The sequence below is a fragment of the Heteronotia binoei genome, chromosome 21 (assembly GCF_032191835.1).
Source record: "Heteronotia binoei isolate CCM8104 ecotype False Entrance Well chromosome 21, APGP_CSIRO_Hbin_v1, whole genome shotgun sequence".
NCBI classification, from domain to species: domain Eukaryota; kingdom Metazoa; phylum Chordata; class Lepidosauria; order Squamata; family Gekkonidae; genus Heteronotia; species Heteronotia binoei.
Genome location: NC_083243.1, coordinates 110988431 through 111132609, shown reverse-complemented (window position 1 = coordinate 111132609; position 144179 = coordinate 110988431). Strand labels below are relative to the sequence as shown.

At 42.7% G+C, this 144179-nt stretch overlaps 1 protein-coding gene across 1 annotated transcript; it reads right to left on the bottom strand.

Annotated features, from left to right (window-relative positions):
* Nucleotides 1-134217: 134217 nt before the first annotated feature.
* LOC132589630 (rho guanine nucleotide exchange factor 2-like) lies at nucleotides 134218-135797 on the bottom strand. Its single transcript, XM_060262374.1, is given in 2 exon segments — nucleotides 134218-134696; nucleotides 134699-135797. Coding segments are annotated over 2 exon segments (1578 nt in total).
* Between the last annotated feature and the right edge of the window lie 8382 nt (nucleotides 135798-144179).

The following is a 144179-nucleotide window of genomic DNA, read 5'->3' as shown; positions in this document are numbered from 1 at the left end:
ATAGACTGGGTTGCCAGGCTCTTTCAATCATATTGCAGAGCTACTGAGCCAAGCCTCTCTTTCTTCTGTTGGTTGAGGCTCCTCCCCCTCATCATACCCTGGGGAGGGAGGGAAAGAGGGAGAGTTTCCTTGGCCCAATTTCCTCCATAGATTTCATGGGAGAGATATAAAAAGCACTTTTAAGCCCGACAAAGTTTTATAAAAGGTATGAGCTTTTTGTCTTGCTACACACATATAGAGTGTTTTGTTGGCTCAGTGTTTTGTCAGAGCTCTCCTGGGTGCAACTGGATTTACTTCCCCCTTTTCATTGTATTCATGCCTTCATGATCCAGAAAAATAGCAACAATTAGGTTTAGGCTGAAAGGGGGTCCATACCAAGTTCACCCAGCACATTTCCTTTGATTTTTCTTTCACATTTCACATTTTCCTTTGATTGATTGGGGATTTTGAACTTAGACTTCCCAGATAGTAGGCTGATACTGACCACTATGTATGGCTGTCTCTTTATTCTTGCACTACCTCATAGGAGTTGTAGTTATTTCTCTGGGGAAGACTATAGTATTGTAGACAAGCATAGCCCTCAGTGTGCATCATGGTGTCTTCATGTGTTCTGGACTAGTGCACGAAGCAACTTATGCACAAAGTTCACTATGAAAAAAAAAAAAAGCTCACTATGCCCAGTCTCTGGGTCTTAGGCTCCAAGCATTGAGTATGAGATTTCTGTAATGAATGTCAATAAATCAAAAGTAGGTTTGCAATTTACAGTTGCACACCTAAACAGCATACTCAAAATTACTACAGCACAGGCATTGTCTCCAGTTTTTGATGCAATAATTCAGAGCAAGAAGTTTCAGTTATCAGAGACTGTTAAACAAAATAATGCAAGCGTGCTAATGTTTTAAGGATGTTTTATTTTTAGTTAAAAAAAACCACAATCTTTAATTGTGTTTGTCTGTGCTCTTTAAAAAGTTTATATCTCCACTACCTGGCATTACATTTTATGACACATGTGGCCCAGTCCGACAAGGTCTGTATGTCAAATCCGGCCCTCATAACAAATGAGTTTGACGCTGCTCTAATGTAGGCTGCTTTGGGTCTTCATTGGAGAGAAAAGCATGCTGTAGATATATAAACAAACAAGTAATACATATCCTGGTGACTTATTTTGTATCATCACTGTACATGGCACTTCAGAAAGTACTATAACTAAGACAAGTACACTCTAAAGAAGTGATATCCCTTCTCATTCCCTTCCTTTACATGCTATGTCATGAAAAGTAACCCTCTACCACTGTACCACACCTAATTTATTGTGCTTATGGGAGAGTTAAATACATCCACTCATAAAAGACGAGCTCAACCCAATGTTAGACAACAATAGATTGCATTTTATCTAGCACCTTTTCTGATCAGCACATGGCAGTGCCATCCTCTCTTTTAAACTACTCTGTGAAATAGGTTAGTCTTGTGGATAGTGACCAGCAGAAGATCATCTAGTAACATACATAGCTGTGTGGGAATTTGAACCCTTTGCATCTAGAACCTTTGCAGCCTAGTATAACACCGTAAGCACTACACCACAATTTGATTAAGAAAAAAGGGAAGAAAGTGGCAAAATAACCAAAGGATGAAACAGACTAAAATGGACAGCTGAAGGTAAATGGAAATTCACAAGTGAGAAATATCTCAGGCAACACTCAGTTTAAAGCAAGAACTAACACTGTTGAATGACTGTGGTAAAAAGTGGTCATTTTTGTTATTTGATTATTATTTTGTAGTTTTTTGGAGGAGGGAACCCCACCATTAGTGATCATAAAGCAAAGTTTAACTATGTCTAATGACTGTACTGAACTGACTATGGATACTCAACATGATTGCTGAGTATATCTTCTCTGCTGAAATATCTGAGTAGTTTCAGCTTGATAAAAAGCTTGCTTTCCCTTTAGCATTGCTAGCACAATTGAAAAGATTAAAAAAAATCAGTCATTTTGAGGGGGGGGGGATTCACATGTTTCTTTTGTTGGAATAATCTTAACTTTCTCTTTTTATTTTATAGAAAAGTTTTAGATAGATAGATAGATAAATTTATTGTCATTGTTCTCCACAAAAAGAGAGCAACGAAATGAGGTGCTCTTCCACAAACATACCAACACATCAAACACACATATTCATATTCATACCATTTAAATACATCTAAAACCATTTAAACCATTAAAACCATTTAAACCATTTAAATACATCTAAAACAGATAAACATTCATAAAACCATTTAAACCATTTAAACCATTTAAATACATCTAAAACAGATAATCATTCATAACCCTGCATTTAACCTAACCACAGCACTTGGATAGAAACTGTCCTTAAAGCTGTTTGTCCTAGCCTTCAACACTCTATATCGTCTACCTGACGGTAAGATCTCAAATAGCAAATGGCCCAGATGTGAAGGGTCCCTTAGGATCATTTGTGACATAAATCTGTCTCCCCATTATTATTATTCCATTTCCATTTTTCCTATTATGTATGAACTTATTGTCATTGTAGGCTTTGGATTTTTACTTTCAGTGTATTGTATTGTAATTTCCAATGTTAATTGGTAATGTTTGAAAAAAAATCTATCCCTGGTAGTCACCAGGAATATCTGGCAGAATTATCTCTGTTACCTTGAATATCAGTTGTTGCTATTTAAATTTGTATTCCATTGTCCCTGAGTCCAGTTCAGAGTGGGTGGCAACAGATTATAAAATACAATTTACATATACAATTTAAACCCACTAAAATAGAATATACAATTAATCAGTCCATAAATACAATAAAATCAATAAAACAACTTCTATAAAATTCAAGATGTAAAAATTTGTACAAAGGGGCAATAAAAAAAATCTGAGAAGGGGAGAAGACAAGGGGGGGGAAGGGCAGAAGCTAGCTATAGCAGGGGTGTCAAATTCATTTGTTATGAGGGCCAGATCTGACATGAATGGGACTTTGTGGGGCCAGGACATGTGTGTCATAAAATGTAATGCCAGGTAGAGGAGATATAAACTTTATAAAAAATACAGACAAACATAATTAAATATATTATTTTTATTTAAAATACAAACATGCTTAAAATTCCTGTGATTGGGGAATAGTGGGATTCGGCAATGCAATTTTAAAAATAATAAAACATCAAGAAAAAGCACAAGGATCACAGCAGAAACTAAAAATATAAAATGCTCTGAGCATAGTAAAACATGAAGTGGCTGGGCATTGCAAGCTTCTCCCCCCAGATGTACTCATATTTGCAATTGCTCTCCAGTGCAATATCTCTCTTTGGCTGTGGGTTCCCAGGTTAGAGTACTCACTGGGCACCAGTTCTCAGGTCCATTCAGCAGAGACAAGCTGGCTCAAAGCATCAACCCTTTATTTGGAAGGAGACCATTCCAACAAACAACAGCTTCAATTGACCATACATGCTAGAAATAGTCCCAGAGTAGTCTATTTGGGCACCGAGACCTTAATAAAAACCCATTCCACTTTTTTTTTTTTTTTTAGGTTTGCAAGCTTAGAAGAGCTTCCTGCAGAAGCAGGCAAAGATAAGGCAGAAGGAGCTAAGGACTTTGGCAGCCTTGGAACTTTAAAGGGTGAGAACAGGAGAGGGAGGAGGGGAAGAAATTAATTGCAGGCCTGATTAAAGCCCTGGGCAAGCTGGTTGTGGCCTTCAAGCCATATGTTTGATACCCCTGAGCAGAGTTGAGTACTGCCGTCAACCATAGGTCTTGTGGAACAACTCTGTTTTTCAGGTCTGGCAGAATTGTACCAGATCCTTCAGGGCCTAGATCTCTCATGGAGGGGTATTCCACTAGGCTGTGGTTGAGGACAGTTGGACAACCAGGCACCGCCAGCAGATTTTGGTCACTCAAGTGTAGCGCTTGAAGGGAGACATACCAGGACAAGCAGTCCTGAAGGTATGCTGGTCCCTGACCATTAAGGGCTTTGAAAATCAGCTCCATAACCTTGAACTTGATCCAGTCCTCAATTTGGAGCCAGTGCAGCTGATAGAGTACTGGTTGGATATGTGCTGAAAAAGGTGTTCCTGTCCCTTGCAGCTGCATTCTGGACCAGTTGCATTTTTTGGATCAACCTCAAGGAAGCCTTACATAGAGTGAGTTACAGTACAGTAATCTAGCCTGAAGGTGACTGTTGCATAGATCGCTGTGGCTAGGTCAAAGGTTGACAGGCATGGGCCAACTGTTTAATCTGATGAAGATGCTAAAATGCTAGTTTAACCATTTTTGTGACCTGGACCTCCATTGAAAGGGAGGCATCAGGGATGTCTCCCATACTCTTTATGAATGATCCATCTATCAATGGGACCTCATAGTGATTTTAACAGGACAAGTGAATTAACCTCATCTCTACTAAATTCAGTATTCCATTTAATCAAAGCCCTACACCCCTATTTCTCTCCCCACTACAGACCTAAGGATACTTCTCATTTCTAATTCAGTATTTTTATGTCTATTTTTTTCAAACTCAAGGAATGCTACCTCTTTTGGGTGGAATGCCACCTCTTTTGGGAGGAAAGATAATGGCTCATTTACATAAGATGGTTGTTATTAATTGTCTCACTCTGACATTTGACTGGTGGCTTGGCTTTTGCAAGTTGAGATCTATCCAAGTCCTTGGGAATTGCAGATGTCTCTTCATAGGATTCTTGCTATTCCAAACAACACTGTCTTCTGGAGCTGAGCTGGTGTTATTTGATCAATGTCCAGAATGTCCAGATATTTGTTTGTTTTTTTAACATATGGTTGACTAAGCATCCTTTGTCTTGCGAAGTTGACATTTGATGCTACCACTGGTCTTCTGAATATTCTCTTTCATGCTAGTTGTTTCAAGTGCCTGCTTTTGTGCAGCTAGAACATGTCCTTCCATTTCTTTCTTCAAGTGCCCATTTTGGAGCCAACTCCAGATATTTTCACTTTGTATTTCATATATTGCCTATGCAAGTGCTTTTCCTTCTAGTTGTCAAAGCAAATTTTGATTTAGATCTTTTTTGTAATCTTATTTGATTTCTGTACCCTTAAATAAGTTTATCTTGTACACTTTAGCTAGAAGCTTCTCTTGCTTTTCTTGGTATAGCCATTCAGTACTTCTTTTTCTTCAACTGCACGCTTGTGGTAAGTAAAGATGATCAACATCACTTCTAGGGTGTAGAGAATGATGCATCATCATTATCTTGCAAGATTTACAATATATTTATTCAAATTATGCTTGTTTCCAATTTATAATTCCTGCTGAATATTTTTGAACTGGGACTGCCCTGTCGGTGCGTGTGCGTGCAGAGTGAGAAGTGAGATATGTACAACAGTGAGCTCCGGTAAGGAAGAGAGCCAGACACCTGCACCTGGTATTAAAACAGTGTATTTACAAGCTATATACAAAGTATCTACTGGTGCAGTGACAAACATTAACTCCAACGACAAAGTGCTCCGCCAGTATCTATCTCTACAGTGAGAGGACTGTGCACAGACAATGCAGTCCATATATATTTACACCAGCCAATCCAGGCAGTCCATTGTCATGCTGACTCAGCAGGTACTTTTCACTTGTCCTTAACCAGCCAAAACCGGCTTGCTGACAAGGCCACTGTGACCTAGCCTGTCAGTTAGATCTCCTGCTGTCACGTTGCACCTGTCAAACTGTGTAAAGGAAGACTCATATCAACACACCTCCTAGTCTGACGTACACAGTATATACATACATTTTGCAACTTTTCAACTTTTACAATGTTTGCAGTGTTCACTCACATGCCTTTACATTGTTTTCTGGTCAGCAGTATTACAACATCATACTTTTACACTTTGTCATTTACACTTTACATCTTCCAATCCAGGCACTCATCATCACTATAGTCCTGGTCAGCCATTTCCTTCTGGCGTTTGGCCTCAGCCTCTTTTTCTCATTCCTTGCACTCTGCAACCCAAACCTTCCATGCTTCAGCTTTCTTCTTTAGCATTTCTTTAAACCCTGGAGGCTCAGATGCAGTGACCAGTGTTACATAGGGACCTTTGTATCTTGCAGGAGGGATACCCTTTGTAGCTCTGGAAGATACCCGTTGCCCTACGCTTGTACTGGGCTCATCAGCATTGGGCTCACTTTCTCCAGGCTCACTGCTTGCCAGCTCCTGGGCTGGAGACTGTGGCAGCATCACCTCCTGAGTTGGCAACACCACCTCCTGACTTGGAGGTTCTTCCAACTCCTGCCCGGGAGATGCAGGCTCCTGCTTTATCTCCCTTGGCTCAGCTGCAGCACTGTTATCTGTGCTTGGCAGCAAAACAATTTCCCTTTCTGCACCATGCAATTGCGGTCAGCTGTGATGCTCGTTAAAGCTCGCTGAGCAACTGAAAGTTAGCTTTGCCTTCTTATCGCAAAAGCGATAAGACTTGGTTCCTTGGTAGCCCAGAAAAGTTAGCCGCACTGCCCGGTCACCTCCCTTCCTCCTATTTTTCAAGGGAACGTTAACCCATGCCTGGGTGCCGAAGACTTTTAAAAATTGTAACTCAGGCAGCTTCCCATATAACCTCTTGTAAGGTATATCACACACAGCCCTGGTCCAAACTCTGTTACAAATGTACACACCAGAGCCCATGGCTTCTGCCCAATATGCAAAGGGTAAATTGGCATCCTCTAACATGGAATACATAAATCTCTGTAGGATGGCACCGTGCCTCTCTGACAAGCCATTTTCCTGGGGGGGTCGTTGGATTTGCCAGCCTCTGAGCTATGCCTTTGCTCTCCAACCAACGTTTTAATTCATTAGAGGTAAATTCCGACACTTATACACCTCTGACTTGTGCTCCATAGCAAACACCCATGAATACCTCGAGTAGTCATCGGTTGCCACTAGGCAGTACCGCCTCCCCAACAGACGTTTGGGAAAAGGGCCAAGAACATCGAGATGTATCAGCTCTAGAGCCCGTTTGGTCTCCCTGGTACTTTTCTTTGCCACAGCACAAGCTTTACTCTTGGTCTTTTTACAGACCTGACAGTCCAAGAAACACTTGCAGGGCTTTACCTTAAAACCTGGCATCATCTGTAGGGTTTTCTTTAATGCATGAAACCCACAATGCCCAAGCCTTCTGTGTAATAGGTGGATGCATTTATCATGCATTGGCACATTGGAAACCTGTGCAGCATGGGCACAATCACTCCTGACCACATATACATTTCCATCCCTTGTGCCAGTAGCCAGCAGTTTCCCCCCTCCTCCAAGAATTTTACAACACTCTTTCTGAAACACCACTTCAAAGCCATCATCAATCAAAGTACTGACGCTTAACAAGTTTGATCTTAGAGAGGGCACACAGAACATTTTGGAACATGCATTTCAGCACAGGAAAATTTACACTCCCAGTACATTTTACAGCCGCAGAAGATCCGTCGGCTAATCGAACCTGGGAGAGATTAGAATTGTCAACATCTCTCAGCAGCCTCTCATCACAACAGAGATGGCTTGTAGCACCAGAGTCAACAATACACAGTGACCCGGCACTCTCTCCTGAAGAAGTGACCAGCTGGGCTTCCACCTCACGGTTGCTGGTGGTTCTCTGTCCCTGCTGCCTCCGTCCACGACGCTTCCCTTTCTCAGTGCAAACACGTAAGAGGTGCAATGCAGAGCCACATCCAAAGCAACGTCTGACTGCCAGTGCTGTCGGCTGCACTTCAGACTTTGGTTGCTTGCCAGCAGCACAAGCTGGCTCCTGCCTGGACGCCTTCCCAGACTCTCCCACAGACTCACGCTCTCCAGCCAATACTCCCGGATGGGTCACAGCTGCAATTCGCTCCTGGAAGTCATAAAGGTGCACACACACATACTCCATGGTCAGAGTAGCTACGTCAACCGTCTCCAAGGAGGTAATGAGCGGTGAGAACTCCGGCGGCAACGATGATAATAAGATATACACTCTATCATTGGCAGCAACAGTTTTGCCCCGGATCTCAAGTTCCACAAAGCAGTCTGTTAGCCTTTTGATGTGCTGCCTCACACACCCTCCAGCCGGCATCAGCGTGCAGAACATTCTTCTCGTCAAGGCCATTAGGGAGCCTGCAGTGGTTCTAACGTATACCTGACTGAGTGCATCCCAGGCAGCCTTGGCAGTGTCCTTCCCATGCACATAAATTAATTGGTCATCTCCCACAGCCAGCACAATATTCGCAACACAGTCTCAGCTTGAGATAACACGGCAGGGGGGTTACTCACGTACAGCCACTGACCCTCACGCTTCAGATAGTGTTCCATTCGTAGGCTCCACACAGTGTAGTTAGCTGATGTGAGTTTCTCCACGGCGACTGCAAGCTGTTGCTGAGCCATCTCACCGACTCCTCCACACAGCTGGCTGCCATCTTCCCCCTCGCTCTCAGACTGAGATAGCTGGTAGTCTTCGTCCTCTGCGGCGTTCCTTGCCTCCGGCTCCTCCACAACGCTCGGACAGCTCAACACACTCGACACTCCTCTGCGCAGCAGAAGCGTGCTGGGCCCATAACCCTGTCGGTGCGGGTGCGTGCAGAGTGAGAAGTGAGATATGTACAACAGTGAGCTCCGGTAAGGAAGAGAGCCAGACACCTGCACCTAGTATTAAAACAGTGTATTTACAAGCTATATACGAAGTATCTACTAGTGCAGTGACAAACATTAACTCCAATGACAAAGTGCTCCGCCAGTATCTATCTCTACAGTGAGAGGACTGTGCACAGACAATGCAGTCCATATATATTTACACCAGCCAATCCAGGCAGTCCATTGTCATGCTGACTCAGCAGGTACTTTCCACTTGTCCTTAACCAGCCAGAACTGGCTTGCTGACAAGGCCACTGTGACCTAGCCTGTCAGTTAGATCTCCTGCTGTCACGTTGCACCTGTCAAACTGTGTAAAGGAAGACTCATATCAACATGCCCTCATGTTACCATGTTGCCTTTTACTATGTTGCCTCTATTAAAATGTGTTTGCAAAATCTTTTAAACTCTTTGGTAATACTCCTTAGTTGTATTTTTCTGAACAAGGGTATGTTTGATGTTGTCAGCTTCCAGATTGTCAAGATATTTGTACTTTTCTTCAATGCTCAGCATTTTGATGCTGTTGTTGTTGTTTGGCATCTTGATTTCTTCTTGTTCAATGATCTTTTCTCTAGTCAATGCTAATGCTATATACTTGTCAAGGCCAAATTCCATTGCTGCTGCTGCTGCTAAATTGTTATAATCAGAAATGCGGCTGTAATTCTGACGGTAGTTCTGTAATTCAAGATCTATCCAAGTTCTTGGGACCTGCAGATATATCTTCACAGGATTCTTTCTGTTTCAGGCAACACAGTCTTCTGCAGCTGAGATGGTATTATTTGTTTATTACCCAGAATGTCCAGGTATTTCTTTAGACTTCTATGCACTGCTCTAAGTAGGGTTGTCAAGTCCCAACTATTCCCCAGCAGGAGAATTTGGAGGGCTTTCTGGGAGGGAGCGAGGCCATCTTCAGCGTTATCATGTAGAACGACATTATCATGCTGGGAATGCAGTGCTGCACACTCATGCCCTCCCTGGCTGTCCCCAAACATTTAAAGGAACCTTCCCTTTAAATGGTTAGGGAGGAAACAGGCACCGGGTGCTGCAGCCTTTCTAAGCCCAGATTGAGGTTTGGAAGGCAGAAGCAAATGGCTCCCCTCTCTCTTGGAGAAAGTGGATGTCCGGCGCTGCTGCTGTTCCAAGCCCCGATCGAGGCTTGGAAAGGCAGGAGAAAGTGGCTCCTTCTGTCTCTGAGAGAGCGGGTGGCAGGCTCGGCCGCCCATCCAAGACCCGATCAAGGCTTGGAAAGGCAAGAACAAGCAGCTCCCGCTCTCTTTGAGAGAGCCGACACTAACTGCATGTGCCTTTCAAGTCGCAAATTAGTGGCTTGGGGGTAGGCGCAGCCTGTGCCTAAGGGGCAACTGGGGGCATGGCTTCCCCTGCTGGGTAGCTGGCTTGGGGCAGGAAGGAGGCCCCCAAACCAGGGGAACACCACTTGGACTGGGAGGTTAGCAGCCCTTGCTCTAAGGACTCCATTCACAACTGGCATGATGGTAACCTTCTTCTCCCAGAGGTATTTCTTTTATCTTCTCCTGTTCTTTCTTTTCTATTTTGCTGTCTCCTGGGATGCTAGCTTGCTTTGCTGGTGTGGTTTCTGTGTTTCAGAGAAGCAGAGGCCTGGCAGCATAGCTTCTAATAGGGTCTCCCATGGTAAACAGGCCTCTGCTAAGGAGTCAGAACAATTGCTTCCAAACCCTCCACTCAATATGGCGAGAAAATATACCAGCTTGGACATTGCCCAGGTTAACAAGGACTGCATCAGAGATTGGTGTTCCTGGATCTTTGGTGAAAAATGGACTACAGGACATAGGCTCTTCTGTTGGGCAACAAGCCAAAGGCTACTGAAAGCAGGATCTTCTATAAAGCAACCAGAGCAGAGATTTGTTCAGCTACTGGAAAACCAGCAACATCTTAAAAAATGGTTTCAAGAACAAAACAGAATCATCATGCAATGTTGTTTTGAATTATTATTATCACAATAATCTCATTTTTATCATTGTAAATGAAACATATCAATATGTTACATTATTATAGCCTAGCATTTTGTTTGGATTGACCTAAGAACCATGGATGTGGAACCCATTTGGCAATCTAATTCTTCATCTACCTAGGGATATGTGTGTGCAAACACATTATTTTGCATAAATGGCTATATCTGGTTCAGCTTATTTTAGTTCAAAACTAATTTTAAAAGGTCTGGGGAAAGGACCATTATCAGAATAAAACCACAACTATCAGAATAAATCCTTTTGTACACATAAAATTGCTTTGCCAGTGAACACTGGTTTTTATTTATTCTGAGCCAGTATATGAAAAGAATCACAAAAAAGTCTGCATCTTTCCAAAAAAGGAAGCGTGTGAAGACAAAAAGTAATGGTTGTCGAACATTTATCTGAAAACAAAAATGTGACGGGTTTGAGCATCCACTTTCTTTCAGTAAAGCAACACTATTTTGCTAAGGCAAGTAAAAGACAAATATGAAGGCTCTTGGTTGCATGAAGATAACACTACGTGTGTAGTATTACATACATAGGCTCCATTCCAACCTTAAGTTAAATGCATAAAAATGGAGAAACAGGACAAAGGTATATTGCCATTCACATCATGTGAAGAGGGTAGTTAAACATCCTAGACAAGATCCAAAATTGTAGGACTATAAATACCCCAAGTGGAACAAATGGTGTGAATATATAAACATCATAATGAAATATTGTGCCATTTAGTTCTTTTTTTGTTAATCTTTTTGCCAATGTTCAATTCAATCAATGTCATTTGTAAGAGATAAACATAGGGCAACTGAGCATCCTTGCCCCTTGTGTACATTCACATTTCTTTTGTAAGACTGTAATCTCTTTTCAAACAGCTTTTGTACCACAAACACGCACAATACTTCTTGGGCAAAACAGAATAGTAGAACAGAAGAACCAGGCATACCTAATACAAGCAATGATGCCATACCACTTTCAGCTCCCTGGATAATCCATCAATTAAGTACAGTCCAACAAAGCAATCTTATATTTGAATTATGCCTGATGAGTAGTACAGAATCACTACCAAATTCTCCTATGAAACATAGCAGCATGCCTTGGAGGGGGGAAAATCACCACTAGCATAGCAATAGCTTTGCCCAATGGGTGACACTTATCCTTTATGCCTGCAGAGTACTCAAGTCCAAAAAAGTCTATGCTTGCTCCAAGTTATTTTGCTCTCTGTAATGATGCATGGTATACAGGCAGAAGAAACAAATTGCATTAAAACATTAAACCATGTTTAACTTTAAAAGGGGTAAATTCTCTGAGATGAGGAGGCATGTGAAGAGGAAACTGAAAGGAAAGGTAAATACAGTCAAAACCCTTAGGAAAGCTTGGAGACTATTTAAAACTACAATCCTAGAAACTCAGATAAAATATATACCACAAGTTAGGAAAGGCACAAACAGGTATAAGAAAAGGCCTGCATGGTTAACAAACAAAGTAATGGAAGCTGTAAAAGGAAAGAAGGACTCCTTTAAGCGGTGAAAAGATAGTCCAAGTGAGATTAATAAAAGGGAACACAGGCTGTGGCAAATCAAATGCAAGACTGTGATCAGGCAGGCAAAAAACATAAAGACCAACAATAAAAATTTCTTCAAATATATTAGAAGCAGGAAGCCAGCCAGGGAGGCAGTGGGGCCCTTGGATGACCAAGGAGTCAAAGGATTACTGAAGGAGGATAGGGAAATGGCTGAGAAGCTGAATGCATTTTTTGCCTCCGTCTTTACTGTGGAAGAAGAGAAGTGTTTGCTCGCTCCAGAACCACTAATTTTGGAAGGGGTGTTGAAAGACCTGAGTCAGATTGAAGTGACAAGAGAGGAGGTCCTACAACTGATAGACAAATTAAAAACTAATAAGTCACCAGGTCTGGATGGCATACATCCAAGAGTTCTGAAAGAACTCAAAGTTGAACTTGTGGAACTTCTGACAAAAATATGTAATCTTTCATTGAAATCTGCCTCCGTTCCTGAGGACTGGAAGGTAGCAAATGTCACCCCTGTCTTTAAAAAGGGTTCCAGAGGAGATCCAGGAAATTACAGGCCAGTCAGTCTGACTTCAATACCAGGAAAGTTGGTAGAAACCATTATCAAGGACAGAATGAGTAGGCACATTGATGAACACGGGTTATTGAGGAAGACTCAGCATGGGTTCTGTAAGGGAAGATCTTGCCTCACTAACTTGTTACATTTCTTTGAGGGGCTGAACAAACATGTGGACAAAGGGGACCCAATAGATGTTGTTTACCTTGACTTCCAGAAAGCTTTTGATAAAGGTCCTCATCAAAGGCTCCTTAGAAAGTTCGAGAGTCATGGAGTAAAAGGACAGGTCCTCTTGTGAATCAAAAACCGGCTAATTAATAGGAAGCAAAGAGTGAGTATAAATGGGCAGTCTTCGCAGTGGAGGGTGGTAGCAGTGGGGTGCCGCAGGGCTCAGTACTGGGTCCCATGCTCTTTAACTTGTTCATAAATGATTTGGAGTTGGGAGTGAGCAGTGAAGTGGCCAAGTTTGCAGATGACACTAAATTGTTCAGGGTGGTGAGAACCAGAGAGGATTGTGAGGAACTCCAAAGGGATCTGTTGAGGCTGGGTGAGTGGGCGTCAACGTGGCAGATGAGGTTCAATGTGGCAAAGTGCCAAGTAATGCACATTGGGGCCAAGAATCCCAGCTACAAATTGGAAGAAGAAGAAGAACATATTGGATTTATATCCCGCCCTCCACTCTGAAGAGTCTCAGAGCGGCTCACAATCTCCTTTACCTTCCTCCCCCACAACAGACACCCTGTGATGTGGGTGGGGCTGGAGAGGGCTCTCACAGCAGCTGCCCTTTCAAGGACAACCTCTGCCAGAGCTATGGCTGACCCAAGGCCATGCTAGCAGGTGCAAGTGGAGGAGTGGGAAATCAAACCCAGTTCTCGCAGATAAGGGTCCGTACACTTAACCACTACACCAAACTGGCTCTCCACACCAAACTGACTCTCCAAATACAAATTGATGGGGTGTGAACTGGCAGAGACTGACCAAGAGACAGATCTTGGGGTCATGGTAGATAACTCACTGAAAATGTCAAGACAGTGTGTGATTGCAATAAAAAAGGCCAACTCCATGCTGGAAATTATTAGGAAGAGAATTGAAAACAAATCAGCCAGTATCATAATGCCCCCCTGTATAAATCGATGGTGCGGTCTCATTTGGAATACTGTATGCAATTCTGGTCACTGCACCTCAAAAAGGATATTATAGCATTGGAAAAAGTGCAGAAAAGGGCACCTAGAATGATTAAAGGTTTGTAACACTTTCCCTATGAAGAAAGGTTAAAATGCCTGGGGCTCTTTAGCTTGGAGAAATGTTGACTGCGGGGTGACATGATAGAGGTTTACAAGATAATGCATGGGATGGAGAAAGTAGAGAAATAAGTACTTTTCTCCCTTTCTCACAATACAAGAACTTGTGGGCATTCCATGAAATTGCTGAGCAGTCAGGTTAAAACGGATGAAAGGAAGTACTTCTTCACCCAAAGGGTGATTAACATGTGGAATTCACTGCCTCAGGAGGTGGTGGCGGCTTTAATAGAATTTAATAGAGTGTTGGACTGGATGGGCCATTGGCCTGATCCAACATGGCTTCTCTTTTGTTCTTATTTCCATTTAAGTTGAGGCTGAGCCCCAGACAACTGTTCCCATAGTTTCTTGCCCCATACAGCCGTAGCAAAGGATAGGATACTAACTACACCTTAGCTACCAAGCCACTGTTGGTTCCAGCTGCTATGAGTGCTGGTGTACAGGCAATTTGGACTTCTTTCTGCCTTTGCAGGAAAAAAAAAGTTATAATCCTCAAGGCATGCAGCACACCTACAAGGACAGTGACCCTTTGGAAGCCAACAATTTTTTCACACATTCTTCTTACTGCTAGGAAACAGCATTGGCCATCTGCTGTGACTGGAATGGAGCAATTTCCTTTCCTCTCTAGGCCTGACTCTTTGCCTAGCAAAAGAGTATTTGTTTACCAGCTGCATAGGTTTGTATTCCAAAGAGATTTGAACTCTCTGGGTTTGGGTTCCATGTTCTGCATAACTGTTTGCCACTGCAGATGTCAGTTGCTGCCTTCGAGTTGTTGAAACAAATTGCAGGAGGTGATGGGATCTCTTCCTAGATGCCTGGTTTGTTCACTGAGAGTATGAAGAGAATGTGGTTACTGGACTGCTGATGTCATAGGTCATGAATTGATAAGCACCTACCATATACAGCTAATGTGGAAGTGTCATCAGCAAGTGACAACTTGGTTGAATGGAAATAGATTTATTGCCGGAGTACTGTGGTGTTTCTGCTGGGTGTTGATATACTGAATTTGGTTTCATCTAGTTATCATACTGTTGTTCATTTATACTGGTAATTCAGATGCAGCAGCTCCTCAGGAATAACAGACTGATAGGATCAACGTAACCATCATTAAAACAGATCTTGCAATGTCAGTCTATTGAAATTCTATAGAAACTTCAATTTTGTTTGTATCATTCAAAAAGGAAAAGCACAGGTTTAAATTCCTTTAGACTTGATCATTGCATTAAAAGAAAAGAAAAAACCTGCCATAATCCAAAATGACCTTTTAAGTTTGCTAAAGAGTACTTTACCAAACTGTCTGAGGCACCTAGGAATTTAAAAGAAATTAAATGAAATGGGGGTTTAAAAAGTAGATAATTGCCTCTGGAACTGTTTTGAAGTGGGGGGGGGGAATGGACTCTTAAGTGAGTTTATGAAAAATCTAATTCATATTAGAGGCCCAATTATCATTCTCAACACACAACATTGGTAGAGGCTGATGTATTAACAAAATCACAGAGCGGCCTACATTTAACACACTCTATAATTGAGTCTTTATTAATTTCTTTGTAAGATTACTTATAATTGGAACTCGGCATTCGGTCATTTGGTTGTGGCTTTCTATGAAAGAGAACATGTATCCAATTGAATTAACGCAAACTGCAACAGTGAGGGAATTAACAGAACTAAACAGAAAATGAATGGAACAATGTATTAATGTGGGACATGAACTCTCATTGCCATAGAGCAGACCTATTTTGAGTAGTAACACATACATTCAGTAGGGATAGATAACTCACTACAGTGAATAAAAAAAATTGGAAGCAAAGAACAGAATGCATGGCTAGAGATATCTTTCCAAGGTAATAAGAGGATTAAAGAAAGGTTAACTAGGGAATGATTATGATGAATATGAATCTTATGGCTATGCAATGTTACCAATCACTGTACCTGTCTGCAGTTCATAAATGGTAATTTTTTTAACTTGTTCCAGTACAGAGAATTTGCACATTCCAATACAGAGGCTTGTCTGTCCCTGACAATACTGAAAAGCAGTAAATCCACTATCAAATGTAAATATGTAAAAAAGAAAGATTTGGCAATAACATAGCAATAAATTGTTTTCCTTTTTTGAAGTTTTTGAGGAAGTATCACTGGTTGTTTTTCTGCAGCCAACAATTAATAATTACAGTGTTCACTAATCTTTTAAAACAAAATTACACAAAGGGCATGCATTCCAAAGCAAAGAATCCTTGTTCTCACATTTGCTGAGCTTCAAAATAAAGAAAAAAACCCTAACCTGCATTTCAATCCAATAGGCAACCAACCATTTAAGTCACATTGTCCCAAGACTATAACTTTATTTCTTTAGAATTCCAGAGGCAAAAATATTTAATTACTTTATAGGCTGTGTGTGTGTGTATATATAGGCCTCGGATTCAGCGGGAGCTCCCAGGAGCATAGCTCCAGTTCCACCTCCTCCTTCCCACCTTGTCCATGGAATAGTAGGTGCAGCTGCATAACAATCCCTGGATGAGCTCTACCATCTTTTTTTCTACAAAACAACCCCTGTAGATAGATGATAGATAGATAATCTAATGAAAAATTCTAATCTAGTCAGCAGATGGAATCCATTGCCATACAAATTAATTAAGTTGGAGATGACAATAAGTTATCTTCTGTTTTTTTCTTGAAATATTTGATCTGGAACTGAAGAAGAGCTGCAAGTGAATTATTGTACTAGGGTAAAGTGCAAATGTTTCCTACCAGCCAACCAATGTTTTCATTGTCCTCATCATCTAGCTGGGAAACTGCTCTTTGTTTGGTTGACTGCTCTTTGTTTGGTTGACTGGCCTAAGGGTGAAAGAGATTGAGAGTGATTGCTGCTGATTGCTGAGGAGTGCCTCTGCTCCACCTCTTTGCATTTTCAGCTGCGCCTTGCCAAAGGCTGAGCACATCTCACAGAGGTCTGAGAGGAGCAGAGCAGCTCTGATAGCTGAGACACCTGGAGATATCCCCTATACGGGATATCTTAAATAGATCCCTATTGGAGGGGCATTTTCCATCAGCGCTTAAAGAGGCGGTGGTCCGTCCCCTCCTGAAAAAAACAACGTTAGATCCGGCCGAATTGGCACACTACCGGCCGGTCTCGAATTTGCCCTTTTTGGGCAAACTTATTGAGAGGGCAGTGGCGTTGCAGCTACAGAGTTTCCTGGAGGATGCTTCTGTCCTCGACCCCTACCAGTCTGGTTTCCGCCCGGGCCACGGGACGGAGACGGTGCTGGTCGCCCTGGTGGATGACCTTCAGCGGCATCTGGATCAAGGCAGCTCGGCGGTGCTGATGCTGTTAGACCTATCGGCAGCGTTCGATACGGTCGACCATCGGCTTCTGGCGCGCCGCCTTGCCGACGCAGGGATTCAGGGGTTGGCCCTGCAATGGCTTTCCTCTTTCCTTGACGGTCGGGGACAAAGGGTGGCGATTGGGGAGGAACTGTCCCAGAGACACACGCTTGATTGCGGAGTGCCTCAAGGGGCGGTACTTTCCCCGATGTTATTTAACATCTATATGCGCCCCCTTGCCCAGATTGCCCGAAGGTATGGGCTGGGGTGTCATCAATATGCTGATTACACCCAGCTCTATCTGCTTATGGACGGCCGGCCCGCCTGCACCCCAGAAAATCTGGACCGGGCATTACAGGCAGTGGCTAGGTGGCTTAGGCTGAAGCTGAATCCGGCGAAGACAGAGGTCCTTTGCTTGGGTCGTTGCAGCCCGGGAAGGGAAATCCCCCTGCCAGTTTTTGACAGCGCGCCGTTGATAGCGGTGAGCAGGGTCAAGAGCTTGGGGGTACTATTGGAGCCTTCACTGACGATGGAGGCTCAGATAGCAGCCACTGCCAAGTCCGCATTCTTTCATCTTAGGCGGGCGAGGCAATTGGCCCCCTTCCTGGAACGCAATGACCTAGCAACAGTGATTCATGCTACGGTCACCTCGAGGTTGGACTACTGTAATGCCCTCTACATGGGGCTACCCTTGTGCCGGACCCGGAAACTGCAGTTAGTGCAGAACGCCGCTGCCCGGCTGTTATTAGGGCTCCCAAGATGGGAGCACATACGGTCGGGGCTCCGGGATCTGCACTGGCTGCCAGTAACATTCCGAGTCCAGTACAAGGTGTTGGTCATTACCTTTAAAGCCCTATATGGCCTAGGACCTGCCTACCTTAGGGACCGTTTCTCCCCACACGTTCCCCAGAGAGTACTACGATCGGGTTCACAAAACCTGCTGGTAATCCCCGGGCCAAAGGAGGCCCGTCTAAAATCCACCAGGGATTGGGCCTTCTCAATAACGGCACCTTACTGGTGGAACCAGCTGCCGGAGGAGGTGCGGGCCCTAGGGCAGTTCCGCAGGGCCTGTAAGACAGCCCTCTTCCAGCAGGCCTATAACATCTAACTGACAATGAGAATATCTTCCGAATGGAACAAAAATGCATCTACAGACCACTGGTTTTATTCTTATTCTGTTTTATTAATTATGGTTTTAACTTATTTGTAAATGTTTTTAAACTGAAGTTATGTAAATTACAATGTTGTAAGCCGCCCTGAGACACTTCGGTGAGAAGGGCAGGATATAAGTATAAATATAAATAAATAAATAAATAAATAAATAAATAAATAAATAAATAAATAAAATAAGAAATTGCTGAGAATTTCTGAGTTTTGAAGGACTTTATTCTAAGGTTTGTGGGGCTGCAAAAAATTCTAAGGTGTGATAGCTGGGGAACTGCTCTTTGTTTGGTTGACTGCTCTTTGTTTGGTTGACTGGCCTAAGGGTGAAAGAGATTGAGAGTGATTGCTGCTGATTGCTGAGGAGTGCCTCTGCTCCACCTCTTTGCATTTTAAGCTGCGCCTTGCCAAAGGCTGAGCACATCTCACAGAGGTCTGAGAGGAACAGAGCAGCTCTGATAGCTGAGACAGCTGGAGAAATTGCTGAGAATTTCTGAGTTTTGAAGGACTTCATTCTAAGGTTGTGGGGCTGCCTAAAATTCTAAGGTGTGATAGCTGGGGAACTGCTCTTTGTCTGGTTGACTGCTCTTTGTTTGGTTGACTGGCCTAAGGGTGAAAGAGATTGAGAGTGATTGCTGCTGATTGCTGAGGAGTGCCTCTGCTCCACCTCTTTGCATTTTAAGCTGCGCCTTGCCAAAGGCGCGAGCCGAAGGGCGAGAGCTAAAGGGCTCTTGGCCTGTGGCTCTTCGCCTAGGGGCTCTCTAAGGACCAGGAACCCAGATCCCTGATTTCCTTGTTTTCCAAATAAGGTAAGTTCCCAATAAGGTAAGTTGAGGTAAGGTAAGTTGACCCTCCAGAAGGGGAGCCACTTAAACAAACAGCATTTAAAGAGGACTGTATATTTTAATATATATATATCATGAAGATAGAATGCCAGCAGGGGGTTGGGGGCTTTCCAGTGTTTTGCACTGAGTGTCACATGTATGACTATCTGCCCAAAGGACAGAAGTCTTGGGTGTGTGCTCGATGCAAGGAGCTCCTGGTCCTCAGGGAACGAGTTCGTACCCTTGAAGCCAAGGTGACTGCCCTGGAGAAGCAGAGACAGTCAGTTAGGCACTTGGGGAAGACTCTTGGGGGCGTATTAGATGAGCCCCGCTCTGAACGTAGCAGCCCCGTTGCTGCCAGAGAGCGTGAGGGTCGAGAGGGAACAGGGCACCGGGCTGAGGACAAGAAGAATGTGCCCTTAGAAGGGACCTCTTCTTCGGTTGGTGAGCGGGTATCCTTTTGCTCCAAGGAACCATCCCTGAGCAGGGGGAGAGAGGGGGGGTTGGTAGTTGGTGATTCGATCCTTAGGCAAGTAGACAGCTGGGTGGCGAAACTGCGTACTGACCGTATGGTGACTTGCCTGCCTGGTGCAAAGGTAGCGGACATTACGCGTGTAGTAGATAGACTGATAGACAGTGCTGGGGAGGAGCCTGTGGTCATGGTGCATGTTGGCACCAACGATGTGGGGAAATGCAGTCGTGAGGTCCTGGAGGAAAAATTTAGGCTGCTACGTGGGAGAATTAAGGCCAGGACCTCCAAGGTAGCCTTCTCAGAAGTGCTACCTGTTCCACGTGCAGGGCAGGAGAGACAGGCACAAATTAGAAGTCTCAATGTGTGGATGAGACGATGGTGTAAAGAGGAAGGGTTTAAGTTTGTTAGGCACTGGGATGCTTTCTGGAACAAGCGGGAGCTGTACAAAAGAGACGGTCTCCACTTGTCCCCGGATGGAACCAGGCTGCTGGCGCTTAAAATCAAAAAGGTGGCAGAGCAGTTTTTAAACTAAATCTTGGGGGAAAGCCGACAGGAGCTGCTATTTTTCTACCGGGTAACAGAACAGAGTTGTCCACTGTGAAGGTGACAAACAATATGGACTGTCTGCCAGAGTCTCGAGGCGGCAGGAGGAAGGTGGCGGGCCTAGCTCGCCTGGGAAATTATAGATGTTTGTATGCAAATGCTAGAAGTGTTCGAAGTAAAATTCGTGAATTGGAATGTTTAGTGTTGGGAGAAAACATAGACATTGTGGGAATTTCAGAAACTTGGTGGAATGAGGAGAATCAGTGGGACACGGTGATTCCTGGATATAAGCTATATCGGAAGGATAGGGAGGGGAGGGTTGGAGGTGGGGTGGGTCTGTATGTCAGAGAGGATATACGGTCCAGTAAGACTGAGATCAGAGAATTAGATTCACTTTTAGAAATGCTTTGGGTTGAAATAGAGGGCCCAAAAGGAAATTTAACTATAGGAGTTTGTTATCGCCCACCAAATCAAAAGAGAGAGGACGATTATAATATGATGGAAGGCTTAAAGATAGCGGCTAAATGTAAAAACTGTGTCGTACTAGGTGATTTTAACTACCCGCAGATTGATTGGGTCAATATGTGTTCTGGTCAAGAGAAAGAGATTGAGTTTCCTGATGCTCTCAATGACTGTGCTGTGGAGCAGATGGTCTCAGAACCTACCAGGGGTGGGGGGTTCATGGATTTGGTCCTAAGTAATGCCCAAGACTTGGTGAGAGATGTAAAAGTGATTGCGCCGCTTGGGAGCAGTGACCATAATGTTATTAATTTCACCGTTTGTATAAATAGGGAGTTGTCCAAAAAGACCGCCACAACCACGTTTAACTTTAAAAGGGGTAAATACACTGAGATGAGGAGGCATGTGAGGAGGAAACTGAAAGGAAAGGTACATACGGTCAAAACCCTTGGGGAAGCTTGGATGCTATTTAAAACTATAATCCTAGAAGCTCAGATAAAATACATACCACAAGTTAGGAAAGGCACAAACAGGCATAAGAAAAGGCCTGCGTGGTTAACAAACAAAGTAATGGAGGCTGTAAAAGGTAAGAAGGACTCCTTAAAGCAGTGGAAAACCAGTCCAAGTGAGATTAGTAAAAGGGAACACAGGCTGTGGCAAATCAAATGCAAGACTGTGATCAGGCAGGCAAAAAGGGACTATGAGGAGCATATTGCAAAAAACATAAAGACCAACAATAAAACTTTCTTCAAATATATTAGAAGTAGGAAACCAGCCAGGGAGGCAGTGGGGCCCTTGGATGACCATGGGGTAAAAGGATTACTGAAGGAGGATAGGGAAATGGCTGAGAAGCTAAATGAATTTTTTGCCTCCGTCTTCACTGTGGAAGATGAGAACTTTTTGCCCGCCTCAGAACCACTAATTTTGGAAGGGGTGTTGAAAGACCTGAGTCAGATTGAGGTGAAAAAAGAGGAGGTCCTACAACTGATAGACAAATTAAAAACTAATAAGTCACCGGGTCCGGATGGCATACATCCGAGAGTTCTGAAAGAACTCAAAGTTGAACTTGTGGATCTTTTGACAAAAATCTGTAATCTTTCATTGAAATCTGCCTCCGTTCCTGAGGACTGGAAGGTAGCAAATGTCACCCCCATCTTTAAAAAAGGTTCCAGAGGAGACCCGGGAAATTACAGGCCAGTCAGTCTGACTTCAATACCGGGAAAGTTGGTAGAAACCATTATCAAGGACAGAATGAGTAGGCACATTGATGAACACGGGTTATTGAGGAAGACTCAGCATGGGTTCTGCAAGGGAAGATCTTGCCTCACTAACCTGTTACATTTCTTTGAGGGGGTGAACAAACATGTGGACAAAGGAGACCCAATAGATGTTGTTTACCTTGACTTCCAGAAAGCTTTTGATAAAGTTCCTCATTAAGGCTCTTTAGAAAGCTTGAGAGTCATGGAGTAAAAGGACAGGTCCTCTTGTGGATCAAAAACTGGCTGAGTATTAGGAAGCAGAGAGTGAGTATAAATGGGCAGTCTTCGCAGTGGAGGATGGTAAGCAGTGGGGTGCCGCAGGGCTCGGTACTGGGTCCCATGCTCTTTAACTTGTTCATAAATGATTTAGAGTTGGGAGTAAGCAGTGAAGTGGCCAAGTTTGCGGATGACACTAAATTGTTCAGGGTGGTGAGAACCAGAGAGGATTGTGAGGAACTCCAAAGGGATCTGTTGAGGCTGGGTGAGTGGGCGTCAACGTGGCAGATGCGGTTCAATGTGGCCAAGTGCAAAGTAATGCACATTGGGGCCAAGAATCCCAGCTACAAATACAAGTTGATGGGGTGTGAGCTGGCAGAGACTGACCAAGAGAGAGATCTTGGGGTCATAGTAGATAACTCACTGAAAATGTCAAGACAGTGTGCGTTTGCAATAAAAAAGGCCAACGCCATGCTGGGAATTATTAGGAAGGGAAATGAAAACAAATCAGCCATTATCATAATGCCCCTGTATAAATCGATGGTGCGGTCTCATTTGGAGTACTGTGTGCAGTTCTGGTCGCCGCACCTCAAAAGGATATTATAGCATTGGAGAAAGTCCAAAGAAGGGCAACTAGAATGATTAAAGGGCTGGAGCACTTTCCCTATGAAGAAAGGTTGAAACGCTTGGGACTCTTTAGCTTGGAGAAACGTCGACTGTGGGGTGACATGATAGAGGTTTACAAGATAATGCATGGGATGGAGAAAGTAGAGAAAGAAGTACTTTTCTCCCTTTCTCACAATACAAGAACTCGTGGGCATTCAATGAAATTGCTGAGCAGACAGGTTAAAACAGATAAAAGGAAGTACTTCTTCACCCAAAGGGTGATTAACATGTGGAATTCACTGCCACAGGAGGTGGTGGCGGCCACAAGTATGGCCACCTTCAAGAGGGGTTTAGATAGAAATATGGAGCACAGGTCCATTGGTGGCTATTAGCCACAGTGTATGTGTATATATAAAATTTTTTGCCACTGTGTGACACAGAGTGTTGGACTTGATGGGCCGTTGGCCTGATCCAACATGGCTTCTCTTATGTTCTTATCCACATGGCGATGGATGGTTAATTAGGTTGGTGGACTTGAGGATGAGTTGTCCACCTCTCCTTCTCATGCATTCAGTGCAAAAACTGATGGAAAGCTATTGATCAATGCAGAGATAGTTACAAAGAGGCTGGTGCCATTCTAAACATATGGTTATGTTTCTTAGTATAATGTTGGGACCATAAATTATAATGGGCTGATACTGCAGAATAGTGATTTGGCAGCTGAGTACTGGAATGAATTCTTAAAATAGTGGAAGTGGCATTGGATATAATAAACCTCACAATAATTAGAAGATATACCATAGAATGTGGCCAAAGACCCAAAGACAAAGAAGTAATTGGACTGAAGACAGAGAGAGGAAAAGAGAAGGAAGGAAACATGGAACAGAATGGATTTTGTAATTGTACTGAAATATAACATGTTGAATGAAGATTTACTGAACAGTTTTAATGACTTGAAGAATCTGTATAGGATGGCTGTAGCATATATAGATTCACTAGCATGTTTAGTGATTACCAGAACTTTTTTGTAGCAAAAACTCCTTTGCATATTAGGTCACACCCCCTGATGTAGCCAATCTTCCAAGAGTTTACAGGGCTGTTAGTACAGGGTCTACTGTAAGCTCCAGGAGGATTGGCTACATCAGGGGTGTGGTCTAATCTGCAAAGGAGTTCCTGCTACAAAAAAAGCCCTGGTGATTAGTCTTTGACCAGTTTTGCACTCAGCTTACCGCACTGTCACGTTCCTCTTCTCCACGCAGTGTCCTTCGGATTTCTCACTATCTGCTCCGGAGCTGCAGGAAACATCGCAGTTTTTGCGGAACAAATGGAAACAAGTTTTTAGCAGTTTCTGTTTGCCGTGCAAAAAACGTGATGTTTCCTGCAGCTCCAGAGCAGATAGTGGGAAATCGGAAGGACGCTGCGTGGAGAAGAGGAACGTGACAGCGAGGTAAGCTGAGTGCAAAATTGGTCTTTGTCTTTTTAAGACCTCATGACCAAAACATTGCAGTTCATCCATTCATTGGTCTAAATTTAAAGCCTACTTGTCCCATTTATTCTGCAGTTTCCCAAACCCAGGCTCTATGTATAAACTATAATTAGATTAAAAATGTTTATATTTTATCAGTTTTGTCCACTTAACTCAGAGCCCCCCAAATTCTCGTCATGCTGCTAACAGATTCTCAGTTTATAGTCCTAACCTTAATAATTCACTGTTTAATACTTCAGTACTAGTATTAGTAAAAGCCACAGGGGACTATATCTAGTTTTAGTTTACAAGAAAAGAACACAGAATGCCCCAGTTATTGAAAGGGCTTCTTTTCCATTTCTTGTTTGAAAAACCTCCCATGGTCACTGCTAAAAGAAGAAAAGGAAATGGAAAAATAGATGAATACAAATATTTGCTATAAAATGTCTTTCATTCTCCCTGTTCTGGGTCTCTGAATAAATATACCAGGGAGTAATTAAAACTGCTTCACATGTCTGGAAACAGCATGACTACTAATGCAACTAGATTTAAATTGAAAGCATGATTTATTTCTGTTTTGCATTAATACAATGGGAGAAAGATCATCTTGAGAAGTCCTTCAAATATATATTTATCAGTATAAGCTCAAGAGAGAGGATAAGTATGCATTTCTTGAATATGCATTGAGTTATAGATATTTCCTCAGTATAGCATTTAGAGCTTTTTATTGCTTATACATACACAGGTGGCTGTTGGCTTACTGCCAGATGGCATTTTAACTCCTGTTAACACCATGCTAAACTTAAAACTCTTTCTCTCTATTGATATTAATGCTTGCTGTAAAAATGGGAATAAATGGTGGCTGTCTAATGAAAGCAATGAAATGCAATTCCAAAACAAGTCAAATATCACCAAAGAGCAGGATAAGGGAATTGTGTTGGATTCAGACATCTACAAATAGAAGAAGCCTATGTGAGCAAATCTTCCTCACTTTCTGCTTCTCAAAGTAGGCTCTTGAGACCCCTGAAAACAGGGTCAGTCAGTCAGTCTCTCTGTCCATCCATATGCCTGTCTGCCTATTTATCTAGCTATCTATTTGATTTATAGACCACCCTTCCCTATGCAGGGCTCAGGGCAATGAACAATGTAGGAATGATCACTCGACATATGTTCCGAGAGAAAAAGCCTGTTCAGAGGAAAAGAAGCCCCCCTTCTCAGCAAGGTTCCTTTATTTTTATACATGCTGCAATCACACTGAAGTCACCCAAACAGGAAACATCTGCCCAGTTTCCAGGAGGTCGTGTCTACATAGTCTACAGAAAATACAAACTCAGCAGTTATCAGGAATAGATTTATCTGAGGGAGCAGAAATAAGGTTGAACACAGGTGTAAGGATCTTGTGCTCTTGTGTTTGCAGATGTAACGGAATCTGGGTGGCCAGACGCATGATCCTCCCACGCTCCTGTTTTCAGACTATGTGGGGTGCAGATGGTCAGATAACATTACAACCACGTGATCCCCACAGAACAACATCTCAAAAAATACATTTACATTTCAGATTAAAACAGTTAGCAACAGTTCCAAGTCTATTCCAGGTGGCATTTAAGGGCCAATTATATTTTGCCCCATAGGGGAAAGGAGAGATGGAGGAAACCAGGCTTGATGACAAACAAGTGCTGTCCTCAACCATAGGCTTGTTGCAACATGTCTGTTTTGCAAGCCCTGCAGAACTGCACTAGGTCTTGCAGTGCACAGATGTCATTAGGCAGAGAGTTCCACCAGGCTGGTACCAGAACTGGAAAGGCCCTGGCTCTGGTTGGTGACAGCTAGATATTTTTTGGGACAGGGATCACCAGGAAGTTCTCCCCATAGCATAATGCTCTTCTAGGGGTACACTAGGAGAGGTGGTCCCATTAATATCTTGGTCCAAGACCATTTAGGGCCTTAAAGGTTAGTACCAGAACCTTGAATGTGATCCAGTAGTCAGCATGGAGCCAGTGCAGCTGGTGAAGCATGCGTTGGATGTGTGCTGTCAATGAGGTTTCTGTAAGAACTTGAGCCACGGCATTCTGGACCAGTTGAAGTTTCCTGGTTAGTCTCATGAATAGCCCTGAATAGAGTAAATTACAGTAGTTTAGCCTGGAGGTGACTGTCACATAGGTTATTGTGGCTAGGTCAGGGCAAGACAGGAAGGGGGCCAGTTGCCTGACCTGGTGCAGCTGGAGGAATGCCAGCCTGGCAACATTTGTGATCTGGGCCTCCACTGATAAGGAAGCATCCAGAAGCACACCTAAACTCTTAACAGTTGGTACCAGTGTCAGAGGTGCACTGTCAAGAACTGGGAGTTGACACCCCAATCCTGAATCCCACCCATCCAGACACAGAACCTTTGTCTTTGATGGATTCACTCCAGATCAGCTGGGTGAGGGCGTGCTTTTATATATTAAACAACATTGGAGAGAGGATTACCTCTTGAGGGACCTTGCATACCAAGGGGTGTTGAGGTGACACCCTCTCTCCTCGTGCCACCCTGTCTCTAACTCTGGAAAAATGAGATGAGCCACTTCAAGGCCACCCTATGAACTCCTGCACTGGCAAGGCAGTGGGTCAACAAATCATGTCAACCATGTAGACTGCTGCAATCAGATCTAGTAATAACAGCACTGCTAATCCATCTTGATCCAGTTGCCTGTGGACATCATGTGTGAGGGCAACCAATGCTGTCTCAGTCCCATGGGCAGGGCAGAAGCGAGACTAGAATGGGTCCAGGACTGACATGTCCTTCAGGAAACTCTGGAACTGTTCTGCCACCACTTGCTCAATTACCTTACTCAGAGATGAAAGATTTGAGACTGGGCAGTAATTGGCATGATCCACAGGGTCCAATGATGGTTTTGGGAGAAAGATGACTTTGAATATTACCATGGCTTCTTTTAAACCCCCCAGATAGAGCCTGAACTAAGGGACAGATTGATGATGGCCCCTGTATTTCCTCACTGCTGGTTCTCACCAGCCATGACAGACACAGGTTTAAAAGGCAAGTGGTTGGCTTAGCAGCACCCAGAATCTTGTTGACGTTGGCCCAGAAGACCCGGCTGAATCCAAAGTTAGCAAATGGCCTCCAGTTCATATACTGTATCAGTGTTGGCAGGCATGCTGTGGTGGAGTGACAAGAATTTGTTGGTGGAAAATCTCACAGAAGCCTCACAGCTAAAAACCAGATTACTAACACTTTGTGTTCTCTCTGTAAGAGAAGTTAAAGACCTAATCAAGGCTTTTTCTGAGCAGGAATGCACAGGAATGCAGTTCTGATTGACTTGGCTTCAAGGGGTGTGGCCTAATATGCAAATGAGTTCTTGCTGGACTTTTTCAACAACAAAAACCCCTAGACCTAATTATCCTATATAAGTGTGCTGGGTGAGAACTAGTGGATGTGACGGGGAGTGTAAAATTTTTTTCTTTTAGCAGTCTTAATCACCATTTCATAAGATTTCATTTTAAGACACATAATAAGGAAGCCCATCTTTAAAGTGTGGACAGAAATTAAGAAAATGTTTTATACGTATATACCCTACTGGGTATCCCCAGTTGAAGCCTCTATGCACCCAAATGTTTATAATTGGGACTTTAATTACAACTATGGAGGAGCCTAGTACCAAATATACGAATGCCAGCCTTGAGTTAGGCCTGCACCTTCCAATAATAGCAGTCTTTTATTTTCCAATAAAAAACCATTCCTTAGCCCAAACCAGGCAGCAAGCCCTATAATAAAGTTTCCAATCTGGTAAAGCTAAGCCACCCCTCAGTTTACTGTCTTGTAGGATCTTAAGCTTTATTCTTGGCTTTTTGTTTTGCCATATAAAAACTAACGTGATCTTATTAAGTTGTTGGAAAAAGGTTTGGGGTAATGTAATTGGGATCATCTGAAACAAGAAAAGTATTCTGGGTAATACGTTCATTTTGATAGAGGCAACTCTACCCAACAATGAGATTTGTAGGTCTTTCCACTGGGTCAGATCAACTTGAATTTCTTTTAAAGTTTTATCATATTTATCCTTTTGTAGTGTTCTCAAGTCACTAGTTATATAAATACCCAAATACTTCACTTTCTTCTCATGTTTAAACCTGGATTCTTTTTCCAAATAGACTATTTGTTCCCTTGTCATATTTTGTGATAGAAATTTAGTTTTAAACACATTTACCTTAAAGCCAGATACTACACTATATTGTTCAAGTCTCTTCTTAAGTTGAATGATTGAGTAAATAGGGTCTTCTACCGCAAATAGAACATCGTCCGCAAAAGCTTGAATTTTAAAGCTGTTGTCCTTGAATTTAGTTCCTTTGATTTCTTCATCATCTCTTACACTCTTAATCAAGAATTCTAAAGTCAAAATAAAAAGCAATGGGGACAACGGGCATCCTTGTCTCGTGCCCTGTTGGATATCAATCGCTTCTGTGAGATGACCATTAAGTTTTATATTGGCCCTTTGCTTGACATAAATGGCTTTCACAAGTTTAATGAATTTCTCACCACACCCAATGGCCTTTAAAGATTTTAGTATAAAACTCCAATTAACATTGTCGAATGCCTTTTCGGCATCTAACATGATGCCTGCGAATTGTTTGTCCGGATGCTCTCGATAATACTCCAAAATATTTAGTAAAAATCTTATGTTCTGACTCATCTTTCTCCCGGGGATAAACCCCATCTGATCAATATGAATTAGAGATGAAATTATGTTTTAAGCCTGTTTGACAGGATAGCAGCATATACTTTATAATCAGCATTTGGAACCGATATAGGTCGGTAATTTTTAATCTCTTGGGGATCAGTTCCCTGTTGATGCACCTGTGCTTAGTGAGGGTGGTTTTAGTGACGCAAAGAATGAAGGCTTGCACACAGTAGTGTTAAAACCACTAGATACAATTTATTTACACCTCCACTCTCCAATCCGACAGAATGCTCTGCTGCACCTCCACCATACATATCCCACATATAGTAAAGTGTCTTTGTACATTTATGCATCAGGTCCAGCCAGGTAACCAATCAGCTTCCTGCTGAGTCATGCTGACATTGCCCAGGCTGATGCAATCTGGCATCCAGCCACCTTCTGTCGCTTAGATGGTCTACCTGGCAGTACAGTTACTTTCACTTTCCCAGCATGTGCTAGAAACTGCTAGGCTTTGCATACACACTGACACCCCTCCTCAGTTTCTAAGCACATAGCTGCAACATATCTTAATATTACATATGTTCTATAGTAACATTGATCCATAGTTTACATTCACATTTGCTTTTGCTTCTACATTTACAATTATCACCATTCAATATTCTGCCTCTGAAACTCTGTGTTGGCACACACATTTAGTTCTGCTTGTTAATTACCGTTCCAAGTACATCCTTATCATTTAGATAGCCTCCCCCGGCTCATCCCTTTTTATCTCCTCTGGCCTGTTCTGCCAGAGCATATACCGTACCATCTATAGTACAGAGGCACATTGTTTTTACAATATTTTTACAGCTTTGAGTTTTCACATCAGTTTAACATTCAAAGTTTATTTCTTTACTTAATACATTTGTCTTTGGAGCTACATTCTTTACATTAACACTTTCAGTCTGCTGGTACATAGAGTCCATTATCCAGTTACCTTATTGAAGCCTCACTTTTCCAGGCTTTTAGCTTATGACTCTTCCTCCTCTGTGGAAGAGGTACCATAGTCTAGGTCCAGTACACTTTGGTAACACCTGGGCTCCCCGTTAGACAGATAACCTCCATTAGCCAGATAATTTATGTCACTGTCATAGCCATACCGTTTAGGTGGTACTCCCTTATTTTCTCTAGCAGACACTCTGACCTCAGGCGTTTTACATTTTATAGCCTCAGAGCTTTCTTGCTTTATACTGCCTGAACTGCCATCACTTTCCTCTCTCTGTTTCAGTGAGGGAGCTTCTCTGTTTACATCTGTTTTCCACCCCTCCTCACTCTCTAGAGATAGCTGCACTTCAACTCTTTCAGGCATTTCAATTGCATGGATTTCTGACCAGTTCTCATCCTCACAGAACGAAGCTGCTTGACTCAGCTTTATTATATTATTTGAATCCACAAACCTATATGATTTCATGCCATTCTGATAGTCCACAAATAACAGCTTTCTGGCTCTGGCTCCACCTTTCCTCCTCTTGTCCAGAGGAATATTCACCCATGCCTTAGACCCAAAGATCCTAAGGTAGTCTAGGTTTGGCTTTTTGCCATACAGCACTCTATATGGTATATCATCCAGAGCCTGAGTCCACAATCTATTAGAAATAAAACAAGCTATTTTTAATGCTTCTCCCCAATATGCCAACTTCAGCGCACTGTCTGCCAGTAAAGCGTGGCACATGGTTTGGAGGACGCCTCCTCTGCGTTTGGCCACCCCATTTTCAGCTGGGGAGGAGATGTTGGCAACCCTGTGTTTAATGCCTTCCTCCTTCAAATAGTTTGCAAAGGATGTACTCATAAATTCACCCCCCCCCCCAAATTAGTCTGGAGAGCTGCTATTTTGCAGTTTAATTGCTTTTGAACTCTCTTTGCCCAGTACTGAAAAGTTGGAAAAACATTACTCTTTTGCTTAATTGCATACACCCACGCAAAGCGGCTGTAGTCATCCACTATGACTAATGCATATCTGTTTTTTGATACACTGGGTGCATATGGCCCCACAACATCTGCATGCACTAATTGGAGTGGTCTTCCTGACACCCGGTCACTCTTTTTAGCTACTGGGAATGCTTTGGACTTTGCCTCTTTACAGATATTGCAATCTAGGAACACATCACATTTTTCAGCCTTATTCCTTTGCAATATAGCCAGTGTTTTATTAATGGTATTGTAGCTTGCGTGTCCCAGACATCTGTGTAAACGATGAATGCACCTACTGTGGGGTTGCTTATTCCACACTGCCTGTGCCTTTCCCATCGTATGGTCTAGCTCATACACATTTTCTTCCAACCCACCCTTAGCCAACAGTTTACCTTTTCTCAGTATCTCACAGCCCTTAGCATCAAAAGATTCTGTGAAGCCAGCTATTGCTAACATTGAGACGCTTAGCAGGCTCGTCTCCAATGCTGGCACACAAAGCACATTATTAAAGGTATAGCTTAGTCCCGGAAAATGCACCGTGCCTTGGCAAAGCACATCAGCCACCCGGCCATCAGCCAAGCTTACAGTTTTTTGACTGGCCGGTCTGGTGTCCTGCAACTGCTCCTCTTTGCAGAAAAACATCTGCGTTGCTCCAGAGTCTATAATCCATGGCACACTCTGTAGCCCTAAGCCAGTTCTCACCAGAGTTGCCTGCTGTGTCCTTGAAGATGGCTGCCGGCCTCTCTTCTGCTGAGGACAACTCCTACGCAGGTGCCCGGTCTGGTTGCAGATATAGCACTGCTTCTTTTTTACTTGTAAATCTCTCTCCTCCGGCTCTGCCTGCCAGCTGGAAATGACTCCCCCAGGCTTCTGCTTGCCCTTGCGGTCGCGGTCAGCCTGCTCTTTGCATTCCAGCTGCCTCTGTTCTTCAGCCAGGAGCTTTCCCATTACATACGGCAAAGTCAGTTTATCTGAGTCCTGGCCCTCAAATCCTATTATGAGCATGTCAAACCTCTCTTGAAGAGAGCTGAGGATTAAATAGACTTTGTCCTCAGCAGGCACAGCCTTCCCCCACTGCTCTAACTCTTGGAAACACACAGACATACCGTCGAGGTGGTCCCTCACCGACTCCCCGGCCAGCATTCGTTTCCTGTACAGCTTCCGAGTTAGAGATATCAGCGAGCCTGCTGATTTCTGGACATAAACGGCCTTGAGGGCTTCCCAAGCCTCCTTCGCTTTCTGGTGCCCTCGAACATGCACCAGCTGGTCGTCAGACAGACTCAAGATGATTGTGGCAAGAGCCTTCTGGTCCTGAACGGTCTCTGCCGGTGTGGGATCCTCAGGAGGAGCAGACACACAGTCCCATAGCCCCTCTTGCTTCAGGAAATGCTCTAGCCTCAACAACCAGGTATTATAGTTGGTGGTAGTCAGTTTATCCACCAGCCATCCTGCTCAGCCTCCAACATTCATCCACTGCTGATCTCACCTCCAAGACAGCTTCTGGAGCACCTCATCATCCTTCTTCACCACTTCTCTCAGAGCTTACAGGCGCAGCGGAAGCGTTCTGGGCCCATAACCCTGTTGAGGCGCCTGTGCTTAGTGAGGGTGGTTTTAGTGACACAAAGAATGAAGGCTTGCATACAGTAGTGTTAAAACCACTATATACAATTTATTTACACCTCCACTCTCCAATCTGACAGAATGCTCCGCTGCACCTCCACCATACATATCCCACATATAGTAAAGTGTCTTTGTACATTTATACATCAGGTCCAGCCAGGTAACCAATCAGCTTCCTGCTGAGTCATGCTGACATTGCCCAGGCTGATGCAATCTGGCAACGAGCCACCTTTTGTCACTTAGATGATCTACCTGGCAGTTCAGTTACTTTCATTTTCCCAGCATGTGCTAGAAACTGCTAGACTTTGCATACACACTGACATTCCCTTCTTATGAATTAAAGAAATTAATGCCTCACTCCACGATGCCGGAATTATGGCGGTTTCTTGAATATCCTCTATCACCTCCTTATATGGAATTAACAAAATCTCTTTGAAGGTTCTAAAAATTCGATTGGTAAACCGTCTGGGCCTGGAGATTTATTACTTTTCTGTTTTTTACATGCTTTGCATATTTCGTACATTGAAATAGGTTCCTCTAATCTATCTTTTTGAACTTTGGTTAAGTGTTGAATTTGGACCTGCTCAATATATTCTTCCTGAAGTTGTTCCGAGATCTCCTGTTTAATATAAAGATTTTGATAAAAATTTTGAACAATTTCTTTCATCTGTGTTATTTGAGAAACCTCCTCTTTATCTTCATTCTTGAGGGAGGTGATAGTATTTTTCACTCTTTCCTTTCTTAACTTATACGCCAACCATCTACTAGTCTTATTGGCATACTCAAAGTGATGTTGTTTCGCCCATTTCATTTTCTTCTCTAATTCTTCCGTAAGAATCAAGTTAATTTCATGCTGGATGATTTGGATTCTTAGTTTTATTTCTTTTGTGTTTCTCACTTTTTGTTGCTTTTCTTGCTCTCTTAATTGTAATATTAAATCCTTATAGGCTTCCATCTTTTCCTTCTTTCTTTTTGCAGCATTGCAATCCCCCTAAAGAAAGCTTTGAAGGTATCCCAAATAACCGACATCGATGTTTCTTTCTTCAAATTATGTTGGAAGAACATCTGAATATCTTTTTTAGCTTTTTCCATGAAAGTTTTTTCTTTTAGAATTTGTAGATTCAGGGTCCAACGTGGTTTAGGGGAGGAGTCTTCTAGATTAATTTGTATAGGGTTGTGATCCGCGTACGTTTTAGGCAATATGTGTGCTTGTGTAACTAACCACCCTAAAGAAGCCGACATCCAGCACATGTCAATTCGCGACCAACACTTATGTCCATGGGAGAAAAAAGTATAGTCCTTGGTTTGTGGATTTTTCATTCTCCATGCGTCTATCAGATTGAATTCATCCACTATTTCCAGAAAAGACTTGGGTAGTAAATTTTGAGATTTTACCGCTTTGATAAAGTCGTATTTCTTGTCCATAGTGGCCTCTAAAACTGCATTGTAGTCCCCCAAGATGCACAAATTTTCTGAGCCATATTCAAGCAGTTTCTGGTGCAGTCTAGTATAGAATTTCTCTTGACCATTGCTAGGTGCGTTGGTTCATTTAACCCATTCACATTAACCGAAAAAATCTGTAGTCCCATTCTTGCCATCATTCTAAGGATCCTTTACTATCAAGTATCTTACTTTGTTCTTTTTGTGTTTGTGCCCTGGTCTTGACTCTTCCACTTTAATTACAACTATGGAGTATTGTTAGATAATACTCATAATTTGAATTTAGAGGAAGATAATATTAATGTAGATCGGTGAACAAAGATGCAAATCAATGCAAAATTTCAAGCTGACAAGGTAATGGAGTTTTATAGTAAACTAAATGAATTGGATATGATAATACAAGACAACCAGAAACTCATTTCAAAAATTTACAATTGGCTGCTGAAGGAAAGAATGCAGGATGAGTCAGTCAAAGAGAGTTGGATAAAATGGCTTAAGGATTTTGGTTTTAATATAGAATTGAAGGAATGGGATGAAATTTGGCGACAAAACATACAACTAACTAAATCAGCAGTATTTAAAGAAAACCTTTATAAGATGGCATACCGCTGGTATCTGACGCCAGCAAGACTGGCTAAGATCTATACGAGCTATTCTAATAAATGTTGGAAATGTGGCAAAATAAAGGGTACTCTCTATCATATTTGGTGGCAGTGTAATCATGCAAAAAAAATTTGGGCTCAAATCCATGATTGGTGTCAGAAAATTTTCAAATTAAGGTTTTTACATACCCCAGAACTATATTTACTGAGTATTGTTAAAGAAAAAATGCCTAAACTATCAAAAAAACCCTATTGCTGTATATCATTACAGTGGCTAGAATGTTATATGCTAAATATTGGAAGGTCCCTAAAATACCTGACAAGAATGAATTTTTACATAAGGTTTTAGAAGCCGCTGAACTGGATACATTAACGATGAGATTAAGGGGGGGGGGGTAACCTACAAGATTGTAAAAAGACATGGGACCCGCTGTATCTATGGATAAATAGTATGGGAATCGACATGAGGAATCTGAAATGGTGTTTTGGATATACCCCTTAAACTCATGGGGATGGGGGGATTGGTGGTGGGCACTGATTGGACTTGTCATTACTGTATATTATTTTTTCCTTTTTTTAGTTTTGTTTGTGTGTTTTTTTGTGTGTGTTTTGATGTTCATGTGCATTTGTATGGTGAAGGTATATTCTGTATTCATGTATTGGACAATACAATCTCTTTTTTGTTGGAAAAAAATATAGGATGTTCTTGCAGCTTCATCACAAGACAATTGCCAAACTCTATCTAACCATCTAAGGTTGTTATGGGGTTTGGGGAGGGTTTTTTTAAATTCCCTGTTTTTGACATAGCCATTGAGTTCTCATATTCTCTTTTAAGAGAAAAAATTCTCTTTCATTTATCTTTCAAGAGAAAGCAATACACCATTTTGTAACTTTAGCCCTTGCAGCTTTATAACATCCTCCCAAGGAGCAAACATCTTTTAATTTCATGGCTACAGTCACCACATCTGCAGTGATCTTGGATCCCAGAAATGTGAAGTCTGTCACTATTTCCATGACTTCCCCTTCAATTTGCTAAGGTGTGATGGGGCCAGATGCCATGATCTTAGTTTTTTTTGATGTTGAGTTTCAAACCTACTTTTGTGCTCTCCTCTTTCACCCTCAACTAGAGGTTCTTTAGGTCCTCCTCACTTTCTGCCATTACAGTAGTGTCATCTGCATATCTGAGGTTGTTGATGTTTTTCCCAGCAATCTTAATTCTGGCTTGTGCTTCGCCCAGGCCAGCATTCCGCATGATGTACTCCGCATATAAATTAAATAAGCAGGATGACAATATACATCCTTGTTGAACTCCTTTTCCTACTCTAAACCAATCAGTTGTTCCATATCCCGTTCTGACAGTTGCTTCTTGACCCTTATACAGGTTTCTCATGAGACATGTGAGGCAGTCTGGTACTTCCATCTCTTTAAGGACTTGCCACAGTTTGTTGTGATCCACACAATCAAAGGCTTTAGCTATGAAGCAGAAATAGACATTTTTCTGATACTCCCGTGCTTTCTCCATAATCTAGCGAATGTTGGCAATTTGATCTCTAGTTCCTCTACCTCTCCAAAACCCAACTTGAACTTCTGGTAATTCCTGATCTACATACTGCTGAAGCCTAGCTTGTAGGATCTTTAACATGACCTTGCTGGCATGTGAAATGAGTGCAATGATGCGATAGTCTGAACATTCCTTGGCATTACCCTTCTTTGGGATTGGAATATAAATAGATCTTTTCCAATCCTGTGGCCACTTTTGTGTTTTCCAAATTTGTTGACATAATGTGTGCATCACTTTAACAGCATCATCTTTTAGGACTTTGAATAGCTCAACTGGGATACCATCATCTCCGCTCGCTTTGTTAGTAATGCTTTCTAAAGCCCATTTGACTTCACACTCCAGGATGTCTGGCTCAAGATCAGCAATTTCACTGTCATGGTTGTCCAAGAAAGAGAGAGGGGCAATTCCTCCAATTATACTGCACAGTCTCAGTGTGCCAGGTGCATTTTTTTCCCATGAGGAATATAGCAGCGCCCGCCTCACGGCCTCACTGGATTGCTATCTTTTAGTCTCTTCGGGGTATTTTTACTTGTTCTGTTGATGGGACCACAGCAGCTTTGTTTATTCTTCCCACAAAATATATAGGCTCATGAGAACTTTAACTTAAACTACAGATTTATTGTAACAAAAAGTCTTAAACTGGGGATATGGGAGATATTTACACAGGCTTTTATGTTGTTCAGTTGTTTCAAGCTTACAATAACTTTTTCTTTCTTGGATCTTTCACAGTTACACAGTTCACAGTTTCCCTTCAACTCACTCTCCACCTCTAGCCAAGGTCTGGCCTCTTGGGATTGATGTGTCTAGTCTCACCCCTCGACTGGAGTCTCTCCTCTCAGCCCTTCTTGGTGTCTCAGACCCACATCCACTCCCTCAACCTCCTCACTAGACCTTTAGAGTAGTTTCCTGGTGTCTGTGACCATTCCGGTCTTAACTGACTCACACACACACAGCCCTCTTGGCTGGTTTTGTCCAGCTGGCAGTCTCTGGAAGACTTCCCCGTCTCCGTCTCCAGCTTCTTCACAGGATCAGCTGCCCTCTCAGCCCTTCTGGCCGGCACTAACTGACCCTCTCAGTCTCTGTCAGGTCCCCACTGACAGACTTCTCTGACAGGCCTCCACTCTGTCAGACTCCGACTGACTGAACTCCCGCCTCAGCAGTTTCTCTCCTTCCACTAACTTTTCCCTCCCTGAGAGCTCTGAGCACTTTGCCCCCACCCTCAGGTCACCTGACGCAGCCCTGTGCGTCTTCAGTTTATGGTTAACCCATTGCTTTCCGTCACAAGGAACTTTCATTCCACAGTGTTATCTTTCTTGATAGGCTTAAGGGGCTGTTGGGTGAAGGAAAGTAGGGGAAAACCTAGTTTTTTGAATGGTGTCTAGTTCTTTATTTTATTTCTATCTTATTTTTGTAACTTCATTTATAACTGGCTTACAACATTCTTCTCTTCTCCATTTTATCCTCACAACAACCCTATAATGTAGGTTAGGGTGAGTGTGTGATTGGCTCAAGGTCAGTTAGCTTCCATGGCAAAGTGGGAATTCAGACCTGGGTCTCCCAGAGCCTAGTTCAACACTAACCACTATACAGGCTTTCTGAATCCAACCCTATGTATTACCCAGTCAACATGAGAAGAAAGCTTTGGATTCTTCAGAACATAGCATGCATGTAAGAAATGTGTTCTCTTTCATGGAGCAGTTCCCGCAACTATGTAATTAAAGAAAAGCAGATTGAGCACAAGGCTTTCTGCAGGTAGATCAGATTGTAATGTTTGCATGTTGCCTATTAAACAAGTGGACATAAGCTAGTCTTTATCAATTGCTCAGTTTACTACTCTCAACATTCAGCATAATGTCAGCAGTAGTTCTGCTTTCACAAAATGAGATGCCATTTCTGTGCAGCTGCCTGTTACATGGCAATTCTGGGCTCTTAAATTTCTGGACTTCTGCATAAAATCTGACATTATACAATGCAGGGGTTTATCATTTTTTTCAAAAAATGACTTACCTAGGGATTCAATACAAGGAATTTGCTGGTAAAGCTATTTTTTGTTAGTAACAATACTGTCATCAAAACAAATGACTTATATTATTTGTACATGTTACTTCATCATTCATAATCTCATCTCAGTTACTATTTTTTAAAAGCCACTCTTTTAGAGAGAGATATCTTATGCCTACAAACAGCGGTATAACTAGCAGTATAATCCTAAACAAAGTTAGCGCCTTTAAAATGCTTTGAAGTCAACAGGTTTAGAAGGGTGTACTCCTGTTAAGGATCACACTGGAAATCTTCTGCATGGTCTATTATAGTAGCCAACACTCAAACAATCATGTCATCACTAACTCCTTTATGTTTCACTGCATATGAGGTTCAGTATTGCCCCAGCACCACAAGGATAAAAATGATCTTTTGAAGGAATAACTTGTTAAAAAAAATCTCAGAGATGGGTTGCTTAGCTCTGATCAAAGACAATGGTAACAGTTGTTTATGTAAGTGGAAGTATGCATACATACATACATGACTTTTTTGGTAGAAAAATCCCAGCAGGAACTCATTTGAACATTAGGTCACACCAAGTCCACCAGAACTGTGTTCCTGTTCATTCTTGCTCAAAAAAGCCCTGCATACATACATTCACGCACACACATATGCACAGACACAAAATTTTGAAGAAATGGGGCAAGGAGTTATATTTGCTGACACAGAAATAATGCAGACACTTAAAAATGTACGTATGTATAGAGGAGCAGGACTGAACTCACTGGCTCCACCCCTGACATATGCATTCAACTGAACATCTGCAGGGAACATTATGGACATACAAGGGGTAGAAAGTTAAGTCAGATACAGATTATTTCAAGACACAATTGCTAATGTGGGCGCTCTAAAGCAACAATTCTGTCTCCTGCAAAGCAGCAGTTTAATTCCTTTTCAGTCAAAGGTAATTTTATTCTTTTGTCATCACTGAAGAACATACTAAGATGTGAAATTACATTTTATCAGCACAGGAGAATGCCATAAATAAATTTTAAAAAGATTGTTGTAAAAATCCCAAATGCTAACCAAACCTGCATGAAAATTCCACTGAGTAAGAGCACAGTCAGTCCCATCAGAGGTGGGGGGAGGCTGATAGCTCCTTTCAGTGGGGCATCTTTAAATATTGCTTAGTTTGTGGTTTCATAGAATAGGCATTATCTAAATTAACATTGTTTCACACTCAATTTGTTGTGCATAGTTTACCCTGCCTTTCATGCCAATTAAATTTCAAAAATGCTTGGTGTGCAGGAATGAGGGAGATCTAAATGAATTAAATTGGAGCCTAATTGTACTATATGGTAATTGTAATCTGCAGGTTTACATAGTGGTCTCCGTTAATGCATGTGTATTTTAATAACTCACATCTGTAATTCAGACTCTGCAGAGGACCTGCTGAGGAAGACAAATCCCATGGCTCTTCCAGTATGATGGGTCATGTCAGAGAAGGCAAACAGAACATCCAAGAAACCCTAAGCAGATGGAAATCTCGTAAGGTTTTCATTAGCAAAATTTAACGACCTTGTAGAGGGCAAAAAATTTTTTATAACTGATGTTGTCTCCTTTTTGCTTACTAGTTAGTGCTTCTTTGAATGCCTAGGGGGAAACTGCCATTGCAGCAATAGTATCCTTTTGATATAAAGCTTGATTTAAAAAAATGATGTTCTGTATGTACAAAACTGTTAGCTATAGATTCAGAGGAAATAACTACTCCTATAATTTCTAGTAGTTTAAATGAGGAGAGAATTTAAACTCCACGTTTATCTAGGTACTAATCTTGAGTTTCATTTGTAAAGTGAGTGCACATTGGCTCTTTTTTACAAACAGACCATGTATGTACATGTAGAGTGTACATGTGTAGACTGTGACATGTGAATAGGGCTTTTGTGAGCTTGTAGGAGGTTGCCATTGCAATTATTTTATATTTTATTTTCATTGTAGCTTTGGGCTAGGGATGTATCCCTCTAGGCCTCTGAACCTATTTGTGTGTGCATGTGGTGGTGAAGAAGCAAGACAACAGTCTAGTCTTAGAGCTCTCTAAGAAGGTAGTTTTGGCAAGTTTCCATCAATGAAAACCAGTTATGGAAACAAAGGCTTCTGACAGACCAGCACTTTGAGCCGACTCAGAGACACCTCTGAAATCAACCCAAAAAATCCCTCAACATGCAAACATCTGCCACCTGTCCCTGTACTCACCCCGTCCTCAGGCCCCTGCAGGCCGGCTCAAAAAGCTACCACTTCCAAAGTGGTAGCAAATTTCTGAGCCGACAGCTAGTCACCCCACCCATCTCTGGAAGCAGAAAGGCAGAAGCAAGGTGACTTGGTATGTGAAACCATCAAGCCGCTGCAAGCTGCTTCCACTTTTTTTTGTAAAAAAACTGCCCAAAGCGCTTGAACGCATGAACTCTCAACTTATCCAGGACAAAAAGGAGCACAGCCCCTCCCCCCTTCAGGCTGAATTGGGCCCCCAGTGGCTTGAAGGCTGCGGGGGGTCCTTTCTCAGCTCCCCAGCCCCCACCTCCCTCCTGTCCCCTCCATGTCAATGCTGGGGAAGAGGTGGTGGAGCCACGGGGACTTCCTGGGGTATGTGTAGCCCCCCTCTACGATCAGCTGATTGGTGGGTAAACTGACTCCTGAAGTGATTCAGGAAGGGAGGGGGAGGAGACTGTGGCAGTTGCTCTTTCAGGGGCTCATCCTTCCTGCTGCTGCCCCCTCACCCCGCACTGACAGCAATCATGTCAGAGGGTCAGTATAGGAGCTGCAAGCCTCAGGAGCCAGTTTACCCTCCGATTGGATGATCGGAGGGGGGGCTTTACACGCCTCGGTGGCTCCACCCCCCTTCCCTGGCATTTACATGGTGGGGATGAGAGGGAGGTGGGGGCTGGGGAGTGCAGCCCTCGAGCCACCTCCAGAGGGAGTCAGGCGGGGGGGGCTTGAATGCCCCTCAAAAATCCCAAGGCCTCCTGACTCCCCAAATCTTGCCTAGGGCCATACCAGCTTCTAAGCCCCCCCCCCATCTGATTGCACCAAGTTCCTTTGCAGATGGGGCCGCCTTCTTCTGGAATGTGAGGAGGCTTCTGGATGGCTCCTTTTGAGCCGGCCCAATTCCAGACGCCTCCCAACTGCCCCAAAATGCCATCTGTTATCAGCCAAAGTGGCCCTTTCTGTACCCACAGTGCACAGAGGCTTGACTTACTCCAGTGCAGCCTCTGATGGTGAATTTTCTCAGCAGGATAAAGGACCAACCTGGCCTGTTACCATGTTCCCAATGTTGCTTACAAAACAGAAATGGGAAATGTTTCCTGAGGCTCTAAGAAGCATTTTTAGCTCTTTCCTTTGCATCATTCCCTAAAGTGAGAAAAAAGGGCATGCTGGAAGTAGTCAATTTGGATTTAATACTCTTCTTTTCAATCATGTAAATCCACCTTGAGCATCTGTTCACATATAAGATGGATGTAATTATTTGACCTTTTAAATATGAATGCATTTATTTATTTACATTTATGCCTTACCTTGAGCTCAAAGCCTTACAATTTACAGTTGAAATCAGCAGAATAATACACCTTAAACCAGGGTTTCCCAAACTATTTTTACACTTCTCCTTTGTGAACCACTAAAATTCAGGGGTGGAGCCAGGAGACTTTGGAGGTGGAGCTGGCAGACAGGAAATGATGTCATTTCCTGTGGTGTCACTTCCAGGTCAAGGGCCAAGTGATGTTACTTCTCGAGCACACTGAACCAAAATTCTACCTCTTCCTGTCACTTCCAGGGCACTCCCCCAAACCTGCCTCTTCTTTTGAAGTAACTTCATTTTCAGAAAAATCTCTCTGAAACTCATGCTGAGCCAAAATGGGGATGGAAAGTGAATGGTTTGCAACTTTTCCATACATTCCCAGAGTCTTCTCTTTCCACCCCCACCCCTGCATGCACCTATCTGTTTATGTGTCCTTCTCCAGCTTGCAAACACTCCTGATGCCCATGTTCAATTGCCTGCACCACCTACACACCACTTCCTCAACAGCACTTGCCAGTGTATGCAGTTGGGAGTGCTGTTACCATTGCCATCAGGAATGCCAGCACTACCACCCACACTGGGCTCTGGCAGTTGCTCTGCCTCAAAATATGCTGACACATTTAGTGGGCCCTTCCTTCAGCTGCTATTACTGGGACCCTGCCTCAAGCTACAACCAAACTTGCTTGGTTTCAAGAAAATCTTTTGATAGCTATTTTTCATACTTTTCCTTGGCTGAAACACTGGGAAATTGCTGTGAAAGGTAATAGAGAAATGTACTGCAATTAATGAATTAATTTCAGGTTATATGCAGTTCATACAAGCTTTTCTGCAGTTATCCCAAAAAGGATATTTATGAGGACTTGCAGCTTTTTACTGGCTGTGTTTCCCATGCCTTTAAAAGCAACCTGTTGTGCAGATATTTAGCCAATGAACTTCTTTCATCCTTTTAAATATCTACAGGAGGAGTTTCATTTTGGTGTCAGACAGCTGTTAAAAGCAGGACCAGTAAAATGGTGCTAGGTTCAGAGTACCACCACTTCCATTACTGCTGTATATCTTCAATAGTCTCTTTCTGCCCCACACCTCTTACTCACTCATACAGAAATCTCATAGAAAGGACAATTGGGGGTGCCACCTTTTCATTGGCAGAGCTCCTATGTATGCAACAACAGTATGAAAGAAAGAAAGAAAGAAAGAAAGAAAGAAAGAAAGAAAGAAAGAAAGAAAGAAAGAAAGAAAGAAAGAAAGAAATGGAAGGAAGAAATGGAAGGAAGAAATGGAAAGAATGAAATGGAAAGAATGAAATAGAAAGGAAGAAATGGGAAGAATGAAATGGAAGGAAAGGGAAAGAAAGACATGGAAAGAAAGAACATAAGAGAAGCCATGTTGGATCAGGCCAGTGGACCATCCAGTCCAAAATTCTCTCACACAGTGCCCAAAAAACACCAGAATGTCCACCAGTAGGGCCGGGACACTAGAAGCCCTCCCACTGTTGCTTCCCCCGCCCCAAACACCAAGAATACAGACAGAGCATCACTTGCAGGGAAAGGAGGGACAAAGGGGAAAAAAAACCTTATTCACCATCAGATGACCTCACCCAGCAACAATTTTGTCCAAGGGTCATTTGGTAAAAAGGAAAAAAAAAAGCTACTGGAATGCCCACTCCCCTCCCTGCTGAAAAAAAATCCCCCCACCTTCTTTGCCACCCCAGGCCTTCCGGGGAAATCTCCCCAAAAGAACATATTGCAAGGCACATGAAAGCTCATACCTTGAAGAACACTTCATGGGTCTGAAGTGCCAATAGACTCCAGTTTTTTTCTCAAATGGGGGTGGGGGAAGAGAAGGAAGGATAGGCAGCCCAGCTCTTCTCTGCACAACACAGAGATGTTGGGGGATGGAAGGAAGCAAAACGGAGCTCAGACTTTGAAGCCTGTGTCAGTCTTCAAGCCCAGCTTCTCTTTGCACAACACAGAGATGTTGGGGGATGGAAGGAAGCAAAACGAAGCTCAGGCTTTGAAGCCTGTGTCAGACTTCAAGCCCAGCTCCTTTCTACACAACACAGAGATGTTGGGGGATGGAAGGAAGTAAAACAGAGCTCAGGCTTTGAAGCCTGTGTCAGTCTTCAAACCCAGCTTCTCTCTGTACAACACAGAGGCGTTGGGGGATGGAAGGAAGTAAATGGAGCTCAGGTTTTGAAGCCTGTGTCAGTCTTCAAGTCTAGCTTTTCTCTGCACAACAGAGAGATGGGGGAAGGAAGGAAGCAGAGCAGAGCTCATGCTTTGCTGGGAGCGGGGCTAGCTAGGGCTTTTCTTGCGACTCAACATTGAGGCTTCTGTAGACCAGTGCAGGGTTGCGAACCAGCAAATGGGAAATACTGACTTAGGCCCCACCTCACAAAAGATGCTTACAGTTTATGCCCCATTGTAATCCCTAGTAAATAAAATGGCTTTGTAGCACCTCCTGAAGATTTCTCATAATGACATTCTGTGTTTTACATTAGTAGTGGGACAATAAAGATGAGGCAATTGAGAAATTAATAGCTTTGAATTAAAATATAGATTTTAAAATGGTTAGTACTATTGTTCTTAACCTTGAAATATTTTCTATTTTTGTGGGAAATGGTCAAAGTTTGTGGACCTCTTTAAAAAGTAGAACATCAAAAGCAAAACAGCATTAATGAAATCCAGAGAAACCAAATTGACAGGCTGTGTGTGACTGTAGTACTTAAAGGACAAGGGAGTAAGGAATAGCATGATTTATCCACTTAGATACGTTGTGAAGAATTGCTGATTGAGTTCAATATGTTTGCCTTGGAGACATGACCCACATCAGTGCTAATTTTGTAGGCTGAACAACCCAAGATTAATTAGAGGAGCTGCCTGCCATTAGAAGGTGGCACATTTTATTTTGTTCTCATGCATTTTGGATGCAGTCTTCTGTTCATTGTGAGCAAAGCCAGTGCTTTCTACATCATCAGAATTATGATTTGAAACACTATGCATCTACTTTCCTCAAGAAAAAATAACTGTATAGCATCAGCTATTACATCTTCCTGATCACCAAGTACTTTCTGTCCCTGAAGAGATTTTGCTATACTCCTTTAAGAATTCAGTAGAAATAAAAGTGCAACTCCAGCACAAGAGTGGTAATCAGCTTACCTTTAATCTTTTGTTTTATTTATAAATGACAAAGATTTATTCCTCTTAAGCTCTCTAAACCAAAGTCAAAGATCACCTCAGAGTATTAATCTCTCTGTATAACCTAATTTCTGAAAACTGGGAACACAGCAAAGGGAAATATTCTAGTGCACACAGGAAAAATGTAACTGGGTGGGAGAGAGATACTAGTTCTGCAAAATAAGGGTCACATTTGACAAAACACTAGGGCATCCAGGTTTAGATTTTTCTGACAAGTTTAGAAGCCTAATAGAAACCGTATGGTGCTGTCATTAGGATCAGGGCTGTGTACGTGTGAATGTAAAACCCTTCTTTCCCATCCACTCACACCAATGAAAACTACTTCCTATGCTTTTATGCTGGAAAGGGGGGGGCACTTATAACAAGAAGGTTTCTGCAGGGCTTTTGGAGTAGAAAAAGCCCAGCAGGAACTCATTTACATATTAGGCCACACACCCTGACATCACCATTGTTACATATAGGGCTTTTTGCAGAAAAAGCCCAACATGAACTCATTTGCATATTAGGCCACACCCCCTGACCCCAAGCCAGCTGGAACTACGTTCCTGTGCATTCCTGCTCAGAAAAAAGCCTTGGGTTTCTGTATCCCCCCTCCCACGTTCATGGCTTAGGGTATGAGAAAGAGTGATTTTAGCTGGAAATGTTATGAGGGAATAGAAAGGTGAACCCCATTCCTCCCATAAACTAAGAGTCCAATTTGCTTTTAAAAATGATATGAAGATCCAATTATGGATCAGGCCACAGGAGTAACAGACTAAAGCAGCCTACACAACTGGCAAACACAGCCAAATCCTTTGCCGATTTAGGCATACCTTTAGCCATCGACTTTAATGGGCTTAGGCATACAGAGCTGTGCAGAAGACATAAGCCAAGTGCATTTCATTAGTTATGACTGGAAGCCTACTGGGGATTGAGGTTTAGGCTCTGCAATGTGAGTGAAAAACTAGCTTCCTGCTGATTACATGTGCAACAAATACCAGCTTGCAGAGCCTCACATATAGGATTCTTTTATTTGCTTGTTTGTTTTTAGGAACAGTACTTCAGGAATTGAGAAAAAAGTATAGAATACTGTCCTGCCATAACTTGCTTCATTTTTGAGAACTGCATTAGAAATGGGGGAATAAAATCTGCTCTGCATCATTCATAGATGATGGATTGCCTCCTTCTACATGGTCAGCCTCATTACTGAAAACTGTATCATCAGATACCAGGGAAGATATCTGGTTTAATGAAAAAATATGAAGCCTTATGATTTTTCTAGGACAAGGTAGTAAATTCATTTTACTTCTCCCAAGAATGCTGGTTTACAGCACTGAGTTGGTAATATACAGGGAAGCTAAAAGATGTCAAAGCCATGGTCCTGTCTTTCAGACATCTCTCTACTCCTGTCAAAAACAGAATGCATTTGGTTCCCTGTCAGGAACCTTAGGTTGTTTCTGAGTTTCTATCTGGTAGGGGAGCTGGAGGAGATGATCCTGTCATTTAAGAGGAATCCAGTGTTTATTCTAACAAAATAATTATCTTGGGAGATGGAAGCCTGCAGCTTCCCCCACTCATGAAAGGATGGGTTGCATAAGGCTATTGCCAATCACTTCATTGAGAAAATGCATAAGGAAATATTTTCTATGGAAAAGACAAAGGAGGCCAACTTGCATTGTTTAATATATAAATTTTATTTCATATTCTTAATGTCTTGGACTGAAACAATCAGCAAAACAAAACAAAACTTTTCTAGAACACTGCTTGTCTTTTGGGTCTCCCTGAGATGAACAACTAATGCCTACTCCTAGAAAATATAGATCTTGCTAGTTTACAGTTGCACAAAAAGGCTGAAAAATGCCCCAAAATATACTGTAAAAATTATTCAACATATATTAACTTGTATTATTTTCCATGGTGGTTCAGGTTTTCTTTTGCAGAGCTGATCAATAAAATAATTGTTTTGCACAGGTATGAACTGAATACGTATTGCACACATACAATCATCATTATGAAAGTAATGTTTCATATTCTGTCTTTTTTGCTGACAGAAGTTCCCTTCTGATAGTGGAGGAGAGGGATGATTTTTGGTGATTATTCTTTTTCAGCGTGGACTCCCCACTTTATTCCTTTCAATCCTGTTTGTGAGGGATACTGGCTCCCCAGGAACAGAATTTGGGGCAAATTCAAATGGAGTGGGAGAGGAGAGAGGGAAAGAGTCCCTTCCCAAGATTTTCATACTGCTAATTTCATGGGATACAAACCACTGAATAGTAAGTATGCATTGCAAAATGTCTCAAATACACATTTGAAGGTGTGTATGACTAGAAACGTGAAATGGATTTACTACAAAAAGTACATTATAAAGGGAAGAAAAGGATGATTGACATTTCTCTCACTGTAAGTTTTTGGTTTACATTGCTTGGTTTAAAGCAGAGCCCTTTAGTGACTGAAGGACTGACAATTACGACAATTTGTTGAATTATATATAGCAACACAGCAAAATCTTGCTTCAAAAAAGAACCAGATTTATACGTCAATGGGCAATTCTTGGTATTGAGCTGTTAGAACAACATGACAACAATCAGACACTTTGTTTTTTACTAGGAGTTAATCATTTATTAAATTCTCTAATGATCTGGGTGAAACCTAAACTGTGGTAAATTTCAAAAGAGGGTGTTTATTTATTGAAAAAAGTCTATGCCTTGTCTCAGTTAAGGAAAATCCATCTCAACACCAATAACAAAATTAAGAGCAGCAAATAGCCAATGAGAAAGAAAGAGTGAAATAAAAACACTAATGTTAAACTCATAAATTATGACAGTTTATAAATGGAACAGTAAAAGGTGTGAAAAAGTAATCATCATCATCATCATCATATGACAGTGTGGGAAATTCCTGGAGATTTGGGGGCAGTGTCTCAGGACTGTGGATGTAGTGTATCGAGATAACGATACAACGCAATAACACAATAACATAAAACCAGCCAGCGCGACCCTGCACGGAGCGACCGGGCTGTCCCCGGGCTGCTCAGCGCAGGACCTGAACTCCCAGCCAATCACCAGCTGTGGCGGGAAGTTCAACAGGCCAGGATTGGACTGGCCTGTCTGGAGGGAGGTTCCCAGAGTTGTAGATAAGCGGGACCCGGCCCGCATGTTCCCTCTCTTGTAACGTGCCTCCATTAAAGCATGTTGCCCTACCAACGTCTCCTGTCTCAGTACGTTACAGTGGATATTGAAAAGAAGGAGCTCAGCAGAGATATGATGCCACAGAGTTTATCCTCCAAAGCTGCCATTTTCTCCAGGGTGACTGATCTTCATGTTCTGTAATTCCAGTAGAACTTCAGTCCCCACTAAGAAGTTGGAAACCCTACATGTGCTGTAAAACTGCTGCACACTTTGTGGAAATGCAGCAAGGCACCACAGTCATGAAACCGATTTACAGAACTACAGGAATTGAAAGGGACAAGAATGATTCTCAGCAGATTCCAGAGCCAAACATAATCATTTCAATGTAATTTATACCCATATTAGACACAGATCTTCCTGTAGGTTAACTAGCATTCTGACCTTTATGTGGAAACTATTTTCCTACTACAGATACGGGATTGGATCCAAAATTTTGGTTTTCATTAACAGAAGGCACTTTCATCCCCCCCCCTTGTTGCCCATTGAAATGATCCCGTGTCCCCTTGAGCAGTATTTAAGATCAGTTGGTAGCATTGGGAGGGAAAAGACAAAAAAAAGTACTATTCTGCTGATTGAAGTGCCCTTCTTTAATGGAAAATTTAGTCCAGATCCAACCATGATAGTTAGACCTTACCATGAAGACAAATCTGAGAATCAAAATGGTAGGCATGGTTTTTAGATCTTGAGCATAGGATCAAACCATTTAATCTACTCTGCACAACTGTGGCCATATAAACAAATCCAACCTACCAGCCAGATGTATGCCTCTACATAGCTCTCCTTTCTACTGCAAATAAATATAGAACACTCTGAGGTTTTTACTAATGCATATAATACCAAAACAATTTTTATACTAAATAATATTCAGTGGTATTCCAAAAATTCCCTTCTACAAAAAATGTACAATGTTCTCTCTTTGTTTGCAGAGCTACACAAAGTCCAAGAAATTCCAAAATGGATATGACTGCTTCCCAAAACAGGTGTGGCTGCAAATGGACTGCGCTTCTGTCCTCTTTTTGGAGGACAGTTTCCTTCTTCAGGCAGCTCACCAAAGGGTCTGTCATGTCATAAAAAACTAAACAGTATTTTAAACAATATTTTAAATACATATTTTCTTTATTCAAGATACTCCCATGTATACTCACTAAAATATTTCAATTGGCTCTGCTCTTGTCTTCAATGGGTCTGGCTCAACACTTCTATTTGCCCTGGGCTTCTCTTAAAAGGGCCAGACAAATAATCCAAAGGAGTCCAGTTTATGAAACCTAGCAGGTGTACCCTATTGAATTGGGAGTACACTGGAATGGGAGCAGTGACCATAACATTATTGATTTCACCATTTGTATAAATAGGGAGTTGCTCCAAAAGACCAGCACAACCACGTTTAACTTTAAAAGGGGTAAATTCTCTGAGATGAGGAGGCATGTGAAGAGGAAACTGAAAGGAAAGGTAAATACAGTCAAAACCCTTGGGGAAGCTTGGAGGCTATTTAAAACTACAATCCTAGAAGCTCAGATAAAATATATACAACAAGTTAGAAAAGGCACAAACAGATATAAGAGAAGGCCTGCATGATTAACAAACATTGAGCGTTTTCACACTTACCTTAAGCCGGAGCGACGTCCCAATTCACAGCGCAGCGTCTGCATGGTTTTCGCACTAATTGCTCCAGAGCACCTGGAAGAGCCGGAAAGTCCCGCGGCTTTTGAGGCGCAAATGTAAACCGCCAAAAACCGGTTTGCGCCACAAAAGCCGCGGGACTTTGCGGCTCTTCCAGGTGCTCTGGAGCAATTAGTGCAAAAATCGTGCAGACGCTGTGCGGTGAAGAGGGACGTCGCTCCGGCTTAAGGTAAGTGCGAAATCACCAAAAGTAATGAAAGCCGTAAAAGGTGAGAAGGACTCCTTTAAGCAGTGGAAAGCTAGTCCAAGTGAGATTAATAAAAGGGAACACAGGCTGTGGCAAATCAAATGCAAGACTGTGATCAGGCAGACAAAAAGGGACTATGAGGAGCATATTGCAAAAAACATAAAGACCCACAATAAAGATTTCTTCAAATATATTAGAAGCAGGAAACCAGCCAGGGAGGCAGTGGGGCCTTTGGATGACCAAGGGGTCAAAGGATTACTGAAGGAGGATAGGGAAATGGCTGAGAAGCTGAATGCATTTTTTGCCTCCGTCTTCACTGTGGAAGATGAGAAGTGTTTGCCTGCTCCAGAACCACTTATATTGGAAGGGGTGTTGAAAGACCTGAGTCAGATTGAGGTGACAAGAGAGGAGGTCTTACAACTGATAGACGAATTAAAAACTAATAAGTCATCAGGTCCGGATGGCATACATCCAAGAGTTCTGAAAGAACTCAAAGTTGAACTTGTGGATCTTCTGACAAAAATATGTAATTTTCATTGAAATCTGCCCCCGTTCCTGAGGAAGGTAGCAAATGTCACCCCCATCTTTAAAAAGGGTTCCAGAGGAGATCCGGGAAACTACAGGCCAGTCAGTCTGACTTCAATACGGGGAAAGTTGGTAGAAACCATTATCAAGGCCAGAATGAGTAGGCACATTGATGAACACGAGTTATTGAGGAAGACTCAGCATGGGTTCTATAAGGGAAGATCTTGCCTCACTAACCCGTTACATTTCTTTGAGGGGGTGAACAAACATGTGGACAAAGGAAACCCATTAGATATTGTTTACCTTAACTTCCAGAAAGTTTTTGATAAAGTTCCTCATCAAAGGCTCCTTAGTAAGCTCGAGAGTCATGGAGTAAAAGGACAGGTCCTCTTGTGGATCAAAAACTGGCTAATTAATCGGAAGCAGAGAGTGAGTATAAATGGGCAGTCTTCGCAGTAGAGGATGGTAAGCAGTGGAGTGCCGCAGGGCTCAGTACTGGGTCCCATGCTCTTTAACTTGTTCATAAATGATTTGGAGTTGGGAGTAAGCAGTGAAGTGGCCAAGTTTGCAGATGACACTACATTTCCAGAGAGGTGAGAACCAGAGAGGATTGTGAGGAACTCCAAAGGGATCTATTGAGGCTGGGTGAGTGGGTATCAATGTGGCAGATGAGGTTCAATGTGGCCAAGTGCAAAGTAATGCACATTGGGGCCAAGAATCCCAGCTACAAATACAAGTTGATGGGGTGTGAACTGCCAGAGAAAGATCTTGGGGTCGTTGCAGATAACTGACTGAAGATGTCAAGACAGTGTGCAATTGCAATAAAAAAGGCCAACGCCATGCTGGGAATTATTAGGAAGGGAATTGAAAACAAATCCGCCAGTATCATAATGCCCCTGTATAAATCGATGGTGCGGTCTCATTTGGAATACTGTGTGCAATTCTGGTCACCGCAGCTCAAAAAGGATATTATAGCATTGGAAAAAGTGCAGAAAAGGGCAACTAGAATGATTAAAGATTTGGAACACTTTCCCTATGAAGAAAGGTTAAATGCTTGGGGCTCTTTAGCTTGGAGAAACGTTGACTGCGGGTTGACATGATAGAGGTTTACAAGATTATGCATGGGATGGAGAAGGCAGAGAAAGAAGTACTTTTCTCCTTTTCTCACAATACAAGAACTCGTGGCCATTCAAGGAAATTGCTGAGCAGTAGGGTTATAACAGATAAAAGGAGGTATTTCTTCACCCAAAGGGTGATTAACATGTGGAATTCACTGCCACAGGAGGTGGTAGCAGCTACAAGCATAGCCAGCTTCAAGAGGGGGTTAGATAAAAATATGGAGCAGAAGTCCATCAGTGGCTATTCGCCACAGTGTGTGTGTGTGTATATACACATTAAATGCATCAGACTGACAGAACTTGAGGCAACGCCATCTAGTATCAGATTTTTCAATAGTAACAGAACCCAAAAACTTTTTACAGATATCAGCACACGTTTGAAATGGACTATAGATTGGAGTTTGTACAAGGGAGAGGTCTTTATTTAATGCTTGACATTCTATCGCTGAAATGACTCTACTTGAAAGATTGATCACTTTATCCGATGCCTCTCACGGGGGTCGACCTTGTGATAAAAAATGACTGGATTCTACCTGCTTTTCCTGATTCCCTCCTGTTCCTCTGTTGTGTCTAGGTCTGAGTATACTACTATATACTACTATACTACTGTATAGTTCTAATGTTAAATATTTTAAGGTTTTTTAGGTTTTAAATGTCTGTTTTTAAATGTAATAACTTTGTTTCGATTTTATTGTTTTATTATTTGTTGTAAGCCGCCCTGAGCCACTTGTGGGAAGGGCGGGATATAAGTTACCAAATAAATAAAATAAAATAAATAAATAATTCCTATTTTCCCCTGAGGAACTGGTTTCCTCCCCTGATGTATCTGTATCTGAATAAGTTTGCAAGGGATTATCCCACAAGACTCTTTTTGGAGTGGGAGTGGAAAACCACCATTTATATATTTTTTCCATTAGCATAGTCCCTAGAGTCCCTATTATATTTCCAAAAATTTTTGTTGTTCAGTTGCACAGTCGAATCCGACTCTTTGCGACCCCATGGACAAAGTCATGCCAGGCCCTCCTGTCTTCCACCATCCTCCGAAGTCTGTTCAAATTCATATTTGTTACTTCAGTAATGCTGTCCAGCCATCTCATCGTTTGCCATCCCCTTCTTCTTTTGCCCTCTGTCTTTCCCAGCATCAGGATCTTCTGCAGTGAGTGCTCCCTTCTCATTTGGTGGCCAAAGTATTTGAGCTTCAGATTCAGCATCTGACCTTCCAGGGAACAGTCTGGGTTGATTTCCCTTAGGACTGACTGATTTGATCTTTTTGCAGTCCAAGGGACTCTCAAGATTCTTCTCCAGCATCACAGCTCAAAAGCATCTATTCTTTTGCGCTCGGCCTTCCTTATGGTCCAGCTCTCACAGCCATACGTTACTACTGGGAATACCATCACCTTGACTATATGGACTTCTGTTGGCAGGGTGATGTCTCTGCTTTTTATGCCCAGGTTCGCCATAGCTGTCCTCCTAAGGAGCAAACGTCTTTTAATTTCATGGCTACAGTCATCATCTGAAGTGATCTTGGATCCCAGAAATGTGAAATCTGTCACTACTTCCATGTCTTCCCCTTCTGTTTGTAAGGTGTGATGGGGCTGGATGCCATGATCTTAAGTTTTTTTAATGTTGAGTTTCAAGCCTACTTTTGTGCTCTCCTCTTTCACCCTCAACAAGAGGTTCTTTAGGTCTTCCTCATTTTCTGCCATCAGAGTGGTATCATCTGCAAATCTTAGGTTGTTGATGTTTTTTCCAGCAATCTTAATTCTGGCTGGTGCTTCATCCAGGTCAGCATTCCACATGATGTACTCTGCATACAAGCAGAGTGACAAAATACATCCTTGTCGAACTCCTTTTCCTATTCTAAACCAATCAGTTGTTCCATATCCCGTTCTGACAGTTGCTTCTTAATCCTTATACAGGGTTTTCAAGAAGAGCATCAGATCCTCAGAACATGTTCTATATTTATTTGCAGTATAAAGAGGAGCTATGTAGAGGCCCACATCTGGCTGATAGGTTGGATTTGTTCTATATTTATTTGCCTTTTTATACCCATGAGCTCTCTATCTTGACATATCCCTTTATACTGCAGCAAAGTCTACAAAAGCAGAGTTGACTTCAGCATCTGATGGGTTGCCCAACCCATACTCCATAGTCTGCATTTAGCTTGTTTAGTTATATGTCATGCAAGCCTGCTGTAGCTGTCACTAGTAAAACATTTTGATGCACAACTTTTGGCAATTTGCCAGTCTTGTTGAATACAGTTCCAAAATCCGAAATACTGACTACTGAGAAAGACTTAAGATGGCTAATCAGTATGATAATTTATCATGCAAACAACTGTCAGATCTTGCTTGGCTTGGTGGAATAAAAGCTTAAGCATCAATATAAACTAAGCAAGATAGGAAGGACACAGTGGATATGTTATAAACTTAAATGAATCTTATTTAATCTTTTAATTGGCCTCATTGGAATGATGAATGTGTTGCTGATTAATAAATGCTTTGCTAATAGGTATTTTTCAACACTTCTAGAAATGTGTTCATTTTGTCGGTCCCACATTCAGAATTGTACATATAACAATTACACTTTGAAATTATATCTATCTTATACTTACATAAGTGATGCTTATTGATCATCAAGCAATACTACTACTTTATGAATCAGATGCTGGAAACAGAGGGACCATTGTAGTTGCATTGTAACCTCTCAGGGGACATCTGGCTGGCTACTATTGGAAACAATCCTGGGCCGAGGTCAGATGCACATAAACTGACTAGATGGGCATGGATGAAAGCCAGATGCATGTCAGATTTTATGCGGTTGCCCAAACATCAGCATCTGGCAATGGTCGTTGGCTCGTTCGTGTCCCGAACTGCCACGACTGAGATGCGGACTTTTTTGATAGTACATTAAATCCGGAATAAGAATGCTTCTGACGACTCCCGCGCGTACTTTCTATGTTTGAACGCTCCATTGTAGCCAACTCATCGCAAGCGCACATCTGCTTCCCTGCGAGAGCCCACTCCAAATGATATCATTGCGCCAGCAATTGTTGACTCAGCCTTCCATCCTTCGAGGTCGGTAAAATGAGTACCCAGCTTGCTGGGGGGGGGGGGAATGTAATGACCGGGGAAGGCAATGGCAAACCACCCCATAAAAGATCTGTCGTGAAAACTTTGTGAAAGCAGCATCACCCCAGAGTCGAAAATGACTGGTGCTTGCACAGGGGACCTTTCCTAAATGGGGAAGGGGAAGATCACCCACATTTGCTGTGTCCCTGCCAGGGGAGGAGGATGACCCACCTTTGCTGTCTCCCCGCCAGGCGGAGAGACAGCAAAGAGAGTTGCCGTGCGGCCCCCCCATTTAAACACCATGGTGGGGTGATTAAATGGGGGGGAGGAAGATCCTGCACCTTTGCTATCTCCCCACCAGGCAGAGAGACAGCAAAGAGAGTTGCCGTGCACCCCCCCGCCCATTTAAACACCACGGCGGGGTGTTTAAATGGGGGGGGGAGGAAGATCCCACACCTTTGCTATCTCCCTGCCAGGTGGAGAGACAGCAAAGAGAACTCCTGGGCTTCCCTTTCCTTTCCGGGTGTTTAAATGGGGGGGGGGGCAGATCGCCCACCTTTTCTGGCACCTTTTTTTTAAAAAAAAGCCAAGCACGATATCCCATGGTACTGTGCTTGTGCGAGCGTGGAATGCCATCTCAAAAAATGAGGTTCGGTTGAGCACTCTGATCGACCAGCAACAGGACCCACATGGGATAGAACAGTAGCCTGGCTGTTGTCTGATCGGGAAATTGGTTGTGCGGATTATAATAGAGGCACGTTGCAGATGGATTTAATGGTGAGTGTGACTGCACCCCTGGAGTAGATAGGCTTTTGATCCTTTCTATCTAGATAATCCTTGTCATTTGTAATAAATGCTCTCACTTGTTTTGCATCCACTTAAGTTCTTTACAAATTTCTGTATGGTTTCAATATCTGATTCAGCAAGGTAATCACTCTAATCTGTTTATTGGCAGTCCAAATTGTGTTTTTAATTTTGTTTACCATTAAGCCACCTTAAGTTTTGCAAGGTAGAAAGGTGGCTAATAAATGTTTTATATAAATTAAATTTAAAATATACCTAATCCAGTTGAACAGCAATATTAAACATATTAATGGTCTATGCAAATAATAAAGAAACCCTGTACAAATACAGAGAACTTTTCTTAGCAGAAAAACAATGATTTAATGGTTAAGAGTGATGGAGAACCAAGTTTGATTTCCCTTTTCTCTGCATGAAGTCTGCTGGGTGACCTTGGCTCAGTCACAGTTTTCTTAGAACTCTCTCAGTCCCACCTAACTCACAAGGTACCTATTGTGGAAAGAGGAAGGGAAGAAAATTGTAAGTCACTTTAAGGTAAAGGAAAACAGGGTATAAAAACAAACTCTTCTGCTTCATCTTTAAGAAAAGACTTTCCTACCATTGAAGTTACCAGCTAGCCATCCTGTAGATGCAGTTAGTATATTTAATATGATTTTGTGTATTCTTACTTGTTCTTGTAGTCTGCTATAGTGCTTAATAAACCTATTTGGTTCATAATCTAACCTGGTGAGTCTGTGGCTAGTCTTGTTCTTGCACTGTGGCCTATTCAGCAGAGTTGGGGCACAGAGAGATGTGCATAGAAAAGGAGAAAAATTGGTATATCACTATTGAATGTATGTTCTCTCTCTCTCTCCGAGAAAGGTGTGATATAAATACAGCCACTTAATTGCAATGAAGATTGCAAATGCATGTATAAGAGCTGTCTTTTAGCCTACAAACTTGAAAGGTGGATCCAAGAAACCTCTGGGTGATTGTTACAGAAGCAATTCATATGTATATTTCCTACATTTTTTAAAAAATGCAATCATCAGCAGAATTACACACTTTAAATCCACTGAAGTAAATAGGCTTAGAAGGGAGTAGGGTTGCCAATCCTCAGTTGGGTAACAACTGAAATAAACCACTGCATTACTTATATATTGCAAATAATTGCTCCACAGATATTTCTTATATCCTATTCATGTATTCTTCACCAAAATTCTTACAAATGTCCATTAATACAGCACAACTCAAAATACAAATTCATTTCCAATTTCTGTAATGGTACCAAAGTCTACTGTCTGTATCCTTCCGTTGATAGATGTGTGCAGTACCAATAACTGTGCTGCTTCTTGCTTGAATAGCAGTCTGAAATCCAACAGGTGCGGCAACATGGGTCCTAGGTTCAGTCTGTGTTTCATTCACCTTTCTACTGGCTGCTTTTCTTATGTTCTGGAACCTGTGCTATCATAGGGTATAATGGAGAATCATTCTGTGGGGGTTCGGGGCTTAGAAGGGGGCTGTTTTTTAAGGTAGAGGCACCAAATTTTCAGCATAGCATCTGGTGCCTCTCTTAAAGAAAAAAAAAGACAAAACACCTCCCAAGTTTCAAAAAGATTGAACCAGGAAATACCTTCTTTTAGGGCTCATAGAATTGGAGCCCCTGGAAGCCCCAAATGCAGGTGCCCTCATCCTCCATTATTTCCAATGAAGGGAAGGCATTTAAAAGAAGTGCAGTCCCTTTAAATGTGATGGCCAGAACTCTCTTTAGAATTCAATTGTACTTTTCCAATGAAGGGAAAGCATTTATTTCCAATGAAGGGAAGGCATTTAAAAGAAGTGCAGTCCCTTTAAATGTGATGGCCAGAACTCTCTTTAGAGTTCAATTGTACTTTTCACAACCTTGCTTCTGGCTCCACCCTCAAAGTTTCCAGATATCTCCTGTGTTGGACCTGGCAACTCTTCACGGGTGTGATCCAGTACTGTGAGCTTCCATTTGTGTCTAGGTATAGAAAGCTTTGACAAAAGTGACTGTAGAATGCCTCTGTCTGGATAATGCCATTCCACCCCCCTCCCCTTTAGGTAAATGCTGAAAAACCATAGAAAAGGAGGGTCACCTTGGGAGCTTTTGGTCATGTTAATACAGCATTCTAAGCATTACTCATATTCACTTGGAAATGTTTCTCATTGAATTCAATGGGGCTTATTCCCTAATAAGTGATTTTAGGATTGCAGCCTTACTTACATGGGTTCTCCTATACCTATTTGAAAATTACTGCTTAAATCACAACACAATTCAATGCATTGGTTGTTGAAATTTGTGCTTTTACACTCATAATAAATCTGATATGAGTTCTAAAATGTTCTTTTAAACTACGTGCTGTGCATTTCTGACTATTTTAGGCATTATTCAAGACAATTATTCTTTTGAAGTGAATGTAGTTCAACCCATAGTACAAATACATAGTCAACATTTTTTTACAAGTTGATATATTTCCTTGACAGGAGCCTGCTGTAATTTTTACAGAAATGGCAATATCTCAAAAAACAAGAAAGCTAAACTTTTTCTTCTTTTTTTAAAGCTACAAATGACTATAATAAATCTAACCTTCTCGTGCTGTGCTTTTATTTAGACCATGCAAGTTTCTAAGGTATTTCAATCCCTAAACCAATTAAGCCAATTCATCTGGTTGATAGCCAGTATTCAGGGAAAAAAAACATATTGCACCATCAAAAAAGCACTTTTTAAAGAAGCAAACTGGCCTAAATTGTTCATGGAATCAACAAAAGGGGGGTAGGTGCAGAACTCAACCTGAGAAGCAAGTCAGGAACCTAGAAGGTTGAACAGCTAAATAAAAGAACAAGACACATCCATTTATTTAAAAGTGTACAGTAAATATAGACAGTTCAATCCCTAAACCAGTTAAGCCAATTCATCTGGATGATAGCCAGTATTCGGGGGGGGGGGCACATGTTGCACCATCAAACACCACCCTTTTTTTAAAGAAGCAAACTGATCTAAATTGATCATGGAAACAGCAAAAGGGGGATTGGGGGTGGGGGGGGGGAGAACCCAACCTGAGAAGAAAGTCAGGAACCTAGAAGGCTGAGCAGCTAAACAAAAATAAGACACATGTATTTATTTAAAAGTGTACAGTAAATACAAATTTAAAACAAAGATATAACCATGAGGTATTGGATATCAGATTATATTCACATAGCACACAGCAGGGGTAGAATTCTAGTAGGAGCTCCTTTGCATATTAAGCCACACACCCCTGATGTAGCCAATCCTCTTGGAGCTTACAGTAGGCCCTGTCAGCTCTTGGAGAATTGGCTACATCAGGGATGTGTGGCCTAATATGCAAAGGAGTTCCTGCTACAAAAAAAGCCCTGCTGATAAATATATGAAATTGGGCACAAAAAAACTGTATGCTGTCTTCATTAACTTGAAAAGCTCATTTGATTCAATTTCTAGACAATTACTATAAATTATATAGATTAGAACTAGGATGAGTAAATTGGAACTAATGAAGATTGATCCTTGATTACTATTTTTGATTTAAAAACTCCATCTATCTACCTCTTGCCAAGTCAAATAATCAAAATGTGTACATTTAATAACTAAGATACCAATCCAGAGGGGAGTGAAGCAAAGCTGTATCCTTGATCCCAATCTTTTAAATCTCTTTCTAAATTATCTAGCCTTGTATTTGGAACCTGTCAATGGCCATCCCCCCCCCCCCCCAAGATGGGGGTCACATGCAGTACCTCTTCTACTCTATGCTGATACACTACTATTCTTTATCGTACTAGAATTGGTTTCCTAAAATATTTGCAAGCCTTCGAGAAATTTTGTTAAGACAATTCATTTAGTATTAATTACTCAAAATCCAAAGTACTACTTTAAAAAAAAAAAGATGGACTCCACAAAAATGGACAATAGGTAACATTGAAATTACTCAAGTAATATTTAAAAAATACTTAGGAATACTTAGGAATATTACTCAGGTAATATTTAAAAATACTTAGGAATAACATTTCAATATAATTTAAGTTGGACAATACACAGAGCTCAAATTATTTCGGAAGCCAAGCAATCCACCTCCCTTCTTAAACAATTCTTTTACACCAAAGGAAATCAATATATCCCATCAGCAATGAAGATTTTTAAAGTCAAAATTCTATCACAAGTTATTATATCATAGCCCACATCCATTAAAGACAATAGCTCTGTGAAACCATACTGCCCTTGAGGCAGAGGCAGCCCCATATCCTCTGTCCTTGTCCTGCCTAGTTCTCTCCTTCTCAGACATTCACCAGCCTCCCATCTTAAACTACATTTATTATTTATTTTCTTAATTTGCATGCCAAATTTCTCCACAGTGGGGGCATAGCACCATACATCATTCTCCTCTAGGGCTGCTAGTAGGATGGGCATGAACCAGGAAAATGCAGTTCAGTTCATGGTTTGTGGTGTGCCCAGTTCACAAACCACAAACTGTCATGAACTTGTATGCACCAAACAAACTATTTCCATTCATTAGATGTGTAAACTGGTACCCTCACCAAACTCTCAGGGGATCTCCAGCTGACTCTCCTCTCTCTGACCTCAAATCTGGTGAGGATTGGATTTTAAGGATCCCACTTACAGACTCCAAAGAAGGTGCCCCAAGGAAAGTGCTTTCTGTAGAATGACAGGCAGTCACTTTGACAAGTGCAGGTTCAGGAGTGTATAGAATGGATCCTGTACAAGCTAGAGACATCAAAGTCACAAGTGAATTCCCCCAGATGCTGTCCAAGTTCTACCCCCACTCCCCATTGCTTTGAAGTTTGAGCAGAGACAGTCTGTCTGGAAATGTATCCATGAACCTTCACAAACCACCATGCATTGCTTAAAAGTTCATGGAAAGTTCATGCCAGTTGACCTGCCATGAACTTGAGTTCATGAACCACAACCCACCCAAAATTTGTCATGAATTCCTGGGAATTCTGTGGGTAGAATCTGGAAAGGGTGGGGTTGCGAAGGGGAGAGACTTCAGTGAAGTATAATGTGTATATCTTCTAAAACAGCAATTTTCCCCAGGGGAACTGATTTCTGTCACCTAGAGATCAGCTATAGTCCCATGAGATCTCTAGCCATCACCTGGAGGTTGGAAACCATATCTCCTTTTCTCTTGTCGAGCCTCAAAACAACCCTATGACAGGGGTGGCCAACGGTAGCTCTCCAGATGTTTTTTGTCTACAACTCCCATCAGTCCCAGCCATTGGCTATGCCGGCTGGGGCTGATGGGAGTTGTAGGCAAAAAACATCTGGAGAGCTACTGTTGGCCACCACTGCCCTATGAGATTGATTAGGTTGTAAGTATGTGACTGGTTCTACATCACCTAGTGAGCTTCCATGGCAGACAGGCAATTTAAACCTGGGTCTCCCAGATCATAGCATGATGTTCTACCTGGTACACACACATGCTTTCATCAAACATCTGCTGTTAAAGAGTAGCAAGCAGCCAGGCCTAGGTGTTTCATGTAAATCAGGAAGTAGCAGGTACCCTGATGGTTGTTGTCAGCTCTGGCCCAATGATTCCTCCCTCAAAGAACAAAACAGACTTGAAAATGGCCCTATCCCCTCCCCTACCTTTTACAAACAAAAACTGAACCTAGAATGTGATGGCTGTCTAGCAACAGCCATTTCTGTTTATTGAAGTTACAGATGCTCCTTTTTATCATTTTCTGTTTTTTAACCATCCCCCCATGTGGGTGGGTTTTTTAAAAAAGATTTCAGATTTTTCTGCACACCTAGGACCTTTTTTTAGGTTTGTAGAATGATCCATTTTGTCTGCTTACAGCTCCAATTTAAGAATTCTCAGATTTAGGTGACTTGGCTATTAGTATATAAACAAGTGGGAACTTGCAAGGAGTTGCAAGAGGCATCTCATTTCCCCCTCCTCCACTATTTCCTCTTTCCCTTTATTATTGATTATCATATAAATGAACAAACCTTGAGCAGAATTTTATTCCCTGTTATTGCAGAAATATGCAATTCATGCTGCCTTCTCTCCTAGGGTTGTCAACCTACAGGTGGGACTTGGCAACTCCCATATCCTCTGCCCTTTCCCTGCCTCATTCTTGCCTTCTCAGCCATTCATCAATATAATGTCTCCTTTTGACTGCAGGTTCCCAGGTTAGAGTACTCACTCAGGCACCCATGCTTAAAAACCATGATGTATTGAGACAGGGAGAAGCTGTCTCAAAACATCCGCTGTTTACTTGCAAGGAGACAACTCTCACAACCAACTACAGCTAACATACAAAACTGGAAACTGAAATAAGAGCTCAACCCAATAGGACCAAACTAAATCACACAGTTATGGGGAAAGGGGGAGAAAGCAGACTGTTCCATTACACACATATATTTATACAATAAATATACCACACCAGCCTGCCTTTTATCTGACTCCCAACTTCAGCTCTATTTATTATTTATTTACTTCATTTATACCCCACTTTTCTCCACAGTATGAACCAAAGCAGCTTACATTATTCTCCCCGCCTTCCTTTTCTCCTCAGAACAACCCCATGAGGTAGGTTAGACTGAAAGTATGTGACTGATCCAAAATCACCCAATGAGCTTTCACAGCATGGTGAGGATTTAAACCTGTGTCTCCCAGACCTTATCCTAGAATAAGTGCTACACCACAATGCCTTTCATATGGTGGCTGCTGTCAAATAGTATTAAGCAGCCAGGCCTAGTTGAGTCATGCATGACAGGTGGTATGAAGTCATCTAGAAGTTACTGCAAGGACTAAGCTTGCTAACTTTCAGTTGGGACCTGGAGATCACCCAGAATTATGACTGACCTCCACATGACAGAGATTTGTGGCCCAAGAGAAAATGGCTGCTTTGGAGGATGAACTCTATGGCATAATTATGTTCAGCTGAGGCCTCCCCCTCCTCAAACTTCACTTCAGACACCGCCAAAAAATCTTCCCAACCTAGAGCTGGCAACACTAGGCTTGGAAAGAACCCTGCCATCTCCCCTGCCTTTTTACTCACAGAAATCCAGCCTGAAATACTGTGACTGCCTAGCAGCTATCACTGAGGGAATCTATAGCTTAAAGCTTTTATCATTTTTGAGCTTTTTAAACTGTCACAATGTTTTTTGGATGTTTTTTTTTAAGATTTCATGTTTTTCTGTGGTCCTAGGACCCTTTTCAGGTCTGTAGAAAGCTCTGTCTTGCCCATTCACAACTCTAGTTTAAATATTAAAGCATCCTAAAATTTGGCTGATTTAGCTATCAGTATGTGTATGAAAAGTGCCTTCAAGTCACAGCCAATTCATGATGATTCCAGCAAGAGGCTTTCAAGTCAAGTGAGCGGCAGAGATGGTTTGCCATAGCATTCCTCTGTGAAGTCTTCCTTGGTGGGCTCCCTTCCAAGTAGTGGCCCTGCTTAGCTCCTGAGATATGACGAGATCAGGCTATGCCATACCTCTTTCCCTCTCAACTATCAGTATATAGGTGATGTAAATATTTGTTGAAAATGAATAAGATTAACAACTCTAATACAAATCAGACAAGTCTAAATGTTTTGAACATTTTAATTTAATGTATGGAAACTAGGCTTCCCAACCCTCCCGCCCTGGCGGGGGACCCCAGGATTTCCACCCTCTTCCCCCGCTCCCCCAAAAAACAGAAGCGGGGGGAGGGGGAAACGGCGCTGGGAAACATGGCGAGCCGCCCTATCCCGGAGCGGGCAAGGCCGCCGCACCACGCTGCCCTCGCCCCCTCCCCCCCACTGCAGCTGCTCCTCCGAGATGGGCCCAGGCTGAGCCCATCTCGGAGGAGCAGCCAAGAGGCAGCAGCAGCGCAGGCAAAACCAGAGAAGGGAAGGGCGAAGGCAGGCCAGGAACATGGCGAGCCGCGAATCCAGGCCCTTCTAGGACCCGGACTCGCGGCTCGCCACACCCCCGGCCCGCCTCCACCCCCCCTCCGATTCCACCCCAGAGGCTGAGCGGAGCGGGCAAGGCTGCTGCGCCGCTGCCGCCCGCCCCACCGCAGCTGCTCCTCTGAGATGGGCTCAGCCTGAGCCCATCTCAGAGGAGCAGCCATGGCGAGCGGAGAAGAGGCGGCAGCTGCGCAGCGGCGTCGCCCACTCCGAGACGGGGCAGCTGCTCGGCGCCGTTTCCCCCCCTCCCCCTAGCTCCACCCCAGTGTCTCCTGGCTCCACCCCCAAAGTCCCCAGATATTTCTGGGATTGGACTTGGCAACCCTAATGGAAACCTAACTCTTTCAATACTATATACAGGGCTTTTTTTTTTTTTTGAGCAGGAACGCCCAGGAACGCAGTTCCGGCTGGCTTGGCATCGGGGTGTGTGGCCTAATATGCAAATGAGTTCCTGCTGGGCTTTTTCTACAGCTTGAATGTTCTAAATGTTTTTATGGTTTGTTGGTTGCCAGTTTAGGAATCCTACTGGGGTAGAAAGGAGGCTTAGGAATATTTTAAACAAACAAAGGAGGGGGGCTAGGATTGTGTATTAACCACACAAAGTGTACCTCTAATGCTATTTCTGTAACAGATGTCTAGCATAAGAGGTCCTAGAAGTGATTAAAAATGCTTTTACCCATATTGGAGCCAAAAGTGGGTCCAGAGCCTAACTCTGCTTTCTTCCTTAAAAAAAAAATCCAACTGTAATAATTTCAGGTATTCTGGATTTGTTCTTCTTGCATAAAATGTAACTTGAAATTGCAGTATTTAATCTTGGTTTCTCTTGAACTTCAGTGTCAGCAGTCACTGTTAAACAACAAATCTGTTCAGTTTCTGCAGTGTCTACATTTTGATAATGAGAGGAGCAATTCAGACATTAATTGTACAGCCAGGAATATTATGAAAGCTTATATTCTGCTTTGATAATTTAAAATTTCCAGTAACTATCATCTTAAACTGAAGGGAAAAATATTTCAATGTTCAGCCACAAAACGGTGAATTTTGGATTCTAATAGTGCCTCTTAATTTTAAAAGCTTTCACATGTACTTTTTTAAGATGACAGGTGTTAGAAATTATAGCATTATGACACTAGGGGCTAATCATGTGTTCTGTTTTCTCCTATGGGATGTGTAAAACTATCTCCAAATGCTTGGTTTTATTTACTCATCAGCCTTACAAAGAATCAACAAAAATAAGAGGATTCATCATCAGCCTGGTGCCTTGCTCACCCTACTGTTTTTATTGACTATCCAATATACTATGGAGATTAGTAAGAACTCCTGGCCAAGGAATATGAAGAAGATGCAAAACAGGGTGCATAGTGAGCTGATTCTAAGCCACTGGCAGATTCCAAGAGACTGGTGCCCAGAAATCCCTTCAGGGAGGGAATTTATTATAGAAATTCTAAAGATTGCTTAGCTGTACTGGTTTTAGCACATCACTATCATAACGTAGAATAATTAGACTGATCAAGATGCATCCCCTGACTTAATTAAGCTTTGGAGCACTGTGTGAGCAGTAATAAATTTCTACAAAAATAAAAGTGGAAAGGATTTAATGCTAGACTGAATTGCATATTGATTCAGATGATGGTGAAAATTATGTATATGGACAGACCACTAATTAATGGAGAAACCAGTTGTAAATCATACTCTCCAAATGGCCTTATTTTACATATATTTAGACTGAGCATGCCCAATCACATTTTTTTTAAAAAAAAAATCTGACTGCAGTTTGCTCACAACTTACAGCAAGCACAACTGAATACTTAGGGAGGTGGGGATTCATGTTCTGAACATTTGACAATGCTTGAAGTGGATGCACAGAATTATAAAGTTTGGCCATTATTGCTGGTTTGCCAACTGGCCTAGAGAAAAATGTCTTTCTCCTAAATAGAGGATCAATGTATAGATATGGTTATTTGAAGTTTCCATGTCTTGAAGCCTCTATTAAAGAGACATGATATTTTTCCTCTTGACCATACATTATTGTTTCTTCTGCACTCATCTGCCCAAAGTAGGAGGAAAAATAACTTGAGAAGGAAAGCTATTTTCTGTCCAAGGAAAAACAATCAATTACTGAACACGATGAGCTCTCCGCAGTGATCACTTTAACTATCTAGCCTAGAAGCTCTGCTAGCATCCAAACTGATATACAGCATGCATTCCAAGTGTTTTGAAAATACTCTTGCAGTTAAGAAGACTTTGGTCAGTTTTATTTTCATCCTAGTCTAAGTGCTCCCATTCAATCTGATACACTGAGTGCTCTATCAGTGCTTTAAAACGAATGTGACAAAGGTCCTAATAAGCCTAATTAAAAAATCAGTGAGTTTAGAAGGATGTGACTCTGTATAGGATGGAACTACAAGGATTTTAGTGGCTTAGAAAATGTTGGTCACTTTCAGTTTCAATACACCTTATACTACAAGCCTTTGCTCACTTACTTGGGAGTAAGTGGGCCATTAGATATATTAGTATCAGTTTAGAGGAGACTGTAGGTATGAGATTAGTACTTAAATTAAATAACCAAGGTTTTCTTTGCTGTTGAAGTACACATCTTCAGGAAATAGACACCTCTTCCCCAAAAAGAGAAAAAAAAGATGTTATGCTCTTTGGATCAGTGTTAGAAGATTAAATGAACAAATGCACCATACGTAGCTAGTTTAAAAAGAGATATCCTGTGATGTCTGGAGCACAGTAATTAAACCCCCTTTCAGCAGGTACCCAGCCACCATCCATGTTGAATGCTGTTCCTGTGCAGATGCAAAAAACTCCTTGCAATACTGCTTAATTTGAACTGAAAGCAAATCTTCAAATAGGGTTTGACAGTCCCCAAACAATGACTACTGGCAGCCACCCCTCTTCCTCCCCTCCCACAAGATTTAAAGGGACCTCCAGCTGTTTGGCAGGAACATGTAGATTGCACCAAGATTGCACATGCCACTTGGAGTTGAGGTGCGCCATGTGCAGCAGTGCCCACTTGCAAAAACCATTTGAAGGGAACCTTCCCTTTAAATGGTGTTTCGCAAGCGGGGGGGGGAGGGCTGCTTGCACCTGAATTCCAAGTGACAAATTCACCACTTAGAGTTGAGGCATACTGCGCACAGCACCTGATTGCAAAAACTATTTAAAGGGAATCTTCCCTTTAAATGGTTTTTGCAAGTGGACACTGCTGTCACTTGCAAAACACCATTTGAGAGGAACCTTCCCTTTAAATGGTGTTTCACAAGCGGGGGGGGGGGGGGGGGGAGGCTGCTTGCACCTGAATTCCAAGTGACAAATTCACCACTTAGAGTTGAGGCATACTGCGCACAGCACCTGATTGCAAAAACTATTTAAAGGGAATCTTCCCTTTAAATGGTTTTTGCAAGTGGACACCGCTGTCACTTGCAAAACACCATTTGAGAGGAACCTTTCCTTTAAATGTTTTTTGCAAGCAGGTGCCACTGCAGCCTTCCAAGGGGCTGTGTCCCCAATGTGATAAAGTTGCTTCTGTGTAATATCATCATGTCAGGGACATCCCCTTTCCATCTAGGAATGCCCCCCAAAGCCTCCCACTGACAGCCAGGTAGGATCTGGCAACCCTATCTTCAAGGCAAACAGAAAGCATTTTTGACTAGCCAAAAACAGGCATTTCCAAACAAAATAAATCTGAATGTACATTTAAACAAAATTCACAGTATCCCTGATGATAATGTTTAGCCATACAGGCATAGTGTTTCTGTTGTCTTCTGACAAAGTTTGCTTATATGTTCAAAATATAATAAACATAGCCATTCATATGTGAACTATGACAATCTCAGATGAATTTCATGCCTTAAAATATATGTGTATTCCCATTTTAAAAAGTGAGTCAACACCACTGAATACTGAAAAAAAATTATGATAATTCATATTGCACAAAAATAATAGCAATTTTTAAAAAGTGCTCAACAAGGCTTACAGTGGAAATATTGACAAACTAACTGTAAATGATGTACAGAATATGCAAAAAATTGTGCATTGTGACCATATACCAAATGAAGAAAAATGACAGCACCAATATACAACAGATGTAATACAGACCATCTGACACCATGCTATGTGCTCCATTGGCCACATTACAGGCTGGATTTTGAGATCAAAAGTCTTGCCACATTACAGGCTGGATTTTGAGATCAAAATCTCTATGTATAAATATTCTCTGGAGACAAAGTATTTGGTTTGATTTTGGAAAGGCTGTGGGAACAAATGTGCAGAAGACAAATCATAATGATACTGTATAGTAGACAAGAGCAATCACAAATCATCACAGAACTAAGGGTTTGAGCTAAACTGAAGGGATATACAAAGAGAAAAAATCATTATAATTTTATATGTGGGATTTGGGCGTGAAACCTTAACTGTGATTGCTGGTTTTAAGGTAGGACATTACCAGTCTGGGTTTCAAATCTGTGGATTTTGGGAGGAGAGTGTTCAGATTTTCAGGACCATTATTTTCAATAGGGAACAAATTTAAGGGTCTGAGGTAGCTGTTTTTGAACATATTGGCACCAAATATGCACAGAACATAGTCCTTCCTGTAATCTAAAAACACACCAAGTTTCAAGCATATCAAAGAAAGAGCCTCTGTTTTATAGGCCTCTGAGGCAGCTAATGTTTTGCAAAGGTGCACTCCACTCTACACCAGATAACCATTAATTTCAAGGGGTACCTGGTGGGGGCAGTTGTTTATAAACAGAATGGAGCCGCATTTGCACAGAAAATAGTTCTCCCTGTATTTTATCAACCACCCAAATTTCAAGCACATCAAAAAAAGTAGCTCAATTTTACAGGCTCCTGAAGGAGGTAACTTTTGATATAGGCTCAATTCAGTTGACTGAGTTCTATAGCACCAAAATGGCACTGAAATGGCTATCTTTAAATATCGGCCTACCAATGACTTTTTGTAATATACAAAAATCCTGTTTGTGTTCATTATATTTTCATACTTTTACATAACTGATTGACAATTTTTTTATCTTTCTGCTGTAAACTCTGCTTTTGTCATCCTTCCTTGTTGGTGCAGTCTTTAATAGGGTAGAAAAGAGTGTGTGTATGTTTGAACATGACAAAGTGATCATCCATTTGCTTTGAGATGCTTCAGTTGATGCATGGGACTATTGTCTACTGCAATACTATATACAAGACTCTAGGCGTACCCATTCATCAGAACCTCATCTGACTCTGACCATGGCAGTAACAGGAAAGTGGTGCCAAGCCAACCCAGCCACCTTTAAAAATCCCTCTCTTCATCTTGTCTCCAAACATGATTGGTTGTTAACATTCTGTGTTCTTATGGATTGTTAGGGGGGGATTTTTTAAAATCATACTAAAAATCTCAGATTTGTATTACCAATCTAGGCAAACACTGTAACCAGGGCTTTTTTTGTAGAAAAAGCCCAGCAGGAACTCATTTGCATATTAGGCCACACTCCCTGATGTCACCACTGTTTTACACAGGGCTTTTTGGTAGAAAACATCCAACACGAACTCAGTTGCATATTAGGCCACATCCCCTGACACCAAGCCAGCCAGAACTGCTTTGCTGGGCGTGCCTGCTCAAAAAAATCCCTGACTGTAACAATTCAAAACAGTGATTTTGTATATCTTCAGCTCAGGTTTGATAATGAGCACTCGTAGAAACCTATGTAATGGATTAGATTATTGTAAAACAACTAAACCTATTTAAACAAAGATTTTATTAGTGCTGACAAAGACTGGATAAAATGCAGCCACCTTGAAATCAATATTTGTACTGTTAGAGACAGCGTGTCCGCCTCTCCCAGCCCCTCCAGGAGATTCAAAGAAAAAGAGCTGTCAGTTGGGAGTCTCCTTTAAAATATACAACTTTATTGATATCAACTTTATTGATTTCAAGAAAGAGGGGAGTCACTTTGCAATGAGCTCCCTGATCAGTTCCATACATGCCCCTTTATCCTGTACTCCCAGTCGATGAGTCCCTCCTCCTTTCCCCATAGGCTGAGGTACTTGGAAGGTACAGCCTATCCGAACGCCTACTTCACACTCCCTCCTTGATATGTACCCCTCCTGTTACATACATTGCATGTGCATTTAAATGTACCCTTCTCCTAAGTGGGGTGTGTCGGTTAATATTCATGACTTGATTACGCCTACGTACTTGCTACTTATTAGTCTCTATTGCTATTAATCTCTACTGTTGTCATCGCCTGTTCAACCGTGTCATTTCTTTTACTACAGTAGTTCCGCGTCTGCATGTTAACAATGACCAATACACCTGTTCTATGGTTATCAAATGTTTGTGCTTTGCATACCTGGTTCTTGCGTTTTTACAATCACTAAGACATTACATTTGGTTCTTTCTGTTTGTTTTAGCTCATTTAATTATTTCACTCCTCTCAGTACCTAACCCTATCTGTTCAAATTAAGTCAACACATCATTTCTGCAATTTTCTATACAGAGACCAATTTCACACTCACCCTTAAGCTGCTCTCACGTCTGTCTTCTCAGTGTGGCATCCTCCCGATTTCCCACTATTTGCGCTGGGGCTGCAGCAACATCACAGTTTTCGCACAGCAAATAGAAACCTCTAAAAACCAGTTTCCATTTGCTGTGCGAAAACCGCAATGTTTGCTGAAGCCCCAATGCAAATAGTGGGAAATCAGGTGGATGCTGAGAAGACAGATGTGAGAACGGCATAAGGTGAGTGCAAAATTAGCCAGAATGTTCAGTTTTCCAGAAAACAGCTAAGGAGCACCATATAGATGCTATTAAGACTTGGCTGAAATTAAGAGATTTCATACTGAATTTTGATGTGCTCTACCTATAGATAAAACCATATATCCCCTGATGTTTCAAAAGAGAGATCAACCATATTCATAAGATTAATTATGTTGAGATTCTTGATCGTTGAACAATTCCACCATATACATTTTGAATCCATTTGGCTTAATTACAATGGCAAACCACATTTTAATTAATCTTTCTTCATTAGAAATTGGTAATGTCATAAGAGCCCTGATGGATCAGATCAATAGTTCATCTAATCCAGCATCCTGTCTCACACAGTGGCCAAAAAATTCCTCTGGACAGCCAACAAAAGGGTGTAGAGGCTCAGGCCCTCCTCTGATGTTGCCTCCTGTCCTGGCTTTGGGATTCAGAAGATTAGTGCCTCTGAATGTAGAGGTTCCCCTCAGGCACCATGGCTAGTAGCCCCTGATAGACTTATCCTCCATGAATCTATCTAATCCCCCTTTAAAGCTGTTTATTCCTGTGGCCATGACTACACCCTGAACCTACAACCCATCAGCTTCATTGGATGCCTTCAAGTTCTAGTATTCTGGAAGAGAGAAAAAAAATTCTCTTTGTCTGATCTCTCCATTCTCTGCATAATTTAATAATGTCCTAGCAGTACAGTACCTTGCCATGTCTTTCCCAAAAAGCACTACTGCAAGGATTCACCAGTAGGACTTCCTTAAAAATGTACTTCCCTGTTTCAACTGGTATCTCTATTCTGGTAATTCACTTTAAAGTCTTTAATGGTTCATTTTAATGGTTCACTTTAAAGTCTTTCAGTTTAACTAGCCAGTAAAGTTTTAAAAGTCTGTTTTGGTTTTAATAGGTAGAAACACCAGAATATTACCTTTATTTTTTCATATGTGGCAATTGTAGCATAGTTTGAAAATGGTGCAGGGGAAAGAAGTCAAACTGCCTTTCCTAGTGCCATGGTTCTACCCATAATGGTGCTCCAACAAGGTTAGTTTGAATGAACATTAGGCACCTGTTTCTATAGTGCACAATTGCTGGTGTGGTTCCCATTTCCTACCTCAATTCTTTACCAGCTCCAGGGTATACCTTCTTCATATTCCCCAATTACTACTGTTTCTACCTTTCCTTTCTGGATATCAGCAAGTAATGGAGCATAAATATACCGGCACACTGATAGTATTTCAAAGATTTTTGGCTGCTGGAGCACATCCTTACTTGGGCCAAATAGAAACCTCTGGGTTGGAGAGAGAGATAAACTCACCAACAATATCTGGGCCATGACCTGCAGAAATAAAACCAAGTTAGCTTTTTAATTGTCAACATTTATCAGGAAAATAAAGATGTCTTTTCAGGGAGGAAATGTGAATTCATGTCCTGGAGATTCTGAGTCCTTTCTGGCTACCATCTGCTTTGCCTGGCTGGGCTGTTGTTCTGTTTAACAGTGCATGAAGCTGGCTAGACATCTGAACAAGGTGATCTTCAGAGAATTTGCTCATTTAGCCAGTCATAAACATTTAGCATTTCTATCATGTAACATTTAACAATAACTTTTCCAGAGCTCAGCACTTTGAGCGGCTAGACTGTGTGACAGTTTGGAGATTTTTAATGCAACTTGAAGTGAATCAAATGAATGCATTTTTCTCCTCTGTTTTTTTGACAGAGTGGATAATGTTTCAATCAGGAATGGATTTGAGCCCACCATAGGTCTTCAACAACAATAACCATGCCTTTTACAAATTGTCTTTTCTCTTAGTACAATTTTGCCCAATTATTCTAGCAGAATTAGAAGCTGATGGCATTATTTTGAGTTCCAAATATAAGCAGTCAAAGATTTGAAATTTAAAATGAATATTAATAGCAAAAAGAGACAGAAATGCTAGCTTTTCTCATACTTAGCTGAATTTTGATGTAACAGGATGCAAGTGAAGAAATGGTTTAGAAGAGCACTTATATGCTTTCTAAAATTCTCCTGGAAAATTCAAAGTACCTTCAGTGTAGAGATTCTGTCAATCTACAGTCTACATAACTATAACAGTACTTCCAAGTCCTAGATCCCTTTCAATCTGATTTCTGGCCAGGGTTCAGAACTGAAACAGCTCTGGTTGCTTTGGATAACAATCTCCAGTTAAGAAGAAGATGATGATTATATTGGATTTGTATCCTGCCCTTCACACTGAATATCAGAGTGGCTCATAATCTCCTTTACCTCCCCCCCCCCACAACAAACACCCTGTGAGGTAGGTGGGGCTGAGGGAGCTCTCACAGAAACTGCTCTTTCAAGGACAGCTCTGTGAGAGCTATGGCTGACCCAAGGCCATTCCAGCAGCTGCAAGTGGAGAAGTGGGGAATCAAGCCCAGTTCTCCCAGATAAGAATCCGTGCACTTAACCACACCAAACTGGCTCCAAAGTTACACTTTGATGCAGGCAGGATGGCACTACTGATCCTGTTGGATCTGTCTGCTTCTTTTGATACAGTAAACCATTTGATCCTGTTCAATCACCTAGCCTCCCTAGGTGTGAGGGGTATGGCCTTGCACTTTTCTTCTCATTCCTCCAGGATCAGTTCCAAAGGGTAATCATGGGTGGAGAGAGCTCATCATCATGAGCTCTAACCTATGGAGTTCCACAGGGGTTGAGTCTCTCCCCAATGTTATTTATCATCTATATGCATCCTCTGGTAGAGATTATAAGGAGGTTTGGAGTGGGGTGCCATCAATATACAGATGACATCCAGCTCTACCCCTTATTTCAGGAACAACCAGTAGCCGGAATTCCAGTCTTGGATGCAGTGGTGGAATGGCTAGATGAAAGTTGGTTGAAACTCAGTCTATCTAAGACATGGTGGATAATGTTTCAAACAGAAATGGATTTGAGCCTACCATAAGTCTGGCTGGGGAAGCTCAGACCACTGGGGTGGCCACTTTTACCGACCCTTGATGGGGCCTGTCTTTTTACAGTTGACTCAGTCAGGAATTTGGCAGCATGGCTTGATTCTTTGCTCTCCATGGAGAACATATGACCTTGGTAACAAAGACTGCATTTTACCATGTACACTGGTCCCACCAACTGGCCCCCTATCTGTCTTGGGATGACTTTGCCATAATAATTTTTTCAACAATCACCTCAAGACTGCACTACTGTAATGTGTTGTATACAGGGCTGCCTTTGAAGATCCTTTGGAAGCTACAAGTGGTTCAGAACACAGTTGCCGGTTTGCTGACAAGAGTGCATATGACACCTATCCTGTGGCAGCTGCACTGGCTCCCAATTAGTTTCTGGTGCCAATTCAAAGTGTTGTCTAAGGATCTTTAAAGTCCTATACAGCCTGGGACCAGTGTTCCCTCTAAACTGAGCTAGCTCACGCCAGATTTTTAGCCTCCAGCTCACACATTTTTGTCTTAGTTCAGGAAGGATGACCCCAGAGCACATTAATTTATGCTGTAGCTCACAACTTTAATGCCAGTAGCTCACAAAGTAGAATTTTTGCTCACAAAAATCTCCAGCTTAAAGGGAATATTGGAACCCTCATACCTTTGGGACTGTCTCTCCTAGCATGATCCTCCCTGTCTTCTTTGATCTTTAACTCAGAATTTATTGAAGGTTCCTGGTCCACGAACTGCCTACCTTGTGTCAACAAAGGCAAGGGCTTTCTCAGTAGTGGCTCCCATCCTGTGGATGTTACTCTACAATAAGGGGACACATGGTACAATAGAGTCCAATCAAAAAATGCAAAAACTGTGACTAATACAATAATAAAACCAATAATATTTTATAATATTGAGGAACTTATATTCCTCAATATTAATGAACATGTTTACAATGTTCAGTGTACCACTAAGGAAAGGAAAAGGAAAGGTCCCCTGTGCAAGCACCAGTCATTTCTGACTCTGGGGTGACCTTGCTTTCACAATGTTTTCACGGCAGACTTTTTACAGGGTGGTTTGCCATTGCCTTCCCCAGTCATCTACACTTCCCCCCCAGCAAGCTGGGTGCTCATTTTACTGACCTTGGAAGGATGGAAGGCTGAGTCAACCTCGAGCCGGCTACCTGAAAACCCAGCTTCCACCGGGGATTGAACTCAGGACGTGAGCAGAGCTTAGGACTGCAGTACTATAGCTTTAACATTGTGCGCCACGTGGCTCTTCAGCCACTAAAGCGTCATTCTAATCTCTGTCCTCAAATATAATTTCAAAGAATCCTAATTTTCAAAGTTGCAATACTAGAAATGATTACTCAATAAACAATTAATAGGGCTTCTCAGAGGTATGAGTACATACAACTTTAAGTACCACAACTCAATTGTGTTTCCTTGTAAAGTCCAAAACTACAGTCCAAGCACAATTGATGAAGACTCTGGATTTCTTCAGCTTCATTTTGGGTTATCTTCCTCAGATCATGGACTGCTACTCAGCACACATTCCAAAATGTATGTGAACACACCAAAGTATCTTACGTCTTCTCTCTTTTGTTCTTATAGTAATAATAATAATAATTTTTTATTTATATCCCACCCTCCCCGCCTAGGCAGGCTCAGGGCAGCTAACAACAGGTTCAATAAAATTATACAATATACACTAAGTTTAAAATAGCATTTAAATTATACAATAATTTAAAACAACAATATCTAAAACCATTCCAATTGTCTAACCATTCCATAATTTAACAGCAGCGGTGATGTTCTTGTTCTTGGCGCTATTCTGTTCATTTACATAGTGGCAGAGTTCACTAAATAGAATCAATTTGGTGGATTGAACAGCCATCTACGAAGGCCTGCCTAAAAAGAATGGTCTTACAGGCCCTGCAGAATTGGTCCAGATTCCACAGAGCCCACACCTCCTACGGGAGCTGGTTCCAGAGGCACGGAGCTGTAACAGAGAAGGCCCGTGCGCGGGTGCTCTGTAGTTTTGCCTCCTCTGGCCCAGGGATAGTCAGCTTGTTCTTCCCTGCTGAAGTGAAACATCCTTCCATAGTTGAGCATCAACCAAGAAGTATAACTGGTAGGATTGAGTCCACAGGAATCTGAAGAATAGGAGCACTTTGACAATAACAACGTGAACTATGGAAGGGTGTTTTTCTTGGGGAGTGCTCAGAATTAGCGAGTTGGTTGTCCACTTATTTATTTATTTCTCAGATTTATATCCCGCCCTCCCTGCCAAAGCAGGCTCAGGGCGGCTTGCATCAGGATGCTTCATATTAGGTCTTGTGGGCCTGCAACATCAAGTTTATCAATGACCAGGTTACCTTCAGGGTTCTAAAACAGAAGGATACTGTGCTCACACTCGGCCCTTGGGCTGAACATGAGTTGTGTCCAGTTTCAGCTCTTAGGTAGTACATTGGTGTTCAGGGGGATTGGGATGGCATTCTGTTTTGTCCCAGTGATGCCAGCACCCTGGTGAAATACCAGTTTGGAGTGATAACTGCCTGTGCCTTGGAAAAAACTGGGGTTGTGGGAGTCAAATTCAGCACCCATTCATTTAGGAGTGGTGCTGCCTCCACTGTGGTAGCTATACGGTTCTCTGGCCCAGCTATACAGTGGGTTGGTTGATGGTGGTCTGCATACAGATCTCATGTGCACCACTTTGTCATAACTTGATTTGTTAGTGGATATAGTTATTGTATTTCCCCCTTGAATTGTTAGTTGGGTTGTTAACTGTGGTTTCTTCTTTGGTGCTGTGGTTCACCGTGGGAGGCAAAGGATCCTCATCTGTGGGCACATCATCATTTTCTGGGCTGCCCAGCAAGTCAGACAGACACTGGTTGGTTCCCTGCTGGGCATCAGCAAGTGGGCCATGGAGGAGTGGCATGGTTGCTGAGGCCTCAGGTGGCCTGGGCTCCTGCCACTGATGTTTGAGGGGAAGAAGGGTCCTCTGCCTCACATTTTGGTCATCCACCTTGGGGGGAATGGCCATGGTTTAGTGAAAGGGAGAGCCCTTTTGCTGCAGGCCAGGGATGACTTGCAGTTTATCCTGAGTAGGTGTCCTGGGGTCCTCGTTTTGTGGTCTGTGATATTGTCCTGCAAGGTGTGGAGGGAGGCTTGGGACCCATCTAGTATTAAGAGAGCTAGGCAGAAGGCAAACAGGGCCTTGCAGAAGGCCCTGGAAGATGGGCTGGTCATTTATCTACCACACCCTGATATATGACCCAAATTGGATGACCTTATAGAAAGGATAATATTTGTCTTTCTGAGAAGGGTAACATGATTTTCATAGAGCAGGGGTGGCCAGTGGTAGCTCTCCAAATGTTTTTTTTTTGCCTACAACTCCCATCAGCCCCAGCCAGCATGGCCAATGGCTGGGGCTGATGGGAGTTGTAGGCAAAAAACATCTGGAGAGCTACTATTGGCCACCCGTGTTATAGAGGATTTGCGGCAAGGACTGTGGGTGGTACTGGACCATCTGATGGGTTCAAGTGCCTAAGCAGAGGCTTGGCCTTGGTGGTGACAGGAGAGAGTTGGGGACAAGTGTGATCAGAATGGTGAGCCCTTGTGGCACATCCCCATTGGGAATTCAAGTGGTTTGTCAGGATCAGCTAGTGGGCTGTATGGCTCACGGTCATGAGTGCAAACTGCTTGACAACCCCCCCCCCCAAAAAAAAAGACTCCTTTTGAGCTGTAGAGTTTGGGGAAGTTGGTGCTTTGGGAGGGTTCATATTGCCTGGATGGCCAGATATGAACCATACCTTGGATGGCTCACATCAGGGGCAAGGTGGCTCACCCAGCATGGAGCAGAAAAGAATCAGTGGTTAAAGATCAGGCAAAATGTAAGAAGAAGCTGTATATACCTTATATTGATTTAATCTAATTTACTGCTGCATACTTTGACTTTCAGCCACTCTCTGGAGTATCAGGTAGAGAAGAGTCTTTCTCAGTACCAGTTATCCAAGATCCTTTAACTGAAAGTGTCAATGATCAAACCTGGGATCCTCTAAATCAGGGGTGGACAATGGTAGCTCTCCAGATGTTTTTTGCCTACAACTCCCATCAGCCCCAGCCAGCATGATCAATGGCTGGGGCTGATGGGAGTTGTAGGCAAAAAACATCTGGAGAACTACCATTGGCCACCCCTGCTCTAAATAAAAACATGTGCTCTATCACCCAGCCCACATACTCTCAATTCAATGTTAGAACTATTCTAGTACCCTCCTAAGCATCTACATGGTTCTTAAACGGAGCCATTATTATTCCTGGTGTACTATGTGTCCTTGGATGTTAATAGCTTTTAGCTGTATATATCCCAGTACAATGTCTCCAGGGATCCCAATAGCAAGCATTTGTTCTTTCTGTTTAGCTTCAGTAATTATAATGATAAATATCAAACCATTTTCATAAATGACATTAGAAATAAGATTCCATGTCACATGCTTGAAAATCCAATAATCTGATTATTACTGTGTTATTTTAACCTTCTATTAATTAGAGAGCTCCAGTTCAGGGGAGAGAGAATCAAGCTTGGCATTGTTGTTATTGTTTTCCCTGTAGGAGACTGAGAAGAGCTATGATGACAGGAAAAGAAGTTCCGTGTCATTTACTAGAGGCTTAATTACTATCAGATCAGCTAGTTTAGATTTACAAGGTATTATTAGCTAGTTAATGGAACATTAATTAAGAAGTGTACTTAAGGGTGGGTTCATATTGAGAAGAAAGGCCCTTCCTGAATTCAGCATGTGAAGTTTGTTGATCAATACCTTGGAGAAAAACACCACCATATGCAAGTGTACATCATCTAATTGTAGTTGCAGTCATCTTATATACAGGTATTTTATTTGGGTATTATACTGTTTATGATGTGTTTTACTTAACTATTGTTCACTTCAGGGAGCCTTAGAGGAAGGAAAGGAGAAAATTTAAAAGAAAGATACAAACATTCTGTTTAAATCTAAAGCTTCTTCCTTCTTTTGTTCTTGGAAACTGTCTGGCTGCTCTTGAAAGGCAACAGATCAGCAGAGTGAGCACACGCAGTTCTGAGAAGAAACAAGAGGTGCCAATGGAAGGAGTAATTTCCTAGTTTAGTGATGTTTTAGAAGAACTGTGATGGAGATTTCCACCCAGCCAGCCTAGAACTACAGTTGCCAGTGTTACTTGGTGAAGGGGGATGATTACCTAACTCACTTAAAGTTGGCCTTCTACTGAATCAGACCACTGGTCCATCAAAGTTCACACTGCTTACTCAGATTGGCAGCAGCTTTTCAGGATCTCAGGTAGAAGTCCTGTGTGTTGCCTATCACTTGATCTTTTTATTTTTTATGGGAATGCTGAAGATTGAAGCTGGGATCATCTGCATGCTAAGTAGATGCTCTACTACTCAACCCTCTCCACACATATCTATTGCATAGATATGACTGAGTTTATGTTTATAGAATTGCATTTTATAAGAGTGTAATTTGAACCAATCATTTTCTGTTTTTCAAACAATTTACCAGATCCATCAGCAATCAGAGTTTGATGGCCTTGAGAAGGAAAATGCATTTTGCTTGTCATGTAGCTTCAGAATTCCTGAAATGATGAAAATAAAATATGCAAATTCAGTATGTTCATCCTCAGGCCTCATTTTGGGTAGAAGCTCACAGGAGAGGAGCTCCAGAACTTCTAAATTTTATTGTGCTCTTTCTTACCCTCCCCCCCCCTAAAAAAAATACTTGCTTCTGGGTTCCATTGTTCAAACCCTCTGTGAGAATTTTGCTGAACTCTGAGATTTGACAAACTTTATAATATTTCCGCACAAAAAAAAAAAAGGAAAATAAAGCAGACAGATGGTAATCTTCATTGTGCCACTGTGGCCGTATAAGAGAAAGTAATTTTCAAAAGTATGATGGGAGTAAGGTTTTATTATGACAATTATAATTCAAGAAGCATTTTAAGGTAGGTGCTGAGCTGATATAATTTAGTACACCTTCTGGTGATGTCAGGGGTGTGTGGCATATGCAAATGTGTTGAGCTCCAGCATCTCTTTTTATACAAAATGATCCCTGTCCATCCCTAATGTCTATGTCACACTACAGTTGAATTGCATAAAGAGCACAATGAAGCAGGTTTTCTAAAAGGAAACTAGAGAACACATTGTTACACATTTGGGGTAGATTAAATATTGTGTCTCGTTAATATTCCATTTTGGTTAAACTGAATCCAGTCTCTAATGTTCAGTATCTCTATGATATCTCTAGCAGTACTAATTTCTACATGTTGTCAAAGAACCTGTTTAATGAAGGAGTTTTCTTCAGCTTTTAGTCTTGATTTTACTAATGTGTTACTTGAATAATTGATGCAAACAAATGTCAGTTAACAAGATGTTGGCAAACTTTTCATTCTTCTTATTTGCATATACTTATCACATGATTGATTACTTAAAGTCATATGGTGTTTTATTCCTTTATTGGCTGCAGAAGCTTTTTTCAGAAGAAGGATAAGTGGTAGTTAGGAAATGATTTTTTTTTTTAGGCTATCAATTATTTGCACATTGTACAACTTGATAACATATGAAGAATCAAAATACAGGGCAAAATTACTCTAAATAATGGAGTTTCTACCAGGAAAGTATTGCCAGGAAGTTCTTCCTAACAGAAGGAAAAAGTGTACAGAATCACTAATGGGGATTTCCACTTTTTTGTAGAATTTTGTTTCTTTTTCCTCCTTGTTCATTCTTCCATCCTTTAGTTGTATAGATTTTATGTGTGTGTTGTCCTCTGCTTTGTTAGTTAGCATGCCCCCATTATTATGTTTATGATTTCCTTCTGTTCCTGTTTTTTGTCCTATTGAGCTGCAAAAAGAGTATTTAATTGTTGGTTTGAATGATTTTTGTATGGTTAATCTTGTTTTATGTGTAATTAATCATGTTGATTTTTATTGCCTTATTTACAGAAAGCATTCAGGGGATTGAATTGGGAGTGTCAGGTACAAATGATAATAATGAATAAATAGAAAGAACTCTGGGTCATTTTTTGAAGACTTACAACAACATGCATTCCACAGGTATCCGTTAAAAACCAAAGCTAGTAAAGGAAACATGGACTGGATCCAGACCAGCAGTTTAAGCTGACACAGGGGCAGCCCATGTGTGGCTTAAAAAATGCAGGTCGCATATTACAAACTCAATTGAGGCATTTGTTAAACAAAGAAGTGGAATGGAACCTGAAAAAGCTCCAGCAGAAATCGTTTGAAGGAGCAAATAAGACAGGAAAGTATTTGGCGTGGCAATTGAAGAAAAAGAGAGAAAACAAAATAATTAGTAGGATCGTGACAGATGGAAGAGAAGTAGTCACTCAAGAGAGAATAAAAAGAGAATTTTTTAAGTACTATGCCAAGCTGTTTAAAGGTGCTGAAGTAAAGAGAGAGAAGGTAGATGAATATCTACAAGAATTAAAAATTGAGCCCCTAACGGAAAATATGAGAAAAGTCTTAAATGTCCCAATTGAAAAAATAGAAATTGAAGCAGCAATCAACGTGATGAAAAATGAGAAAGCTCCCGGGCCAGATGGATATACAGCTAAATATTTTAAAACTTTTAAGGATGAATTAGTACCAAAATTGCAGAAGTTGATGAATGTAATAAGAACAGAAGGGAATGTACCAAATACATGGAAAGAAGCCGTTATTTCCTTGATACCCAAAGAAGATAGAGATGCTACAAATGTGAAAAACTACAGACTAATCTCGCTTTTGAATAACGATTACAAAATATTTACAAGAATTCTGGCAGAACGACTTAAACAATATTTGATAAATTTTATAAAGGAAGATCAAGCTGGTTTTCTTCCCAAAAGACAAATAAGAGACAATATCAGAACTGTTGTAAATATTGTAGAATATTATGAAAGACATCCAGAAAAGGAAATAGCACTATTCTTTGCAGATGCAGAGAAAGCATTCGACAATTTAAACTGGGACTTTATGTTTGCAGTAATGGATAAGATGGAGCTTGGAGAAAGCTTTATAAGAATGATAAAAGCAATATATTCTGAACAGAGGGCAAGGTTGTGTGTGAATGCAGATCTTACAGATGAAATGAATATCAGCAAAGGTACTAGACAAGGTTGCCCACTTTCACCATTGTTGTTCATAATGACTCTTGAAATTTTATTGATGCAGATTCAAGAAGAAAAAGATCTAGAAGGATTACAAATAAAAGGCTATACCTACAAGTACAGAGCATTTGCTGATGATATAATGTTTATAAATGAAAACCCCATACAAGTTACACCTTTGTTATTAATGAAAATACAAGAGTTTGAGGAGTTGGCGGGACTTTACATAAATAAAGAAAAATCTAAAATTTTGTGTAAGAATATGCAGATAAATAGACAACAAGAATTACAAAGACTAACAAGCTGTGAAGTTACCTCTAAGGTAAAGTACCTAGGGGTAGAGATAACAATGAAAAATATTGATCTGTTTAAAAATAATTATGAGACGTTATGGCGTAGAATAGAGGAAGATGTGCTAAAATGGAATAAGCTCAATTTGTCATTGTTGGGCAGAATAGCTGCAATAAAAATGAATATTCTACCAAGGATAATGTATCTGTTTCAAACTATTCCCATTGTGAAAGATGCTAAACAGTTCGATAAATGGCGAAGGAAAATTTCAGAATTTGTGTGGGCTGGGAAGAAACCAAGGATTAAAATGAAAATCTTGACAGATGCAAAAGAGAGAGGTGGATTCCAATTACCAGATTTGAAATTGTATCATGAAGCAGTTTGTTTAGTATGGATGAAAGAATGGATAACATAGTTAAATAAAAAACTTTTAGTGTTGGAAGGCCATGGAAAAAAAATTTGGCTGGCATTCATACTTATACTATGGAAAAAAGAAGATGGATGGCCTTTTCTCTCACCATTATATAAGAAGTAATCTACTAAATGTATGGATAAAGTATAAGAAATATGGTGATGAGAGGAGACCTTTGTGGATAGTGCCAGCCGAAGTGATAAAGATAACGGCTAAAACAGCCGAAGAAAAACGGCTATCATACAATCAGCTACTAAAAATACAAAGTGGAAAAATAGAACTGAAAACTGCAGAAGAACTGAGTTATAAGTATGATTGGTTTCAAATGCAACAAATAAAAAGTTTGGTGGAGAATGATATTAAAACTGAAGGAATAAGGAAGGAGCAAACAGAAATGGAAAGAGTTCTGCTTGGAGATAATGAGAAATTAATTTCAAAAGTATACAAATTACTTTTACAATGGTCTACAGAAGATGAAGTAGTGAAATCTCAGATGATAAAATGGGCAATCAATGTAAATAAAGAAATAAAGATGGAATCTTGGGAATATTTGTGGAAAAATTCTATGAAACTCGCAACGTGTCATAGTATTAAAGAAAACTGCTTTATGACTCCAAAAAAATTAGCAAAGATGAACAACAAGATGCCAGATAGGTGTTGGAAATGTAAAAAGCATGAAGGTTCTTTCTACCATATGTGGTGGACTTGTGAAAGGGCTAAAATGTTTTGGCAAATGATTCAGCAAGAGATTTCTAAGATTTTGGGATATGAATTCAATAAAGTGGCAGAGACTTTTCTACTGGGATTACAAATGGAAAAATTTCCAAAAGAAGACAGATCTTTAATATGGTACTTGCTCTCAGCTGCTAGGACATTATATGCACAGCTGTGGAAGCAAGAAAAAATACCAGAGAAATGGGATTGGATTACAAAAGTTATGTCGTGGAGTGAAATGGACAAATTAACAAGAAAATTAAGAGACTATGATTTGGAACTTTTTAAGTTGGAGTGGAAGAAATTCAGAAGATACGTAGAAAAAGAGTGGAAAATAAAAGGACATTGGACAATCTTTGATAATGATTAAGGTTTTTTAAAATAAGAAGATAACTGTTGGGTTTTTTTTTTTAATAGTTAAGTGTACCTTTAATATTTGTTTCCTTTCAGTAAATAACACTGGCGGGGGTCAAGCAACGGGGGGAGGGGAGGGGGAAAAGTAAGATATGGGGTGGAGAGTTCTTTCTTTCATTTTAAGTTTTCATAAGTTGTAGAGATAGTTTTGCTACCATATGTTACTAATAAAAATTGTTTATTACTGAAAAAAATGCAGGTCGCATGCGCACATCTGGCTAATGGCCCGCTCACATACTCACGTCCCTTGCCATCTGTAGAACAACTTAAAAAGCTACCACTTAGTAAGTGGTAGTAAACAATGAGGCATTTCTGAGGCACCTTTCTCGATTGTCTGAACAGCTGGGAAGTACCCAGGGAGCAGTGGTAAGGCACATGAGCACTGTGAATGCTCCTCTGGCCTGTCCCTGTTCCAGCGGTGAGCCACATGCCATCTGACCACCCCAGGATGGCTCACTTCCAGGATGGCATGCTGCCACCCTAACCTGTCTGTACCCAGCCATGTTTTTTTCCTATTAACAGTTCATTAGTGAGAATAGACCTTTTATCATCAGAATGGACAACCTGTCCTAAGTACTAGTTGAGAAGTCACATTCAATCTTAAGAATATTTTCATGACAGTAAGTCTCATAAAGTTGACTTCAATAAGATTCTAAGTAGACCTATTTAGGATTGCAATGTTAGTTTGACACAGAACTTTATATCTTGTCTTTCATAAAGTGGCTTGTAATAATAATTGAAAACAGCATTACTGCAAAGTCAATTTTAGCACTACATGCGTGTGTGTATAACCATTTTATCTGGCTCATATCAGTTATCACACAGTCCAATTTACAGGTTCTTTCATTTAGAGAGAAAATGAAGATGGAGCTGCAAGAAGATTCAGAGGATGACTAATAAAGATTGCAAAGGGGTAGTCATGTTAATCTATCATAGCAAAACAAGACAAATGTCCGTTGCCACCTTAAGGACTAGCAAAATGTATTTTTACATGAGCTTTCATGAGCCACACCCCACTTTGTCAGATAGTCATGTGAAGGAAAATTGTACTAGGAAATGTTATATAAAATACTAGGGAAAGAGGTGTCAAGTCTTGGTGTGAATTGACAATTCCGCACTAGACCTTTAATTCTGGTTCAGCCCTGTCCCCAAAATGATATTCTGCACTTGAGTCATGGAATTATAGAAACCAGCTCCCTGAGTTTATGATTCTAGTATAGAAAATTCGACAGATTTTGCACTATGCTTGTTCCAGGTGGAGAGCCTTTTTGCTCCTGTTGCTTCTCTCGGTTTTCACACAAGCCGCCTTGGAGCTGCGAGCTGACATGCTGCTTTGATGTAGCAAGTGAGATACTCTTACAAGTGGTTTCTGCCTGCTGCAGAAAAGCGGTGGGCCAACTTGCAGATATGGGGCAGCTTGTGCAAAAACCGAGAGAAGCGCTGGGGGCAAAAGAGTTCTCCACCCAGAAAAAGCCCTAGTGTGAAATCAGTTTCAGTTTGGGAACAGGGCTGAACCAGGGTTAAAGGTCTAGTGTGGAATTGGCTGAGTCTTTCAAATGCCAATCTAACTGTAAAGGGGAGGGAAGCAGGAGCTGATATAGAAAAACTAGGTATGATACCGGTCATAAATCAACAGAATTAGGAGTACACATACTAGATATGTGTGTGGGGTGGTGATGGTCAGATATTTGAACCCATAAGCAAACAGTTTAAGTGAAAGTTAACTGATATCAGTACAAGGTTCTCTCTCTCGGCTTGGCTTCGCGAACGAAGATTTAAGAAGGGTGCAATAGTCCACGTCTGCTGCAGGCTCGCTGGCGGCTGACAAGACCAATGCGGGACAGGCAGGTCCGGCCACAGTGGCTGCAGGGAAAAGTCTGATTTAGGGTTGGTGCTGTAGCAGTGCGATTCTTCCTCAATCTCCTTTTGTCCTCAAGACCAGCTATGCGTGCGTTCTCAAAAGAAGAGACAGCCTGGTGGATGGTGTGCCTCCATGCTTTGCGATCTGAGGCTAGGTCAGACCACTGGTGATGGTTGATGTGACAGGTGCCAAGGGATTTCTTCAAGGAGTCCTTGTACCTCTTCTTTGGTGCCCCTCTATTTCGATGGCCGGTGGAGAGTTCGCCATACAGGGCAATCTTGGGAAGGCGGTGGTTTTTCATCCTAGAAATATGCCCTGCCCAGCGCAGCTGCGTCTTCAACAGCAGTGCCTCAATGCTTGTAACCTCCGCCCGCTTGAGAACTTCAGTGTTGGTCACAAAGTCACTCCAGTGGATGTTGAGGATGGTGCGAAGGCAGCGCTGATGAAAGCGCTCAAGGAGTCGCAGGTGATGACGGTATAAAACCCACGATTCGGAGCCGTAGATGAGGGTTGTCATCACAACCGCTTTGTAAACATTGATCTTTGTGCCTTTTTTCAGATGCTTGTTGCTCCACACGCTTTTGTGCGGCCAAAGGCACGGTTTGCCTTTGCCAGCCTGTTGTCAATCTCCTTGTCGATCTTGGCATCTGAGGAGATGATGCACCCCAGGTAGCTGAACTGCTGGGCTGTCTTCAGAACTGATTCACCCACAGTGATGCAGGGAGGGTGATAATCTTCCTGGGGTGCAGGCTGGTGGAGAACTTCTGTCTTCTTCAGACTAACTTCTAGGCCGAATATCTTGGCAGCCTCTGCAAAGCAGGACGTCATATGCTGCAGAGCTGATACCGAGTGGGAGACGAGTGCAGCATCATCAGCAAACAGTAGCTCTCGGATGAGTTTTTCCATTGTCTTGGAGTGGGCCTTTAGTTGCCTCAGGTTGAACAGGCTGCCATCGGTGCGATAGCGGATGTAGACACCATCGTCATCATCTAGATCTACTGCGGCTCTTTGAAGCATCATGCTAAAGAAGATCGTAAAGAGAGTTGGCGCGAGAATGCAGCCTTGCTTTACACCTGTGCCTATTGGGAAGGTCTCCGAGAGGTCATTGCAGTGTCTGACTTGGCCTCGCTGGTCTTCGTGTAGCTGGATGATCATGCTGAGGAACCTTGGGGGACATCCTAAACGTTCCAAGATTTGCCACAGGCCTTTCCTGCTAACGGTATCGAAAGCTTTGGTAAGGTCGACAAAAGTCACATACAGAGCCTTGTTCTGTTCCCTGCATTTCTCTTGGAGCTGCCTGAGAACAAATACCATGTCGGTGGTGCTCCTGTTAGCTCTGAAGCCGCACTGGCTCTCTGGGAGGAGTTAAGAACATAAGAGAAGCCATGTTGGATCAGGCCAGCGGCCCATCAAGTCCAACACTCTGTGTCACACAGTGGCAAAAAATGTTATATACACACATACACTGTGGCTAATAGCCACTGATGTACCTGTGCTCCATATTTTTATCTAAACCCATCTTGAAGGTGGCTATACTTGTGGCCGCCACCACCTCCTGTGGCAGTGAATTCCACATGTTAATCACCCTTTGGGTGAAGAAGTACTTCCTTTTATCCGTCTTAACCTGTCTGCTCAGCAATTTCATCGAATGCCCACGAGTTCTTGTATTGTGAGAAAGGGAGAAAAGTACTTCTTTCTCTACTTTCTCCATTCCATGCATTATCTTGTAAACCTCTATCATGTCACCCCGCAGTCGACGTTTCTCCAAGCTAAAGAGTCCCAAGCGTTTCAACCTTTCTTCATAGGGAAAGTGCTCCAGCCCTTTAATCATTCTAGTTGCCCTTCTCTGCACCTTCTCTAAAGCTATAATATCCTTTTTGAGGTGCGGCGACCAGAACTGCACACAGTACTCCAAATGCGACCGCACCATCGATTTATACAGGGGCATTATGATACTGGCTGATTTGTTTTCAATTCCCTTCCTAATAATTCCCAGCATGGCATTGGCCTTTGTTATTGCAAACGCACACTGTCTTAACACTTTCAGTGAGTTATCTATCATGACCCCAAGATCTCTCTCTTGATCAGTCTCTGCCAGTTCACACCCCATCAACTTGTATTTGTAGCTGGGATTCTTAGCCCCAATGTGCATTACTTTGCACTTGGCCACATTGAACCGCATCTGCCACGTTGACGCCCACTCACCCAGCCTCAACAGATCCCTTTGGAGTTCCTCACAATCTTCTCTGGTTCTCACCACCCTGAACAATTTAGTGTCATCCGCAAACTTGGCCACTTCACTGCTCACTCCCAACTCTAAATCATTTATGAACAAGTTAAAGAGCATGGGACCCAGTACCGAGCCCTGCGGCACCCCACTGCTTACCGTCCTCCACTGCGAAGACTGCCCATTTATACTCACTCTCTGCTTCCTATTACTCAGCCAGTTTTTGATCCACAAGAGGACCTGTCCTTTTACTCCATGATTCTCAAGCTTTCTAAGGAGCCTTTGATGAGGAACTTTATCAAAAGCTTTCTGGAAGTCAAGGTAAACAACATCTATCGGGTCTCCTTTGTCCACATGTTTGTTCACCCCCTCAAAGAAATGCAACAGGTTAGTGAGGCAAGATCTTCCCTTGCAGAACCCATGCTGAGTCTTCCTCAATAACCCGTGTTCATCAATGTGCCTACTCATTCTGTCCTTGATAATGGTTTCTACCAACTTTCCCGGTATTGAAGTCAGACTGACTGGCCTGTAATTTCCCGGATCTCCTCTGGAACCCTTTTTAAAGATGGGGGTGACATTTGCTACCTTCCAGTCCTCAGGAATGGAGGCAGATTTCAATGAAAGATTACAGATTTTTGTTAGAAGATCCACAAGTTCAACTTTGAGTTCCTTCAGAACTCTCGGATGTATGCCATCCGGACCCGGTGACTTATTAGTTTTTAATTTGTCTATCAGTTGTAGGACCTCCTCATTTGTCACCTCAATCTGACTCAGGTCTTTCAACACCCCTTCCAAAATTAGTGGTTCTGGGGCGGGCAAAAAGTTCTCGTCTTCTACAGTGAAGACGGAGGCAAAAAATTCATTTAGCTTTTCAGCCATTTCCCTATCCTCCTTCAGTAATCCTTTTACCCCATGGTCATCCAAGGGCCCCACTGCCTCCCTGGCTGGTTTCCTACTTCTAATATATTTGAAGAAAGTTTTATTGTTGGTCTTTATGTTTTTTGCAATATGCTCCTCATAGTCCCTTTTTGCCTGCCTGATCACAGTCTTGCATTTGATTTGCCACAGCCTGTGTTCCCTTTTACTAATCTCACTTGGACTGGTTTTCCACCGCTTAAAGGAGTCCTTCTTACCTTTTACAGCTTCCATTACTTTGTTTGTTAACCACGCAGGCCTTTTCTTATGCCTGTTTGTGCCTTTCCTAACTTGTGGTATGTATTTTATCTGAGCTTCTAGGATTATAGTTTTAAATAGCGTCCAAGCTTCCCCAAGGGTTTTGACCGTATGTACCTTTCCTTTCAGTTTCTTCCTCACATGCCTCCTCATCTCAGTGTATTTACCCCTTTTAAAGTTAAACGTGGTTGTGGTGGTCTTTTTGGACAACTCCCTATTTATACAAACGGTGAAATCAATAACATTATGGTCACTGCTCCCAAGCGGCGCAATCACTTTTACATCTCTCACCAAGTCTTGGGCATTACTTAGGACCAAATCCAGGATCGCCCCACCCCTGGTAGGTTCTGAGACCATCTGCTCCATAGCACAGTCATTGAGAGCATCAAGAAACTCAATCTCTTTCTCTCGACCAGTACACATATTGACCCAATCAATCTGCGGGTAGTTAAAATCACCTATTACAACACAGTTTTTACGTTTAGCCGCTATCTTTAAGCCTTCCATCATATTATAATCGTCCTCTCTCTTTTGATTTGGTGGGCGATAACAAACTCCCATAGTTAAATTTCCTTTTGGGCCCTCTATTTCAACCCAAAGCATTTCTAAAAGTGAATCTAATTCTCTGATCTCAGCCTTACTGGACCGTATATCCTCTCTGACATACAGAGCCACCCCACCTCCAACCCTTCCCTCCCTATCCTTCCGATATAGCTTATATCCAGGAATCACCGTGTCCCACTGATTCTCCTCATTCCACCAAGTTTCTGAAATTCCCACAATGTCTATGTTTTCTCCCAACACTAAACATTCCAATTCACCAATTTTACTTTGAACACTTCTAGCATTTGCATACAAACATCTATAATTTCCCAGGCGAGCTAGGCCCGCCACCTTCCTCCTGCCGCCTCGAGACACTGGCAGACAGTCCATATTGTTTGTCACCTTCACAGTGGACAACTCCGGTCCGTTACCCGGTAGAAAAATAGCAGCTAACCCTTCATCTCTTTGAGACGAGTCCTCCCGAACCAGAGACATTTCATCTCCTGTCAGCTTTCCCCCAAGATTTAGTTTAAAAACTGCTCTGCCACCTTTTTTATTTTAAGCGCCAGCAGCCTGGTTCCATCCGGGGACAAGTGGAGACCGTCTCTTTTGTACAGTTCCCGCTTGTTCCAGAAAGCATCCCAGTGCCTAACAAACTTAAACCCTTCCTCCTTACACCATCGTCTCATCCACACATTGAGACTTCTAATTTGTGCCTGTCTCTCCTGCCCTGCACGTGGAATAGGTAGCACTTCCGAGAAGGCTACCTTGGAGGTCCTGGCCTTAAGTCTCCTGCCTAGCAGCCTAAATTTTTCCTCCAGGACCTCACGACTGCATTTCCCCACATCGTTGGTGCCAACATGCACCACGACCACAGGCTCCTCCCCAGCACTGTCTATCAGTCTATCTACTACACGCGTAATGTCCGCTACCTTCGCACCAGGCAGGCAAGTCACCATACGGTCAGTACGCGGTTTCGCCACCCGGCTGTCTACTTGCCTAATGATCGAATCACCAACTACCAATACCCCCCCTCTCCCCCTGCTCAGGGATGGTTCCTTGGCGCGAAAGGATTCCCGCTCACCAACCGAAGAAGAGGTCCCTTCTGAGGGCGCATTCCCCTTATCCTCAGCACGGTGCCCTGTTCCCTCTCGACCCTCACACTCTCTGGCAGCAACGGGGCTGCTACGTTCAGAGCGGGGCTCATCTAATACGCCCCCGAGAGTCTTCCCCAAGTGCCTAACTGACCGTCTTTGCTTCTCCAGGGCAGTCACCTCGGCCTCAAGGGTACGAACTCGTTCCCTGAGGACCAGGAGCTCCTTGCATCGAGCACACACCCAAGACTTCTGTCCTTTGGGCAGATAGTCATACATGTGACACTCAGTGCAAAACACTGGAAAGCCCCCAACCCCCTGCTGGCATTCTATCTTCATTGTATATATATATATATTAAAATATACAGTCCTCTTTAAATGCTGTTTAAGTGGCTCCCCTTCTGGCGGGTCAACTTACCTAAACTTACCTTATTGGGAACTTACCTTATTTGGAGAACAAGGAAGCCAGGGATCTGGGTTCCTGCTCCTTAGGGAGCCCCTAGGCGAAGAGCCACAGGCCAAGAGCCCTTTAGCTCTCACCCTTTGGCAAGGCGCAGCTTAAAATGCAAAGAGGTGGAGCAGAGGCACTCCTCAGCAATCACTCTCAATCAGCAGCAATCACTCTCAATCTCTTTCACCCTTAAGGCAGTCAACCAAACAAAGAGCAGTCAACCAAACAAAGAGCAGTTCCCCAGCTATCACACCTTAGAATTTTAGGCAGCCCCACAAACCTTAGAATGTAGTCCTTCAAAACTCAGAAATTCTCAGCAATTTCTCCAGCTGTCTCAGCTATCTGAGCTGCTCTGCTCTGCTCCTCCCAGACCTCTGTGAGATGTGCTCAGCCTTTGGCAAGGCGCAGCTTAAAATAAAAGTTCTTCTGCAATGGCAGGCACCAGTCTGTTCAGGAGTATTCTGGCAAGGATTTTGCCTGCGATGGAGAGCAGGGTTATCCCCCGGTAGTTGGAGCAGTCTGACTTTTCCCCTTTGTTCTTGTATAGGGTGATGATGATTGCATCGCGAAAGTCCTGTGGTAATTTGCCTTGTTCCCAGCAGGTGACAAGTACTTTGTGAAGTGAGCTATGTAGTACTGTGCCCCCATGCTTCCAGATCTCTGGTGGAATTCCATCAACTCCTGCTGCCTTGCCACTTTTCAGTTGCTTGATGGCTTTAACAGTCTCTTCTAGAGTGGGGATATCATCCAACTCTGTTTTCACTGGTTGAAGTGGGGTGAGGTGAATTGCTGAATCTTGAACTACACGGTTGGCACTGAAGAGAACCTGAAAATACTCCGACCACCGGTTCAATATGGATGCCTTGTCTGTGAGGAGCACTTGGCCGTCTGCACTACGCAAGGGACTCTGAGTCTGATATGATGGACCATATACTGCCTTCAGGGCTTCGTAGAACCCTCTTAAATCACCAGTGTCTGCACACAGCTGGGTTCTCTCAGCAAGCTTGGTCCACCACTCATTCTGAATGTCTCGAAGCTTGCACTGGAGGTTGCTACATACAGCGCAAAAGGTTGCTTTTTTCCCAGGACAGGAGGGCTGAGCAAGATGTGATTGGTAGGCAGATCTCTTCTTCGCCAGTAAATCTTGGATCTCTTGATTGTTCTCATTAAACCAGTCCTTGTTCTTCCTTGTGGAGAACCCGAGGACTTCTTCAGAGATCTGCAGGACGGTAGTTTTTAGGTGTTCCCAGAGTGCTTCTGGAGAAGGGTCTGTGTGGCAACTGGGGTCCTCAATTCTTGACTGGAGTTTTGCCTGGAAGGCAGCTTTAACTTCGGCTAACTGGAGACTGCCAACCTGAAACTTCCTCCGAGGGATACCTCCTCTCCTGGGTGTGGATTTAAAGTGAAGACGGAGATTGCAGCGTACAAGACGATGATCCGTATGACATTCTGCACTGGGCATTACTCGGGTGTGTAAGACATCTCGAAGGTCTCTCTGGCGCACCAGAATGTAGTCGATAAGGTGCCAGTGCTTGTACCGTGGGTGCATCCAGGTTGTCTTCAGACTGTTCTTCTGCTGGAAGATAGTGTTGGTGATGGTGAGCTGGTGCTCTGTGCAGAATTCTAGCAGGAGGCGCCCGTTGTCATTGCAGTTGCCAATGCCGTGTTTGCCAAGTACTCCTTTCCAGGCTTCCGAGTCTTTATCTACTCTGGCATTGAAGTCGCCAAGGATGATCACCTTGTCCTCTGTAGGGGTCTTCCATACAAGGTTGCGTAGATCAGCATAGAACTTGTTCTTTTCTGCAGGATCTGCTTGAAGGGTTGGGGCATACACACTGAAGAGTGTTGCATGCTGCTTGTTTTGAAGTGGGAGGCGCATGGACATGATGCAATCTGAGTGACCTGTTGGCAGGTTTTCGAGTTTGGAGGCAATGGAGTTCCTGACCATGAAGCCAACGCCAGAAAGGCGGCTCTCAGCCTTTGACTTACCTGACCAGTAGAGGGTATAGCCAGCACCATGTTCTTGAAGACTACCTTCCTCAGGTAAACAGACCTCACTGAGAGCTGCTATGTCGATATTCAACCTGAGAAGTTCGTGGGCAACTAGAGCAGAGCGTCGTTCAGGGCGGCCACTGTCCACTGTGTCAAGCATGGTTCTGATGTTCCAACACGCAAGCTTTAGTCTTTGCACACTTTGTGAGGCAGGTGCATGCCTTTTCTTCGTTGTTATTTTTTGACTGCAAGTAAGGATGCCCATTGACCGCGGCTAGCCAACTGGGGTGGAGGAGACGAGCTTTGTTTAGGCCACTTTTTCTAGGCCCCTCTCCGTGTGGAGCAAGCAGTGCTGTCCCTAGATAAGGCTGCTTGGTCGTTCAGGGTGCTGCCGAAAAATGCTTTCGTCTCCGGGTTAGCATCAGGCGACCAATACCCTGAACCGCCTACATGCAGGATCGGGACTGCGGCTTCCAGTGACACCTTCCACCTGCCGTTTCGCCCCTTGCCCATCGCTGCAGGACTTGATGCATTGTGGGTTGTGTATGTGGATATGCCCTTCAGGTTATAGTAATCTGAAAAAACAACAATGCATGCATAATCAATTAGAATTTCTAAAAAGTGGATCCTGTAGAACTTTTTTGTAGTGACTAAGAAACTCCAAGTCTCTGCTTAAGCCAGGATGAAATATAGTGTTTAATTTTTTTAAAAAATGAATTCCAATTAAGCACTTCCATGTTGTATATTCTTTTGGAAGCTTTATTGTAGAACAGTAACTTTCAGGTCTGTAAAAGTATATCCAGGGAGATTAAAATGTTCTCCCACTATTTTCTAAATGTTTTAATATCTTATTTCAGAATTGTGTTTCTTGATTCTTTCACACAGACTGACATGTTTGTCCAGTGTGTGATAAAGATAATGATAAAGAGGTCTAACCACAAAAGCAGCTCTCTGCTTATCTCAGGGGTGGCCAACTTCCTTAACATATAGTGAGCGATATAACCGCCAAGGCGGTGCTATGGTTGGATCACTTTGCCCTCAAGGCCCGTGTAGATATGCCCCCCAAACCTGTTTAGGCGAGGAGCCCATTATGGCTCGCCCACGGAGCCAGATGGACCTGGAACGGTTCCAAATGGCTCTGCGGGATCCCTTGCCCTCTGGCATTTCTCTCGATGGCCTGGTTGAGTCCTGGAATAACCGGCTCTCTAGGGCCATCGAGGAGATTGCACCTCGACGCCCTCTGCGACCTCGGACTAGGCTGGCTCCGTGGTATACCCCGGAATTACACCGGCTGAAACAAGGCCTTAGACGGCTAGAGAGGCAATGGCGACGTACCCATGACGAAGCGACTAGAACATCTTATAGGAAGTTTATGAAGTCCTATGAGATGGCAATCAAGGCCGCAAAGAAAACATACTTTGTGACCAAGATTGCATCTGCAAATTCGCGCCCAGCTCAATTATTTAGAATAATTCGGAATCTCACTTCACTGCCACAGGGCAATTCAAAAGCTAAGGAATTGGAGATAGGCTGTGAGGCTTTTGCGAAATTTTTTGCAGATAAGGTCCAATCGCTCCGCCATGACTGCCCCGACAATTTAGATGCAGTAAGTGAACTTGAGGCCCAATGCGTGTCTTCTGATTTAATCTTGGATTGCTTCGACACTCTCAGCTTGGAGGAAGTTGACAGAATTCTTGGCACTGCGCGATCCACAACCTGCGACCTGGACCCATGCCCCTCCTGGTTAATTAAGGCCTGCCAGGAGGAATTGAAATGCCCTACAAGGGACATTATAAATCAATCTCTTTCGGAGGGTGTTTTCCCAACATCCCTGAAGGAGGCAGTGGTCCGCCCTCTCTTGAAAAAAGTTACATCAGACCCGGCCGTATTGGCACATTACCGGCCGGTCTCAATTTTGCCCTTTTTGGGCAAAGTTATTGAAAGGGCTGCGGCGTTGCAGTTGCAGGACTTTCTGGAGGACGCTTCCACCTTGGACCCATGGCAGTCCGGCTTTCGCCCGGGCCATGGGACGGAAACAGTCTTAGTCGCCCTCATAGATGACCTCCGACGGCAACTGGATCGGGGCATCTCGGCGGTACTGCTGCTGCTCGACCTGCCGGCGGCGTTCGACATGGTTGACCATCAGCTGCTGACCCGCCGCCTCGCCGACGCAGGAATCCGGGGGCTAGCCTTACAGTGGCTCTCGTGGCTGGCTGGCTCAGGCTGAGTGGGCTGAAGTTGAACCCAACGAAGACTGACGTCCTTTGCGTGGGCCGGGACGGACCAGGAGGGGAGATCATCCTGCCGGCTTTTGACGGTGCGCCACTGATACCAGTGCGCAGGGTCAAAAGCTTGGGAGTGCTACTGGAATCCTCGCTATCAATGGAGGCCCAGATAGCTGCCACTGCGAGATCCGCCTTCTTCCATCTCAAGAGGGCGAGGCAGTTGGCTCCCTTCTTGGAACGCGACGACCTAGCAACTGTGATCCACGCAACGGTCACCTCAAGACTGGACTACTGCAATGCCCTCTACATGGGGCTGCCCTTATGTCGAACACAGAGACTTCAGATAGTGCAGAATGCGGCGGCCAGGCTGTTAGTGGGACTACCTAGATGGGAACACGTGCGGCCTGTGCTGCGGGATCTGCATTGGCTGCCGGTCGTCTACCATGTTCGCTATAAGGTGCTGATTATTACCTTTAAAGCCCTATATGGTCGAGGACCTGCCTACCTCAGGGACCGCCTCTCCCTATATATTCCCCGGAGAGCACTAAGATCTAGCTCCCAAAACCTCTTACAAATCCCTGGGCCAAGAGAGGCTAGACTGAAGACAATTCGGGAGCAAGCCTTTTCAGCAATGGCCCCTCATTGAATCAGTTCCGCAGGGCTTGCAAAACCTTTCTCTTCCAGCTCGCATTTAAATCAGGACCGGACCAAATTGATTAAACTGTTGTAACCTTAACCAACTTATGCACAACTGAAACCGACTGTATGACAGTATGTATAACTGTGATTGACAGTAGATATAGCACCTGTTTTATTTATTTTAACTAATTTATGTAATTGAACCGTACTTAAATAATTGTTTATTTGTTTTAACTAAATCATGGCACGCCGTGTCTGTGAGCCGCCCTGAGCCCGCCTTTGGCGGGGGAGGGCGGGATATAAGAATAAAAACTAACTAACTAACTAAGAATAAAAACTAACTAACTAACTAACATAAGAGCCACATAGAATAAACATCAGATGTTTGAGAGCTGCAAGACATGAAGAAATATTACACACATGTTTTTGTTAAAACTTATAATACTTTCTTTGCACAGAAAGATAAAATTCATATGTATGCACTTTACAATACAACCATGCTAGAAGGAGACAAAAAAAAAAAAAGCTGGGGATAAGAGTTCCCAAAAGACCAGCATAGGGAAAGGTTAGGGAATTTTTTTTTGTACCAGTGAGAGAAGGAAACACATATGTATCATTTATTTATTTATTTAGAATTTATATCCCGCCCTTCCCACAAGTGGCTCAGGGCGGCTTCCAGCATTAGATCCAACATAAATTAAACAATATTTAAACATGTAAGGGAATAACTTTAAAACAGATAAAACAGATAAAACCATAAAAATTAATAAAATTAATAAATTAATAAAACAGATAAAACCATAAAAATTAATAAAATTAATAAATTAATAAATCATATAAATCCCTGACCACCATTTGCATCATTATGCATCTCTCTTTGCCTTGACACCAAGGTTAGTAAATACAACTCCTACAAAAGCTATGAAACTAAAGGGGAACCCTGTGCCACCCTTTTTAATTCTGTCCCTCCTTCCAGTGGCTCCCTTGGCTCTTGCACTCTTTCCCCCCACTCTAGGCCTCCAGGTAACCTCTGTGGTGGAGGAGGAGAAGTTGCAAGTCTGCTTATTTCCCCCTCCTTCCCTGATTCACACATGGTGGAAATGGTTGCCTACCTAAGGGTCAGCTCTCAGAGGCTGACTGAGTTCCTGATGCTAAGTATGCTTACTTGAGAATAAGCTTGCATTAAGTTCCTCCTCAGTCTCTGGGAGCTGCACAATAGGTGTGAAAAAACTGCATGTGACTTCTAAGCCACAGTTTGGCCACCCCTGATGTTGAACTTTGTCATCCAAAGCTGAGTCAAGGAATGGTGATGTTATTTGCTGCTGACCTAATGTTGTTGATGCCCTGTCCTGGATGGCCCAGGCTACCCTGCTCTCATCAGATTTTGAAAGCTAAGAAGAGTTTACCCTGTTTAGTACTTGTATGGGGGACCACCAAGGGAGTCCAGGATTGCTACAGAGACACAGGTAATGGCAAACCACACCTGCCCATCTGTTGCCTTGAAAGTCTATCAGATTGCCATAAATTGGTTGCAACTTGATGGCATGTTCCACCAATGTTGTCAGCAGCCCTGAGACACTAAAAGAGCAATCCTAAGCATCTCAGAATCTCACTCAAGTCTACACAGTGGGGCTTACTCCCAGGTAACTGTCTTCGGGGTTGCACTCAAATCTCATATCCAAATAGAGTGAACCATGTAACTGTCTAAAATAGGCAAGACAAATGATAAAAGCCTTCTGTGATATATCTGATGCTGGATGAAACTACTGAAGACTTTGTATCATGGTGAGGAAGGAGGTGAATGGTCTCCCTCCAAAATCCTCTAACTTCCTCCATATGGTTATTATTGTTATAATGTTGTTAAATTTAGTTGTTATAATTAATTTTCAGATGAATCTTTTCTATTTCAGCATTCAGAAGCATTAGAAATAATTAATTTGTGTAACCATATGCCATCAATAAATTGTTAAAACACAAACACAAGAAGCATTAGTAATTGCATTTTGGCTGGTGGTTGTTATTTTAATCAAATCATGTGTGTTCTGTTAGGGAAATTTGTTACTGGTTCCATGTTAGTGGATACTATTGAAAAGGTGAAATATCATGTAGTGAGACCCAAACCTGTCATGAATGAGTTACAAGTAGTTGTTTCAGTGATCAGATGAAATATATTTGCCAAAGAACCTATAGAAGAGTGAACTTGAATTCTTTAGCATACTTTTAAAGTCTCAGTAAGGCTCTCATAACCACTACATTCTTAAGCACTGTATAATTTGTAGTTCACTGAACCTTAAAGTGTGAGTACTATTGCTGTAGAAAGCTCTTGTGCACTGAAAGAACTCTCCAAATAATATCTGGTCTGGAATATTTTATTCAGCTGTCAATCGCAGGCCTGATATTTGAATGTGGGAAATAGCTGAACAAAATCACAAAGACATAACAGGAGCCGTGTCACCTGACACTTTATTCGTGCTTAGCATCCAATATGATTCTTGAATACCCTACATGCAGTCGCATCGCACTTTTAAATTTATTTGCTGAACTGCCCATTTATAAATGCAACCAGTGTCCTCTAGGGTATCACCACTTGAAGCAGGGAAATATGATAAGAATTCAGAAACTGAAGGTGGGGGAGTCTGATTTTATTGGGGATTGTGCTATTCAATTGGGTAAAGCAAGCAGAATTTTTATACACTCTCAGTGCTACCCTAAGCAGAGTTATATCCTTCTAAGTCAGTTTACTACAATGGACCTAGAAGGATATGATCTGTAGTACAAATGTAGACCAGTTTTAAAATCACCCCCTTTCCAGAGGGAACCAAGTTAACGGTAATACTGAGATGGAACACCAGAGATCTGTAACAGACAAGTTTCAGTACTTTCCTTCAACTATTACTCACAGCATTTTTAGGGGTTAGGATCCTTGGGAAGATCTTTGAAGCTGTCTTTCCTGACTGTGGAAGTCTCTCCATCTGGAATTAAAAGTGCAATAAACCCTGGGGGTGTTGGACCGGCTTTCTTTCTATCTTTCCAGGAAGACTACCTCGGGGTGGCCAACAGTAGCTCTCCAGATGTTTTTTGCCTACAACTCCCATCAGCCCCAGACATTGGCCATGCTGGTTGGGGCTGATGGGAGTTGTAGGCAAAAAACCTCTGGAGAGCTACCATTGGCCTGATCTTCCAGAACAAATCCAGCTTTAGAAAACAAAATATTTTAAGAATTTCAAATAACATTGAACTTGATTACATTTGTGTATTTGGGGTATATACTAAATTCCTTTCCTTTTGATGTTGTCTGATATTGGAAAACAATGGAGAGGCATTAAAGAAATGTTTAATTTCCAGTCCTGACTATTTCTTGTGTGTGTGTGTGTTTTACACATAGAAGAAGAAGGCGACATTGGATTTATAGTCTGCCCTCCACTCAGAGTGGCTCACACTTTCCTTTATCTTCCTCCCCCATAACAGACACCCTGTGAGGTGGGTGGGGCTGAAAGAACTCTCACAGCAACTACCTTTTCAAGGAGAACCTCTGCCAGAGCTATGGCTGACCCAAGGCCATTCCAGCAGCTGCAAGCAGAGGAGTGGGGAATCAAATCCGGTTCTCCCAGATAAGAGTCCGCACACTTAACCACTACACCAAATTGGCTCTATGCTGTGTTTCTGCTTAGTTTTATATGGCAAGGTTATTTATATAAATACTTTGCCATGTATAATATAGTGGATTCAATGCAAGGAAGAGGCGAGGTGGTAGTGATAATAGCTCTTTTATTAGATACAGCATAGTATAGGGGTGCACTAAAAGACTGAAAACTGGGCCAACGGGGCCAATTTATATACACTCAGGGTTCCCATGCAAGGAGGTTATTGGACCATTCAAACCAGCAGGAGGCCCATGATTGGAGCAGGGCAGCAGGGATTTGGATCCTACTCTCCATTGTTCCCGAGTCCCCAAGCTGAGTCCTACAGGCTCCAATGAGCAGGAACAACATTAAATAAACACATTCCCATACACAACACCATGTATGATATTTTTAAAACTGAGGCTGAACTATCCAGAGACTGCTGCTTCTTCCTCATGGTATCCATTCTGGAGTGAGATGTCTGGAAGAGATTGGATCCACATTGAGTTTTAGAATACATGCTTTTTATATGCTGGGATTTCTTGTAGAGCATGGGAGGCAAAAGAATTCTAGACTGTTTTCTCTGTCCTGTGCTTTTAAGATGGTAGTGTTTGTGTGTTAAGGGCCATCAAATTGCTTCCAGCCTCTAACAGGCTTGTGAATTAATGTCCTCCCAAACATCCTACTGTTAAAAGCCTTGCTCAGGTCTTGCAAACTGAGGGTCATGGCTTCCTTAATTGAATAAATCCATCTCATGTCAGGTCTTCCTCTTTTCCTGCTGCCTTCAACTTTTCCTAGTGCTATTGTCTTTTCCAGTGACTCTTGTCATCTCATAATGTGACCAAAGTATGATAACCCCAGTTTAGTCATTTTAGGTTTTAGGGTGAGTTCAGGCTTGATTTGGTTAAGAACCCACTTATTTGTCTTTTTGGTGGTCCACAGCATCCATAAAACTCACCTCCAATACCACATCACAAATGAATCAACTTTCTTCATGTAAGTTTTCTTCATTGTCCAGCTTTCACACTCATACATAGCAATGTGGAATACCATGGCATTAATTAACTTGATTTTTGTTGCCATCAACACATTTCTATACTTAAGAATCTTTTTCTAGCATGTTTCCCTAGTCCAATCAATCAGGAAACTGTGTGGGCTACAGAGTCCTTGAATCCAGAACCAAGGGAGTAGCTTACTGATAAGCTAGGACAAACACATGCATACACACAGAGATCTATCTGTTCCAAAGTGTTTATCAGTGTTTCTCAAAGAATCAGGTTCATTACAATAGATTACATACATTTTTATAGCATGTCCAATGCAGTACATAACATTGTCCCTTTCCCATTGGGCTATCTCTTCCCCCACCCCCCGCAGTTACATGAACTGGTGCGAAGGTGCCTTATTTGTAATTTGCCAAAACTGCCTTCCGAGGATGGACAAAAGTTATTTTTGTTAACTGTGACTGAATGTCACAGGTGGGGGTAGTGGCATGCCAAGGGTGTGGGGGTATTTGAGAGGAAGAGGTGGTTGGAGGGACGCTATTAGGATGAGGAGTGGTGGTGGGAAGTTGGGGGTGGGAAGACACTAAGGGTGGAGGGCACTTACTCAGAGCCTCTTTCTGGAACCCATTGTATTTCCCTTCACAACAGGCCTTATTTCTAGTAATAAAAAGTAAAAAGAGAAAAAAAATCTGAACAACCTCTTAGGGTTGCCAGCCTCCAGATGGTGCCTGGTGATCCTGGAATTACTGCTAAGGTCCATCCCCTCCCTAAACTCAGTACTCCCAGGCTCCACACTCAAATTTCCAGGAATTTCCCAACACATATTTGGCAATCCTAATCTCATTAGATAGATCCACCAAGAACTGGGAAACATGGTTCAGTAGCCAGAACAAGGCTGCCAGACAAATATTGAGAAGTATGGGTTTTGCAAACTGAGGGCATTTTTGGCAGGAATAGCTGGATGGAAAGAGTTGTGTGTGGGGGGGGGGAGTGTTCTTGCCTATATAGATACTAGTGACCTTGCCCCAATTGCTACAGTTGCAATATTTAACCATGCTAAAAGAGTTGCAGGAATATCTGATAAAGCAACAGCAAAACTCATCTTTTTGAGTGGGTTAATTATAGACAAGATTATATTTATAACAAATATCATACCCAATGTTTTTTTCCCCCAACAGGGAGCCAAAAACACCTTCAGTTGTTCTCCTGTCTTGTCCTCCCAACAATCCTGTGATGTAGGTCTGGCGAAGGTGTGTGTCTGGGCCACGGTCACCCAGCAACCTTCCATGACAGATTGGGGATTTAAGTATTAGAGAGATGCGACAGGTTGTTTAAAAGCTCTGTTATCACATCCCTATCGTGGAAAAAGCCTTGTCCAGGATGTTCTGATTCCCTTCAGTTTTAGCATCCTAACTCTCATCATCATCCTGAGGTTGGTGGCCATTTTCCAACATGTAGCATTATTTTCTGATGGATTATACCTCCCACAAATGGAGACCCTTAGCTTCTATTGCAGATAGCATGGAGGTGGGGTGGCTGGAAGTAACACAGGCCAGGTTACTCCAATTCCTTTAATTTTCAGCATTTAACTCTCATGATCATCCTGAAGCTGGTGGCCAGTTTTTAGATTCCTAGCTTTGTTTTCTGGTAAGTTATACTGCCATTAGGCTTCCCAACCCTCCCGCCCTGGCGGGGGACCTCAGAATTTCCAGCCTCTTCCCCCGCTCCCCAAAAAATGGAAGTGGGGGTGGGAAACGGCTGCGCTGCTGCCGCCTCTTCTTTATGACATTTTCTTCGCAGTTAATTTATTTTGTACACCGGGAGATAGACAAGGAGGAACGAGCAGACAGGCAAGCACTGGTACAAGCTTCCAGAGCTAGCACGCATGCACATACATCATTCTGTGCAGGACGTAACAGTGCTTCCGGACTTGCGTGCCCCGCCCTTTGTGACTCCTTCTCAGTCCATGCTCATGGCTAAGAAACCAGAAGGAGCTGTGGCGGCGTAGTCTATAGGCTTAGTGTGTGGAAGCAGCCCAAGGACCTGAGCGTTGCCTTGAGGGGATGAGTCTGAAAGCGCGTGAACAACAGGTAGAACTCACGTCTGGCTACGGCCCCTGGTTCTTCGCGTGTTCCTTTCCGAGGCACCGCCCCTACCTTTGGCTGGTCCATGTGCCCTTTGCTGTTTCTGGATTCTCTGAGGGGGGAAAGATCAGTGGGAAAAGTTGGGATTGTGGAGTTCAATTGTGCTTGCCACACCCTTGCTCCTAGCTCCACCCCAGTGTCTCCTGGCTCCACCCCAAAGTCTCCTGGCTCCACCCCCAAAGTCTCCAGATATTTCTGGAATTGGACTTGGCAACCCTACCTGCCATAAATGGATAGACAAGGCAATTATTTTATTATTATAGACCCACAAGAGGAGACCTGCAAGAAACTTGCAGCCAGGGGGCATTTCCCTACCCTTGCTTTCCCTCCCCCAACCCACTGGGAGTCTACCTTCACTTTCTCTTCTCTCTCATGGTGGCGGTGGCTTCTGGGGCATTCTGGAATCCATGGGAGGGACCCTGCAGCATCAGCCACTTCTGCAATGCCCCGGAGGCCATGGGAGGAACCCAGCGGTGGCTTCTATGGCATCCCAGAGACTGCAAGAGGCACCCTGGTGGCAGCAGCCTCTGTGGTATCCCAGAGGTTGTGTGAGGGATCCAGAGGTGGCAATGGCTTTTGCTATATCCTTGTGGGCTCAGGGAGGCTGGCCAAGGAGAGGAGGTAAGTCCTCTTTCTGTGCATGTGCAGAGAGTGGTTTTTACTTTGGGGGAAATTAAACTCCTCGAATAATTTTTTTAAAGTTTCAGATTTTTCTGCAAACCTGGAGAGTGCCCCAAGTTTGCAAAAAGATGTTTACCCTCTATATGGCCCCAATATGCAGGAATAAATATCTGCATAGAGGGGCCATTTGGCTATTAGATATATAGTTGGTTACAGCAAGGCAAGTATTTTATTTTGTTACAATATTTGGTTTGGCTCAAGGTCATACAGGGAAGACCCAGGTGGAATTTTTGTCTTAGGGCCCATGATGATTCTCAGATGCCCTGTTAGCTAGTATGCAGCAGCCTCAAATTATGGGTTGAATGAAGGGTTACCAACCACCAAGTGGGACCTGGAGTTGTGAGAATTATAGTTGATCAGGCGTGAACTGATTGAGATCAGTTCCCTGGAGAAAATGGCAGCCATGAAGAATGCCCACTGAGCTCTCTCCTTTCCCTAAAGTCTTATCTCCCTGGGCTCTGCCTCCAATTTCCAAGAATTTCAGCCCCTTATCCCTCCCCACCACAGCCTCCTGACCTGCATGCCTGTTAGATCACAAGGGTCTCTCACCCCGGGAATATACCTTCCCTTGGTGAGAAAGAACTGCTGGGGGAAGGAGAATGTTGGAAAATCCAGGATCTTTGGATCAATAGATCATGGATTCCAATCCCCCATATCACTGAATCAAAATGAATACTTTCATTATTCTTCACATATAGAAGTATAATATGTTTATTCAGAATTTTATTTCAGTTGGTAGAGCAATAAAATTAAAAGGACTTTTTTCCTCATTATCTGATGATTGCCAATTTTCTATAAACATGTAAACCTCTAAGCCTGTTTTGCTGTTATTAGATCTGCCTTGCCACTGTTAATTACTGGATTTATTCCTTTTTTTATTTCTTCCTATTTATTTTTGTTCCCACCTGCTTTCCCAGTCTGCCTTTTATCAGAAAATTGATGTGGGTCTGTCAGTCTGTTCCTGCATCCTTAATGTCTTCTCATTGAGCACAATGAGGGCGATTAAACTGGGAATCATTAGGCGAGAGCAACACGTCTCTTAATGTTGTAAAGCAAAGCAGCTTTCTTTAGCTGTTTTGCAAAGGGGGAGCAGCAGGGGACAACCATATGCAGTGTCAATTCAAGTAAATGACATCTGCTGGAAAAATTTCATCTTTACCCTAGACATCCATTAATTGCTGCCAGCACACCTCAGTTGCAGAATCTGGAATTTTACAAAGCAGTGGGATCGACAAACTACAAGATAATCAATAATGTTTGCTGTTAATAAAGTACATATTAATTAAAACACCAAGCTGTGGAAAAGTCCTCTTTTCAGCATGGATTGCAATAGACTAGGACTGAGTTGAAGACAATTACCTCATCTTTTGCTTTTGTGAATGTCAAAAACTGCTTCCCCTTTTAGCAATTTTCAGCACTTGTGTGTGAACACCTGCATGTTGTTTCATTGCTGTTCTCTTCTAAGGACCATTTTACTTCTTTTTTTCCTTTATAAAACTTGACTCATTTACCCATTTTAGCTGTTGTGACCCACTTAATTGCTTTGTTGATGACCACTTTGGACTCAGTTACAGTGTTTATAAGCAACTGTGCGGTGCAATTCTAGCTCGCCTCCTTGTGGTGCACTGTGGATAATGCTAAGGAGCTAGAACTTCTGGCTGCCAAACAATAATAGGATCTCCTGGCTACAATACACACAAGGAAACAATCATCATCATCTCAATTGGATTAAATAGTGGCACAGGCTGAACCTATGGGGGTAAGAAAAAGAATAGCTGGAGACAAGAAACAGCATCCATAGTAACAAAATAGTGCCAAACAACATTCAGGAAATGCAAACTCTTTTTTGATAATCTATTCAACAGTACAATACTTGCTATTTTCAAAGCAAATATCAAAATTAAAAGAATTTTCAGCATAGCCCCATGAAAGAGATGCTTCATTCTGCTGGTGAATAACTGTGATGATGAACTATTAGATCAACCCAAGTGGGCAGCTGTGTTGGTCTGAAGCAGTAGAACAAAGCAGGAATCAAGTCCCACCTTTAAGACCAACCAATTTTTATTCAGAACATAAGCTTTCGTGCGCTCTCTTAAGCACACTTCATCAGACGAGGGGATCAGGTATTGTGAGCTGAAATACAAGCAGTCTGGCAAACTAACTGGCAAACTAACTGGTCACATGGTCACATAAAACAATGTGGCCATTTGGTCTGGATAGCGATAAAAGGTAATAAAATTCTCTGCCAAATGGTGTTTCTGCAAATCTAGGTGAATCACAAAAGGACATGTATATCCAACTTGTAGTCCACACAATTGTAGTCCTTTTGTGATTCACCTAGATCCCCTCGTCTGTTGAAGTGTGCTTAAGAGAGTGCATTAAAGCTTATGTTCTGAATAAAAATTGGTTGGTCTCAAAGGTGCAACTTGATTCCTGCTTTGTTCTACTGATTAGATCAGCATGCCTCATTTCTTAGGGTTGCCTTGGATTTGGTTTGCTAGAGTCTATTGTTGTTATGAAAACATCTGAGAAACTGAAACATCATGTTTTATGCACTCATCTAGAGGTCATTTTATTCATAATGCAATGAATATTGGGGGAGGAGGGAGACCATTCTTGCCACCTACCCTGCCTCATTCTGATTTTTCTGACCTTTTCTCATACAAGGTACATTAATGAATTACTGATGTGCCAGCAGTCTTTAATGCCCAATAATCAAGCCCTTTCAGTTAATCCATCTCTTCCTTGCCTGTATTTTACAATTCTCACTTTCCCCTCCTTCTCAGCAAATGGAGGAGTCTTTTAGACCACCTCAGATTCCATCTATGTGTTTGCAATCTACACTATACATAATCTGGAGGGAGGGAATTTTTTCAGACCATAATATTTATTACTATTTTGTGCAAAGGAAGACTAATTCCCTGACAATTTTTTCTCAACCCCCCTCACCCATCTTCTCGAATGAAAATAAAGCCTGATTATTCTTCAAGTACATTCTCCCAATCAAATCACAGATGAACAGTGGATATTCTCCACTCACTGTATACTACCATCCTATCTATTTTAGTACCATATTATAAACATCCAAAACAGATGCTAAAACTACTGTGCAGTGTATGCTGTTCTTCAGTGATGATACTCCATTCCTTGGATCTGGGAACACTTTCCTTACTTTGAGCTCTCCCTCATGCTTTACTAAAAGTCTCTGAAAAGCGAAGCAAAACAACCAAAAAGATGACACTCCAAATCCTGCCAGCTGTTCCCATCTGCCTCAAGAAATATCCTTGCAGGCAGAATCCAAGAATGATTGGCAGTAGTGTCAGCTGGCAGAAGGTAACCTATTCCAATGCCAGTGTCTCATCCTAAAGTAGCTTCAAAGGCTTTTCCCAATTAGGCACAGTTCTTTAGCTGCCCACTTGTAGTGATTCTGCTCTCAGTCATCTTATTGAGGGGCAGAAGACTTTTATGATTGTCTAATATGTTTACAATGTTAGGAACAACAGATTTAATGACACAGTGGTCAGACTCAAGGAGAAATTCCCTTTCCTGAGGATGCTGTTCAGTCTGACCATTGAGAATGCACATTTTATCACCTAAAGATTGATCTGGTAGCCTTTTTATCACTTATCGACTGGCACACCCTGGCTTACTGTGCACATCATAAGCTATATTTTTAATTGTTCCTTAGAACTGCTTTGTGTAGTATGGTTTTGGCACAGAATGTATGTGCTAAAGACGTATTGTCAGGGTCCTGACTAGGGATGTGCATTCGGTTCGGCCGAACCGTATATACAGCCGAATCAACACTGATTCGGCTGTATTCGGAATTGGCCGTAGCCGAATGCCATTGCCGCCCATTATGCGGCTCCCGAATACGGCTCACCGTATGCTTCCGAATAGCAATTCGGAAGTATACGGTACGGCTGTCAATAGAAAAGGCGGGAAGTAGCTTCTGCAGCCTCAATGGAGCTGCTTGCTTACTTTCCCGCCTTTAGTGGCCTCTTCCCGCCTCTCCTATAGCCTCCCTGGGATCAGGGAGGGGGGGAGGGGGAAGAGGAGCCCCAGCAGCCAATCCAAAGCATGCATTTGCAAAATGCATTGCAAATGCATGCTTTGCAGGGCTGTTGTGTAGCTGATGGCCCAGCCATCAGCTACATTGTTGTTATTTTGATCTTTTGCTTACTTGGGTATCCAAGTAAGCAATGTTGTCTGGCCAATCAGAGAGCAGTGCTATTTTTTGAAATTGCTCTCTGTAGGGCCAGAGAACCTTTTTAAGGAGTCTTCCTGCTGGACTCCTCCATTGCTGTGTTGGTGTATGTCGGTTGGTGTGAGAGAGATTGTGCTGCTGCTGGTGGCTGGCCCTTGGCTTCAGCTCCTGCCTGCTGCTCTCTCACTGCCTTACCAGAGACCTCCCTGGACTCAGAGAAGACAAGGTAAGACAGTTTTGGGGTTCTTGTTTTAGTTTTTGTTGGTAAAAGGACTAGAGTCCCTTTACTTGTCCAGATTTGGGTGGGTGAGTACTGGGTGAGTAGGGTAGCCTATTTGGGGTTGGGGTTAGGTTCTGCTGGGGGTGGGGGCCTGGGGTGGGGTTTTTTTGCTAATTTGCCCATATCTTAATTTAGTGAGAGGACTTTTTAAAGTGCAGTGTCCTTTTACTTCTCCTGATTTGGGTGGCTTGGATTTCTTGGGGTTAGGGTGAAGGGGTTTTTTTTTTGGGGGGGGGGAGTTCCTGTATTATTAAAAGTTGAGTTTTTTACTGTTTCATTGTTTGATTTGTTGCTGCTGTGTTGTGTTGCTGCTGTGTTACTTTTATCTTCAGGTTATTGGGGGGGGGTGCTGTTTGGCCTAATTTTCATTGTTTAAAAGGCCACTTTTGTCCCCCTTTTCTGGTTCTGGTTTTAGGGGTGGGGGTGTTGTTGACTGATTTGGCCTGAGTTTTCTTATTGGTGAAAGGCCACTTTTTAAAATCTTGAGTTGCTTTGCTTGGCCTATTTTTCCTGTTGTCACTTTTCTTGGTTTGGGGGTGGGGAGGGGCTGGGGGGGTGTTGTTGACTGATTTGGCTTAATTTTTCTTATTGGTGAAAGGCCACTTTTTAAACACTTGAGTTGGTTTGCTTGGCCTTTTGTGATTCTGCTGGTTTGGTTTTGGTTTTTTAAAATTACCTCTGGTTGGTGTGGGGGTTGGCGAGGGTGTGTGTGGGCTGGGTCACTTTCTTGTTGTTATAGAGTGATTTTTGGAATCTGAGTGTGCTCTCGGTTTGGCTAGGGCCACTAAATAGGCTGCCCCACTAATAAGGGTGTTTGTAGGGATTGTGTTTTTTTTGAAATTTAAAACAAAATTAATCCAGTTTAGGGCTTTATCTCCTTTCACAATTCAAGTAGGTCAGATAGGGGTGCTTTAAAAAGTTTTTAGGTTTCTCAGAAAAGGCAGCGTGACTACTAGGCCACATCAGGCTCCCTTTTAAAGAGACTAGGGTTGCAGCACCGGTGCATCTGGCTTTCAGCCACTGAAAGCTGGTGCATCCTTAGATTTCCACAGGGTAAACCACAGCTTCTCTCACGTTATAGGGGACACCTGATTTCTAGTTTGCAAGGAAATCAGGTTTGTCCCAGGATCTAGTTAGGAGAAGTTTAACTAGGAGGATATAACAAGGATTGCCTTCATCTCAAGGTAGCCTTTTAAAAACTGCAGCCAGGTAGAGGCAGGATCACCTAGTCTCCTAAACTTTACCAGACTACTACTACCCCAACCCAAAGAAGGACAGGTTAGGGACCAAAAAAACAAATAAACAAGCTTTGGTGGGAGGTTTTTTAAAAAGAAGTCAGGGCACCTGTTGGTTCAGGGTACAGTGCAGTGAGTTAGGTTTGTAAAAAACCCCACTCTCAGTTCAGGTTCTGTGAGACTGGCCAAGGGTGACATGAGTGGCAGGCAGCAGAAGAGGGGCCCTGGGGGCAAGGCCAAGGAGAAGACTAGAGGGGTGGAGGGGAGGGGGAGGACCCAGGTCTCCCCCCCACCTGTGCGTGGGGCCACTCCACAGCCGCTTTCCAGCACTCCGACCTCTGGCCGGAGTGTGATGAAGAAGAAGGCCCGCCTTAGGCCCTTCATCGAGGCTGCTGCTGGGGCACCCCCAGCAAAGGTGCCATTAAGTGCTGGCACTGTGCAGGGGTCTGCTGCTTGGGCAGTCACTCCTCCAGCTGATGTTGCTCGGCCTCAGCAGCCGGAGGAGGGGCAGCAAGAGCAGCCCTCCTTGGAGATGAGCTTTGGGGACAGTTTTCTGTCCAAAACGATCACCCCAAGGAGGGTGGAGAGTGTCGTGCAGGAGCTGGAGGAGAAGCTGGTTGAGGAGGACCAGCCCCCTTCTTCGGTTCCTTCGGGCACCAGCAGACCTTCAGGGGATGGCCAGGAGGGGAGGCCGCATGGGGTGGAGGGGGAAGAGATGGAGACACACGAGGTGCCTCCATCTCCGCCCACTTCCCCCCGGTGGCCAGCCCCTCCTGCCACCCCGAGGCACAATGTGTCTCCCCTGAGCACATCAAAGGAGGTGGCTTCGGACACCCAACCTGCCAGTCAGTTTGGGCATCCGTTCACCTCTGAAGTATGGAAGCATTTCCAACTTATGGAGGATCCACGTTATGCGCAGTGCAAGTTGTGCAGGGCCCGGATCAGTCGTGGGCGGGACCTTGCCCACCTGACTCCGGGGGGATGCAGAATCACCTGTGGAAGCACCACCCGGGAGTGCTTCTTAAGGGGGAGAAGCAGGCTGGTGCTGTGTTGTCCCAGCGGAGAACAACACCACCCAGCCAGGGGTCTGTCCCATCGCGACTACCCCCGCTCTCCAGGAGCGTTCCGTGGGAGAACAGGGACGCCAGGCATCTCTGCCTGAGATGTTTGGTAGGGGCACCTCTGTGCCAAGAGGGGGAATCAGGCACGGCAGGAGGGTGATCGCCTGGCACCTTGCCAGGTCGGTCGCCCATGGGCTTCTGTTTTCAGTTGTCGAGAATCCTGGGGTGTGGGGGTTGCTGGAGTACCTGGCGCCCTGGTACAAAATTCCTACTAGAACCACCCTTAGCAGGACCATTGTGCCAGCTCTTTTCAGGGCGACCAGATCTGTGGTGAAGGAGCATTTGTCCCGTGCTGCCGGGGGGACTGTTCATTTCATCTCAGATATCTGGACCTCCAAACATGCGTTCGAGGGGTATCTCTCCCTGACTGTGCATTGGTGGCAACCCAGAGAGCTGCAGGGTGGGGGTGGCAGTAGTGACAGGCAGGGTCAGGGCCGCCGGGCCGGCTATCGCTGCGCCTTGCTGCACGCCAAAGCAGTCAACACGCCGCACACGGCGGACACTCTCAGAGCCATCCTCTCACAGCAGTTAGAGGGCTGGGTAGGCAGTGGGGACGTCGCCAAGGGCTTCGTGGTGACTGATGGTGGCTCAAACATCAAGGCGGCTGTCCAGCGGGCGGGCCTAAAACGCCTTCCTTGCATGGCCCACCTTCTCCACCTCGTGGTCAAGGACGCGTTGGGGCAGACGAAAACCCAGGATCGTCTGTATCAAGCCGCAACCCATGAGTACCAACTTCTGCTCCAGAAATGTCGGTACATCACGCGTCACTTCTCACGCAGCAATACGGACTCGTATCGGCTGCGTGAGAAACAGACACAGACAGGCATGCCATGGCACCGCCTGCTCGGTGACGTCAGCACACGCTGGAACTCCACCTGCGCCATGCTGGAGCGCATGGTGGAGCAGAGAGCAGCCCTGGATGCCTTTGTCTCTGAGACGAGGGTCTTTCGGGATGAGAACCGTCTCACCCAAGAGGATTGGGTGGTCATTTCTCAGACTGTGGAGGTTCTTGGGCCCTTCAAGACCTACACAGAAATCCTCTCGTCTGACACAGCGAGCATCGCACTGGTCGTCCCCATGGTCCAGATGGCCCGTGAGGACCTGGCCTCATTTCTAGTGCCAGCTCAAGGCCGTGCAGACGTTCTTCCAGTGGTGCGCGCCCTGGTTGTTAGGCTGCAGGTAGGGCTAGAGGCCCGCTTTCAGACTTTCACCCAGGATAAGGTCTACATGATGGCAACCATGTTAGACCCGCGCCTTAAGGGCACAGTCGCCGAGCGGGCCAACAAGCTCGATCGCTGGCGAGACAAGCTCTCCCAGAAGGTTGAGCGTACCAGAGTCAGGGGGGGCCCAGTGCCGATAGCTGAGGAGGAGGGGGGTGGAAGCAGCTCATCTGCGACTTCCGCTGCTGTTGTTCATCCCCAACCTCCCCAGCTAGGCAGTGTTTCCCACCAGACTCAAGCCACGAGGAGTGCTGAGGTGACATTCATCGGGCGGGTCGTTGGCCCCTCTAGGAGCGGTAGGGCACCGAGAGCGGAGACGGGTGCTGCGATGGTGAGGGACTATCTTTTTGAGCCCCTCGAGCCGCAGGAAGCGTCGCCTTTGGACTACTGGGTCACGAAGGAGGGGGTCTGGCCGGCCCTCTCCTCCGTGGCCAAGGCGTTCCTCTCCTGCCCACCGACGAGCGTGCAGAGCAAGCGCGTCTTTTCGCATATGGGCGACATTGTCTGCCCACATCACAATCGCCTGCAACCCTGGACAGTTCAGCAGTTGATCTTCCTGAAGGTCAACTTGCCTCTGTTCGGCTCCCCAAACATGGACTTTGAGATTGAATGAAGTGAGCACCTACTTGTGCCTGCATCCTCTCTTGGCCCAGGCTTGGAAGATGGTTGTAAAATGCTCCTCCAATAAAAACTGACTAGAGTCCAAAGACAGTCCAAAAACTCACTCACAAATTGATTGGCAGTGCATCCCCCACCCCTCTCATCCCTCCCCAAACCAAAAGTAAATGCTGGTTTAAAAACTGCAAAGCGATCCAAATTTCTCCAGTCCTCCACCCACACATGCCTAATAATACTGAAAGGGCCATTGCAGCCCCCAACTGTAACCGACAGCACACACAGGCCCAGCCAGGATAACCCACCCAGTTTTTTTTTCAGGGGCAGGAGGAAGAAAGAGGGATGTGCCAGTGATGATGACAGGCAGCCAGCAGCCATACCAATGCTGAGGTCCCTCTAATGGGACAGTGATGCTGGTGTGTTACTGCTGAGCTGAGAGAGAAGGAATGGTTGCCTTCCTCTCACATAATCTGAGGCCCTCCCAGTGATCTTCCTCATTTGCGGTGCAATTCTGGCTCGCCTCCTCATGGTACACCCTGGGTAACGCGAAAGAGCCGGGACCAGCCAACCATCCATCACTCAAGGTAAGTCAAAATGCTTCTTGCTTTGTGTTGCAGAATGATGTAGAGCTAGGTGTGGTGGTCCACCACTTCTCTTGTTTGAGACTAGAGTTGTGTTGTTTGGGGCAGGGAAGCTGGCACCTGGGTGAGAGACCCAGAGCCAGCATGCTTGTTGTGTTGGCCAGCTCTCCCCGTGTTGTTTGGGGCACGGCTGGAGAGCTGGCATCTGGGTTTGCTGCAGCCAGGTCTGCAGAGCAGACCTTGAGCAGATTGTGTTTTGTGTGGCAGTGACATTGGCAACTGGGTTTACATTGGTTCCAGGCCTGCGGGGTTCATAGAGTAGATAGAGGGATGTAGTGCATTTGGGTCCTATAGAGATTCTCTGGTGTGAAGTTAGGTTTGGCTTTGGGTGCCCCAGGAATTGGACCCCCGGTCCAATTTTTTTTTCCTTGTGGGTTTTGTGTGGGACAGTGCCCTGAAGCTGCACAGCAGTTTGGGGGGCTCTCCTCAAAACCTCCTGCTCCCCAGAGCCACTTTTCCCACAACAATTGCAGTGAGGAAGTGGCTCTAATTGTTTTTTTCTCACCATTGGGAGCAGTGTTCCTTTTGGGGTGCCCACAGATGGGTGCTGTCTTTTGGGGCCAGGGGGGTTGCATGCTGGGGAGTCCCCTGAAGCTGCCCTGCAGTTTTGGGGCCTCTCCCTCAAACCCCCCTCTTGCCAGAGCCACTTTTCCCACAGCAATTGTAGTGGAGGAAGTGGCTAATTGGGCTTTCCCCATCATTGTTGGCAATGGGCCTTTTGGGGAGCCCAAAGACAGGGACCCCCTGGCCCAATCTTTTTGGGACTTGGGGGGGTTGGAGGGGTGAGTCCCCTGCAGGTCCTCTGCAAATTTGGGGGCTCTCCCTCAAACCCCCTGCCCCCCAGTAGCCTCTAATTATACCCTATGTTGCCATTGATTTAAATGGCTTTTAGGGTGTAATGATGGAATAGTGGCACCCTCTTTGGGTGCCCCTGGAATGGGATCCCCTGGACCAATCTTTTTGGGACTTGGGGGGTTGGAGGGGAGAGTCCCCTGCAGGTCCCCTGCAAATTTGGGGGCTCTCCCTCAAACCCCCTCCCCTCCAGGCGGCTTCAATTATACTCTATTTGCCATTGATTTCAATGGCCCATAGGGTATAGTGTTCGAATAGGGGCACCCTATTTGGGTGCCCCTGGAATGGGATCCCCTGGCCCAATCTTTTTGGGACTTGGGGGGTTGGAGGGGAGAGTCCCCTGCAGGTCCCCTGCAAATTTGGGGGCTCTCCCTCAACCCCCCCCTCCAGGTGGCTTCAAATATACCCTATTTGCCATTGATTTCAATGGCCCATAGGGTATAATAGGGCCGTATATTCGGAAATAGCCGCGCATTACCGCATATGCGGCTATTCCGAATACGGTATTCAGTAGTACACGGGGAATCCGAATTTTTTCCCCCCGTGTACTTCCGAATCCGTGTGATTCCAGATTTTTTTTTTTTTTGCACATCCCTAGTCCTGACCATGGGCTGAATCCTAAGGCTACTTCTGCCAACTGAAGGCACAGGAGTTTTCCTGCCATCCTCTTCCCTCAGCAGCCCACTAAACTCTTCAAAATGCTGCAGCTGAGAAAAAAATTGGAAGAAAATGAAGAGGCCTTCATTTAAAGAGGAGGATATTGGATTTATATCCCACCCTTCACTTTGCATCTGAGAGTCTCAAAGCAACTTACAATCTCCTTTACCTTCCTCCCCCACAACAGACACCCTGTGAGGTAGGTGGGGCTGAGCGAGCTCCTACAGCCGCTACCCTTTCAAGCACAACTCCTACAAAAGCTATGGCTGACCCAAGGCCATTCCAGCAGCTGCAAGTGGAGGAATGGGGAATCAAACCCGTTTCTCCCAGATAAGAATCCACACACTTAACCACTACACCAAACTGGCTGTCTGGAGCTGGAGATTGATGATTGTGTAATCTTTCACAATCACCATTTTTTCCACGGTCGTAAATGCAATGGAATGACACGGGTTGATTCTGATCTGTCTTTATTTCTATGCAGATCGTTTTTATATGCTGTTTGTTGATGGGGACGTTGTGGGGCTCATGACAGATGACTGTGACAAAATCGTGAGTTTTCCCTCTTATAGGAACACAGCGCAGAAGGGGCACGGCTGTGTCCCCTACCAGCTGGTGTTCTATGATATCCGTATATAGGTACAGAGAATTAAACCCTTTGGTAATATCCGTGGCATGTTGAATGTTTTTGAACGGTGTGTTAGGGGGAGTCCCCAGCATCAGCACTAATTCGTCACCCACGATGAAGTGTGTAATGCTCAAATTGACAAATCTAGTTTTCCCTGTTGTTTGATCATAAAGGAAACGCACATCGGGCAGTGTGTCGCCGTGTTTCCATACAGCAGTCTGCATGGTATCTAATATATGGCAAACGTATTCATAATAGCCCTGCTTCACCTGGAATTCATTTCTAGTAGTCTTGGTACAGATTTGGAACATCTGTGGCTTCCTGATTGTGCACCAGGTGTGGGCATACTGAATTTCCACCAATCCCACTTCCCACTCTCCCCTCAAATCCAGTCTTAAACAAGCGCACCGTGAAAGCCGAACTGGTGTTTTCAGGAAATAGGTTCTTAGAAGCATTGCTGGGGAGCGTGATGTAAAACCCACCATCTTCCATCCTGTTCAACAATGTCTTCAGCCGGGACCCAGCTGTTAAATTTGGGTGGCCACCCCCTCCACTTCACTAAGATCTGCTTCTGTTTCTTGTTTGTCTGGGGTTTTATAATTTTCTCTACCTTGTATTTTCTGTCTTTCCAGCAAGTCACTTTCTGTAACTCCTCCGTGTAAAGCCCTCCTAGGATCAGTTCACCATCAAAATCTACCAGGAGGTACATGGGCCTCTCGCCCCTTCCACCCACCTCTTCTATAATAAAAATTTCTTCTGTGAAATTCTGTTCATAACCCTTCTCAAATGTCCCCTTTGTTCTAGAGACCTTCTCAGGGTCCCCTTTTCTAAACAGAACTTGTGTTTTTTTTTTGGGAGACCCCAGGACCACACCATACACACGTCTCCATACGGTAAGCACGTTAGAGGGTTTGACATTTACAGGCCATGTATGAATAGTTCTATGGTGACTATGGTTATAACTTTTGACTAGGTCTTGTAACACAGCCGTATACTTAAAAGTGCTATTGTCTAAAATATCTCCACATCCTGGTCTTTAAAGTTCTATTAAACTACACTATGACCACCTTCACTTCATTGTTGGTGACAAAATGGTGAACTCCGTGTTGTTTTAACAGAGCAGCCACTTTTTTATTGAGAAACTCCTTGCCCCTGTCTGTTTGCAGCTTTCGAGGGACCCTCCCTGACCCTCTGAAAATGCTTTTAAAAGCAGTTGCCACCTTGGTCCCACCCTTGTCTTTCAAAGGCACTGCCCACGCGTCTTTAGACAGGATGTCTATCACTGTCAGAATATATTTAAAGCCCCTGTTGTAATGGAAATATTGTTGCATATCTACCAAATCCGCCTGCCACTGTTCATCAATATTCCCTACAATTACCTTGTTTCTTTTGAAGCGCACCCTGACCAGTTTATGCACGCTGTATGCATCCTGATCATCCAACCACTCTTTCACCTCATTTCTGCTCAGCTTATACCCCTTCTTAGAGGCTGCCTGAAAGAGCGGTTCAATACCCCTAAAACTTCCAACCTCCGGGGACTTCCGGGGGAGGAAAATGCCGAGCTGAGCTGTCTCTCATAACGGGGGCAGGCTGAAATTCTTGTTCGGGGTAGTAGAGGGCAAATTAATGCCCACTGCCTACTTTTCTCAGTGAGAGAAAGGTCCAAGACTTGCACGGAAACTTTGAAAAGAGATTTACCTTGGCTGAAAAGGAGCCCTGGAGGGGACTTCTTTGAGGCTTTGAGGCGGTCTCGCGGAGTCTGCATAGCCAACGTCTGCAAGAATTCTCAGAATCATTGATTTGATATAAGCTCGTCAGGATCCTAACCTTCTTGGACATTTCTAAACAACTAAAGCTTTGAAAGACCAGTGGAAACTTGGATAAGTGGAGAAAAAAGGTACAGAAGTTTTCTTTTCATTCCGGAGCTATTTATAGCTTAAAGAGACAGAATTAAAAGGTGGGGGAAAGAAAAATATAAAGCTTGCAAGAAGAAGAAGGAAGGGATGAAGTTTGGATTGTTTAAATATAAAGGACAATGCTAAAAACGGCTAAAAAGTGAAAAGGAATCTATTGTTTAGTCTATCTGTGGCTTTGTGGTTTTGAGACAAAAGCTGCTGCGACACAGACCTTCAACACTTCTGAGCAGGACAGGAAATACGTCAAGTATCGTGAGATCTTCATGAGAGTTGAAGAAGACAGAGGCAGGAAGCAGTAAAGAAAAAAAAGCCTACTCTATATCATAGAGAAACATCGGCAGCCATTGCTGGGAGGACAAATGTGAAACATCTTTTTTTAAAGAATCTGGGACATTAAAAATTGTTAGAATCAACAGGATAAGGGTAAGAAGATAAGAACTATTGGCTACATTATTTGTGGGCTCCTAGGATGATTTTTAAAGGGAAAAAATTTTTTTGAAGAAGGAAAAAATCGCGGCCGCCATTTTGGAAATTTTAGAGACTTCTTTCACAAATATCTTGACTTTGGGGGCTCAGAAACCAGCAAAATTGGGCTTGCTGGAAAGGGCAAGCCCTACTCTATTGAACCTGACTGTCAGATTGCAAATTGGTGAGGTCAAAAATTTTGTCATTTTTAAAGGGGAATTTTTTTTTTCAATTTATATCTTGGCCTAGGAAGCTCAGAAGAAGATAGAATAAAGTTTAACCAAAAGAGTAAACTCAGATCTTTTGAATTTGGTAGTTAAACTTGTAATTTGTGAGACCGAAATTTTTAGTATTTTTATTTATTTATTTTTTAAATTTCTTCTGACCCTTTGTTTGTTTGTTTGTTTTTTGCCTAAATGTCTGAACCCAGGCAGACCCGACAAAGGGCTCTTTCATTAGAGAAAATGCAGGACCAAATGGAGGCCATGGAAGCCAGAATCATGAAAGGAGTTAAGAAAATGATAGATGAACTAAAGGAAGAACTTGTTACAGAGATTAAAAAAGAAGTGGATGATCTAAAAAAAAAACCTGAGGAAACAGCTAAGAAAGTGCAGGGGGTGGAAGAGAAAGTAAAAGTACATGACACCACCTTGTTGAAAATTCAAGAAAAAGTGACAATCCACGACTGTAAATTAATGGAAACTCAGATACGTCTGAGAGGAGTACCTGAAGCAGAGAATGGTGACTTGAAAGGATATATAATAAAAATAATTGCAGAATTTCTAGAAGAAGATGCTGATGAGATCAAAAACATGTATGATCACATGTATAGAGTTAATTCACTTTTTGCCAAGAAAAAAAAATTACCAAGAGATGTTGTTATAAGATATAGGACAAAGGAAATGGTGGGAAAGATCATGAACAAAAACTTTGAGCAGTCGCTGATAGTAGGAGGCAGCAAAGTGAGAATCATGAAGGAGCTGCCAAGACAAGTGATAAACGACAGGAAAACATACAAAAAGCTGACAGAAAAACTGAAAGACAATGGCACAAGGTTCAGATGGATAATACCCGAAGGTTTGAGTTTCGAACTTCAGGGGAAGAGAGTTACAATCACAAATGCTCAGGAGTTGAGTAGATTTTTTGAAGAAAATAAAGAATTTGCACCATGATGGATTACAAATTACTGTCTTGGAATGTTAATGGACTAAATTCTCCACAAAAAAGAAGGGCAACATTTCATTGGATCAAAAAGCAAAATTGTAATATAATTTGTTTGCAAGAAGTACACATTAAACAAAAGGATTACAAATTTTTATGGAACAAACAATTGGGAACGGAATTTTTTTCATTATCTGAACAGAAGAAAACGGGAGTAGTTTTTTATATTAAACTAGAATTGGAGCCAAAGCTAGTATTTAAAGATAAAGATGGAAGATTTATAGCAGTTGAGATAATATTAAATGGGAGAAGAACGCTGTTATTGGGACTATATGCACCTAATGGTGCAAAGGACACTTTTTTCAAAGACATTATACAACAGTTGGATGAGTTGACTTATGATCAAATACTCTTAATGGGAGATTTTAATGGAACAGTCGAAAACTCATTGGATAGATCTGGAGGGAAAAAAAGCGATGGGAAAGAAGGGAAGCTGCCAAAGTCTTTCTTTGAATTAGTTAAACAAGAAAACTTAGAAGACATATGGAGGAAGTTTAATCCTGAAGTGCGGGACTATACTTCTTTTTCTGCAAGACATAAGACTTTTTCCAGAATTGACATGCTATGGGGAACTAGAGACTTAGGTCTCATAACAAGGAAGATAGAGATTTTACCTAAAATTGGGGCTGATCATAACCCAATAATGTGGATTACAAAATTGTCTAAAAGATTAAGGAGATGGAGACTGAATGAAGATCTAATACAGAGCAAAGAAACAGTGGCGTTTCTAGAAAAAGAAACTTAAGGATTTTTTCCAAGTGAATGATAAAGAAGATATTAACTTTCAGATGGTCTGGGATGCTTATAAAGCAGTAATGAGAGGGTTGTTGATTACTCTGAACAATAAAGACAAAAGGAAAAAAGAAAAACAATTATTGAATATTCAAAATGAAATAAAGAAGAAAGAAGGGGAGCTGAAAAAAAGACCAGGGAAAAAGAAAATTCTAAGGGAAATTTCAATATTACAAACTCAATTGAGGCATTTGTTAAACAAAGAAGTGGAATGGAACCTGAAAAGGCTCCAGCCGAAATCGTTTGAAGGCACAAATAAGACGGGAAAGTATTTAGCGTGGCAATTGAAGAAAAAGAGAGAAAACAAAATAATTAGTAGGATCGTGACAGATGGAAGAGAAGTAGTCATTCAAGAGGGAATAAAAAGAGAATTTTTTAAGTACTATGCCAAGCTGTTTAAAGGTGCTGAAGTAAAGAGAGAGAAGGTAGATGAATATTTACAAAAATTAAAAATTGAGCCCCTAACGGAAAATATGAAAAAAGTCTTAAATGATCCAATTGAAAAAATAGAAATTGAAGCAGCAATCAACGCGATGAAAAATGAGAAAGCTCCCGGGCCAGATGGATATACAGCTAAATATTTTAAAACTTTTAAGGATGAATTAGTACCAAAATTGCAGAAGTTGATGAATGTAATAAGAACAGAAGGGAATGTACCAAATACATGGAAAGAAGCCGTTATTTCTTTGATACCCAAAGAAGATAGATGCCACAAATGTGAAAAACTACAGACCAATTTCGCTTTTGAATAACGATTACAAAATATTTACAAGAATTCTGGCAGAACGACTTAAACGATATCTGATAAATTTTATAAAGGAAGATCAAGCTGGTTTTCTTCCCAAAAGACAAATAAGAGACAATATCAGAACTGTTGTAAATATTGTAGAATATTATGAAATACATCCAGAAAAGGAAGTAGCATTATTCTTTGCAGATGCAGAGAAAGCATTTGATAATTTAAACTGGGACTTTATGTTTGCAGTAATGGATAAGATGGAGCTTGGAGAAAGCTTTATAAGAATGATAAAAGCAATATATTCTGAACAGAGGGCAAGGTTGTGTGTGAATGCAGATCTTACAGAAGAAATGAATATCAGCAAAGGTACTAGACAAGGTTGCCCGCTTTCACCATTGTTGTTCATAATGACTCTTGAAATTTTATTGATGCAGATTCAAGAAGAAAAAGATCTAGAAGGATTACAAATAAAAGGCTATACCTATAAGTACAGAGCATTTGCTGATGATATAATGTTTATAAATGAAAACCCCATACAAACTACACCTTTGTTATTAATGAAAATACAAGAGTTTGAGGAGTTGGCGGGACTTTACATAAATAAAGAAAAATCTAAAATTCTGTGTAAGAATATGCAGATAAATAGACAATAAGAATTACAAAGACTAACGGGCTGTGAAGTTACCTCTAAAGTAAAGTACCTAGGGGTAGAGATAACAATGAAAAATATTGACTTGTTTAAAAATAATTATGAGACGTTATGGCGTAGAATAGAGGAAGATGTGCTAAAATGGAATAAGCTCAATTTGTCATTGCTGGGCAGAATAGCTGCAATAAAAATGAATATTCTACCAAGGATAATGTATCTGTTTCAAACGATTCCCATTGTGAAAGATGCTAAACAGTTCGATAAATGGCGAAGGAAAATTTCAGAATTTGTGTGGGCTGGGAAGAAACCAAGGATTAAAATGAAAATCTTGACAGATGCAAAAGAGAGAGGTGGATTTCAATTACCAGATGTGAAATTGTATCATGAAGCAGTTTGTTTAGTATGGATGAAAGAATGGATAGCATTGTCAAATAAAAAACTTTTAATGTTAGAAGGCCATGGAAAAAAATTTGGCTGGCATTCATACTTATACTATGGAAAAAAGAAGATGGATGGCCTTTTCTCTCACCATTATATAAGAAGTAATTTACTAAATGTATGGATAAAGTATAAGAAATATGGTGATGAGAGGAGACCTTTGTGGATAGTGCCAGCCGAAGTGATAAAGATAATGGCTAAGACAACCGAAGAAAAACGGCTATCATACAATCAGCTACTAAAAATACAAAGTGGAAAAATAGAATTGAAAACTGTAGAAGAACTGAGTTATAAGTATGATTGGTTTCAAATGCAACAAATAAAAAGTTTGGTGGAGAATGATATCAAAACTGAAGGAATAAGGAAGGAGCAAACAGAAATGGAAAGAGTTCTGCTTGGAGATAATGAGAAATTAATTTCAAAAGTATGCAAATTACTTTTACAATGGTCTACAGAAGATAAAGTAGTGAAATCTCAGATGATAAAATGGGCAATAAATGTAAATAAAGAAATAAAGATGGAATCTTGGGAATATTTGTGGAAAAAAATCTATGAAACTTGCAACATGTCATAGTATTAAAGAAAACTGCTTTAAGATGATGTATAGCTGGTATATGACTCCAAAAAAATTAGCAAAGATGAACAACAAGATGCCAGATAGGTGTTGGAAATGTAAAAAGCATGAAGGTTCTTTCTACCATATGTGGTGGACTTGTGAAAGGGCTAAAATGTTTTGGCAAATGATTCAGCAAGAGATTTCTAAGGTTTTGGGATATGAATTCAATAAAGTGGCAGAGACTTTTCTGCTGGGAATACAAATGGAAAAATTTCCAAAAGAAGACAGAACTTTAATATGGTACTTGCTCTCAGCTGCTAGGACATTATATGCACAGTTGTGGAAGCAAGAAAAAATACCAGAGAAATGGGATTGGATTACAAAAGTTATGTCATGGAGTGAAATGGACAAATTAACAAGAAAATTAAGAGACTATGATTTGGAACTTTTTAAGTTGGAGTGGAAGAAATTCAGAAGATACGTAGAAAAAGAGTGGAAAATAAAAGGACATTGGACAATCTTTGATAATGATTAAGGTTTTTTAAAATGAGAAGATAACTGTTGGGTTTTTTTTTCTTTAATAGTTAAGTGTACCTTTAATATTTGTTTCTTTAAGTAAATAACACTGGCGGGGGGTCAAGCAACGGGGGGAGGGGAGGGGAAAAAGTAAGATATGTGGCGGAGAGTCTTTTTTTTTCATTTTAAGTTTTTATAAGTTGTAGAGATAGTTTTGCTACCATATGTTACTAATAAAAATTGTTTATTTCAAAACTTCCAACCTCCCACAGATTATAATAAATCCCTTTTAACATATCCCCGTGACGCGTCATGACACTTCGCTCTCTTTTGCCACAATGAAAGTATTTTTTTATTAGGCAGCATATATACAGAAAAACTGGATCTTCACTCCTTCTGATTCTCACCTTTTTTCTCCGAGTTGTTTCTGCTTCTCAGCACGCTCCATCACTTTCCTTTGCAGAAATTTACACAGGTCTGCCCCCTTTACTTCAAACATCGTAAACTTTGGAACATCTACAGATGCACTTTGGGCACCGTATCCCTCCTTTTGAAACAGGGCGACCAATCTGCCATGGTAGCAACAGCCTGGGTTTATCTCCTCACTAACACATCTGGCCAGTAGTGCAAAATCAACGGGTCTATACCACACCTGTGTTCAAAGAAAAAAAAATACATTTTAGTTCAAATATTGCTTTGTTACATTCACACAGTTGGTGCACTTTTATTACACTTACATTGGGGAGTAAAGTCTCAATGCATGGGTGGTTGTCTTCTTCTTCCCCCTCCTTGGCCGGATCAGCCTCCATTGGTGGCTCAGGTGTTTGCGCTTCATAAGCCGTGGGTTCCCTTGCTTTTTCCATGGCTTCAGGCTCCAAGTCTGCTTCAGAATCTCCTGCAGAATCTCTCAAATCTCCTTCTTCTTTCTCACCATCCTCCTTTTCATTTTGAATGTTACATACAGTCCTGCATTCCCAGCAGCAACTTGGTTCTGCCTTCACAGGGAAGACATCCGCCACCTCCGAATACGGGCGAGTTTTCCCTACCTTGTCAGGGAAAAAAAGTGTCTTAAGTCTTTCTATTTCCCTTCTAGGCAGCCCCATCCCACTCTTTAAAATAAAAAAGTTACACCTGGATATAAATCTCGCATGCAGGGGGGATGCTGACATTTCATTTTCTTTCTCACCCAGCTGCGTTCTTGATACCAAGCTCTTTCTTCACAATAACCACAACATAAAGGATTCACTTTCTCATGTGCAACTTCCACAATTTGTGTAAACTGTTCCCATTCCACATCGTCATATTAGTTCTGCAAGAGATAAACAGTGATGTTTATTCTGTCCCCCACACCACCCTGGATCTTTCCCATGTCCCATTCCCCCTCCCCCCACACACACACCCGTGCTACTTACCATCTCTAGGTAATATTCGGCACGTACTATACTTTCTTCTTCCTCCACCTCCTCTTCCTCATCCTGTCAAGTCTCCTTGTGTGTCATGTTTTTCACACAACTATTCTCTTGACAATATGTTATTGTTCTACAGAATTTACAACAGTTTGTTCCCACTCTACTATGTGCCAATTCCAGAATTTGATCAATTAGTCTCCAACACAGTCCTTCATCCTCCATCTGCAAGAGAAAAAACACAATTCTAAATATTTCCTGACCTCCGCTATCAACAACATCCCCATTTCTTTCGTGCTACTCACATCCTCTTTCTAATTCTGAACACACTGTGCCCATTCCTCTTCTTCTTCTTCCTCCGTTTCATCTTTTCCCTCATCATGTCCAGACTCCTTGCCATCGATTTTGGGTGAAAGATGCTCCATCTCCTCATAAACAGGTTCCTCACCAGCATCAGCTTTCCCTCCATCGATCTCCACAGGGTTCATATCCTTATGAACAGACTGTTCCAAAGTCAGAACCCCGTCAGCCTCCACAGCATTCATTTCTTCATAAAATGATGGTTCAACAGAGTCGGGAAACCAAAAGCAACAAATGCATGCCATGGAGGGGGGGGGTCTCCCCTATTTTAAAGAGCTCCGTGGGAAAGCACCACAGACACTCATTGGTGTGTTTAAACGTCACGGGGACACACCCTGTGACAACCAGGTGTGACTGGCAGCATTTGAAATATATTGTACAACAATATTTCTGTAGCCTTCTGGCGCCTGCACTCCCCACCCTGTAAAACCATTGACCTAGGGCCCTTGACCATTTAGGACTGCTTGTGGGTCAAATGCTGTTTGTCTCACAAATAGCAAAATATAAGATCGATCAAATTAGAAGGCAGTTATCAAAACATCATGAAGCTGAAAAGCGCTACCTTGTTTTTGTTTTTGTTTTTTAAAAAAGCTGTGTTCTAAAGCCCCTTGGAAGAAATCACGTTCCCAGACATGGGCCTATGAGAACTCTTTTTGCAAGGATGTGTTTTTTTTGTTTTGGCAGCCAAAGTTAGATTCTCCAGTCTGCAGACGGACAACTTCCCTGAGTGCTTGCAGAGAACAAGAGGCTGTCTTCTTCATAATCGTCTGAGAACAGGCCACTGAAGATGCTAGAAAAATAGGATTTAATGTTGGAAAAGCATGAATAAGAAACTATAGGTGTTTGCAATTAATAATGAATGGGGCAGTGTTATTAGAATGGATGGTAGAACTAGTCATGCTTGTCTTGCAACACTTCCCCCCCCCCCTGTAAAACACACAGAGAGACACTGAAAAACCTTTAACACCCCCAACATAGTTTTCCCCCCAAAAAAGCACAGCTTTTGCACAAATGCCCAGCATTAGGGTTGCCAACCTCTGGGTGGGGATCTCCTAGAATTACAACACACCTGTTTTTGAAAAGCTCACCCGTTGCAAACACAAACCAGTGCAAAATAGCAACCATTTTTACACACACAACAGCATACTCTTAACAAATAACTGTGGGGGCTGGCAAACCAAGGATCTAGGATTTATGCAAAACTCTGTGGCTTTACTGAGTCCCCAGAGAGTTGTATCGACATGCAACCTGATGTTAAAGCGATATGTTACTGGTATAAGTTAGCTGTGTTCCGTTTAAATCCGTCATTTTATCCATTGGGTATGTCTCCTCTCCAAACTATGTCAGCTTAGAACAGTTGCTTCTCCACAATTCTCTAAATAATATCTATGTTGTAAAACATGCTTTCCCCAAACAATATGAAGCAGGCTACATCAAAAGCATAGGCTGACCCCTTGTTTTTCCCCATAGGAAACATCTGGCATTCGTTGGATGGGTGGATCGGGAGATCACTAGCCTCCCATCAAGGACAGTTGCCTCACTCCCCCATAGGAAACAGCTGGTATTCATTTTTTGGGGGGGGGGGGGCAGCTGTCACTTTGATATGCGGCTTGATGATGAAAGGGTACCCTTATCAACTACTTATGTTGAGTGCAACTCCAGTGTCAACGGGGAAGGCAGGAGATTTATTCCCAGAGGTACCAACGCCTGCCTGTACCATTGGCCTTCCCCAGTCATCAGGCACAAGTTTGGCCACAACTCCTTGGGGAGAGGCATGGACCTTAGGCACCCCTAGCATAAATGTATGGTCTCTAGGGTTTGTGGGGAAAGAGAATGAGTTTCTCTGAGGGAAGTAACAGGCTTGGATTTAGGTGCATTCCTCTGGTTTTCAAGTGCATCAAAAAAAGCTGTTGCAAGCACAGATGTAGGTTGTTTATCAAACTGAGACATGTCTGCCCTTGAGCTCCAGAGCTGAGACCAAATTTTGTTTCTAAAGTCATCTAATCCTGGTTCCCAATCAGCATGTGCTTCTCTATGAGTGGATGGTTTGTCTTGAACAGTAGTCCCTGTGTTGTAGTTCTGGAAACTGTCAGGGGTGCCCTGGTGATGGTGGGGGCTGTTGAAACCAGGGCTCTTATTCGAGTCCCTCCAGTTTCTGCTACCTCTTCCATATCCATTTCGCTCTCGGTTCCAGCCAGTGCAAGGCTGTGTGGGGCAGTAGGCTCCACCATTTCTATACTGGGAATGGGGACCATTGTTTGCATAGGTGACTGTTTGAATGGGTTCGAACTGTTTGGATTTAGAATTTCGTTGGGGATTCCAGGTGGGTGCCTTAAGGGCTCCAGATTCTCGAAAAAGGCCAGCCACGTGTTTGATCTGAGTTGCTAATTCATTCCATGTAGATGCAGCAATATCTACAGGACCTAGAGTGAGTTTAGTTTGAGAACTGAGACCTACATGAAGCAGTCTTTTGAATTCGCCCTGGTCATAGTTAGGAATTCCTTGATTGTAGGGGATTTTCTCTGCAATAAGGGCAAGGAGTTTTTTGCATGCCATATATAATTCTGGGTTTTCCCCAGGATTTTGATGTTCCATAACATAGAGCATGTCAGCAATCTGTCCAGGCCAGACCAACTGCACAATTTCTTGTATCCATGGAATCATATTTAGGGAGATTAGGTTTTGAATTCCTATCCCTGACTCAATAGTGGGGGCATCTATTCCAGAGGCACAAAGTCATGCTAACTGGGTTAGGTCACTCTCATTGGCATTGGGATACAGGGTATGGACAGCAGTGAGCCAAGATATTCTTGTTTCTTTATTAAAGGGACCTAATTGATCAGTTATAGCTTTGGCTTCTGTAGGTTTCCAGGGGACTCTTTCCTGGATCTCAGAATGCTCTGTGCGTCCATTGGCATAGCGCTTGTCCATGGTTTTTACATTGAAGAAGAAGAAGAAGACAACATTGGATTTATATTCTGCCCTCCACTCAAGAGTCTCAGAGTGGTTCACAATCTCCTTTATCTCCCTCCCCCACAACAGACACCCTGTGAGGTGGGTGGGGCTGAGAGGACTCTCACAGCAGCTGCCCTTTCAAGGACAACCTCAGCCAGAGCTATGGCTGACCCAAGGCCATGCCAGCAGGTGCAAGTGGAGGAGTGGGGAATCAAACCTGGTTCTCCCAGATAAGGGTCTGCACACTTAACCACTACACCAAACTGGCTCTCTACATTGACTGGATGCACAGGAACAGTATTTTCCCAGTCAGGATTATAAAGGGTTTTGGAGATGGTATCTTCTGGTAGGACCTCTGAAGTAGTTAAATCTGGGAGATCAATTAGAGTCTCTAGGTGAATGGATGCAATCAGAGCCCTCTGGAGTCCCAACTGCTGCTTTAAAGACCCAGTTTCTTTCTGGTGTGATGGAACCGGCCTGATTCTGCCTTTAGACCAGGTTCCATCAACTTCCTTTTGAGTTGCCAACTTCTGAAGGGAGCTTGCCTTCTTCCCCTCACTAGAGCACGCTGCCACCACCTGCTCAATTTAGGGGTTCCTGACCGAGAGGAACAGGACTCCCAATCCCCTTTGCCAGTTCTGTGACCTCAAGGTCCTGTGCCAACCCAGCACCTAGTTAATCCAGAGACCAAAATCTTTACATAAGAACATAAGAGAAACCATGTTGGATCAGTCCAATGGCCCATCCAGTCCAACACTCTGTGTCACACAGTGGCCAAAAAAATTATATATTTTATATTATACACACACACACACACATATACACACACTGTGGCTAATAGCCACTGATGGACCTCTGCTCCATATTTTTATCTAACCTGTCGGAGTCCAGCCCCAACAATATAATGGTGTGAAGAAGAAAGGTAGACAGGAGACAGATTTAAAGATTGCAAAGCATGCTCGAGTACAGCTGCACAGGGAATGAATGATCCCTCAGCCTCTCCAGCACCTCCTTTTATTTCCTCATACACATCATACCCCTTAACCAATAAGGCATCGAGTACAATCTGCTCAACAACAAGGAGCACATGCATTCTGTACTTCTAGTTACATAGTATCCAATTATACCAACTGCCAAACCTTACACATAACTTCCCACATCTCCTCCCTTTATATTTATTTTTTGTTGACAAACTTTGCCAATTATATATATTCAAAAATAAAGACTTCTGGAAAGGTGGCCTATGGCCAACCCATCTACTGTATTCTTCTGTGGGAAAGGCCTGATACTGTAATTAAAAGGCTCGCTTACGAGCCACCAAGGCCACGGAAGGAGGTTTAAATCCACAAGACTAAAAAACATAAAACAATGAAAAAATATGTTGAATAAAACAACATCATACTATTAATATGAACAAACCTAACATTAAAATTGTACAATATTACTGCAACCATCCCACATCTGGAAGCCATTTCTACAGTACAGACCACCAACTGTCAACATATAGGGAGCCTGTACCAAAAGGAGCATTATGAGTAGATTCTTCCATATGATGGATGGTTGTTGTTATCTTTCCAGTAACCTAAGTCTGCTCTAAATCCAAATCTAAATCCTTCAATAAGATTCACGGTGTAGGAGGTCCACGCCATGGCCGAATACAACGAGCTGGGACCCACAAAGGTCCTTTTTCTTTCTTTTTTTTCCGTTTTTAATTTTTATTAAACACCTAATCATGTGACCAAAATACAACATAAAATAAATAGAGAAACCTTGTAATACAACAATAAATGAGTCACATAATACATATATCAGTCTTCCACAGGGAGGGTGCTGGTGGATGATAACAATATATTGTATAACATTAAATCAGTAACCTAGATATACATTGTTCTAGATAATATGAAAAAAAGTCTTAATTTTCCATATAGTTCTTATAATCCTAATGCGTTCTTATGAGATTTTTTTCCCCAACCATTTGTAAAATTTCTCCCAATTTCTGCTAGCTTCAGTTTTGGACTCTCCTCTTAATAACTTGGAGAGTATATCCATTTCGGCAGCTTGAAGCGTTTTATCAATCACCTCAGTTAATTCAGGGCAGATCTTTTGCCGCCAATGTTTGGCGAAAACTATCCTTGCCGCAGTAGTCATATACACCATTATATATTCATCGTCTGAGCACACTTCGTTTTTCACTAAAGACAGAAGCATCAGCTCGGGTTTGAATTGAATATTTGTTCCCAGTATATCCTTTAACCAATCAAATACCATTATCCAGTATTTTTTAGAAGTTTTACAGGACCACCAGATGTGGAAGAAGGAGCCAATTGCTGTTCCACACTTCCAACATTTAGCCGGGAAAGATTTATTAATTTTAGATATTTGCAGTGGAGTAATATACCATCTGTGGAGCATTTTAAAGAAATTTTCTTGGAAGTTGACTGGCTTCATGATCTTGTAATTCATTTTACAAAGATTAAGCCATTGATCTAAATCAATATTTTTTTGAAAGTTTTTTGCCCATCTGACCATTGTCTCTTTGACTAGTTCGTCCTCCAATTTTATTTGAATCAGGTAATTATATACCCACTTAATCACTTTGGTTTCCTTCAACAGTAGTAATCTATCAAAGTCAAAGTTACTTTTTGTGAAACCTTGAAGCTTATCTTTATTATACTTGGCTACAATCTGATTCCTTGTCCACCAGTCCATTTTTATACCCAGAGGTTCTAATTCCGCTTGACTTTTCAAGCTATCTTTTTCATCTAGGAGGTCCTGATACCTTAACCTCTTAGAGCAATTCCATAACTGCGGCTGCAATGATGCTTCTTCAGGAGACAGCCACCTTGGGGTCTTGGTATAAATTAGTTTTTTATACTTTAACCACACCTCAAGAATAGCTTTACGGATTAAATGGTTTTTAAAATATCTTTGTTCTTTGTTAATATACCAGAGGTTTGCATGCCATCCAGCCTGTAAATTAAATCCTTCCAAAGCCAACACACGCGTGTTTTCTAGAATTATCCAATCCTTCAACCATACTGTAACACAGGCCGTGTAATATGTTTCCCAATCCGGGAGGCCTAAGCCACCATTTTCCTTAGTGTCCTTTAAAATTTTCCATTTCACCCTGGGCTTCTTATTTTGCCAGATAAAAGATTTGGTCAATTGGTCTATTTTTACAAAAAAAGGTTTCCTAATCGCGAAACCAATCATTTGAAATAAAAACATAACTTTGGGAAGAATATTCATTTTGATTACTGCGATCCTACCCATAAACGATAATTTCATATTAATCCATTTTTTCAGAGAAGAATCTATCTCTCTTAACAGTGGCTCAAAATTATTTTCGTACAAATTACTGCATTTGTTTGACATACTTATCCCTAAATATTTAATTTTTTTTCACACAAGTGAAGCCCGTTTTCTTTTCAAGATCTTGAGCTTCTTGTGGTGAGATGTTTTTCGTGAGTATTTTAGATTTCCGCTTGTTTACTTTTAAACCTGCGACGTATCCATATTCCTCTAATTCTTTTAACAACTCCTCTACTGACTCTGAGGTGTTTTGGGATATCATGACCATATCGTCTGCATACGATAATATCTTATATGTTTCTCCTTTGACTTTTAAACCTAGAATTTTTTCGTTATTCCTTATACTGTTATTCAGAATTTCCAAAGTTAAAATAAACAATAACGGCGAGAGGGGGCACCCTTGTCTTGTTCCTTTACAAATTTTAACCTCCTCTGTCTGTGCACCATTAACAATGAATCTCGCTGACTGATCATTATAAATGGCCTGAATATTTTTAGTAAAATCCTCACCAAAATCCATTACTTTTAACACTTGTAACATGAATTTCCAGTTTAAGTTATCAAATGCTTTTTCAGCGTCGATGAAAAACAACACCATTTGTTTTTCCCTGTGTAACTCGTAATATTCCAATAGGTTAGATATAATTCTAATATTGGTCCTCATGTACCTCCTAGGGAGGAATCCTGATTGGTCAGGGTGAATTATAGTTCTCATAATTTTCTTTATTCTGTTGGCCAAAATAGTAGTGTAAATCTTGTAGTCCACGTTTAATAATGATATTGGTCGAAAATTCCCAATCTCATCAACATTTTCTGTGGTTTTTGGTATTAACACTACGTTAGCATATTTCCAGGAGTCCGGAATTTCTGCTGAAGTCCAAACCTCGTCTATTAAATTTTTGAAATGAGTAATAATGTTTTCCTTAAAGGCCATATAATACTCTGCCGGGAGACCATCTGGTCCGGCCGCTTTATTACTCTTTAGTTGACCCCATGCTTCTTCAATTTCAAATATTGAAAACGGACTATTTAATATACTCTTTTGATGTTCTGTTAATTTTTGCGGAGATTTTTTATCTAAATACATTTTTTGTTTGTCCCGGTCAAGCTCATTCACACTATACAGATGTGTGTAGAAATCCCATATTATCATTTTCATTTCCTCTAACGAGGATCTTTGTTTGCCCTCCTTGTCTTTCAGAACTCTTATTATTTTTCTTTCCCGTTCTTTCCTTATTCTATAAGAAAGCCATTTCCCCGGCTTGTTTGCTGACTCAAAAAAAATTTGCTTAGCATAGCGAACCTTCTTCTCCATCTCTTCCAAAAACATAACATGAATTCTATGCTGTAGGACTTTTAATTCTAATTTAATTTCTTGTAGTGTGGGTTTTTCTTTTAATTGTCTTTCCTTTCTTTTTAATGCCTCCGTTAGATCTACCATATTTTTATTCTCTTCCCGCCTCTTATAGGCGTTATAACTTATCACTAAACCTCTAAGATAAGCCTTACTTGTTTCCCAAATAGTCCTGTAAGAAACCTCTTTCTGTGTATTTGCATGAAAAAAAAACCTCATCTCATCCTTGAGATACTTTAAAAATTGCATATCCTCCATCAATTTTGGGTTCATTCTCCAACCCGATTTTTTTTTGGGCACTCTCATATACAACATGATTGGGTTATGGTCAGCTAAGGTATTCGGTAAAATTTCTACCTCCTCAATTGATTTCATTAGCCCTGCCGTGACCCATGCCATATCAATTCTGGACCATGAACAATGTCTACTAGAAAAAAAAGTAAAATCTCTTTTAAACGGGTTCAAAGTCCTCCAAGCATCTACTAAGGTGAATTCATCCACCATTCTGTAAAATCGCTCGGGCAGGGTATTACTTCTTGATATCTTGGATTTATTATTTTTAGCGCTTCTGTCTAGTTTCGAGCAATTTACTGCGTTAAAATCTCCAATAAAGCAGATCTTCTCATAACCATACGAACTAATTACCTGGTATAACTGCTTATAGAATTTCCCCTGACAATCATTAGGCGCATAAATATTAACCAATAAGAACTTTTGTTGGTCATTAATAATTTCAATTCCTTGAAACCTCGCATCAGCCGCCTGGAATATCAGTTTACCTTCTAGACCTTCTCTAATATAAGTTACAAGTCCTCTTTTTTTCTTGTCTATCTCTGACGTTATTAACGCTTTCCCTAACTTCTTATTAGTCAATAGAAATTCGTCTTTCCTTTTCATGTGAGTCTCCTGCAAACAAATTATGTCCGCATTTAATTTTTTTAGTTGAAGAAAAACACGATTTCTTTTCTTTGGTGCATTTAAACCATTAATATTTACTGATAAGATCTTCATTCGGTTTGTCATGTTTGTATTTTAAAAATCTTTACGGTCCCCTTGAACATTTTTCTTTTTTTTCTGTAACCTTGTTTCTCTGGATGCTAACTCCTCTTCCTGTTCAACCTCACCTTCCTCTCGTTCTTTAATATTAGTAGGGTCACTCCTCTCTTTAGATTCGCTCTGACTCTCTCTGACCTGTATGGATTTAACATTCCCTCTATTTAAATTCTTGGACCAGTTCCTGTTATGGCTTCTTATAAATTCCTCAACTTTCTCCGATGAATCAATCTTAAATCTGACACCTGCATGAGTAAACATTAATCCTTCAGGAGTCAACCATCTATATATAATTCCCTTTTCTTGCAGCATCAAAGCTAAATTCATGTATGTTTTCCTCTTATATCTTACTGCCCAAGGGATTTCTTTCTTAACCTTTATCCTAATCCCTTTGATCATGAGAGGTTGCTCCATTATTTCTCTCCATACCTTTTATTTCATATATTTACGAACGAACTTTACATGAACCTCTCTTGGAAGATCATTTTTCTTTGCAAATTGCGAGTTAATTCTATAAATATAGTCAAGCTCTCTTTCTACGTCATCTTTGCTCATCTTTAAAATTTCGGCCAAAGCTTCAGCCAGGACGTTAACCAGGTGTTCATCTTTCTCCTCAGGGATATTCAAACATCTGAGCATATAATCAGCCTGACCTATTTCCATTTTTAACAGTTTACTATCCTGCTCCTCTTGTTTAGTCTCTATTTCAGCTACTCTATCTTCTTTTAGCCTGAGTTTATCCTCTATGGACCTTGTAATTGTTATTACCTCCATGATATCTTTCTTTGTGTCTTTGAACTTATTATCCAATAGTTCTAGTTTGTTTGCCAACCCCTCTATTTGGTTACTTAAAGACATTTGAGCCTGGTTTAAAGCATCCAGAAAAGATTGCTGAATCTCTTTAAGAGAGTCTTGCGGGAGTAACGACCCCACTGACTTTGGCTGTCCAGGGGAAATTTTTGATTTAACCTGCTGGGACATATTTGCTAAGTATTTTTGCTCTTTGATTTTACTATTGACTAGCTTCTTTACAAAGCCCAAGGATGACCAGCTAGTTCTGGTCACTCTACCTGAAATCAGAGAGTGATCAGAGATTCAGCTCCCAAACACTTTCCCCCCCGTCACACCGATTTATACAACACTTGTACACCATATAATATATTAAAAAAGAGAAAGAGAAAACAAACAAAAAAACCCAAAGGTGCAAAAAGGGTGCATAAAGGGTGCAAAAAGTTTCACAGCCCTCTCCGTCAATCACCACTGCAGTCCTTGTATCCTCTTTACTCCAGTTTAGTTCAGTTTAATTCAGTTCAGTTCAGTTTTGTCACTGCAGTTTTCTCACTGCAACAACTCCTAGCAACCTCAGCCACTCAAGGGTTCCGTCGCTTTGGAAATGTAGATTCAACGTCGCTTTAGAAATGCAGATTCAATCCAGCTGGGCACTCAGTAATAGGATCCTCTTGCAAAACAGTTTCTCTCTCCTCTTCTACGTCGTATCTCTCCTCTCAGCTTGAAACAGCGACGCCTCTTTCTCCTCCTCCGCGTCACCGACCGGCTCTGCCTGTTTGCGTGCCTCTCCTCCCACTGCAAGCCGCTGTTTCTCCAGCTAGCAGAATATCAGCGTCAGCCCAAACAATGGGTTTAAGGGAGGGACAAGATATAAATAAACAAACCAACAGACAAAAAGCCACCGACAAAGCAAAAAAAACAGCCAAAATAACGCGCCAGCTTTCCAGCAAGCAGCCTCAGTGTTCCGGTGGAAGGAGCTAAACCGCCCACAGGCGCAGCTGGCTCCGGGACAGGGTAAGAGAGCCGGCACCTCCGGAAAAATCCGTTACGGTACCTTCTTCTCGCCCCCTCAGTGTACTTGCCTCCTCAACTGGAGGTCTGTACGGACCCTCAGGCCCCCCTGAAGAGCCTTGTTTAGCATGCCTCGGAGGAGCTTCTCCAAGACGCCGCCATTCCGCTCCGCCGCAAAACAAGACTAAAAAACATAAAACAATGAAAAAATATGTTGAATAAAACATCATACTATTAATATGAACAAACCTAACATTAAAATTGTACAATATTACTGCAACCATCCCACATCTGGAAGCCATTTCTACAGTACAGACCACCAACTGTCAACAGATAGGGAGCCTGTACCAAAAGGAGCATTATGAGTAGATTCTTCCATATGATGGATGGTTGTTGTTATCTTTCCAGTAACCTAAGTCTGCTCTAAATCCAAATCTAAATCCTTCAATAAGATTCACGATGTAGGAAGTCCACGCCATGGCCGAATACAACGAGCTGGGACCCACAAAGGTCCTTTTTCTTCAGCGACAGCTGCGTATCCTCTTCCCCAAGTAATTAAAGGCACAGGGCCGTGCCAATTTGGATCTGGCAGAGTTCTTTGTAAAGCTTCACTGCCTTGCTGTGGCGGCTGCAGAACTCTGAGTAGGCCTTTTTCATTTGCTCGGCACTGGTGCCTGAAAACTGCTGCACAAGGATGTCTCCCAGCCGGTTGATGACAAAATTCTTGTTGCTGTCGGTGGCTAGCGACTCCTTGCGGCGCTCAAGGAGTTGCACGAGGAAGCGGTCGTGGATTTCACTGAGCTCGTCCACGCAGGGGAACATGCTCTGCACTACAGCTGGGTCCATCTGGAGGTCTTCCAACATTCCCTTCCGGAAGAGGTTGGTCATGATCTTCAGCGTCTGTACATGGTGGAGCTCTGTCTGAATCAACTCATAAATGACATCTTGTCGTTTCATGACCTCCTTCTTGTGCTGCTGCAAAAAATTATTGTCCACTGCCAGGCTCCAGGAATCGGCCTCAAAGTCCTTCTCCCCATCTCAAAATCACTCATCAGCTGACTGTAGATGACTTCAGCTCCTTCATCAATGAGTGATTCTACTGACAGTGTTCGGTTGCACATGTTAAGGGAATCGGTGGACTGGGACAGGATTCTTCTGATGCCCAAGGGAGATTCATCATTGAAAGTCCCTGCAATGTTGGTGGTAGAGACACTTTTGGAAAGGGACAAAGTGGGGCGGCCCCGGCGGGATCCCAGCAGGGTCTGGCGGAAGCTCTCTGAGGGGTAGATGGCAGAACTGGGGCATTCCCTAATGGTTGTTTTGTTCCTCAGGGACACCGACTGCAATGCTGAATTGTTCTTGAGCAAGGCTGCCTTTTGATGCTTCTGCTTGACTTTGGTACAATTTGGTAAGGTATCCTTGCAGCGGTTGTGGATGGTGACATTGCAGTTGGGACAACTCAGCGCCTCTTTGGCTGTGATGCTCTTGTTACAGGCAAAACACATGGTCATGCCGGAAACAGTGATGGAAGTGAAGAGGTGCCCATTGGTGTAGCGGGCGTCTTTTTCTTTCTCCTTCATCCTTTCTTTCTCTTTGTTAGTAATGTCCCCTTCTTCCAGGACTGCGGCGGAAACAGCTGCTGCAAAGGCGGCCGAGCAGTCTGGCTGTATGACGGGGGCTAAGGGAAACCCAGGGTCCTCAGTGTCCGTATCATGATCATCAGTTGGTTTGCGAGATGCAAAATGCCGCTCATCCGTTTTTAAAGATGGGGCATAAGGTGGCGCGGAGGCGGGCAGCAAAAGTCGCGGCAGGGAAGTCATAGCTGACGGGTGTGCCTCCATTTGCTGATTAAACAAAATATTGTTCAGTGTAAGCCCTTTCAAACATGCTCGGACCTTGGACCATGTAAACAGAACTCTGGCCGTCACCCGAGGGTGATCTTGGAGATGGCCGCCAATTTTCACCCAGTCCTTCAACTTAAGGGTTCCTCTTTCGGGGACCCATGGACATACATCATCAATAGCTTTTACTAAATCTTCAACCTCCTTCTTTGTAACAGAGTGTCCTTCTTTAGTGAGTAGAAAGAGGAGGTCTTGAGAAAAGGCTTGTTGTTCAACGGACAATGAGGAACCCATAGTTGCCGATGTGTTCTATCTTGACCAGTCACACTCACCCAGGATCCGAAGATGTGTGGCGCGCCTGAAACTCTTGCCGGCCGTGGGTGGTGGACGAACAGAGTCTAAAAGATTGCTCTCTTGGAAGCCTCACACGGGGCACCACTTGTCGGAGTCCAGCCCCAACAATATAATGGTGTGAAGAAGAAAGGTAGACAGGAGACAGATTTAAAGATTGCAAAGCATGCTCGAGTACAGCTGCACAGGGAATGAATGATCCCTCAGCCTCTCCAGCACCTCCTTTTATTTCCTCATACACGTCATACCCCTTAACCAATAAGGCATCGAGTACAATCTGCTCAACAACAAGGAGCACATGCATTCTGTACTTCTAGTTACATAGTATCCAATTATACCAACTGCCAAACCTTACACATAACTTCCCACATAACCCCCTCTTGAAGCTGTCTATGCTTGTAGCCACCACCACCTCCCATGGCAGTGATTTCCACATGTTAATCACCCTTTGGGTGAATAAGTACTTCCTTTTATCCATTTTAACCTGACTGCTCAGCAATTTCATCCTTCTTTGGGAGATCCCTGGAGGGTTGGCACCCTTGCCAACTGTGTGCCTTCCCCCCTTCCCTGGACTTCCCTCTTGAAGTAGTGTGGTCTAAGGCAGTTGGGGAACCTTGGTGGTACAGAGGGACTTCCTTTTAAACAAATAAAACATTTATTTAAAACATGCAACTATTTACAGGCATTCTTAAATACAGGGTGAAGAGAAGTAATAAATGAAAGTAGGGATAAAACGCTCTTTCTTTCCCTAATATATAACTGGCCCTGACCATATCATCCAGAACCGACTCACCAGTCACCAGGACTCAAATAAAACTCAACTGACTGTCAGCTTCCCCTGACAACTTTTAACTCTTTTATTTGAGATTTATATCCCGCCCTTCCCACGAATGGCTCAGGGCGGCTTCCAACAATTTAATCAAACATAAAATTTAAACAATATTAAGTATAAAACAATTAAATATTTAAACAGTTAAAACTTTAAAACAGAATATTTCAATTTCCTGTAAACAGATGGCTGGCCAGTTACATCAGTTGTCATCATAGCTAGGTATAGGCTAGCCGGAAGAGGGTCGTCTTACAGGCCCTGCGGAACTGCGCCAAGTCCCGCAGGGCCCTCACCTCTTCCGGCAGCTGATTCCACCATACGGGGGCCATAACAGAGAAGGCCCTTTCCCTGGTGGCTTTCAGACGGGCTTCTTTTGGCCCGGGCATAGTGAGGAGATTTTGTGTTCCTGACCTCAGTGCTCTCTGGGGAACATGTGGGGAAAGACGGTCCTTCAGGTAGGCAGGTCCCAGGCCATATAGGGCTTTAAAGGTAATAACCAGCACCTTGTACCGGACTCGGTATATCACTGGAAGCTAGTGCAGAGTCTGGAGACCCGGCCGGATGTGTCCCCACTTTGGGAGACCCAATAGCAGCCGGGCCGCGGCATTCTGCACCAGCTGCAGTTTCCGGGTCCGAGACAAGGGCAGCCCCATGTAGAGGGCATTGCAGTAGTCCAACCTTGAGGTGACCGTAGAATGGATCACTGTTGCTAGGTCGTCGCGTTCCAGAAAGGGGGCCAGCTGCCTTGCCCGCCTAAGATGAAAAAATGCGGACTTGGCAGTGGCTGCTATCTGAGCCTCCATCTTTAACTCTGGGTTTTCCCGCCCAAAATCTTCAATATAAAACCCAGTTCCCACCCAGGAATTGGTTTCCCCTCCTGCAGCCTTCTGGGAGACCAGCCCAAAAGACTTCCTGTCTCTCTAGGAGGCCTCCTCAGAAGTGCTGCTTCCAGACAGGAGGGGAGGGGAAAGGAGGAATAACTAGGCCAAAGTCTTGCCTAGAGTTTTATAGACTCCTCTAGCCAACTCCCAGACAAGTACAGGCCTAAAATGGTGTTTCTCCACACTGGCATGCCTCATGGTTTACTTCGAGGTGTTGAGCCTTGGCTTGTGTTGCCAGGTATTGGACAGCTTGCTGGGCTTGGGCAAGCTGTTTCTCTAAAAGAGCAACCTTCTGTTCAGCAGCTTCTGCTCTGGTTACTGCTTCCTCCAATTTCTGCTTCATATTCTGGGCAGCAGTTGCAATACTGCCTTTGTCAACAAGCAGATCATACTTCTCAGCTCGTAGCTTCTCTAACTCCTGAGCCTGAAACTCAAGCCTCTCATTGGCTTCCTTCTTAAGGCTTACATTGTCATTTAGTGCAGTCCACAATCCCCAATCTGCACAGGCATCTTTCTTGGACCCTCACAACTTTTGGGATTCATACTGCACCTGAAAACATCATGCAGTGTTTGCAAAGAATCAGTGACTCTGAAAGAGCCCAACTCCCATGGGTTTGGTTCTTTCTTGACCACTCATCTATCTCAAGCCATGCTTCTGCTTGAACATAATACAATTCTTTAAGATCAGTGATTCTTCATAGTGTAGGTGGGGCCTCCTGGCCAAGGAGATCCTGAACCCACTACACAGATCCCTTTTTGCGGACCTATGCACTACAGCTGGCTTTCCAACTGTGAACCCAACACTGGGATGATAGCTCAGGGACAGGCTTTTATGAAAAACTTTGTTGCCACTTACTGCTCATCAGTGGCCCCGCGAGGGGGAAGACGAACTCTCTGGAACTTAATCTGTCACTGGGCGGGATCTTAGCCAAGTGCCAGAGGGAAGAGGGTTAGGAACCAAGCTGAACTATCTAGTCCAAATTCAAAATATTTGGAAGTGAAATATTTGAAAGTGAAATTTAAAAGTGAAATTGCTGTATCAATGTTAGGGTCTTCCTACCCATTAAATTTTCCGTGTGACATGAAAATGACAGTGAGGTTTTTCGGCCTCACTGCCATGCAAAGGAAAAGTATGAAATGTCTAGTGTTGTAAAAGTCCTAATGTGATGTATACTCTAACACAATTCCTATTTCTAATATTTCCAAAATCCCAACCACGATAGCCCCGAAATGGGGATGAGCTCCCAGGGCAGCCCGTGTCAACCCCTTGTGTTCTACCAATGCTCATGGCCGTTTCTGGAATTGCATGCCCCGATAGGTGCGGCTGATTGACACGAACCAAGAAATTAAAGGGGAAAAGCCCACCCTTGATAGAAACAATCACACAAAACCAATCACTCAAGCACAGTCCTGTGAGAGTTCTCTGTGGGACTTTTCCCTACGTCTGCACTCTGAACGCGTATTTCGACGCATGTTATTCAGACATGCAGGGTAAATTGCCCACATTATCCACCATTAATTTGTTACCCTAAGGGGTTGTGAGGGTCTCCTGAGTTTGTTGGGGGAATTAGCTAGGAGGCCCAGACAATGCAAGAGGGGGTAACAAGCAGGATCTCCACCTATGTTTACGGGGATTTTTCCCTCAGTAGAACTCTCAAATGAACCAGGCCTTAATTAATGAAATGATTTTTATTAATAAAAGTTAAAGAAATAAAAAAAAATTATCAGTTGAAGAACACTTTAAACACACATACAGGTTCAGAAAGTAAAGGTAGTAGCTTATAGAGACAAAAAGGAACTTATTCTATGGGACTATATTACCTATCCAGAGAACACAGATCAAAGTAGAAGAATGAGCAAAACGAACCAGCGTTCCACTCAAGTTTACCCAACCTTGTGGCTGGGGGTGTAAGTCTGTGGACATCCAAACACACACACACATTCTTGGACAGAGGGTGGTTGATATAACTTTAGGCAATAGCATGATCACTCCTAGAACAATGCTGTGGTGGTGTGAATGAAATAATATATCTGAACCAGGGAAGCTGCATAGCTTTTCCATGGGGTGTGAATGCAATGTAACATTCATGTGAAAATGTCTGTTGTGCTTGGTGACCTCTAAGAGACAGGACAAGAGAACTATTACAGGGGGGTATTATGGGATTAAAATGGTTTTGACTATAGACTCACATAGGATGAACCAGGTAGGGGGGGAATCAGGCAAGGTAGGGGAGTGAGTTAGTTGTACTGCCTTTTCTGGAAATTAATCTTTGGCATTGATGGATTTAAAAGAAGGAAGAGAACTGATAAAGGCCAGACCTTTGAATCTTTAGGATCACTTCCCCCAGACAAGCCTCTGGCCAGTATTTGATGACACATATTCCATGTGATTGTAGGACCTATTTTGATTTGCAGACCAGGTAACAGTCTAGAGGTGTGACCCTGTGAGATGTTGAGAAAGAAGTTTGCCTGTGTCACCTTGCCCAAGGTACCAGACTAGTCCTTCAAGGAAGGAGGGGCCCAGGCATAACAGTGGGCCAGAACCAGCCTGCCCAGGGCTTTAATCAGGCCCCTGGGGCTCTTTTCTTCCCCTGCCCCTCCTATCCTTACTGCTTGAAGCTCCAAGGCTGATGAAGTTTCATGCTCTTTCAGTTCCCTGCCTTTCCTGCCTTGTCTTTGCAGGCTGCAGTGCAGACAAAGCTTAAAGGAAAACATGGAACAGACTCTGCACCAAAGCTGTGGGGAGAACATGGAGTGTATTTTCCATTGAGATATCTGTGACCAGATAGATAGGGCACAGGGACCTTGATGGAAGATCCATTCCACGTTTTCCTTGCAGTCTTGTCTGTGCTGCAATGTGTTTCAAGTTCCTATATAAACAGCTGAAGCTCAGGCTTCCTGAAGTTGTGTCCTTGCAAATAAAAGGTTGATGCTTTGAGCCAGATTGTCTCTGCTCAATGGAACTGACCTAGTGAGTACTCTAACCTGAGCACCTACAGCCAAAGTGGGATTTTATACTGGAGAGCAATTGCCAATCTGAGTAGATCTCAGGGGGATCTACTCAGGGGAGGGGGAGAAGCTTGCAATGTCATTTAATTATTTTTTCAGGCTCAGAGCATTTTATACTTTTAGTTTCTGCTGTGATCCCTGTGCTTTTTTTGATGTCTTGTTTTAAAAATTGCATTGCCAAATCCCACTATTCCCCCACTTTTCCATTTTAAACAAAATATTGCAAGAGTTTTAAGCATGTTTGTATTTTAAGTTAAAACAGAATATCTTTAATTGTGTTCGTCTGTGTCCTTTATAAAGTTTATATCTCTACCTCACATTACATTTTATGACACACATGGTCTGGCCACACAGATCTGGCCCTTCTAACAAATGACACCCCTGTACTAGATCTATGAGCAGTTGTTTGAAGGTGGGCTGATATATGCCTGGAAAGCAACTGAACTGATTTCTCCCTTCTTGCTTGTTCTATGTGCATAGATAGTTTTTTTTTTAAAAAAAAAAGCAAAGGTTTTTGCTCATTTCAAACCTCAAAAAAAAAAAAAAGAAAGAAAGAAAAAGAATTTCTTCACTGTGTACACAACTATGACCTGAGAACCAGGAAGACTTAAGTGTGTTGAGAGACATCAGACTTCTGGAATTGGTTCCTATTGTAGCAGTAGTGTGTATTTGGGGAGAGTGGTTTAGGAATTTGGCAGTTTTACTCTGGTGAGACAACCATGTGGTGATTCAGGTAGCTAACAGGCAGCTGTCTAAGAATGTGAGGATTATGCAATTGGTTAGGGTCTTAGTGTTGCAGTATTTGGAGTTTAACATTATTTAAAGCTAGGCATATGCCTGGTTTAGATAACTGGCCAATTCCCTGTCTCATTTTTTCTGAAGGGACATTTTTGGTGCTACATTTGACACCATGCATGGATTGCAGTCCACTGCTGATGCCAGTTAAGAGAGAGGTGAGGCCAGCAGGCTGGGTCTTCCTGCTTCCTGGCTGTGAAAGTAGGAAAACCTGGTCTACCAGCCCTGTCTCTCTCTCTCCGCTCCTGCTTGGCCAAGCAGGAGGAGAGAGCAAGAGGTGGCAGATCTTTGTGCTCTTGCAGCCAGCTGGCTGTGAAAGCAGGAAGACCCAGCCTGCTGGCCTCACCTCTCTCTCCCCTCCTGCTTGGCCAAGCAGGAGAGGAAGGAAAAAGGTGGCAGGCTTTTGTGCTTCTCACAGCCAGATGCAGGAAGACCCAGTCCGGAGAAGCTGCCTCTTGTCCTCTCCTCCTGCTCAGCTGAGTAGGGCAAGAGGTGGCAGCTGCAGCGGTTCTTCATGCTCTTGCAGCTGGCTTCAAAGTCAGATGGGGGAGCACAAACTGTCAGTGCGAGTGTGTGCAGAGTGAGCGGTGTGATATATACAACAGTGAGCCCCAGTAAGTAAGTGAGCCAGACACCGGCAGCTAGTGCTAAAACAGTGTATTTACAGATTATATACAACGTGTTCACTAGTGCAGTAATATACATCAACCTTAGGATCAAAGTGCTCCGCCAGCGAGTGACTCCTCAAAGAGAGACCTGTGCACTGGTAGTGCAGTCCATATATAGTTCCATCAGCCAATCCTGGCAGTCCATAGTCATGCTGACTCAGCAGGTATTTTCCACCTGTCTTTTACCGGCTAGAACTGGCTTGTAGATAAGGTCACGGTGACGTAGCCTGCCAGCTAGATCACTTGCTGTCATGTTATAGCTGTCAAACTGTGTAAAGGCAGACTTTATACTAACACAAACACCCAGCCTGGGGAGGCCCTGCCTCTTTCTACCCTCCTTGGCCAAGAGGAAGGGAATGTGAGAGGCAGCCACAAGTGCCCCCCAATTTTTTTAAAAAAGCCTCCTGACCATAAAAATCCTGGCTATGCCCCTGGCAACCAACATCAGTTTTAAACATTATTTCATATAATTCAAATTCTCTTTACTTTGATAGGATTAGGAAGTCCTGAGTTAAGGCTTCATATAGCCAATATTGGAAATAAGTTATTGTGGACACACATCAATCAAATTCTACATTGATTGTATAATTTAGTAGTAGCAATAGTAGTAACAGTAGGAAGTAGCTATAGCCATTTGCCATTCAATTTGGTATGCACTTGTCTATCTCCATAGGTTGCCTGAAGTAGACATAGAAGTGGTTTTTTGTACACTTTCATTCCCTGCAAATGAATAGAATTCATGCTTACTTGCCTTTTTGAATAATGATGGGGGGGGGGAGAATAGACTTTTTGCATTTACATCTGCATGAAAAAATTCTAGTGAAGATGGTCATTAGCTATAGCGAAGAGAATTGGCAGTGTCATTACAGGCATCATGTTTAGCTTCTTTTGACATGTTAGTTATAGTAAACTTGGAGTGGAAACAAAGCGTCTGAGAGATGTGAGCTGTTATTCATGGAGAGTGGCAGAATAGAATGCTCTTAAGGTTGGCATTAGACAGAGATGTTTGCAGTGAATGACTTCTGCTTTAATCATCATCATTAACTATCCTAAAGTTTCAGATAGTGTAATTGGGCACCCTGCTAATGCAGGTAGAATTTTTTGTTTCCATGCCATCTTAATTCAGGTTCTGTCAAAAAAAGAAAACTGCTTGTGAATGTCTCTTGTATTTAAGTGAGTTATTCATATGAAACACATATATATGGCTAAAATAGGAAAAGGGTAAAAGTTGGATCTACACGGATCTTCATGAATTCATATGATTTTTACATTGAAATGAAATAAAACCAGTATTATTCTATAGATCCTGTCTTAGACTATAGGCAGGACTACAAAAATCATGCCTCCACGAATTCATGGCGGCTCAGCACTGCAAAAACAGGGTTCTAAAGCACGGATCCTCATGAATTCATATGATTTTTATGGTGAAATGAAATCAAACCAACATCGTGTTGTAGATCCTCTCTTAGACTATAGGCAGCACCAGAAAAATCATGCCTCCACTAATTTGTGGCACCACAGCACTGAAAAAACATGTTTCCAAACCATGGATCCTCATGATTTTTGCTTTGGTCCAACCCAAGATCACCAGCCAATCACATATCAGGTCCATGGGCAGAGTTTGCAGCACAGAAATCATGGATCCACGGCTTCGTGGCAGCGCCATGGACCAAAAACTTCATTTTGGACCATGGATCCTCATGGATCCTCATGATTTTTCCTTTGGATTCCCCCAAGCCCTCCATCCAGTCACATATCATGTCCATGGGTAGAGTTTGCACCACAGAAATCATGGCTCCACGGCTTCGTGGCAGTGCCAGGGACCAAAAACTTGGTTTTGGACCACGGATCCTCATGGATCCACATGATTTTTGCTTTGGATCCCCTCAAGCCCTCCATCCTGTCTGCACCACAGAAGTTATGGGTCCATCGGTTCGTGGCAACCCCATGGAGCAAGAACAGAGTTCCAGACCATAGATCCTCATGGATCCTCAGAATGCCAAAGAATGAATTTGCAAAACTTTGTGTGTGAACACCACAAACTCAACATCTACTCGCTTACATAATAATAATAATAATAATAATAATAATAATAATAATAATAATAATAATTATTATTATTATTATTATTATTATTATTATT